General features: G+C 44.6%; 3 protein-coding genes across 4 annotated transcripts; all 3 read right to left on the bottom strand.

The window, feature by feature from the left end:
* Positions 1–9,789: 9,789 nt before the first annotated feature.
* Positions 9,790–19,026, bottom strand: LOC137345310 (probable G-protein coupled receptor 139). Of its 2 annotated transcripts, none has more exons than XM_068008808.1 (2): positions 11,211–11,288; positions 9,790–10,802 (listed from the first exon to the last, which is right to left on the bottom strand). In XM_068008808.1, the coding sequence occupies exons 1-2, from the start codon at positions 11,278–11,280 to the stop codon at positions 9,892–9,894; spliced, it is 981 nt and encodes a 326-aa protein (XP_067864909.1). In that variant the 5' UTR covers positions 11,281–11,288; the 3' UTR covers positions 9,790–9,891. The 2 variants fall into 2 exon arrangements, 1 of the variants encoding a protein (XP_067864909.1); XR_010968564.1 differs by lacking the exon at positions 11,211–11,288 and adding an exon at positions 18,926–19,026 and having other exon boundaries at positions 10,717–10,802.
* A 10,463-nt stretch (positions 19,027–29,489) lies between these two features.
* On the bottom strand, positions 29,490–31,988 carry LOC137345178 (probable G-protein coupled receptor 139). The gene is made up of 2 exons (XM_068008644.1): positions 31,937–31,988; positions 29,490–30,376 (listed from the first exon to the last, which is right to left on the bottom strand). The coding sequence occupies exons 1-2, from the start codon at positions 31,986–31,988 to the stop codon at positions 29,490–29,492; spliced, it is 939 nt and encodes a 312-aa protein (XP_067864745.1).
* A 26,241-nt stretch (positions 31,989–58,229) lies between these two features.
* Positions 58,230–128,746, bottom strand: LOC137345309 (NACHT, LRR and PYD domains-containing protein 3-like). The gene is made up of 13 exons (XM_068008807.1): positions 128,629–128,746; positions 121,425–121,520; positions 101,947–102,113; positions 94,647–94,818; positions 94,476–94,541; positions 85,447–87,184; positions 71,641–71,727; positions 69,575–69,745; positions 69,153–69,314; positions 68,720–68,890; positions 68,289–68,459; positions 58,486–58,653; positions 58,230–58,317 (listed from the first exon to the last, which is right to left on the bottom strand). Exons 1-13 carry the CDS (start codon positions 128,690–128,692, stop codon positions 58,230–58,232), a joined length of 3,321 nt encoding a protein of 1,106 aa, XP_067864908.1. The 5' UTR covers positions 128,693–128,746.
* Positions 128,747–144,179: the final 15,433 nt, after the last annotated feature.

The following is a 144,179-nucleotide window of genomic DNA, read 5'->3' as shown; positions in this document are numbered from 1 at the left end:
TGATAGATGCAGAATGAATCCCACACACACACTGCACCAAAGATGACAGACACAGTATATGGATGACACTAACGTACTATACCAGAGGTTTGAGAGAAACAAAATCATCATACACACGGTGTGATCTCACTGGGTCCACCCTCCCCGGATTACACACTGTCCGATCTCACTGGGTCCATCCTCCCCGGGTTACACACTGTCTGATCACACTGGGTCCATCCTCCCCAGATTACACACTGTCCAATCTCACTGGGTCCATCCTCTCCTGGTTACACACTGTCTAACATCAGTGGTTGGGAAATCTAACATCAGTGGTTGGGAAACTATCGGAAAAATTTCTGAGGGACAAGGTTAATCTCCACTTGGAGAGGTAGGGATTAATCAGGGATAGTGAGCATGGCTTTGTCAGGGGCAGATCCTGTCTAACTAACTTGACTGAATTTTTCAAGGCAGTGACTCGATGTAGAAATGAGGGTAAAGCAGTTGATGTAGTCTACATGGACTTCAGTAAGGCTTTTGATAAAGTCCCGCATGGGAGATTGGTTAAGAAGGTAAGAGCTCATGGGATCCAGGCAAAGTAGGCAAATTGGATCCAAAATTAGCTTAGTGGCAGGAGGCAGAGGGTAATGGTCGAGGGTTGTTTTTGCGAGTGGAAGCCTGTGACCAGTGGTGTACCGCAGGGATTGGTGCTGGGACCCTTGCTGTTTGTAATGCATTTTAATGATTTAGATCTGAATATAGGAGGTAAGATTAGTAAGTTCGCAGATGACAAGAAAATTGGAGGTGTTGTAAATAGTGAGGAGGAAAGCCTTAGATACAGGACGACATTGATGGGCTGGTAAGATGGGCGGAGCAGTGGCAAATGGAATTTAATCCCGAGAAGTGTGAGGTGATGCATTTTGGGAAGACTAACAAGGCAAGGGAATATACGATGGAAGGTAGGACCCTAGGAAGTACAGAGTGTCAGAGGATCTTGGTGTACTTGTCCATAGATCACTGAAGTCAGCAGCACTGGTAGATAAGGTGGTTAGGAAGGCATATGGTATCCTTGCCTTTATTAGCTGAGGCATAGAACATAAGATTATGAGGTTACCATGAAGCTATATAAAATTCTAGTTAGGCCACAGCTGAAATACTGTGTACAGTTCTGGGCATCACGTGATAGGAAGGATGTGATTGAACTGGAGAGGATGCAGAGGAGATTCACCAGGATGTTGCCTGGGCTGGAATATTTCAGCTATGAAGAGAGACTGAAAAGGCTAGGGTTGTTTTCCCTAGAGCAGAGAAGGCGGAGGGGGGACCTGATTGAGGTGTAGAACATTATGAGGGGCATTGATAGGTTAGATAGGACGAAACGTTTTCGCTTAGCGGAGGGGCCACTAACCAGGGGGCACAGATTTAAGGTAAAGGGCAGGAGGTTTGGGGAGATTTGAGGAAAAAAAATTTCACCCAGAGGGTGGTTGGAATCTGGACCGCACTGCCTGAAGTGGTGGTTGAGGCAGGAACCCTCACAACATTTAAGAAGTATTTAGATGAGCACTTGAAACGCCATAGCAGACAAGACTACGGGCCATGTGCTGGAAAATGGGATTAGAATAGATTGGTGCTTGATGGCCAGCATGGACATGATGGGCCGAAGGACCTGTTTCTGTGTTGTATAACTCGATGACTCTATCAATGTTGAACTACTTAGAGATAAAAGGCAGATAATTATCTGAAGAGAATAACAATTTCGGCCCACAGGGAAAAGGCCGGATGGTGGGACGAGGTGAGTTGCTCTTGCAGAGAACAAGCACGATCAGGACGGGCCGAATGGCCTCTGCTGTAACCATTCTATGATTCAGATGAAAGGTCACAGACCTGAAAGGTGAACTCTGTTTCCCTCTCCACAGATGCTGACAGACCTGTTGTGTATTTCCAGCACTTCCTGTTTTTATTTCAGATTTCAAGTATTTTCCTTTTTATTTTTATGATTTCATTTTCCCAAAACAGAAATTTAACGGAAACTGCGCGCGATCCGGGCTGTGGGGAAGGGGCGGGGCGCTGGAGCGGAGCATGCGCAATGCCACCACCAAGTCCTGCATAAATTAATGCAAAGTGATTCCTGACAACGCTGGTTAGCGTTGACGTCATCAGGCTGCGCCGCGGTGCACACATGCGCAGACGGGCTCCTGCTCAGGTGCATGTGCCACAGCAGTGCCAACTAGCGGTAGTGTTGTCAGCAAGTGCAGCCCAATGGATTATGGTCAGTGTAGATCAATGTTTTTTGTAATCATGGTGGACATATAGTTTAACAAGTTTAACAGCTAGCCATAAGCCTTACATTCTTTTTCCTCAGTGGAATACTTTTTGGTGGTGCTTCAATTCTTTTGAAAAATTACCCTGCTGGCTGTTCTATGCCTGATTCATCATCTTGTAATAGGACTGCACCGACCCACAGGTCATTAGCATCAATCACTACCTTGAAGGGCTTTGTAAAATTTGAAGCAGCCAACACTGGTTCAGTTTTCAAAACTGCCTTTAGCTTTTCAAAAGATGCCTGGCATTCCCCTGATCTCGCTACCTTGGTTTTCTTTTTCTGTAGCAAATCAGTTGGTGGAGCAGCTACGTCACAGTCTGCGACTTTAGGCAGCTTCCAGGACTAAAGATGGCACTGCTCAAATAATCACATGGAGGCAACCGAAAAAACACATGTCAGCACACAATGGCGGAGTGAGAGAGTGAGCGAGCGGGCCGGAGCACGGGCTGGGGCCAGAGAGCGGGCCGGGGCCGGGGAGCGGGGGGGCACGGAGCGGGCCTGGGTAGGAGTGGAGCGGCTGGCGAGTGGGCGAGTGAATGGCGTGGTGACAGAGGGGAGCAGAGCGGGCCTGTGTGGAGCGGATGGGCCAGTGACAGAGGGGAGTGGAGCGGCCAGAGTCAGCAGCGTGAGGTGAGGTGGGGGGGGGGGGGGGGCGGGGGAGTGCGTTTTTCTGCGCATGCACCATAAATTTGCAATGGCAAAAGACTTACTTACCCGCACCAGGCGACACCAAGGTCTTCAGCCGCTCGCTCCCCGTGGCTCTCTACGGCCTCTCGCTTCCTGCCCTCTCCATACAGCTATTCCCTCCAGCTGCAGATCCCCCATCCAGCCGCTTTCTCCCTTACTTCTCAACTGTACTTCAGGCATTGCAGCTGTTTGGTCCCTGCCTTTTGCATCCCCCTCTTCAGGAACTTCTGAATTTAACTCCCTCCCACTACAGCCCCACACCCGCTCTCCTCCCCACCCCCCTCTCTACCTCTCCCACCTCCCCCTCTTCTCCCCTCTTCCCCCACCACCCCCTCTCTACCTCTCCCACCTCCCCCTCTGCTCCTCACTTCCCCCACCACCCCCTCTCCTCCTCTCAAAACCCCACCTCCCCCAAGGACCACAACACAGTTGGATATCTGAAGTGCAGTTGCAAAGTCGGGAAAATAACATCAAAAACCTCAACAATTCCAGGTTTAATTATTGAGAAATGTTATTCAGTTCATTAAACATTCGAGGCACTGCTGTGCATGGATACATGAGTGTTGTGTCGCCAGCATTCCCATAAGACAGACAGGCCGAGTCTCTGCTATGCAGAACTAAAGAGATTGTTCCTGCAGAGTCTTGTGGTGAATGAACGCTTGGCTCTCTATTCCACTACTGCAAGGTCCTTGTGAAGAAGGCAAAGTCAGAAGAGTCTAAGCTCAGTCTATTCTTGGTGAATGTTCCCCAAACGCATCCCAATGTGCATTCCCAATTCATCCATAAATGCAAGGTTCCTTTCCACATCGTGACAATTTCCACAGCATGATCCAGTTGCCTTCGTTGCTCGAATGCATGTTTTACATGAAAAAAATAAGCAATGAACATCAGTGTCAGAGCTTCCCTCCCTCCAATGAAATTATCGTTCAGCATGCTTTATGTCCTGCAGTAAAGGCATGTACTGATAACACCACCAATGATTCACTTTGTGCCCACCTCAGCTGTAGGAGTCAGGATGATGTTACTGCCCCTATCTAGTGATGGTTCAATGCTGCTCTCAGGGAAAACATGAATGATGTGAGGGTGCTGGAAAAAGAAGCACATTTCTTTTGGTCTATGAACATAAAGCAGGCCATTTAGCCCACCTGTTCCCTGCTAGTGGTTATGCTACTCCTGCACATTCCCATCCACTTCCATTTAATCCTGCCTACTACTATCAGCATCACTTTCCATTTCTTTCGTACTTATCTACCTTTGCCATAAAGCAACATTGAGGATGGAGAACGGTGTGGCTGCCCTCCCACTTCGCCAGTTGTTTACACCGCAAGAGCATTCACATTTGTGCTACCACTGGACATGGCATGCTTGTTTCTTTTAGTGCTCAGACTCTTCTTACTGACTGTTCCCCAAGTGCTTGACCGCTTTGGATGCCCTCTCTGCTTGACAGGCAGCAGCTGGCAATTGCGAAGTCTCACAAGGCTCTGCATGGTTGTTTCACGGGCGGATGGGGAAACATGTGGCTGTGTGTCCATGTGCACATCTCTGATGGGTGCAGGAACAGAGCAACTTACAACAGGGACTGGAGCACATGTACTGCCTGCACAAAGCCCCAGACAATGGAAAGGATTTTAGTGCAGTGCAGTGGACTGGAGCAGATGCAGTGCCCCAGACAATGGAAATGTTTTCAGAGCAACTTACAACAGGGACTGGAGCACATGCAGTGGCCCAGACAATGGAAATGTTTTCAGAACAAGTTACCTTGGAGCAATCTCCTCTTTCTGATAAAAATGAAGCAGACTGAAATCTTTAAAATGACTAAATAATTGCGAGAAAATGCCCGACGAAACCTCTCCACCTTCCACTTTCAGAAACTCGCGCCGAAGCTTGACGCATGCGTGAATATCTGAAGGTTGACGCATGCATGAGTTCCAGTTGGCGTTGCACAAAGCGCATGCGCAGAGGCCGACCAGGCGCATTGTCTGAAGATGAACACGTCACGTGGTGACGTAATCGGCGCATGCGGTAACCATTCCTGGCAAGCCGGAACGCAGCGCATGCGCAGAGAGCGGGAGACCGTCTGCGCATGTGCGCACCTCGGCGCAGCCTGATGACGTCAGTGGCGGGACCAGCGTTGTCAGGAATCACTTTGCTCAATCAAAGCATTGATATCATTCTGGAGTCTACAGCTATCAACTTCACTATCGACTACATGACCAATTTGTGTGACATGTGCAAATTTTCCAATAATGCCTCCGACATTTAAGTCCAAATCATTAATATATACCACAGACAGCAAGGGAGTCAACAGAGTCCCGTTGAACGCTACTGGAAACCGCTTTCCATTCGCAAACATATCCAACGGCCACTACATTTTGTTTCCTGTCCCTGAGCCAATTCTGGATCCAGCTTGCCACATTCCACTGTATCCCATGGGCATTCATTTCTCTGACCAGTCTGCCATGTGGGAGCTTGTCAAATGCCTGATTAAAATCCATGTAGACCACATCCACTGCACTACCCTCATCAATCTTTCCTGTTACTTCCTCAAAAAATTAAATCGAGTTAGTAAGACATGATGTTCCCTTAACAAATTCATGCTGACTATCCCTGATTAATCTGTGCCTTTCTCACTGGCAGTTTATCCTATGTCTCAAAATTGATTCTAATAATTTATCCACCACCGAGGTCAAGCTCACAGGCCTATAATTATTTGGCCTATCCCTCACACCCTTTTTTAACCAATGGTAAACTCTTGCAGACCTCCAATCCTCTAGTATCTCACCTGTTTCCAGTGAGGATTTGAAGATGATCCTCAGAGCATCCATTATTTCCTCGCTGGCTTTCTTTGACAACCTTGGATACAAACCATTCGGCCCTGGTGGTTTATCCACTTTCAAGGATGTTAGACACTCTCGTACTTCCTCCCTCATTATGCTTATCATATCTAATATTTCACACTCCTCCTGGTTTATTACAATGTTTGTGTCATCCAACTCCTTTGCGAAGACAAAGACAAAATAACTCATTAAGAACACTGCCCACATCATCTGTGTCCACGCATAAGTTCCCTTGTACATCTCTGATAGGCCCTATCCTTTCCTGAGTTATCCTCTTGCACTTAATGCACTGACAAAACATGTTAGGTTTTCCTTGCTTTTACCTGCCAATAATTATTCATGTCCTTCCTTTGCTTTCCTAATTTCTTCTTTTACTTCACTCCTGCACTTTCTACACTCCTGTAGCCTTTCTACAATATTAAGTTTTTAGTGACCTCCATAAGCTTTCTTTTTCTGCTTAATCGTATCCTATATGCTTCTAGATACCCAGAGGGCAAGAGTTGGCCGTACCACCCTTTATCTTGTTTGGGACATGCCTATAGAATCTCGCTTTTGAATGCCTCCCACTGATTTGCCACTGATTTTCCTTCAAGTAGCTGTATCCAGTCCACTTTCGCCAGATGACCTCTCAGTTTTGTAAAAGGTCACCAGCTCCAAATGATAACCCATTCCTATTCCATCCATTTTTCCAGCTTCATTATTGAAGATTACATCTAGAATTGTGCCCCCTTTCGTTGGGCTTGTTACGTGCCAGTTAAAAGATTTCTCTTGAATGCAGTTCAAGAATTTTGTGCCCTCTGTGCCCTTCACACTGTTTATATTCCAGTCGACATTAGGGTAGTTGAAATCCTCAACTATTATTGCCCTCCTGTTTTTGCACTCAAACATGTGCCTACATATTTGTTCTTCTATCTCCCTGTCTCTATTTGGGGGTCGATAGTACACTCCTAATAGTGTGGCTGCCACTTCGGTACTTCTCAGCTCAACCCATATGGCCTCATTGGACGTTCCATTTAGCATATCATCCCTCCTCACAGCTGTTATTGATTCCTTTAACCATTAATGCTACAACATTTCCAAGTTTCCTTCCAAACCACACACCTTTCATTCACTGCTGCTGGGATAAAATACAAGAGCTCCCTTCCTAACAGCACTGTGAACAGACCTTCGCAAATGGTCAGCAGCTGTTCAAAACGGGGCTCACTACCTGCTCCTCACCGAAAATTAAAATGGACAACAAAAGCTGGGGTTTCCAGCCACGCCCATGTCTCATGAATGAATAAATAACGTCTCACCAATTTATAACAGTAGGGTCTGGTTACTGTTGTGCTGAGAGCTCAACATCCTTTGATGCTGACTTATAATGATAAGCTAATCGTCTGGACAACCTTTGCTACTGAAATTTGTGAAGGAACTCTACCCATTAGTGTTTTCACACTCCATTGTTTGAAAAATCTTTTTATATGTGTTAATGCTTATTAATCTCCTGTGTGCTAAACTTTAACTTGCAGCTCTAATTTGTGACCGCTTAATTTGTTTAGTGCATGAAGTTGGGTTTGGATTCTTCCTTCTCATTTGTGAGAAATTTTCTCACTCAGGAGCTTGGGGATAACTTAATCGATGGTTAATAAATTCTTTTTGATCCGAACTGGGTAAAATGCAACAGAGTTCGTGAACTTAGTCAAACATTATTCATCCCTCCACCTACACTGGAACGTAACCACCTAACCCAACCGCCTCCCACCAATCCCAGACAATTCCTTACTCAGGAGTTAAAAGAGGGAATGTAGGATGTGTCTGATGTTTCAGCTGTTATCTTTCAGGATAGCAAAACTCAGCTTTCTTACGAAAGGATCTCCACAACTTAGGATAATACTTGGATTCACAGCACAGGATATACAGGATATTCCATGCACCTGTTGCAGTGTATGAGCACAGTAAAAATGCACGATGAGAATTACGCTATTTGAACTTCATTGAAGTGCAACTAATTGTCAGGGTTTTTTTTTTGATTTATTAAAGTAGGGACAGGTGCCAAAGACTATCGCATTCCAAACTGTCAGGATAAATTTGCGAATTTCTATAATAACGTTCAGTATTAGAATTCTCATTCTCTTCCACACTGAAGTATATGACGTGTCAGGAGTATTCCATTTCTAATTTCACATTTTGTAGATCATTATGATTGAACTCCGTGTCGCAGTGATGAATTTGTAAAAAAAACTTTGGCCATCCCCTCATCATCATAAAACCGACATTTTATCCGAAGGAATCCTATGTTCTCAAGATATAAAGCATAATTTCGTATAATTTATTCAAAACTGGAATTGTGAAGTCCTGGAATCTTTGCCAACTGTGGAGTGGGAAATCTGGCACTGCACAGAGAGGTAATTATATATTGAAAACAGGTTATGGACAAATGGCAACCTGTGAGGCTATTGGAGCTCTGGCATATTCTTGTTAACAAATTATTAAATATGTTTTGTTTAATAGAGGGTATCTTACAATGAATGAAAATCATGCAACATAAGTAACACTGGAAAAGCATTGATATCGTTTCTGTGGGATTTGATCATTTAAAGCAGTCTAACTGTGCTGGGTTATTGGATTACAGCTCTGTCCCCCTCTTTCCACAAACACTTAAATTCTTTTCTTCAAGTGCACATCTGTTTTCCCCTGAACCTTTCCTCTAAAGCAAAGAATTCCATGCTCCAACAACCTTTGCATAAAGAAGTTTCTGCTAATCTCTCTGCTCATTCCCATTGTGAACATGTTAAGCTTTATCACCTTTATCACTGACTAACCAACTAGGCAGGATAATCTCCCTCACTTCATTTCACCAAAACTGTGCATAATATTTAAATCCAATATCAAGTTTTCTCTTAGCTTTCTCTTCTCCAGTGCATTTCGATGCAATGTCCTGTTTTTCATCATCGATACGGTTCTGATCCCTGGCACCATACAGGTGTGTCGACGTTATCTGCTCTCTGCTCGAAAAGCCTTTCCAAAAGACGGAAGATATATCTAGTAGCCTAACGGCGGCCTTAGAAGCTTTTTACTTGTTTACTCTTGTGGTTTTACCAAATTTTTGTTGTTTTATTTTTGTGTACTTTGCACATCTGTGTCCCTTGAGGGTGTTGTTCATCCATACCCTGCAGCTCCTTTTCATTGAGAAGCTGCTCCTATTCTTTGGAGTTCCTGGCAGATTGAAGAGAGATGGCAGATGAACAACTTGTAATTGATTCAAACTCCTGGGTATTTATTCTATTATTTTGTGGAATAATGTGCCAACGCATAATAAGCTGATTATTACCAAAACTCCTTTCTGACTGTCTGCAGACATTCAGTTAAAGACCAAATGTTCAATGTCAGTTTGACATTTTTTTGAATTTGACAGTTTTTTTGCATGTAACTTTATTCGAATATAATAGTTAATAACTTTATGATAAAGTATTTATTACTGCATTTCTTTAACATTTAGTTTCGGAAACTGGTACAGGATAGCAATACTAGTACTCATGATACTGTTATCAACTGTACAAGATGAAAACAGCAAGCTCTATCTATGATGAGTGACAGACACCAGTCAGTGGACAATCAACATTTCAATTCAGTATCTGGGGCAAAAGAGTTGAAACGTCACATTGATCAGTGTCGAGTTCTGACAGTCTCCTCCATTCAAAAACTTCCCTGAATGATCGCAGGACCTTTGTTTCTGCACTAAGTGAAGCCTTACTGATTAATTTATCTTGTGTACCCAATACCAGTATTTCGAAACTAAGGTGGTTCCCTCTGTTACCCACATGCATGACGCCACTGCTGAAATCCATCATTGTTATCTTTGAAACGTGAACTTGAAATGTGCTGAATTTACAGGAATAAGTGATGTTTACTCAATGAATGATGGGTGAAGAAAGAATGTAATGAAAGAATAAAACGTATGCTACAAAATGGAAGAACAGTGCGCAAAAGAGCTCATCTAATTTTCAAATTTCCGAAAAGAAGGATCTTGTACGGTAGGAAATGTGTTGAAATTGAGCTTCAGATGTGAACAGGCTTTCTGTAATTTTATCTGCATTTTCTAACTAATTTCAAAAGTACTGCCTGGGGAGATTTCAACACATTCTTCAGCTCTTCTCTGAATTTTCTCTGGGTCACTACATAAATACATGGGTTTTGAATACAACTCAAATTTTTAAGGCAAGTTCCGGTTTCATAGGCGATATATTCGGGAGCCCTGCGGTCACCACTGTAATTATTAGTGTCGGTTAGTCTGGTCAACACAAAACTCACGGCAGCTGTCAACCACAACAGTATAAAACTGCCCGATACAGTGAACAATAAAATAATGGATTTCCTGCGGTTCTCCATTTCTGAATCACTGAGATTCTCACTCCTGTTACCTCGGAGTTTCCTGTGGATTCTATTGGCCACTAAAATACGTCCAATGGTTGAACAATTAAATGAGACAATTAAAGTAAAAGGAAGCCAAACGAGCCAGGCGCTGTGAAACCAGACACACGCTGTACCAAGTGGTGAAGAAAAAAATTCCACACTTGCCCGACAGCCCAACTGCACCTTGTTAATTATTTGCTGAGGTTCGTATGCAAATAAAAAGAGAATGTTCTTGACAAAACACAAGAAACAGAACACTGTTATAACCACGCCTGCACTTCTTGCTGTGCAATATCTTGCTTTAAACTTCTGGAAGCAGACAGCTACAAAACGGTCAAATGTGAAGGAGACTGTGAACCAAACAGACAAATCAAAGGTGATAGTTGTCATGTATATAATAATCCTACACACTGGAGTGTAAGACAGGAATGAAAGTGGAAAGTGATAACTAAAAATACGATACACCATGACATTGATGATCAGAACCAGGAGATCTGCTGTTGCCATGGACACCATATAAACAGAAATACATTTGGAAAGGCCGCAGTTTCTTCGGGAGAGAATCACAATCGCCACCAAGTTCACTGTAAAAAAGAGAGACGAGATAAATAACATTTTAGTGGCTGTTTGAAATATATATGGTGATATCTCTTAAAAGCATTTTACTCCATTCAGTATGATTATATCAGATTAGTTGTGAAGTAATTTCCTGGGAAACCTGACCATATATTTTAATGAGCTGCTGTAGCGCTCGCTCTGCGCGAGTAACACTTGATTCTTTCTATAGGACCTTGAAAGAACATTATAACATCAGTAAGGCTATCAGATTAATGGAAACAGAGAAAGTGTGGATACCCAGTTCACGAGTTTGCTCCAGTAACCACCGATTGTGCAATGCTGACATCGGAGAAACATGTTATCTTATTCAACATACAGTATAAACAAAGTGATAGTTTATACAGATTATGAACAAATAGTTTATGATGGCTCACCAAGGACACCCAGGGATGCGAGAAGCGGGTAGTAAATGTCCTTCATCAGCAGAATAGCTGGTTTCCCCATTTTATGTGAGAATGGATGGAATCTGTAGGAGCTGAAAGACTGGTACACTTCTGAACTTGTGCAAGGGAACCTATATTTATAAAATAAATATTCAAATTCCGATGAAGGGTCACAGACCCGAAACGTTAACTCTGCTTCTCTTTCCACAGATGCTGCGAGACATGCTGAGTGATTCCAGCATTTCCTGTTTTTATAACCTATATTTATACTCGCTTTAATCCTCCAAGGAGTCAATCTGCTTTAATTATAATTAACATTGTTGGCAGTCATTTCATAAATAAACTCGGTAAATTGATTTCTGACATTTCAGAATTAGGGAAAAGATTAACACTAAGGCAATTTAAAAAACACAGCATTAAAACATTATTTACAAATTGAATGACTGTGGATCCTATTCCCACAGGACCAGCCAATGTCGCTCGCTTTGCACGAATTGTCCTGACGCTGACCTTCACTCTAACCTATTGATTCAACACCTGTAGATCAGGCAGCAGAAGAACTACTGCAATATTTGTGATAAAAATGGTCCTGCAGCAATACAGGGGAGTATAGTTTTCTGAGACTAGTAGGACCACTACATGTAAACAGAGGTCTTCAGGCTTATCCTTGTTAGAGTGACACCACATTCACACTAGAGGTGGCCATATGCCTCCAGAACTGGTGGTACCCTTCGATTATGCCGGAGGATACAGGATGTCCCTGTAATAGTGGTGTGACATCACTTACTCTAGAGGTGACCATGTTCCTTTCATACTAATGGCACCTATGATTACAGTAAACGTGTCCATCTTCCTCTGAACTAGTAGTACCTACACTGACAGGCAATGTGAACATCCTGCTCCAATACTAGTGGTTCCCTACACTTGCAATGGAGATAAAAACCATTGTCTGATACACGTAATTCCCTTTATTTACTGTCGAGGTAGTCAATGGTGGTAACCCTACACTAATATAAGGTACATAATTACCTATAATTGCAATGGAGGTAACAGTGCTCCTCCGTTACAAATGGTTCCCTGCACTTACATAAGAACTAAAGAGCATAAGAGATATGATCAGGAGTAGGCCATATGTCTCTCAAATCTGCTCTGATACTCAATGCGATCACTGTTGATCTTTTTTCTCAACTCCACTTTTATGTCCACTCTCTATAGTTCTATTCCATGAAAGGCTATGAATGTGTCTATCTCAGCATTCAGCATATTTTTCAAGGATGGCGCATCCACTCGTCTCTGGGGTACACAATTCCAACGATTCACAACCATTTGAGTGAAGAAATGTCCCTTCAACACAGTCCGAATCTTAACCCTAACCCTTATCCTGAGACTGTGGCCCCACATGTTCTGGATGCCGCAGGATTGCAATTCAAACCGTTTAGTCTAACAAACCCCTTCAGATTCTTATTTGTTTCAATGAGACCGCCTGTCATTCTTCTAAACTCCAGAGAGTATAGGCCCAATTTACTCAGTCTCTCATCATAGGACAACTCATTCATCCCAGAAACCAATCTGGTGAACTGCTTCCAAAGCAATTATAATTTGCCTTTGATATGGAGACTGAAACTGCGCAAAGTACGCAAGGAGTGGTCTCACCAGAGCCCTGTACAATTGTAGCTAGACATCCTTATTACAGTATCCTGATCTCCTTGCAGTAAAGGCCAACATCCCATTTGTCTTCCTAATTGCTTGCTCTTCCTGCATGCTATTTTGTCAGCGTTCCTTGTACGAGCATACCCAACCCCCTCTGAACATCAGCATTTCGAAGTTTCTCAACTTTTTAAAAAATCAGCCTTTTTTCCTTACTACCAAAGTGAATAACCTTACACTGCCCTACATTATACACCATCTACCACCCCTTTGCCCACTCACTTAACCTGTCTATATCTCTTGCAGTCTTTTTGTGTCCTCCTCACAAACGAAAGGTGTATGTCCTACTCCAGCACAAGTGCAGCAACTACAATTGCACTGGAGGTGATCGTGCATCTCTGGTCCTAGCAACACTCTACACTTACACTAAAAGGTTTTCCTCCAGTATGAGTGGTAGACCTGCACATGAATTAGAGGAGACCATGCTCCTCCAGTACAAGTAGTGACCTGAACTCACACTGGAGATGGACTGCCAACCCCGATGTGAGTGCAAACCTAAACTTACTTTCGAGATACCATTCTTCTTCCAGTGCCAGTGATAACCCAACATTTACACTAGAGGTAAAAATGTTCCTCTGGTACTGGTGGTGCTCAATCCTTGGGCGAGATAATACAGTGTTCCTCTGGAATATAGTGGAGACATATATGCTGCTTCAGTACCAGTGGTACCCTGCAATTGCACTAACGATGACAATTGTCCTTTGGTGCGAGTGGTAAACTGCACTTATACAAGAAAGGAAAGTGTCCAACCGGTACCACCAGTAACACACAGTTACACCAGAAATGTTCATGCTCTTCTGTTACTCGTGCTGCAACATCAACTACGCTTGATCTGACCGTGCTGTTCTGGTCCTAGCAATGCCCATACACATACACCAGGTGTGATCGTGCTCTTCTGGCACGAGTGCTGTTCCTGCACATGTACTGGTTGTGAGTAAGCTCCTAAGTAACTAATGGTTCCCTACACACGTATTATAAGTGACTGTGCTCCTCCGTTAATAGTGTGCTTGACAAACACATCTGCAGGAAGTGTAACCAGCTGCAGAAGCTTGAACTCTAACTGTGGCTGGAGTCACTGTGGTGCATCCGCGAGGTAGAGAACGACGTTGAAAGTGTATTTCAGGAAGTATTCACCCCAGAGCATAGGAAATCACATGGAGAGAGTGACTGGGTGCTGCCAGACAGACAGGAAGGTCAAGGCAGGAGACCCCAGGGAACATCACACTTTGTAACCAGCATTCAGTACTGAGTATCGATTGGAGAGAGACTTGCTCTGGAGAGTGCAGTGAAAGTCATGACCAGAGAACCATGGATGGAACCAGGGAGCAAGAATAACAGACAAGAGAGCAATAGTGGTAGAGGATTCCATAGTTAGTGGAACAGATAGGCGTTTCTGTGGTCGCAGACATGATTCCAGGATGGTATGTTACCTCCCTGGTGCAAGGGTCATGGATATCACTGAGTGGCAACAGGGCATTCTGGAGGGCGAGGGTGCACAGACAGAGGTCGTGGTCCACATTGATACCAACACTAGAGGGAGAAAGAGAGATGAGGTCCTGCAGGCTGAGTACAGGGAGTTAGGAAAGAGATTACCAAGCAGGACCTCAAGGGTCATCATCTCTCGATTACTCACAAGGCCACTTGCGAGTGAGTATAGAAATAGGAGAGTACACCAGATGAATGTGTGGCTGGAGAGATGGGGCAGGAGAGAGGGCTTCAAATTTCTGAGACATTGGGACCGGTTCTGGGGAAAGTGGAACCTGTGCAAGCAAGATGGTCTACACCTGAATAGGACTGGGACAAATATCCTTGCAAGAAGGTTTGCTCGTGCTGTTGGGGATGGTTTAAACTAGTTTGGCAGGGGGATGGGAACCTGAGAGCAGTTTCAGATAGGATAATTTCAGGCCAGGGAACGGAAGGCAGAAAATTAGCGGGTGACTCAGCAAAACAGAAGAAGCAATGGTGAAAAAGTGTGAAGAACAGGAATTTGGCAGTGTTAAAAGGTATTTATTTAAATGCGTGGAGGATAGTAAATAAAGTCGATGAGTTGACGGCACAGATAGACAAGGCAACACAATATCGTTGCTATAACGGAAATTTGGCTTAAAGTGGGGCAGGAATGGCAGCTCAGCTTCCCTGGATATAGAGTTTTTAGGTGGGAAAGAGAGGAGAATAATGAAAGGAGAGGGTATAACATTATTGGTTAAGGAATCAAATACAGCTGTGAGGAGGAATGATCTGCCAAATGATTCATCAAATGAGGCCAAATGTGTGGAAATCAGAAATAAAAGGACCAGCCACAGTACTGTGAGTGTACTGTAGACCCCCAAATAGTGAGAGTAAGATGGAGTAACAAATATGTAGGCAAATGTTTGAGTGTAAAACTCTACAGTGATAATAATTGGGAATTTCAGTTATCCTAATATCAACTGGAATACAAACAGTGTGAATGGCACAGAGGGCACAGAATTCTTGAACTGCATTCAAGGGAACTTTTTCAGCCAGCACATAACAAGCCCAATGGAAGGGGGTGCAATTCTAGATTTAGTCTTCGGTAATGAAGCTGGGCAAGTCGATGAAGTGGCAGTGAGTGATCATTTTGGAGTTAGCGATCATAACAGTTAGTTTTAGCATAATCATGGAAAAGTACAAAGATAAGACAGGAGTGAAAAGTTCTAAATTTGGGGAAGACAAATGTTATGAAACTGAGAGGCGATCTGGAAAAAGTGGACTGGATACAGCTACATGAGGGAAAATCAATGGCAAACCAGTGGGAGGCATTCAAAAGTGAGATTCTACAGGCACAGTGCAAGCATGTCCCCACAAAGGTAAAGGGTGGTACGGCCAAACCTCGAGCCCCTGGTTATTAGATTAGATTAGATTAGAGATACAGCACTGAAACAGGCCCTTCGGCCCACCGAGTCTGTGCCGAACATCAACCACCCATTTTTTATACTAATCCTACACTAATCCCATATTCCCAACAAACATCCCCACCTGTCTCTATATTTCCCTACCACCTACCTATACTAGTGACAATTTATAATGGCCAATTTACCTATCAACCTGCAAGTCTTTTTGGCTTGTGGGAGGAAACCGGAGCACCCGGAGAAAACCCACGCAGACACAGGGAGAACTTGCAAACTCCACACAGGCAGTACCCGGAATCAAACCCGGGTCCCTGGAGCTGTGTGGCTGCGGTGCTAACCACTGCGCCACTGTGCCGCCCTTAAGAGGCTTATATGGTAAGATGAAGCACAGAAAGACTTCACATGACGATCGCAAGAAAACGTAATACCTTAGAAAGTGTAGAGGAGTATAGAAAGTGCAGGGGTGAAGTAAAAAAGGAAATTAGAAAAGCAAAGCGAGGGCATGAAAAAGTATTGGCGGGTAAAAGCAAGGAAAACCTAAAGATGTATTATCATATTCAGAGCAAGAGGATAACAAAGGAAACAGTCGGGCCTATCAGAGATGTATAAGGGAAGTTACATGTGGATGCAAATGATGTGGGCAGGGTTTGTAATGAGTTTTTTGCCTCTGTCTTCACAAAGGAGAGGGATGATGCAGACATTGTAGTAAAAGAGGAGGAGTGTGAAATATTAGATACAATTAGCATAATGAGAGAAGAAGTACAAGAGGGACTGGCATCCGTGAAAGTGGATAAATCACCAGGGCCAGACGGATTGCATCCCTGGTTGTTAATGGAAGCCAGGGAGGAAATAACAGATGCACTGAGGATCATCTTCAAATCCTCACTGGATACGGGTGAGCTGCCACAGGATTGGAGGTCTGTGAACGTTATACCATTATTTAAAAAAGGAGCAAGTGATCGGCCAAATAATTATAGGCCGGTCATTCTAACCTCAGTGGTGGGTAAATTATTGGAATCAATTCTGAGGGACAGGATAAATTGCCACTTAGAAAGGCACGGACTGATCAGGGACAGTCGGCATGGATTTGTTGGGTGAAGTTCATATCTTACTTCCTTAATTGAATTCTTTGAGGAAGTAACAAGGAGGATTGATGAGGGTACTGCAGTGGATTTTAGTAAGGCATTTGATAAGGTGCCACATGGCAGACTGGTCAGTAAAATGAAAGCCCATGTGATACAGGGGGAATGTGGCCTGTTGGATCCAAAATTGACTCAGTGACAAAAAAAAACAAAGGGTAGTAGTTGACGGATGCTTTTATGAATGGAATGTAGTTTGCAGCAGCGTTCCACAGGACTCAGTGTTGGGCCCCTTGTTGTTTGTGGTCGATATTAATGATTTGGACTTAAATATGGGAGGCATAAATGGGAAATCTGCAGATGAGACAAAAATTGGTCGTGTAGTTGATAGTGAAGAGGATGGCTGTAGACTCCAGAATGATATCAATGGTTTAGTTGAGTGGGCAGAAACGTGGCAACTGGAATTCAATCCAGAGAAGCTCAGGTCTAATTAGATAGACATACACAAGAATACAATCAGACACTTAAGATATAAGGTAAAAAGGACAGAGATAGAGAGATTCATACACAGAGATAAAGATTCATCTGCAGGGTTACAGGAGTCAGGCACAAAGCAATGCAGAGTTAGTCAAACTTGACAGCAGAGTTGGACACGCAGGCATAAAGCGTCAGACAGACTGTAACAGAGAGACAGATGCACCAGTACACTTAATTCATACAGGGAAACAATGTCAGACATACTGAGATATACACCCAGACTCATAGCACTAAATACGTCAGACACACCGAGATACAGTTTCATTGACTCCGGGACACATAATCAGACACATGACGGTTCATAGTCAACTACAGCGTGATTCCGAATCACGTGAAAAGGTATGAAGCGTCAGACACACAAACATAAAAAGTCAGACATGAAGGGGCAGAGACAGACACACTCGGACACAGAATCAGACATGCAGGTACTGAACACAACACATAGAGAACCAAAGTCAGACTCACACAAGGGTACAGAGAGAGAGAAAAAAATACGACACAGGCTCAGATGCACAAGAATATATAAAGAGGTGCACGGGGATATGGAGTCATAAATACAGTGTCTCAGAGTCAGAGACACAGGGATACAGAGCCAGTCAAAATATAGTCAGACACACAGGAATATAGAGCGGAACACGCAGAGATAGATATTCAGAAAGGTGGGGTACAGAGTCAGAGACACTTGGATACAGAATCAGGCACACTGGAATACAGAGTCACAGACACGGAGATTAAAGGATCACAGAGACTCAGAGCCATACAAACAGAAATGCAGAGTCACAGAGATAGAGGGTCAGACAGAGGTACAGGGTCATACGCAGAGTGATACAGGGTAATACACGCAGAGCTAAAGAGCCACAGAGATACAGAATCAGATACACAGTAATACAGAGTCAGATATGAGAGATTCAGAGTCAGACACATAGAGATACAGAATTATAAACAGAGAGATACAGTCATATGCATAGCATTACAGGGTGAGGCACAGAGACACAGAGTCAGATGCACAGAGATACAGTCCCAGAAATACAGAGTCATAGAGATACAGGATCGAATACACACAGAGGTACAGAGTTACAGAGATGCCGGCAGAGATGCAGAGTCACAGAGATACAGGGTCAAACGCACACAGAGGTACAGAGTCACAGAGATGCCGGCTGAGATGCACAGAGATACAGGGTCACAGAGATAGAGGGTCAAACGCACAGAGGTACAGAGTCATAGAGATACAGGTTGAGATGCATAGAGATACAGAGCCAGAGAGATACAGGATCTAATACACAGCAACATAGAGTCGAGGGAGACGGTGGTGTATCGGTAATGACACTCAGCCTGTGCTTTAGTGGCCCAGGCTAGTGCTGTGGGGAGATGGGTTCAACTTCAACTATGGCAGCTGGTGGAACCAAAATTGAATTAATTAATAAAAGCTTCAATGATGAAATTGTCATCAGTTGTTGTAAAACCCCATCTGGGTCACTGATTCCCCTTAGGGAAGGAAATCTGCTTTCCTTACCTGGTGTGTGCTACATGTGACTCCAGGCCGACAGCAATGTGGCTGACTCTTAACTCCCGTCTGATATGGCCAAACAAACCACTCCCTTGTTAAAAGCAAAATACTGCGGATGCTGGAAATCTGAAATAAAAACAAGAAATGCTGGAATCACTCAGCAGGTCTGGCAGCATCTGTGGAAGGAGTTCCAAAGAAGGGTCACTGACCCGAAACGTTAACTCTGCTTCTCTTTCCACAGATGCTGCCAGACCTGCTGAGTGATTCCAGCATTTCTTTTTTTTACTCCCTTGTTAAGGATGGGAAGAAAATGCTGGCCTTGCTAGTGATGTCCACATCCCATGAAAGATTAAAAAACAAAGCAGAGATACAGAGTTGTATTGATACAGAGTCAAGCAAACAGGAATACACAGTCTGAGATACTCGAATAGAGAGTCAAACTCACTTAAATACAGAGGCAAATGCACTGATAGATTGGGTCAGGCTCATGAGTATACAGAAACAGGTGTAGGGAGCACATTTTAATGATAAATGCATTAAAAACGTATCTTGCTAATAGAAACAAAAACAGATATGTATGTTTGTGAAGAAGCTTTAAATGAGAAGACCAATTTGTTGACTTAACTCTTTCGTCACAATATTGAAAACTGATTTACTGATACATCTGGCATTATTTTTGCTTACATAAGTAGTTAATCTCTGTCCATGCACCGAACGAAACAATGCAGAGTATTCTGGATAGAGGTCCATCTTTCAGGAGAAACCTTGATTTCACTCCCCCCACCACCCCTCTCACTGCACTGTGTGTGTATGTAGCTCGTTCTCTCTCCTCTCCCGCACCCTCCCCACTCCCATCTCCTCGAGCTCTAAGGGACACAGATTGAAAGCTTTGTGAAAAAGATGCAGGGGGAATATGAGGAATCACTTTTTTACACAGCGGGTGGTAATGACCTGGAACCTGCTGCCCACAAGGGTGGTGGAAGTGGAGACAATCATTGATATCAAGAGTAGGTTGGATGGCTACCTGAATCAGATAGACTTGCAGTGCGACGGAGATCGAGCCAGGGAGTGGGACTGACAGCAGAGCTCTGTGGAGTGCTGGCATGGACTCTTTGGACAGAAGGAGGCCTCCTTCTGTGCCGATGTAAATGACTTTTTGACTCTCTCTCCCCTCCTCCTCTCTCTCTCCCGCTCCCCCTTCCTCTGTCTCCTTCTCCCTATCTCTTTGGCCCTCTCCACCCTCCCTCTTTCTGTATCTTTGCCAACTCTCTCTCTCTCTTCATCCCCGTGTCTCCATTGCTCCCTGCTGCCCGGTCAGTGTTCCCCACTCCGCATTTCTGACTCTCCACTTCATGTTACTTGCTCAGTGTTCCCTGCTCGCCACTCAGTGTTCCCCACTCCCTCTGCCCGTCGGTTCCCCTGTATCGCTGTTCCCCCTTTCACTCTCTCCCTCACCCTTCTCTCCCCTTTATGCTGTCTCTCCCTGTCCCCCTTTTTTCTCACTCTCGCTCTGTCCCCTCTCTGTCTCTCCGCCCTCTCTCTGTCCCTCATCTTTCTCTCTCTGCCCTCCTCTCTCTCTCTCTGTCCCTCCTATTTATCTCTCTGCCCCTCCTCTTTCCCTCTCTGACCCTCCTATTTCTCTCTCTGCCCCTCCTCTTTCTCTCTCTGCCCCTCCTCTTTCTCTCTCTGACCCATCTATTTCTCTCTCTGCCCCTCTTCTTTCTCTCTCTACCCCTCCTAACTGCTCTCTGCCCATTCCTCTTCCTCTCTCTGACCCTCCTATTTCTCTTTCTGTCCCTCCTCTCTCTCTCTCTGCCCCTCCTCTTTCTCTCTCTGCCGCTCCTCTTTCTCTCTCTGCCCCTCCTCTTTCTCTCTCTGACCCTCCTATTTCTCTCTCTGCCCCTCCTCTCTCTCTCTGCCCCTCCTCTTTCCCTCTCTGCGCCTCCTCTTTCTCTCTCTGCTGCTCCTCTTTCTCTCTCTGCCACTCCTATTTCTCTCTCTGCCCCCCTATCTTTCTCTCTCTGACCCTCCTATTTCTCTGTCTGCCCCTCTGCTTTTTCTCTTTGACCTTCCCCTTTCTCTCTCTGACCCCCTCTTTCTTCTGATCTCTCTCTCTCTGCCCTCCTCTCTCTCTTCCTCTCTTTCTCTCTGTCCTCCCTTTTCCCCTATCTCTGTTCCCTCGCTCTTCTTCTCTCTGTTCACCCTCTCTGTCTCTCTCCTCCCTCTCACTTGCAGAGAGTGGAATGCTGAGTGGGTGGCTTTAAAAACATCGCGCTGTCAGTTTCACAGTTGTCAGCTGCTGATATTAGGAACAGTCGTTTCCCAACAGACTCGGGGATTTTCCAGCAGTTTCTCACTTCGGAAAACCCGAAGCTATTGGGAAACGGCTGTTCCCAATATCAGCAGATGACACCTGTGAAACTGATAGCTCTGTAAGAAGAAGACAACGGGAAATGTTTCATCTCCAGTCATAGTGAGGACGAGGACCAGGCCGAGGAACAGTTTACAGCCGTGGGCTGTATGGAAACCTTCGCCAGGTCAAATTCTAGCCCGCGGGTCATATGTGGATAACCGTGGAACAGAGGGTCAGATATTCAGGAATGTAGAATCCAAGCCAGAGGGATAAAGAGTCAGACATACTGAGATACTGTGCGATTGACACATGAATGCAGTTAGACACACCACTTTACAGAGTCAGATAGAGTGGGATGCCGAGTCACATAGACACTGATACAGTGTCAAACATACGAATATAAAGAGTCAGATATGAAGGGGATAGAGTCAGCCACACTGGAATGCAGAATCAATCATAGATTCAGTCAGAGGTGCAGAGTCAGAAACACCAGTCCACAGAGTCAGAAATTCAGAGAAATAGAGACAGACAAACAAGAATACAATTGGACTCACAGTGTATAAAATCATACACAGAGTTACAGAGTCATAACTACAGAGATACAGAGTCATACACACAGGGATGCAGTGTCAGAGGCACTCAGATACAGAATGAGGCACACTGGAACATAGAGGCAGATCCACCTGTACATGTATTCAGCCACAAAGGGATACAGTGTCAGACAGACTGGGCAGCAGACTCAGATAAACGCAGGTCTAGTGTCAGATATACTGAGATACCGTGTTATTGACACGTGGATGCACATTCAGATATACCACGATGCAGAGTCAGATAAACTAGAATAGCAAGTCACGTGGACTGGTATGCAGTGTCAGAATCACAAACATAAGGACCGAGACACCAAGAGATAGTGTCAGATGCACTAAGACAGAGTCAGACACATAGAGGTACAGTCAGATGCACAGCATACAGAGTCAAAAACTCATCAATATGGAGTCTGGAATCTAGAGGCAGACAAATAGAGGTGTGGAGGCAGACACACCGTGAATTGAAGGCGTGGATGGGCACTTGGGACTACGATGTTGTGGCCATCACTGAAACGTGGATAGGTGAGGGGGAGGAATGGTTTTTGGAGGTACCTGGTTATAGATGTTTTCATAAGATTAGGAATGGTGGTAAAAGAGGTGGGGGGGTGGCATTGTTAGTTAGAAATAGTGTAACAACTGCTGAAAGAATTTTCGAGGAGGATCTGCCGACTGAGGCACTGTGGGTTGAGGTCAGGAACAGGAAAGGAGCAGTCACCTTGATGGGAGTTTTCTATAGGCCCCCCAATAGCAGCAGGGAGGTGGAAGAGCAGATTGGGAAACAGATTTTGGAAAGGAGCAGAAGTCACAGGGTAGTAATTATGGGGGATTTCAACTTCCCAAATATTGATTGGCAACTCTTTAGATCGAATAGTTTGGATGGGGTAGTGTTTGTGCAGTATGTCCAGGAAGCTTTTCTGACTCAGTATGTAGACTGCCCGACCAGAGGGGAGGCAATATTGGATTTGGTACTAGGTAATGAACCAGGGCAAGTGATAGAGCTGTTGGTGGGCGAGCACTTTGGAGATAGTGATCACAATTCTGTAGCATTCACTGTGGTAATGGAGAGGGATAGGTATGTGCAACAGGGCAAGGTTTACAATTGGGGGAAGGGTAGATATGATGCTGTCAGGCAGGAACTGAGGAGCATAAGTTGGGAGCATATGCTGGCAGGGAAGGGCACGGTCGAAATGTGGAACTTTTTCAAGGAGCAGATAGTAGGGGCCATTGATAAGCATGTCCCTGTCAGACAGGGAAGGGATGGTCATGTGAGGGAACCGTGGTTGACAAGAGAGGTTGAGAGTCTTGTTAGGAAGAAGAAGGATGCGTATATAAAGTTGAGGAAAAAGGGCACAGGCATAGCTCTGGAGGGATACAAGATGGCCAGGAAGGATCTGAAGAAAGGGATTAGGAGAGCTAAGAGAGGGCATGAAAAATGCTTGGCGGGTAGGATAAAAGAAAACCCCAAGGCCTTTTACGCGTATGTCAGAAATATGAGGATGACTAGGGGGACCGTAGGTCCGGTCAAGGACAATAGCGGGAGACTGTGTGTTGAGCCGGAAGAGATAAGTGAGGTTTTGAATGAGTACTTCTCTTCGGTATTTACGAATGAGAAGGGGTGTATTACTGAAGAGGACGGTGGGAAGCAGACTGGTAAGCTCGAGGAAGTGCTCGTTAGGAGGGAAGATGTGTTGGGGTTTTTGAATAACTTGAAGATAGACAAGTCTCCCGGGCCTGACGGGGTATATCCAAGGATGTTATGGGAAGCAAGGGATGACATAGCAGAGCCGCTGGCAATGATCTTTTCATCTTCTCTGCTGACGGGGGTGGTACCAGGTGATTGGAGGGTGGCAAATGTTGTGCCCCTGTTCAAGAAAGGGAATAGGAACAACCCTGGGAATTACAGGCCAGTTAGTCTTACTTCGGTGGTAGGCAAGTTGATGGAAAAGGTGCTGAGGGATAGGATTTCTGAGCATCTGGAAAGACACTGCTTGATTCGGGACAGTCAGCACGGTTTTGTGAGGGGTAGGTCTTGCCTCACAAGCCTGATTGAATTCTTTGAGCAGGTGACCAAGCAAGTGGATGAGGGTAAACCAGTGGATGTGGTGTACATGGATTTTAGTAAGGCATTTGATAAGGTCCCCCATGGTAGACTTATGGAGAAAGTCAGGAGGCATGGGATAGTGGGGAATGTGGCCAGTTGGATTAAGAATTGGCTAACTGATAGAAGGCAGAGAGTGGTCTTAGATGGTAAATACTCAGCCTGGAGCCCAGTTACCAGTGGCGTGCCGCAGGGATCAGTTCTGGGTCCTCTCCTGTTTGTGATTTTTATTAACGACTTGGATGAGGAAGTCGAAGGGTGGGTCAGTAAATTTGCAGATGATACAAAGGTTGGTGGAGTTGTGGATACCGAGGAGGGCTATTGTCGTCTGCAAAGGGACTTGGATAGGTTGCAGTGCTGGGCTGAAAAGTGGCAGATGGAGTTTAACCCTGAAAAGTGTGAGGTCGTCCATTTTGGAAGGACAAACATGAATGCAAAATACTGGGTTAACGGTAGGGTTCTTGGGCATGTGGAGGAGCAGAGAGACCTTGGGGTCTATGTGCATAGATCATTGAAAGTTGCAACTCAAGTGGATAGGGCTGTGAAGAAGGCATATGGGGTGTTAGCGTTCATTAGCAGAGGGATTGAATTTAAGAGCCGTGAGGTGATGATGCAGCTGTACAGGACCTTGGTAAGGCCTCATTTGGAGTACTGTGTGCAGTTCTGGTCGCCTCATTTTAGGAAGGATGTGGAAGCCTTGGAGAGGGTGCAGAGGAGATTTACCAGGATGTTGCCTGGAATGGAGAATAAGTCTTACGAGGAAAGGCTGAACATTCTAGGCCTCTTCTCATTAGAACGGAGAAGGATGAGGGGTGACATGATAGAGGTTTATAAGATGATCAGGGGAATAGATAGGGTAGACAGTCAGAAACTTTTTCCCCGGGTGGAGCAAAGCGTTACAAGGGGTCATAAATTTAAGGTGAAGGGTGGGAGATATAAGGGGGATGTCAGGGGAAGGTTCTTTACCCAGAGAGTGGTCGAGGCATGGAATGCCTTGCCCGGGGAAGTTGTTGAGTCAGAAACTTTAGGGACTTTTAAAAGGCTTTTGGATAGGTATATGGATAAAGGAGAATGATGGGGTATAGATTAAATTGTCCTTGACAGAGGACAAAGGATCGGCACAACATTGTGGGCCGAAGGGCCTGTTCTGTGCTGTATGTTCTATGTTCTATGTTCTATGTTCTATGATACATAGTCAAATACAGAGATTTTCAGAGTCAGTCACACAAAGATACAGAAACTGGCAAAAGTTTGGAAGAGACAAACAGAGATACAGAGTCATATACACGTGTACATAGTTATACACGTGGGTATATAGTCGGACATACAGGGTTAGAAACGTACGTAAAGGGTCAGAAAAATGGGACACAGGGTCAGACACAGGGATACAGATTCAGGCACACACGGTACATAGTCAGATGCACTGGGATACAGAGTCAGAGGACTTGGATACAGAGTCAGGAATACAGAAGGTAATATATTGGTACACTTAGTCAGACGTACAGTTACACAGAGTCAGACACACGGGTATGCAGAAATAGATTCACACACAGACAGAGTCAGACAGTCAGGCACATAGAGAGACCCACAAGAACACAATCAGATACATGGGGTTTGGAGTTGAACACACAAGATGCCAGGTCATACACAGAGGGGTCCAGAGTCATACATACAGATACCGTCTCACACATAGAGACACAGGCTCAGACACATAATACCTGAATGGTCAAGGGCATATTGGATGACATCCTCAGCGGTCACCCCTTCATCCCAAATTTCCGTATCAAAATTAGCTTTGATATTGTTTGACAATTCACTAAAGAGCATTTTCTTAAGGTCTCCCTCTTCTAATTCGGGGTGAATTCTTTGAAATGTTGTTCACAGCTGTTTCACAGCGATTGGGCTGTCTCCGTTCTAAATGGACACCAATTCTCGAGCCAAGCACTCTGCATCGGAATGAGTCAGAGGTCCTGACTCCGTTCTGGTGTTTCCTCCCAGTGAGCCCGGGCCTTGCCTTTTCACAACCATTGTCAATGCAACAGCCTGTGATGCCTGAAAGTTAGTTGTTCCTCTTTCCTCAATCTGATACCACTCCCTTCCCCAGTCTTCCCTGAAGTTCCAAATCTTATTTTTTAAGCATTCATTCTCCTCCTCCTGTTGTTTCAATTGACTTTTATTTTACTGAGGTCAATCACGGCAGTGTCAGCGTTCAGGTTGCGTTCAGATTTGCCGCTGCTGTAACAGAGCAATCGTACACTTGTAACACAGTGGAACATCTCAAACCCGCTGGTTCAGTCGCTCAACCTCTTTATCTTTCTGAGTAGCGGTCTCCTGCATCCACTGAGTGCTGTAAGCCAGAAGGTTTGTTGCCTTCTTTATCTTTAACTTCTTCTGGCCTATCTTATCTTGAATGAACTCGATAACTTCCTTGCATTTATGCTCGAAGATCCGTTGAATATCTTTAGATAGCAGGGCTTTATTTATATAAAAACGAAATACTGCAGATGCTGGAAATCTGAAATAAAAACAGAAAGTGCTAGAAATACACAGCAGTTATGTATTTTAGCATCTGTGGAGAGAGAAGCAGAGTTAACGTTTCTGGTCTGTGACCTTTCATCAGAACTGGCAAAGGTTAGAAAAGAATTAGGTTTTAAGCAAGTGAGGTAGGGGGCGGGAGCTGGTGGGAAAGAGAGCAATGGGGACGATGTGTGATAAGGCAGAGGGGAGGAGAGATTAAATAAGAAAGCTGTCATGGAACAAAGGCAAAGAGCGAGTTAATGATTGTGTTGAAATCCAAAGCTTTAGTCCAGTGACAGTGTTAACAACAGAATAATGAACAACTCTGTCCACGTGAAATACAGGCACATGGTTAAAAAATAAAATGAAATATATACAAAAAAGGCCTGCCGTACTCTGAAATTATTGAACACAATGCTCAGTCCACAAGGCTGTAGAGTGCCTAATCGAAAGATCAGGTGCTGCTCTTCGAGTTTGTGCTGATGTTCACTGGAACACTGGAGCAGTCCAAGGACAGAAATGTTGGCATGAGAGCAGGGTGTGTATGTTGAAATGACAAACAACCGGAAGCTTGGGCTCATGCTTGGCATTTCAACATCTTTGTTCGCAACATACGTGGAAAGTGTTAGAAATCAACAGTTCAGAGAAGGGTAGATTTAGGGATGAGTTGATCACCTCTTACAAGATGATGAAGGAAATATATTGTGTTCCAGTTGAGTTTGTCCCAAATAAATAGGTTCAAGCGGACGCTGGGTCAGAATTTGAAATTGTACAAGGCAAGGTCTAGGTTTGATGTCAGGAGATGGTTCATCTCACAGAGAATATTGGACCTTTGCACCAGGCTGCTTTCTCATGCGGTGGATAGCGATTCACTGAATTCTCTCAAGTGAGAGTTGGACCTGCTTTTGGTTGAGGCAGGTATCACCTCTTACAAAAGGATAGGGAGCCACATGTGAATAGGGGATAACATGTGGAAGGTGGGGGTCTGCAAGTAATATTTTAATCCTGTCCCATTTCAAAGTTTATTTGTTGAAATCATTTTTTGTCTTTGCCCTTCACAAAGATGGCGGTCTCTGAGGGATGACGATGCCTGCCATGGCCGCCATTGTTGACGAGGAGGATTTGGGAGGGCACAGGAGTGAACCAAATGTATCCATCTATTCAATAGCACCATCGGGAGCTTGTGGCCATCAAGCAACAGCCATCAGATTGCTTTGTTTGATTAAAATAGATATTAAACAAAATGCTACCTTTCCTACAGGCAATTTCTTCCTTAGCTTCCCTCATTCAAGTGCCCAATCATACTCTGTGAAAGCAGACAGGGAGTTTTGACAGACTGTGCGGCCAAGGAAGGCTGCAGAACTAGGCCAGGTCCTGGAACTCCCTCAATAACCAACAACTGTGGGGGCTCCTTCGCCAGAAGGAACAGCAGCTGGTTTAAGAGAGAACACCATCTCCTCAAGGAGCAAGTAATGATGGTCAATTATTGCCGGCATTGCAAGGAATGCCCACATCCCGCGAATCAAACAATACAGTGAAAGAAATGCTTCTACAGACGAATATTATTTATTTAATGTTTTTCACAGACCCTGATGAGTGGAGAATTATTCTGCAGTATGTAATCAAGGTCTGTGAGTCTGTACATATGATTATTTAATGGGTTCATGTGCAGTCTAAATCTCACAGTGCCACTCAGTGTTTGCTGGTGGGTGAATATTGCCCGTCACCTCCTTTGCCTCAGCTCATCTGCTGCTGAAATCCTCATCTCTGCCTTTGTTATCTCCAAACTTGCCAAATCCAACGTTCTCCTGATTGCCACCCCTCATTTTCCACCTTTCTACTTCCCCCATGTCCTACCTCACAGCAGGTCATGTTCACCCATCTCCCCGCCTTCACGAACCGACATTCCCTCCTGGTCCAACAACATCTCAATTTTAAAATATTCATCCTTGTTTTCAAATCCCTCTGAGGCCTCGCCCACCTTACCCCCACCCCCATGTTTTTAACCTCGTCAAGCCCGACAACATCCTCCAGTCGATACATTAGTCCCTATTTGTGTGACCTCCCCCAGACCCTGCATTTCGCCCTATCTCTGAAACCTCCTCCAACCCAGCCACCAACGAGCACTTTTTCTGTAACTTCCTCCAGCCCCTACCACCTTGCCTATCTTTTTAACCTTCCCCATTCATATCTCTGTAACCTTCTCCAGCCCATACAATCCTCCATATCTCAGTAACCTCTTCCAGCCTCACAATCCTCCCTATCTCTGACCACTTCCAGCCCCTTCAACCCTCCTAGATCTCTGCACTCCTCTATTTCTTGCACCTTGTGAATCCCCCAAGCACCCCCACACACACCACTGTTTGACTTGAGGAAAGAGATAGACTGTGATGGCATTGTCTAGCTTGGAGGAATGGAAGGGAGTCAATAAAGAGTCCCCTAAATTAAAGCCATTAATAATAATCAACTGACACGAGAGCATTTCCAGCAGCTGCAGCATTTTACTTTTGTCAGAAAAGATTTTGTTTCCTAAGCAGATGTGAGGAACTGAGAATGGAATCATGCAGGTGAAGGAGAGTCTGTGTCTATTGTTGGCCCTGCTGCACTGTAGAGGGCGCGCTGACTCACTTCGTACCCCTTTCTGCCCGCTCCTCAAATGGACACCTCTTGCCGACTGCCCCACTGCTCTTTGGCATGTGTGACCTCCCTGCCCATTCTGCACCCACCCGCAAGTGTATTCCATCCTGTTGTCAGTCACGTGTTGTCTGCAGCCCTGCTCCCCTTTGCCCTTTCTGAGGTCCTCCCACCCCCACCCCCGCCAGTATATTTTGAGCTGGGGGTCACCTCTTTCCCTCTTCACTGCTGCTCTTTTCCGTGTGTGACGCACCCGGACAATGTATTTAGGATCATCCAGCTGTCAGTCACCACTTGCCCATTGAGGATAAATGTTATATTCATGGACTGGAAACACTGGGATCTGTTTCTGGGTTGCTCTCAGTTATATTGTTTATTCATTCATTGAATAATTGATGTCAGTGGATATTTCACCGCGCTCTTGACCTGCTCCCTAAACTTGGACTGAGTCGTCCCATAAATGAATGTGTTTGTGCAGATACTTAAATTCATCAGCATCCAGCCGACTTGTTGAAATATATATTCAGAATCCTTGTAACTTCCGGGAGCTGGTCCGATTATGGTATAATAGAAGAAATCTATAACATACACCAACCACAGAAGTATAAAGCTGCTGGATATGGTGAAGAGTAAAATCACAGACTTCCTTCTGCTCTCCATCTCTGGGTCACTGTGTTTCTCTCCCTTGCTCTGAACCCTCAGCCCCTTACGGATACGACTGACTAAAATGTGTCTGACTGTCAGAGCGTTCAGCAACAGAATTAAAGCGAATGGTAGCAAAGGGGTTAAAACTGTAGTAAACCAGTCAAATCCCACCCATCCGGGCTCAGTAAAAAGGCTAGACTTTGCAGTACAGCCCCATGGTACACTGTCAATTATGTCTCCAGGTTCATATATGAAGTAGAATGGGACATTTTTTAAACAGAACAGAATGCAGTATGTTGATAGAATCACTGCCGCAGTTTTCTTGGTGCAATATTTTGTTTTCAGCTTCTGGCAACAAATGGCCACATGTCGATCAAAGGTGAAAGTAACAGTGAACCAGACAGAACAGTCAATGGCTGCACGGAGCAGGACAATGATAACAGTACACACAGGGGTGATGCCCAGGAAAGATCCCGGGAAATAATAAAAACTGATCCTGTACAATATGACCTGAGTGATAATGATCAGTAGATCCGCCGTTGCCATGGCCACCAGGTAGAGAGTGGGACAGGTGGAGAGTCCACACTTTCCCCGGGACAGGATCACAATCGCCAGTAGATTCACTGTCAGAGAGAGAAGGGAGAAAAGACTGGAAATTACTGATCAAATATTCTCCGTGTCAGACCCAAAGCAGGACTTTAGCACCAAAAACAGGTGGGTTGGAGGCGGTTCAGAGGTTGAAATTTAAAAATCTCAAGCTCAACTCCAATCCACTTCCCACCTGCCCACAACTGGGATTAACGGAGTTGGGAGAGGGCATGGGCAGACAACCACTACCAGAATGCTTATTGGCAGTTTCACCACTTCAATGAGGCTGGAGGTATCTGATTTTAACTGTTTTCCAGGTTTTACTATGACTGGCCATGTTTCCCTGTTATACCCCATTCCACACAAAGGTAATGGCATTCGGAACCATTCCGCACCCGGGTCTGACACTCCTCCGGGAACAACACATCAGATCCCACTACCCACTACCAGGATTGGACCACCCCAGGATTGGACCCTCCTACATCAGATGCCCCCAAAGGATTGGATCACCTTATGGCATTTAAACACCCCCGGGATCAGATCACCACCCCCCCAAAATCGGTCACCCAAAGGATCAAGACTACACATCGAGTCTTGGATCAGACAGTCCCACCACCCCCTCCACCTCCCCGGACTCAGACCACACTCCAGGATTGGAGAACCCTCCCCAAGGTTGCGGATCAGACACTCGCTCTACCTCTTCCCATTTCCCTTCACCATGTCAGACTCAGGTCACACTCCAGGATATGAGACCCACTCCCCGTGGTTGAGAATCAAACACTCCCCATTACCCTTCCTGTCTCCAGGCTCAGATCACTCTCCAGGATAGGCTAACCCTCCCGACCTTGACAGCTCAACCATTAGAGATGTCTCCACTCTCTTCCCATTGCACTTAGTGATTGGACACCACCCACACCCTCCCCAATATTAGGCAGATTCCCCCATACCCCGGGGTGAGTATTTGGACGGCCCTGGTCCTGGGGCCTGTTCCACTGTCCTCCCTACCCGGCTGGAAGCCAAGCCTGTCACTCAGGCTCACTTCAGGTGGGGAACTGTCAAGGGTAAAAGAGGCAGTCTGTGGAGTTCAAACTCTGTTCCCCAACGATGTCACTCACCCCTGTTAATATCTAGGCCTAAGCATTGGAGAAAAAAATATATAAATACTGAAAATCTGATAAAATAGGAGAATGTTGGAAACACTCAGCATGTCAGGCAGATTCTGTGGAGAGAGAGAAACAGAGTCAACGTTTCAGGCAGATGGTCTTTTATCAGCATTGAAAGATGTAAGAGATTAACAGTTTTAAAGTTATCACAGAGCCAGGGAAAAGTGAGATAAAGGGGGAGCGAAAAAAGGGACAGGTCTGTGATTGGGTGGAGGGCAGGAGTGATTTAATGACAAAAGGGATGATGGTGCAAAGCATATGGGAAATTTAAAAACAGGATGGATCCAGAGGAGGTGTAAATGGTTCCATCAGAAAAACAGGGCGGGAGGGGAGCGGAAAATCTGGCAAAGTGGAGAAGGCTCCAGTGTTTCTGAAAAGTGACAATGTTGCATAGACCAGCCTGGCAGATGTGTACCAACAGGGGATCCTCACCCCAAGCACCAGCCCACAATCCTTCCACTCCCAGTGGCTCTGGTTCAGGCATCTTCCATGATCAGCACCAGCCGTCCAAGAAGGTGAGAGCAATAGTTATAATATGAAGCTTTTAATCTCAGTATTGTGTTCGACAGGCTATAAAATGTGTAATCGAAAGATCCACTGCTGTTCCACATTGTGTTTCAGTGGAAGAGTGTACGAGGTCGAGGGTAGAGCGGGAGATAGAATTAAAGTGAAAAGTCAACGGAACCTCAGGGTTATGCTTGCAGACTGAACAGAAGAGTCAAGCAAAGCAATCACTAATTCTATGTTTCCTCCTCTCCGAATGCCCAGGAGATACCATCGTGACCAGTGAATGCTGCTGCTAAATTGTAAGAAGTAGAAGCAAGTCCCTTTATCACTTAGAAGAATTGTTTGGGGCTTTGGTCAGTGGGAATGGAGGAGGTGAAAGGTCAGGTGTTACATCTCCTGCGCTTGAATGGGAAGCTGCTCTACAAAAGGGAGCGGATGTTCTGGATGATTGAGGGGTAGGCCAGCGTTTCACAAAGAGCTTGGGGACCGGAGGGAAGCAGTATATATGTTTGGTGATTAACTTAGCTGGTCGTGGCATAAATGTTGTAGGACATTGCGTAGCATATGAAAGCTAGAAATCATAGAAAGTTTAAGGCACAGAAAGAGGCCACTTGGTCCATCGTGTCTGTGCCGGCCGAAAAACAATCCACCTATTCTAATCTCACCTTCCAGCATTTGATCCATAGCCCTGCAAATTACAGTATTTGAGGTGCGTATCCTGACTCCTTCTAAATGAATTAAGGGTCGCTGCCTCAACTACCCTTTCAGGCAGTGAGTTCCAGACCCCTCTGGGTGAAAATGTTTTTCCTCATGTCCCCTCTAATTTGTCTACCAATCACTTTAAATGTACCCCGCCGCTGCACCACTGATGTTAGACTTACCGGACTGTAATTACCTGGTCTGTCCCTGCTACACTTCTTGAATAATGGTACCATATTCACTGTTCTCCAATCCTCTGGCACCTCTCCAATGGCCAGAGAGGATTTGGAAATTCGTGTTAGAGCCACTGTGGTTGACAGAGCCCTCAAGCGTGTCCGGCCCATTTCCCACACCTCCACCCTCACCCCTTCCCCTCCCTCCCAGAACCATGACAGGGTTCCCCTTGTCCTCACTTTCAACCCCATCAGCCTCCATATCGAAAGGATAATCCTTCACCATTTCCGCCACCTCCAGCGTGATGCCACTACCAATCACATCTTCCCCTCCCTTCCCCTGTCGGCATTATGAAGGGATCATTCCCTCCGCGACACCCTGGTCCACTCCTCCATTACCCCCACCACCTCGTCCCCGTCCCAGGGCACCTTCCCCTGCAATCGCAGGAGGTGTAATACCTGCCCATTTACCTCCTCTGTCCTCATTATCCCAGGCCCCAAACACTCCTTTCAGGTGAAGCAACGATTTACTTGTACTTCTTTCAATGCAGTATACTGTATTCGCTGCTCACAATGTGGACTCCTCTACATTGGGGAGACCAAGCGCAGACTGGGTGACTGCTTTGCGGAACACCTCCGCTCAGTCCACAAGCAGGACCCCTGAGCTTCCAGTTGCTTGCCATTTCAACACTCCCCCCTGCTCTCATGCTCAATACTCTGTCCTGGGATTACTGCAGTGTTCCAGTGAACATCAACGCAAGCTCGAGGAACAGCATCTCATTTACCGATTCGTCACACTACAGCCTGCCGGACTGAACATTAAGTTCAATAATTTCAGCCCCCCATTTTACTTTCATTTTTATTTACTTTTTCTTTTGTTACATTTTTTACAATCTTTTTTTTGCATTTATTTCATTTCATCTTAGTTTGTTCAGTTTGCTTACCCAGTGTTTTTTTTCAGGTTTGCACTTGCTGTTGCTCAATATTCAGTCCGTTAACACCTAATCTGTACTAATGCTTTGTCTTTCAATATACCATTAACATATTGTTTGCTCCATGACCTTCTGGTCAGCTATTCTGTGGCCTTGTCCAATCTACACCTTCTCCTTTGTTATCTCTTGTCCCACGCCCACCTCACTTGCTTATAACCTGTGACATTTTTAATATTTGTCATTTTCTAATAAGGGTCACTGACCCGAAACGTTAACTCTGCTTCTTTTTTCACAGATGCTGCCAGACCTGCTGAGTGGTTCCAGCATTTCTTGTTTTTATTTCAGATTTCCAGCATCCGCAATATTTTGCTTTTATATTGCATTCTTCCTTGCCGGTTTGCAAGAAATTGTTAATTCACTCACTCAGCAGCTTGAGGATAACCAAATCGATGGTTGATGAATGAAATTGATTTTGATCCGAACTGGGTTAAATGCAAACCAAGTCAGACATCAAACATCCTTATACCTACACTGGGATGTAAACACCACGCCTCCCTCACCCCACCCCAGGTAATTGCTTAGTCAGGAGATAAAGGAGGGAATGAAAGATTTGTCCGATTTCACAGCCTTTATCTTTCAGGACAACAAAAAACACCTTTCTTCCAACAGAATCTCCATGTTTTAGGAGAATACTTGGATTTAGTGCACAGGAAATGCCATGTGCCTGATACTATGTTTGGGTTCTATGCAACAACAAAAACTAATTTTTCTGCTTGTACTTCAATAAAGTGCAAATATCTGGGTTGACAGGTTTTGATTGGTTAAAGTAGGAACAGGCGCTGCAAACTATCCCACTCACAACTGTCAAGATAAATGTGTAACTTTCTACAACAATGTTAAATACTGGCTTTTCCTTGTTAAATAGCATCAGAATCTGGGAATGTCTGTTCCTGCCATGGCTGAAGGTTCAAGCAGAGGGGAAGATTCAAAGTGAACAGGATAGAGGATGAGTAGAAAGAAGGACTTAGTGACCGCCTATTGGGGTATCGCAGTCACAGGTGGAGGGAGTCCTTGAGTACTGGAACTGTCCGATAGATACCTGGCATTTGGGACTGAAAGCTGGATAGAGACGGATCTTCCTGAGTGACAGCGTAGCACCATGGGTCAGGGGACCATTTCGAGTGGCGTGGGGTGAGAAGCGAAGCAAAAGGGACACAAGAATAGCAGAGCAATAGAGCTGGTAAATTCTCTCCCGGGGGGATAGAGAAACAGATTTGCAGACAGCAGCAGGACCTGAATGGAAAACGGTCTCACTGGTGCCAGAGGAAAGAATATCCTGGAACGGGTGGCATCATCTGTTTGATGAAAATGAGAGCAGACACTTGTTATGGTCAGAACCAATAATACAGATAGAAATACATTTATAAGGGGAATATTAGGGCCTGAGCTGTAAACTAAAACAAGACATCATGGTGGTGATTTCGAGATTTTTTCCCACTGCGCTGTCTATGGTTGGAAATATAAGGCAGGTGTGGTAGCAGTGCTGGTGCAGGAGGAAAGGCACGTTGTTCAGGCACGAAAGTGAGTTGAGGGGGAAGGGAAGGGAAGGAATGGCTGCGATCTGAACTGATCACCAAAAATGGATTTACAGGAAAAGTACATGAAGCCATTGAAGGACCATTAGCCTTTATGACTGGATGAGTGAGCGGGAATATCCGGATCCGAGACTAGAGAGCGGAATTAATAGTATTGTTGGAACAGAAACATAAAAAAATATAAAATGGTGAAAATGTATTAGCAGGAGTAAGGAATGTGGCTTTGAAATTGTGAGAGGGAAATGCTGGGTACTTTTAAAATTAAAAAGTCAAAATTACTGAAAATTGGAGTGATTGTTGAATGTTTTGTCTGTGAATGTCCAAATCATTCAAACATATTTGGAAAGCCAGAAGTATGAGAGATGTTATCGACTATCTATTCGATAGAGCCTGGGTTTTTTCAGGATTCAGAGAGAAATGTTTCTGTTTTCCAGCACATTTTGAGGGGATAGGAAAAAAATGTGACCCTTTCAGAACTTTCCATTGCTCCTTCTTTGGCCTCTACAGCATCTCCCACTTCTTCCAGCCGCTATTGGCAGCTATTCCTTCAGTGTTTTAGGCCCAAACCTCGCTGCCGCTTTCTCATACTTTAAGACGCTCCTGAAAGCCTATCTCATTGACCAAGCTGTTGGTCATCTGTCCTCATATCTCCATAAGTGGAACGAAGGCAGTTTCCTCTGAACAATGTTTTCAAGAAGTTCTGCACTAAACTCTCAACATCAAGATTGGCTGGATGGAAGCTCTCAATTTCTTCAAAGAGGCCCACTTTCTCCGGATCAAACCGCTCTCCCTGAAAATTGTGGTGAATTCAGGAGAAATCTCCCAGCTAATCCCATATCTCCATCAGTCTGAGAGATCAACCTCTACACTGAATATCACTTTGATGTCACTATCAGCAAAAGAAAAGTCGTTATCTCAAATATTTTGTCTGAAAAATCTGGTCACAGCTGATTCAGTCGGAACTTTCAAAAGGGAACAGGATATATACTTCTAGCGGAAAACATTGCAGCAATGTCGGGGAAGAGCAGGAGAGTGGGACTCATTGGCAGTGAGTCAAAACCTCCTTAAAAAGTGTTCAAAGCCACAGGTTGCCAGAAAGGGAGTCAACGTTTTAAGAAGTATATAACAACAAATTAACTTATAGAAATAAGACCTCCATGAATCTGTAGCCCAGTCTGCGGTGCACAAAGGAGAGAAATAGAGAAAACAAATTGTGTGCAAGTTACATGACCAGATGCCATGCACGGACCACAAAGTTTGCTCTACATCACAGATCATTCTTTGAAAGAGTCAGCACAGACAGTGATGGGTGGAATGCTGTTCTGATTGATTCTCTGGCCCCTATTTTGCAGTCAGCAGTGAAGTGACTGTGCTTGCCGCTGACCTCGACCAAAAATGTCAACTTCCCGAACTTTATGATCCAGGTGAAAATTGTAATGGGATTCCCAGATGATTTCCTCAGGATGTGGTTCCCACCAGATCTCTCCGGCACAGTTCAATGTAATTGTAAACGTTAGAGCATGTACAGGAGTGAAGAGGAGACAGGCTCACGGAATCAGCCAAAACTAACAGCAGCATAAGGCATGTCCCAAAAGTTACCTGGAGCTTACAGGAAGGTGAGTAGTGTTTACCTAACCTATTAAGTCCTTTTTCCCCTAAAACTGGTGAGTAAAACTTTTATAAACGTTGATTTTTTTAAATTTTCCAAAACATTTTGAAAACGTTTAAATAAATGGCAAAGTGTATTGGACTGTTTGTAAAAAAAACATTGAGCTGACATAAATAACAGTTTTTAGAGGTGTGCGAAATAATTAACAGTCATTAAAAGACATGGACGGAAACAAGAAATAGAGGGAACCAGAAAAAGTAATATGTTGGCTTGGAAGGAGGTGGCATGGAGAGTCGACGAATGGCAGAGGAGTTTGATTCATGAAACATGATCTATTAGAGCCGAGGAGCGCCAGGAGACAGAGAGCAGCAATGGCCGAGGAGTGGCGGAGCCAGGAAACATCGAGGGCTGAGGAGTAGCTGGAGCCAGCAAGCAGCGATACCCGAGGAGCAGTGGAAGCAAGGGTGTGGCGATGACAGAGGAGTGGAAAGGACTGGTGAGTGGCAGGAGCTGGGACAGGGCCCAGGACTGGAGTTGAATGTTGAGGCGGGCATTACTGGGAGGGTCCGATGTTAAGGCGGGGTTTCACTGAGGGAATTTGATGTTGAGGTGACTTTTTATTTCTCAGCGGGTTGAATGTTGAGGTGGGCAGTACTGGAGGTGTTAATGTTGAGGTACTCTCAAACCCAGACAAGAAGTTTTTAACAGCGGAAAATGGAATGTGAGGACACCCGACCAGAGTGGGAAAATAGACATCTGCATGAAAGAGTTGTTTAGACTCAACATCAATAATTTAGAAGAAGGGTCACTGACCCGAAACGTTAACTCTGCTTCTCTTTCCACAGATGCTGCCAGACCTGCTGAGTGGTTCCAGCATTTCTTGTTTTTATTTCAGATTTCCAGCATCCGCAGTATTTTGCTTTTAGATTTTCTGATGATCAGTGGAAGAAACAAGAACAACATCAAGAAAGCCTTCACTTGCCCAAGTACAGCCATTAATTCAGATCATTGCCTGCTTGTAATGACGATGAAGAGGGGCAGTAACTGCAGTGAGACAAGGACACCAGGAGATGGAGATGGTGAGAGGGGGCAGTAACTGCAGTGAGAGAGGGACACCAGCAGATGGACATGGTGAGAGGGGGCAGTAACTGCAGTGAGACAAGGACACCAGGAGATGGAGATGGTGAGAGGGGGCAGTAACTGCAGTGAGAGAGGGACACCAGCAGATGGAGATGGTGAGAGGAGGCAGTAACTGCAGTGAGACAAGGACACCGGGAGATGGAGATGGTGAGAGGGGGCAGTAACTGCAGTGAGAGAGGGACACCAGCAGATGGAGATGGTAACGGGGGCAGTAACTGCAGTGAGACAAGGACACCAGCAGATGGAGATGGTGAGAGGGGGCAGTAACTGCAGTCAGCCAAGGACACCGGGAGATGGAGATGGTGAGAGGGGGCAGTAACTGCAGTGAGACAAGGACACCAGCAGATGGAGATGGTGAGAGGGGGCAGTAACTGCAGTGAGACAAGGACACCAGGAGATGGAGATGGTGAGAGGGGGAAGTAACTGCTGTGAGAGAGGGACACCAGCAGATGGAGATGGTGAGAGGGGGCAGTAACTGCAGTGAGACAAGGACACCGGGAGATGGAGATGGTGAGAGGGGGCAGTAACTGCAGTGAGACAAGGACACCAGCAGATGGAGATGGTGAGAGGGGGCAGTAACTGCAGTGAGACAAGGACACTGGGAGATGGAGATGGTGAGAGGGGGCAGTAACTGCAGTGAGGCAAGGACACCAGGAGATGGAGATGGTGAGAGGGGGCAGTAACTGCAGTGAGACAAGGACACCAGCAGATGGAGATGGTGAGAGGGGGCAGTAACTGCAGTGAGAGAGGGACACCGGGAGATGGAGATGGTGAGAGGGGGCAGTAACTGCAGTGAGACGGGGACACCGGGAGATGGAGATGGTGAGAGGGGGCAGTAACTGCAGTGAGACGGGGACACCAGCAGATGGAGATGGTGAGAGGGAGCAGTAACTGCAGTGAGAGGGGGAGACCAGCAGATGGAGATGGTGAGAGGGGGCAGTAACTGCAGTGAGACGGGGACACCAGCAGATGGAGATGGTGAGAGGGGGCAGTAAGTGCAGTGAGACGGGGACACCAGCAGATGGAGATGGTGAGAGGGGGCAGTAACTGCAGTGAGATGGGGACACCAGCAGATGGAGATGGTGAGAGGGGGCAGTAACTGCAGTGAGACAAGGACACCAGCAGATGGAGATGGTGAGAGGGGGCAGTAACTGCAGTGAGATGGGGACACCAGCAGATGGAGATGGTGAGAGGGGGCAGTAACTGCAGTGAGACGGGGACACCAGCAGATGGAGATGGTGAGAGGGGGCAGTAACTGCAGTGAGAAGGGGACACCAGCAGATGGAGATGGTGAGCGGGGGCAGTAACTGCAGTGAGACAAGGACACCAGGAGATGGAGATGGTGAGAGGGGGCAGTAACTGCAGTGAGAGAGGGACACCAGCAGATGGAGATGGTGAGAGGAGGCAGTAACTGCAGTGAGACAAGGACACCGGGAGATGGAGATGGTGAGAGGGGGCAGTAACTGCAGTGAGAGAGGGACACCAGCAGATGGAGATGGTAAGGGGGGCAGTAACTGCAGTGAGACAAGGACACCAGCAGATGGAGATGGTGAGAGGGGGCAGTAACTGCAGTCAGCCAAGGACACCGGGAGATGGAGATGGTGAGAGGGGGCAGTAACTGCAGTGAGACAAGGACACCAGCAGATGGAGATGGTGAGAGGGGGCAGTAACTGCAGTGAGACAAGGACACCAGGAGATGGAGATGGTGAGAGGAGGAAGTAACTGCTGTGAGAGAGGGACACCAGCAGATGGAGATGGTGAGAGGGGGCAGTAACTGCAGTGAGACAAGGACACCGGGAGATGGAGATGGTGAGAGGGGGCAGTAACTGCAGTGAGACAAGGACACCAGCAGATGGAGATGGTGAGAGGGGGCAGTAACTGCAGTGAGACAAGGACACTGGGAGATGGAGATGGTGAGAGGGGGCAGTAACTGCAGTGAGGCAAGGACACCAGGAGATGGAGATGGTGAGAGGGGGCAGTAACTGCAGTGAGACAAGGACACCAGCAGATGGAGATGGTGAGAGGGGGCAGTAACTGCAGTGAGAGAGGGACACCGGGAGATGGAGATGGTGAGAGGGGGCAGTAACTGCAGTGAGACGGGGACACCGGGAGATGGAGATGGTGAGAGGGGGCAGTAACTGCAGTGAGACGGGGACACCAGCAGATGTAGATGGTGAGAGGGAGCAGTAACTGCAGTGAGAGGGGGAGACCAGCAGATGGAGATGGTGAGAGGGGGCAGTAAGTGCAGTGAGACGGGGACACCAGCAGATGGAGATGGTGAGAGGGGGCAGTAACTGCAGTGAGATGGGGACACCAGCAGATGGAGATGGTGAGAGGGGGCAGTAACTGCAGTGAGACAAGGACACCAGCAGATGGAGATGGTGAGAGGGGGCAGTAACTGCAGTGAGATGGGGACACCAGCAGATGTAGATGGTGAGAGGGGGCAGTAACTGCAGTGAGACGGGGACACCAGCAGATGGAGATGGTGAGAGGGGGCAGTAACTGCAGTGAGACGGGGACACCAGCAGATGGAGATGGTGAGCGGGGGCAGTAACTGCAGTGAGACAAGGACACCAGCAGATGGAGATGGTGAGAGGGGGCAGTAACTGCAGTGAGATGGGGACACCAGCAGATGGAGATGGTGAGAGGGGGCAGTAACTGCAGTGAGATGGGGACACCAGCAGATGGAGATTGTGAGAGGGGGCAGTAACTGCAGTGAGATGGGGACACCAGCAGATGGAGATGGTGAGAGGGGGCAGTAACTGCAGTGAGACGGGGACACCAGCAGATGGAGATGGTGAGAGGGGGCAGTAACTGCAGTGAGATGGGGACACCAGCAGATGGAGATGGTGAGAGGGGGCAGTAACTGCAGTGAGATGGGGACACCAGCAGATGGAGATGGTGAGAGGGGGCAGTAACTGCAGTGAGATGGGGACACCAGCAGATGGAGATGGTGAGAGGGGGCAGTAACTGCAGTGAGACAAGGACACCAGCAGATGGAGATGGTGAGAGGGGGCAGTAACTGCAGTGTTTGGGGACACCACAAGATGGAGATGGTGAGAGGGGGCAGTAACTGCAGTGAGATGGGGACACCAGCAGATGGAGATGGTGAGAGGGGGCAGTAACTGCAGTGAGATGGGGACACCAGCAGATGGAGATGGTGAGAGGGGGCAGTAACTGCAGTGAGATGGGGACACCAGCAGATGGAGATGGTGAGAGGGGGCAGTAACTGCAGTGAGATGGGGACACCAGCAGATGGAGATGGTGAGAGGGGGCAGTCACTGCAGTGAGATGGGGACACCAGCAGATGGAGATGGTGAGAGGGGGCAGTAACTGCAGTGAGATGGGGACACCAGCAGATGGAGATGGTGAGAGGGGGCAGTAACTGCAGTGAGATGGGGACACCAGCAGATGGAGATGGTGAGAGGGGGCAGTAACTGCAGTGAGACGGGGACACCAGCAGATGGAGATGGTGAGAGGGGGCAGTAACTGCAGTGAGATGGGGACACCAGCAGATGGAGATGGTGAGAGGGGGCAGTAACTGCAGTGAGATGGGGACACCAGCAGATGGAGATGGTGAGAGGGGGCAGTAACTGCAGTGAGATGGGGACACCTGCAGATGGAGATGGTGAGAGGGGGCAGTAACTGCAGTGAGATGGGGACACCAGCAGATGGAGATGGTGAGAGGGGGCAGTAACTGCAGTGAGATGGGGACACCAGCAGATGGAGATGGTGAGAGGGGGCAGTAACTGCAGTGAGATGGGGACACCAGCAGATGGAGATGGTGAGAGGGGGCAGTAACTGCTGTGAGATGGGGACACCAGCAGATGGAGATGGTGAGAGGGGGCAGTAACTGCAGTGAGATGGGGACACCAGCAGATGGAGATGGTGAGAGGGGGCAGTAACTGCAGTGAGATGGGGACACCAGCAGATGGAGATGGTGAGAGGGGGCAGTAACTGCAGTGAGATGGGGACACCAGCAGATGGAGATGGTGAGAGGGGGCAGTAACTGCAGTGAGATGGGGACACCAGCAGATGGACATGGTGAGAGGGGGCAGTAACTGCAGTGAGATGGAGACACCAGCAGATGGAGATGGTGAGAGGGGGCAGTAACTGCAGTGAGATGGGGACACCAGTAGATGGAGATGGTGAGAGGGGGCAGTAACTGCAGTGAGATGGGGACACCAGCAGATGGAGATGGTGAGAGGGGGCAGTAACTGCAGTGAGATGGGGACACCAGCAGATGGAGATGGTGAGAGGGGGCAGTAACTGCAGTGAGATGGGGACACCAGCAGATGGAGATGGTGAGAGGGGGCAGTAACTGCAGTGAGACGGGGACACCAGCAGATGGAGATGGTGAGAGGGGGCAGTAACTGCAGTGAGATGGGGACACCAGCAGATGGAGATGGTGAGAGGGGGCAGTAACTGCAGTGAGATGGGGACACCAGCAGATGGAGATGGTGAGAGGGGGCAGTAACTGCAGTGAGATGGGGACACCAGCAGATGGAGATGGTGAGAGGGGGCAGTAACTGCAGTGAGATGGGGACACCAGCAGATGGAGATGGTGAGAGGGGGCAGTAACTGCAGTGAGACAAGGACACCAGCAGATGGAGATGGTGAGAGGGGGCAGTAACTGCAGTGAGATGGGGACACCAGCAGATGGAGATGGTGAGAGGGGGCAGTAACTGCAGTGAGATGGGGACACCAGCAGATGGAGATGGTGAGAGGGGGCAGTAACTGCAGTGAGATGGGGACACCAGCAGATGGAGATGGTGAGAGGGGGCAGTAACTGCAGTGAGATGGGGACACCAGCAGATGGAGATGGTGAGAGGGGGCAGTAACTGCAGTGAGATGGGGACACCAGCAGATGGAGATGGTGAGAGGGGGCAGTAACTGCATTGAGATGGGGACACCAGCAGATGGAGATGGTGAGAGGGGGCAGTAACTGCAGTGAGATGGGGACACCAGCAGATGGACATGGTGAGAGGGGGCAGTAACTGCAGTGAGATGGAGACACCAGCAGATGGAGATGGTGAGAGGGGGCAGTAACTGCAGTGAGATGGGGACACCAGTAGATGGAGATGGTGAGAGGGGGCAGTAACTGCAGTGAGATGGGGACACCAGCAGATGGAGATGGTGAGAGGGGGCAGTAACTGCAGTGAGATGGGGACACCAGCAGATGGAGATGGTGAGAGGGGGCAGTAACTGCAGTGAGATGGGGACACCAGCAGATGGAGATGGTGAGAGGGGGCAGTAACTGCAGTGAGACGGGGACACCAGCAGATGGAGATGGTGAGAGGGGGCAGTAACTGCAGTGAGATGGGGACACCAGCAGATGGAGATGGTGAGAGGGGGCAGTAACTGCAGTGAGATGGGGACACCATTCCCACTGACCGAGAGAGAGAGAGAGAAACCCACACCGAGACACATATATTCACATTGACCAACTTAGACAGGTAAACAGAAACACTTCCCTCTGTGTAAATAATGTTTTTACAAACATCAAAATCTCTCTTTTTATCCTTTCATATTTCACTCTTGGGGTTTAAATTTATTGTCAATCTGATTTCACAGGGACCAGAAGTTTTGCTTTCCTTTTCCTGGGGTCAGGGGGTTATGGGTCAATGCCTGTGTCTGTGCAGTCTGTGACCCCTGACCGAGTGTCGTGACCCCGAGGTGGAACAGGGAGGGGGTTAGTCCCAACCTCTTAAAGGGACCCCGCACCGCCAGAACTGCTCCTCAGATTTAAACCTTCGAGTGAGTCAGTAGGAATTTGAACAAGGATGGGAACAAAGTGACATTGAATCTTCAAATATTTATTTATTCAGTGATGTTAATAAACAGCAAATTATCTGTCAACCCAAATTCACACAAGTAAAATTGTGAATTCAGATTAATAATTTTAAAGGAGAAATTATTGTTAGTTAATTCCATTTAATTGGCTAAAAATGATCATCACTACCTTGTTTAGTTCAGTATTTAATATTAATAAAGCCCTTAGGAAGAGAGGAGTAGGCCGTTCGGCCCTTCGAGCCCGTCCTATCACTTTGAGATATTTTATTCCTCACCCTCTCCCTTACTGTGTGTGTCTCTCTCTGTCCCTCAGCCAGTCTCTCTCTCTCCTCCTTACCTGTCTCTCTCCCTCCCTCACCCTGTCTCTGTCTATCTCTCTCTCACCCCGTCTCTCTCTCTATCACCCCATCTCTGTATCTTTCTTTCTCTCTCTCTCCCAAACCCATCTCTCTCTCTGTCTCTCCCTCACCCCATCTCTCTCTCTCTCTCTTACCCCATCTCATTCTCTCTCTCTCTCAGAACAGGACCATCGAATCATAGAGTACTATAACACATTAGGAGGTGATAGGATCCGTAATCTTAAAGGGGAAACTATTGTCAATTAATTCCATTTTATTTATTCAAAATTATCATCACGACCTTGTAATATTAGTAAAGCCCTTAGGAAGATAGGAGGAGGCCCTTCGGCCCCTCAAACTTGTTCCATCCCTTTGGGATATTTTATTCTTCACCCTCTCCTTCACCCGGTCTCTCTCTCTCTGTCCCTCAGCCAGTCTCTCTCTCTCTCTCTCTCCCCCCCCACACCCCCCGCCTCAGTCCGTCTCTCTCTCTCTCTCTCTCCACCAGTCTCTCTCTCCCCGTTTCTCTCTCCCTCCCTCCCACTCTCTCACTTGCCCTCCCTCTCCACCTCCCACTCGCTCTCTCTTTCTCCCCCTCCCGCCCCCTCTCTAACTCTCTCGCTCTCTCTCTGTCCCTCTTTCTCTCTCTCTCTGTCTTTATTTCAGTTCTTTCAGATATATGGATAGATTGGAGAGCTTGGGTTGTTCTTCATAGGCTCTTCCTATCCACTGTATCCAGGCTCTTCACAATTTTATACACCTCCATTAAATCTCCCCTCAGCCTCCTCTGTTCCAAAAAAAATAACTCCAGCCTGTCCAATCTTTCCTCACAGCTAAAATTCTTCATTCCTGACAACATCCTCTATAAATCTCCTCTGTATCCTCTCTCCTACAATCACATCCTTCCTGTAATGTGCTGACCAGAACTGTATGCAGTACTCTAGCTGTGGTCTAACTAGTGTTTTATGCAGTTCCAGCACAACCTCCCTGCTCTTATATTCTATACATCGGCCAATAAAGGAAAATACAATCGAAAATCCTGTGAGTAAAACAATCCCTATTGTTAAAAAAACTGCTAACAATTGTCACAGTGCAACACAAGTGTGATTTATTAAACTTTAACACAACAGAGTTTGTTACTCAGCCGTGTAAAATGCATTGCACTGTTACTGACCTTTACTCCAGTCCCTCAATCCCACTTCATCTCTGGGAGATTGTTATAAGATTCACCCCATCCTTTCAAACATAAATATTACCCACATCAAACCAGAGCAATTAGAAATTGTATACAGCGGCTGATAGCTAGTAACAAGACTGAAGATATTCTAACAACTAAAAATGATTCCATCTCCAACCGAGACAAATATATATCTTTATTTATATTAATATCCATCCATCCATCTGAATGGAGTCAAATGGAGGTCAGGCCTCTCCCATAACAACATTGTTTAACCATTTCACTTTTTATGACAGACTGAAAGCTTTCACCGATCTGGTCTCTATTTTACTCCAATTCTCTGTCTGATATTAATGAGTTGTTTATTTCTGTAGGATCTGCGATGACCTCTCCCATGACAGAGAATCCTGTGACAAGAACATCAGGTGAAACCTTTCTCTCCTGAAATCCCTGTTTCCTGTTTGTTTCTTGCTGTCTTGTTGCCAATTCCGTCTGGAGGGAGCTGAGTGAAAATGCTGAGGGGATTTACGGGGAAGGAGGTTTTTTTAAATCTCAAACTGTACCAGAGTGGAACTCTCTTCCACAAACAGCAATTGATGCTGAGCCACTTGTTAATGTTTAAATCTGAGTTTGATAGATTATTGTTAACCAAAAGTATTAAGTGATAAGGGGCCAAGACGGGTATATGGTCTTAGATCACAGATCAGCCATGAGCTTGTTTAATGACAGAACAGGGTTGAAGGGCTAAATGGCCTCCTTCTCTTCCTATATTCTGTGACAAAATTACTGCTATCACTCTCTGTGTCTCACTCACCCTCTCGGTCTGTGTTTTCTCTCTATCTGCCTGTCTGACTCTCTCTCCTCTCTCAGAACGTAAAGACCAGACATCAGTCAGACATTTTAGGTTTGTTCTGTGTTCTCTGTTCAAAGTCATGAGGGGTCCAGACAGGTTAAAAGGTTGGGACAGTTCTGGCAGTGCAGGGTCCCTTAATCTGAGGCAAAATTTTGTGGATGCTGGAAATCTGGAAACCATCTCTCTGTCTCTCTCCCTCCCTTTCGCTTTCTCTCTCTCTCCCTCCCTCTCTCTGTTTCTGTCACTCTCTCACTCCATGCCTCTGTCTGCCCTCTCTTACTCTCTCTGTCTCCCTTGCTCTGTCTCTGCCTCTCTCTCTGTCTCGCTCTCTTCTCCCTCTCTGCCTTTCTTTCACTCCCCTCCATCTATTTCTCTCTCTCTCTCTCCCTACATGTCTCTCCCTCCCTCTCTTTCTTGCTCCCTCTCTCTGTATGTCTGTCTCTTTACCCCTCCCTCACTTCGTCTCCCATTCCCTCCCTCTCTGTCTCTCTCTCTCTCCCTCCCTCCCACTCTATGTCTCTCTCTCACCCTCCCTCTCTCTGTCTCTCTATGTCCCCCTCTCTCTCTCTCTCTCCCTCCCTCACTCTCTACATCTCTCTTTCTCTCTTTCCCCCTTTGTCTCTCTCTGCCTCCCTCTCTGTCTCTCTATGCCTCCCTCACTTCGTCTCCCTCTCTCTGTCTCTCTGTTTATCTCTCCCTCCCTCTCACTGTCTCGATGTCTCCTTCTCTTTGTCTCTCCCTCCATCCCTCCCTCTTTCTCTCTCTCCCTCCCTCTCTGTCTCTCTCTCCATCTCACTCTGTCTCCTTCTCTCCATCTCTCTCTCTCTCTTTCCCTCCCTCTCTCTGTTTCTGTCACTCTCTCACTCCATGCCTGCCTGTCTCCCTGCTCTGTCTCTCTCTCTCCCTGTTCTGTCTCTCTCTCCCTCTCTTTTCCCTCTCGCTCGCCCTCTATCTCGCTCTCCCTCTCTCTGTTTCTGTCACTCTCTCACTCCATGCCTGTCTGTCCCTCTTGCTCTGTCTCTCTCTCCCTCTCTTCCTCTCTCGCATCCTCTTTCTGTCTCTCTGTCTCTCTCTCCCTCTCCCTCTGTCTCTCTCTCTCCCTGTTCTGTCTCTCTCTCCCTCTCTTTTCCCTCTCGCTCGCCCTCTATCTCGCTCTCCCTATCTCTGTTTCTGTCACTCTATCACTCCATGCTTCTGTCTCGCTCCCTCTCTACCTCTCTCTGTCTCCCTTGCTGTGTCTCTCTCTCACTCTGTCTCACTCTCTTTGATGTGTCACCTCTCTCTCTATCCCACCCTCTCTCTGTCTCTCTATGCCTCCCTCTCTCTCTATCTCTCCCTCCCTCGCTCTCTCTAGCTCTCCCTCCCTCGCTCTCTCTAGCTCTCCCTCCCTTGCTCTCTCTTTCTCTCCCTCCCTCTCTCTGTCTCTCTCCCATCCTCTCTCTCACTCTCTCTGCCTCCCTCTCTGTTTCTCTCCCTCCTTCTCTCTGTCTCTTTGTCTCTCTCCCACCCTCTCTCTGTCTCTCTCTATGCCTCCCTCACTTCTGTATCTAACATTGACCAAGAGACAGAACACAGAGAGTAGTGGTGAACGGTTGTTTCAGACTGGAGGGAGGTATAGAGTGATGTCCCCCAGAGGTTCGTATGGGACCACTGCTCTTGTTGATGTATATTAATGACCTGACTTGGGTTTCCAGGGCAGAACATCAAAGGAGTGTGAGCTGTGAGGAGGATGCAGAGAAACTCCAGTGTGATTTGGACAGGTTGAGTGAGTGGGCAAATACATGGCAGATGTGGATAAATGTGAGGTTATCCACTTTGGTGGCAAAAAACAGAAAGGCAGATTATTATCTGAACAGCGATAAATTGGGAAAGGGGGAGGTGCAGCGAGACCTGGGCGTCCTTGTGCACCATCGCTGAAAGTAAGCATGCAGGTGCAGCAGGCAGTTAAGAAGGCAAATGGTATGTTGGCCTTCATAGTGAGAGGATTCGAGTACAGGAGCGAGGATGTCTTGCTGCAATGATACAAGGCCTTGGTGAGACCACATCTGGAGGATTGTGTGCAGTTTTGGTCTCCTTATCTGAGGAAGGATGTTCTTGCTCTGGAGGGAGTGTAAAGAAGGTTTACTGGACTGATTCCTGGGACTGACGTATGAAGAGAGATTGGGTTGATTAGGCTTGTATTCGTTAAAGTTTAGAAGAATGAGAGGGGATCTCATAGAAACCTGCAAAATTCTAACAGGACTGGACAGACTAGATACAGGAAGGATGTTCCCGATGGGGGGGGGGGGAGTCCACGACCAGGGGTTACAGTCTAAGGATAAGGTGTAAGCCATTTAGGACTGAGATACGGAGAGATTTCTTCACCCAGAGAGTGGTGAACCTGTAGAATTCTCTACCACGGAAAGCAGTTGAGGCCAAATCACTAAATATATTCAAGAAAGAGTTAGATATAGATCTTAGGGCTAATGAGATCAAGGGATACAGGGAGAAAGTGGGAAGAGGTTACTGAGTTTGGATGATAAGCCGTGATGATATTGAATGGCGGAGCAGGCTCGAAGGGCCGAATGGCCTACTCCTGCTCCTATTTTTCTCTGTTTCGATAACACAAAACTTTGGAAATGTCGTAAAGAGAGAAGAGAATAGTAGCAGACTTCAGGAAACTATTGGCAGTCTGGTGAATTGGACAGACACACGGCTGGTTAACTTCAATGCTGAGAAATTTGAAGTGATGGATTTTAGAAGGAAGACTGTGGGACAGGCAATATAAACTAAATGGTACAATGTTAAAACGGGTACAGGAACAGAGAGACTTGACGTTCTACCCACAGTACGTTACACATACTGGAGCAGGCAGTCTCTCTGTCTCTCTCTGTCTTTCCATTTCGCTCACTCTCTTTCTCTTTCAATACCTATCCTGACTTTTCTCTGAATACTTCTTGGTTGAGTAGGCTCCTGAAATATTTCAGTCTCAATGTTTAAAATACAGCTGACGTTTCTTTCTTTCAATTCAGACATTCCTGCATTGTGGAACTGTCAGTTATCTGTGCAGAGACAGGATATCAGGGTGTTTGAATGAAGTTGAAGATTTTGTTTGATTGAATATGCTGTGAATTCGATTGTGGATTGCGTCCCTTGCAGATACACACAACTGAAGGTCTTTACAGTAGATGTCCTGAGAGATTGAAGTGGTTCACAATGTCTGACTAACATTAGACACATGAAAGAAAAAGATTGGGGACAATATACGATAGCGACGTTTAAGAGGCATCTTGACAAACACATGAATAGGATGGGAATAGAGGGATATGGTCCCCGGAAGTGCAGAAGGTTTTAGTTTAGACAGGCATCAAGATCAGCGCAGGCTTGGAGGGCCGAATGGCCTGTTCCTGTGCTGCACTGTTCTTTGTTCTTTGTTCTAATATGCAAAAGCTGAGACAGTCAGTCAACAGTAGGAAGGTGAATGTCTTTTGTGAACTTGAATTTCTCTGAAAATAAAAAATAAATCTGGAATAATAAATCCTCCAAGATGAAATGATTCCCTCTCACTGCTCTGACACTGATTTACCTTCAAGTAGGTTTTCCCAGTCCACTTTTTCTAACTCGCCTTCCAGCGGCCCAGCTTCATTCCTGAAAACTAAGTGTAGAACTGACCCATCTCTTGTTGGCCTTGCTACGTACTGGCCTAAAATAGTTTCCCTGAATGCATTTGAAGAATTCTGCATCCTCGCTACCTTTTACACTAGCCTCAGTTATCAATGCACGAGTTAGGATTGCACTAGACCCCATCTTACACATGGCCTTGTCTCTGTTATAAAAATTGGGTTAAAATGTGAGAGGTGTATGTGGCCCCGCCCTCCATTTTACACATCTGGTGAGAACACCCTCCATTTTATACACAAGATCATAAGAAATAGGATTAGGACTAGGCCATTCAGCCCCTCGGGCCTGCTCTGCCATTCAATAAGATCATGACTGATCTGATAGTGGCCTTAACTCCATTTCCCTGCCTATCCCCTGCCCCCATAACCTTTGACTCCCTTGTTGCTCATAAATCTGTCTAACTGAGCCTTGAATATATTCAATGACACAACCTCCACTGCTCTCTGGGGAAGAGAATTCCAGAGTCTAAACAACTGCTGAGAGAGAAAAATTCCTCCTCATCTTTGTCATAAATGAGAGACTCCTTATTTTTAAACTGTGCCCCCTAGTTCCAGACTCCCCCACAAGGGGAACATCCTCCCAGCATCCGCCCTGTAAAGTCCCCTCAGAATCTTGTATGTTTCAATAAGATCACCTCTCATTCTTCTAAACTCCAATGTGTACAGGCCCAACCTGGTCAATCATTCCTTATAGGACAACCCCTTCATCCCAGGAATCAGCGTAGTGAACCTTCTCTGAACTGATTCCAATGCATCCAGGCCTGACCATTTATTCACTTTCAAAACTGCCAAAAACCTTAATATTTCCCTCTCACTCTGTTTATCCCATCCAATATTTCACACCCTCCTCTTTAACTGCACTGTCCGCATCATTCCCCATCTTTTATGAAGCCAGACATAATGTATTCATTAAGAACCATGCCCACATCATCCACCTCCACAGGTAGGAAGAAGGAGGAGAGGCAATCTAAACTAAAGGATACAGTTATAAAGGGGCTAACGTTATATGCCTCTTCCTTTGCTCTGATATAATACTGGAACAATTTACTGAGGTTCTGTCAAGGTCCATTCACATTCTTTATCTTTGTCTGTGTCTCAGAGAGATGGTGAAAAAACTATTGATGTGTTTCATTCAGTTAAGTTTGATGTCAATGTTTCCCCAGGATGTTGATGCTGGTGGATTCAGCAATGGGATAATGCTTTGAATGCCATGGGGAGGTGGTTGGATTCTCTCGTATTGCAGATGGTCATTGCCTGGCACTTGGGTAACGTGAATGTTAATTGCCACTGGTCGGCCCAAGCCTGAATGTTGTCCGGGTCTTGGTGCATGTGTCTCTGGATTGCTACATTATCTGAGGCAAAATACTGTGGATGCTGGAAATCTGGAAACCATTGAGCTGAATCACTAACTCTGTTTCTCTCTCCACAGATGCTACTTGCCCTGCTCAGTATATCAAGCATTTTCTGCTGGGATCTCAGTTGAAGATGGTTGGGCTGAGGACATTACCCTGAGGAACTCCTGCAGTGATGGCCTAGGACTGAGATGATTGACTTCCAACAACCACAACCATCTTCCTTAGTGCACGGTATGATACCAACCAGCAAAGCGTTTTCCCCCTGATTCCCACTGACTTCAATTTTACTCAGGCTCCTCGATGCCACACTCAGTAAAATGCTGCCTTGATGTCAAGGTCAGTCTTTCTTCCCAGTAGCAGACAGGTGTGAATCATTTCCTTTGACCCGTTGTGTACTGAACATGCTCTGCTTCCTCACAGCCTGATACAGGACTGTACACGTCCAATTAATGTAGCCCATCAAACACTCCATTGAATGCCGGAACAGGGTTGTGGGGTTAAATTGCATCCTCCTCTTCCAATATCCGATGTTAAATATCATTCTTTCACTCTCAGTCACCCTGTCGGTCTGTGTCTCTCTGTTTCTGTCTCTCTCTGTCTCTGTTTCGGACAGTGTAGAGTGAGATTCACTCTGTATCGACCCCATGATGTCCCTGACCTGGGAGTGTTGGATGGGACAGTGTAGAAGGAGCATTACTCTGCATCTAATCCATGCTGTACCTGTCAGGGGAATGTTGATGGGAAAGTAGAAACAGAGAGGTCTGGGACCAGGGTCCTCATGGGGAGGACTTAATGGTGCCTCATAATAAACCAGTGAGCAATACTAGTGCTCCATGGATGAAAGGGGCTGTGGCTGAGTGGATATGACATTGGCTGAGAGAGTGGACAATGGTTGTTTCAGACAGAAGGGAGGTATACAGTGGAGGTTTATATGAGGACCACTGTTCTTTTTGATATATACAAATGACTTGGACTTGGGTTTACAGGGCATAACTTCAATGTTTGCCAACATTTGTGTCATCTGCAATGTAATAAACAGGGAAGGGAGTAGTAGCAGACTTCAGGAGGATAGAGGCAGTCTGGTGAAATGGAACACACAAGAACAAAATAAATCGGAGCAGGAGAAGGCCATTCGGCCCCTCGAGCCTGCTCTGCCATTCAATGGCTGATCTGATTGTGACCTCAACTCCACTTTCCTGTCTGCCCCCATAACCCTTGACTCCATAATTGATCAAAAATCTATCTAACTCAGCCTTGAATATATTCAATGATCCAGCCTCCACTGCTCTCTGGGGAAGAGAATTCCACAGACTAACCACCCTCTGAGAGAAAAACATTTCTCCTCATCTCAGTTTTAAATGGGATGCCCCTAATTTTTAAACTGTGTTCCCTAGTTCCAGACTCCCCAACAAGTGGAAACATCCTCTCAGAATCCTCCCTGTCCAGTTCCCTCAGGACCTGAGATGTTTCAATAAGATCACCTCTCATTCTTCTAAACTCCAGTGAGTATTGGCCCTACCTGTTCAACCTTTCCTCATAAGATAACCCCTTCATCCAGGAATCAGCCGAGTGAACCTTCTCTGAACTACTTCTAATGCAATTATATAATTTCTTAAGTAAGGAGACCAAGACAGTCCACAGTACTCCAGATGTGCTCTAACTTATGTCCTGTACAGCTATCGCAACACTTCCCTACTTTTATATTCTATTCACCTTGCAATAAACAACAACATTCAATTTGCCTTCCGAATCACTCGCTGTACCTGCATAGTAACATTTTGTGATTCATGTCCCAGGACACCCAGATCCCTCTGTACTGTACAGATCTGCAGTCTCTCTCCATTTAAATAATATACTGCTTTTTATTCTTCCTGCTAAAGTGGACAAGCTCACATTTTCCCACATTATACTCCATCTGCCAATGTTTTGCTCACTCACTTAACCGATCGACATCTCTTTGTAGACTCTTTGTGTCCTCTTGACAGCTTACTATCCAACCTATCATTGGACAGACACATGGCAGGTTAACTTCAATGCTGAGAAATGTGAAATGATGCATTTTGGAAGGAAGACTGAGTGATATAAACTAAATGGTACAATGTTAGATTGGGTGCCAGGACAGAGAGACCTGGGATTTCATCTATGTTACCTTTTCTACCGTAAAGCACAATTTGGGGCTTGGAATCTGTGAGTTGTAACTAGCTTCTCATCCTGAAACGTGTTGGGAAATGTGTCAAAAGCTGTTTCCATTCAGACATTCCTGCATTGTGGAAGAGTGAGCTATCTTTACAGAGACAGGAAATAGGGGTGTTTGAATGGACTTGCAGGTTCTGGTTGATGAGATAAGGTGAGAATTTGATTTGTGTCCCTTGCAAATACACAGAATTGAAGGTATTTACAATTCAATACATGAAGGGAACAATATACAAAACCTGAGACAGTCAGACAATAGCAGTAGGAAAGTGAATCTCTTTTTAATGGTTTTAATTTGAAGGCCTGAGCTGATGATTGAAAAAAGCCAGGGTTCAAATCCCACTGTTGGCAATTTGAATTGTTTTTTCTTTCAAAAAAACATAAATCTGGAATTAAAAACCTCTTGGATGGAATGATTCACTCCTGTCTGCTGGTACAAAGCCCGTGTGTGTCTCAGTTTTTCTGTATTTATGAATGATTGAAGATGATGGGGGAGAATGCCACATACCCAGGTTTGCCATTGACACAGAAATAGGCAGCATTGTCAGCAGTGTAGCTGGAAGCATAAATTTACTAAGAGATATTAATGTCTTAAGTGAATGAGCAAAACTGTGGTGGATGGATTTCAATGTCAGCAAAAAAGAACAGAACAGAATACTTTATAAATGGTGAAAAACTAGAAACACTGGAGGTGCAAAGAAACTTGGGGGGTTCCATGTCCATTTGAGTGCAGTGTAGATTTACCAGAATGATAACTGGACTCCAAGGGTTAAATTACGAGGTGATATTACACAAGCTAGGGATGTGTTCTCTAGAATTTAGGTGGATCAGGGCTGATTTGATCAAAGTTGTTGTGATATTGAAGGGAATTGATGGGGCAGTTTGGGTAAAACTATTTCGGTAGGTTGGGGAGTCTGGGACGAGTGAGCATAGTCTAAAAATGAGAGGCAGACATTTCAGGAGTGAAGTTAGGAAACACTTCTCCACACAAAAGGTGGTATTAGTTTGGAAATGTCTTCTTCAAATACTCATTTATGCAAAATCAATTGTTTATTTTTAAATCAAAGATTGACCTCATCGAATTCTTTTTGGAAATTTAAAAATACTTCTGTCGCTCTCTGTCCCTCAGTCACTCAGTCTGTGTGTGTGTTTCTCTGTCTGTGTGTGTTGCTGTGTCTGTATTTGTGTGTGTGTCTTCACCAGTTGCTCTCTGCTCTCTCAGAACCTCAGTAAAACTGCACATACATCTGTTTACCATTTTAAGTTATAGATTGTGCATAGATCTTTGAATGTGGCAGGGCATATTGAGAGAGTGGTTAGTAAAGTATGTGGGATCTTGGGATACAAAAGCAGGGAAGTTATGATGAAACTTTATAAAGCTCTGTTTAGGCCCCAACTGGGGAAAACTGTGTCCAGTTCTGGTCACCACACTTCAGGAAGGATGTGAGGGTCCTTGAGAGGGTGCAGAGGAGATTTACAAGAATGGTTCCAGGGATGGAGAATTTAGTTACAAGGTTAAGTTGAAAAGCTGGGTTAGTTTTCCTTAGAACAAAGGAGATAGAGGGGAGATTTAATGGATGTGTATAAGATTATGACAGGCTTAGATAAGTTAAACAAGGAAAAGCTGTTCCCATTAATAAATGTTACAGGGCTTGGGGACACAGATTGAAAGTTTTGTGCAAAAGATGCCGGGGGAATATGAGGAAACACTTATTTACACAGCGGGTGGTAATGACCTGGAACTCACTGTCCACAAGGGTAGTGGAAGTGGAGACGATCAATGACTTCAAGAGGAAGTTGGATGGTCATCTGAGAGAATTAGACTTGCAGGGCTACGTGGATCGAGCCAGGGAGTGGGACTGACAGCACAGCTCTGTGGAGAGCTGGCATGGACTTGATGGGATGAACGTCCTCATTCTGTGCCGTAAATGAGTCGATGACTGTCTGACTCTGTGGTAACGAACGGAGTGGACGGAGAACCACAGTCTGATATTTTAAGCAGCGACTTACGGACACAAGGTGTATTGTATTTACTTACAGTGCTTACTGTTAAAACCTTGTAATGTATCACCATAACTGCTAGACTAACCTTTTTACATGTGTTAAATTCAACGGTTCAATCCATATCATATTTTAGTTGAATTATTTGAAGTAACACAAAACCCTGAAATGTAAATACTGAACTCAATAAGTGTAAGGTGCGGTGCCCAAGAGATCAGAAAGATTACTCGCCCCTTTGCTGAATGTTTTCAGAGTAATTTAAATAAAGCAGCCAGTTTAACAAGTAATAAAAACAGGAAATACAGGTAACATTCCCCGGCTGAGGCAATACCTGGGATTTCACACTTTGCCTTAGTTTGTCTAGTAAACCGTTTTCAGGGCTGACTAATGGACTGCGTACGAATAGACCAGCTTTAACAATAATAAGAGGCCAATCAACCTGCCGTCTCTTAATTCAATTTACTCACATTTGTTTCTTAACTCTTTCTGCCTTTTTGCTCTCACATATTCTCCCTCTAGCTAATAGTGAACAAATGTGTCTGAAATCAACAATTCGAACAGGTCCGAGACCTTCCGTTGTATAAATCCTCCTGTGGCATAAATGAACAGTATATTAATCTCATCTCTGTGATTATAACAACTCAAACATGACGACTAGGAGTTCATTCAATCCCTCTGTGTCTTAAACCCATTGACCAGCCTTTACACATTGTCTAACTCATCAGTCAGGTCCATCAATATGTTTTCACTTTTCAAATACACCCTCAGCATCCACAGTCGTTTCGGTGAGGATCCAGATTCCCACTTTTCTTATTGGGAGAAGTGCTTCCTGACATCACCCTGATCAGCCTAGATCTGATTGTAACTTTATAACCCTGGTCAATAGTAAACTTCAACAGAGATGCAGTAGAGTGTGAAAACAGGTGACCTGCTGTGTGAGAAGTAAAATATAAACACCTTAGCAGAATCTCAGAGGCTCAGATATAGGTAGTGCCGAGGCAAATTAGCTGGATGTTAAGGCCACATCATTTCTACTTGCTTTTACCAGGCGTTCACATTCGAGCTGATAGGAGTCCGAGTGTGGGAAGTCAGAGATTTTGAGATTCTGACCTGGTTCGGGTGGACAGATCGTTTCCTAATTGGACAATTCAAACAATAGTGAGGTCACGATTGAATGAACTCAGTCTCCAGAGGCTTTTCTATGACCAGAAAATATAAGAAGGGATTCCATGGTCAAAACTCTCTGAAACTATTCTCAAATTTGAAGTTGGTAAGAAGTCCTGAGATGTACTTGTTAAGATAATGCATCATTTAATTCAACATCACACAATAACAATTCTCATCAGTACTGTTACATCATCCAGGAGGCAGTGATACAGAGGTGAAGTTTAATAAAACATTTCCAAGTGGAAGTCATTATACAAATCCAGGTGAGTACAGGTAACAAGTCCGTTCATCGACCCCTCAGTTTCCTCAGGATATTTCACAGGGTCATTGCACCTTTTCACAATCTCATGGTTTGCAGTCTCAGGTGATTCCGTTTGAAAATTCAGTCCTCAGTAAGTTTAGTTTAGAGATACAGCACTGAAACAGGCCCTTTGGCCCACCGAGTTTGTGCTGACCATCAACCACCCATTTATATTAATTCTATACTAAACGCATATTCCTACCACATCCCCACCTGTCCCTATATTTCCCTACCACCTACCTATATTAGGGACAATTTATAATGGCAAATTTACCTACCAACCTGCAAGTCCTTTGGCTGTGGGAGGAAACCGGAGCACCCGGAGAAAACCCATGCAGACACAGGGAGAACTTGCAAACTCCACACAGGCAGTACCCAGAATTGAACCCGGGTCGCTGGAGCTGTGAGGCTGCGGTGCTAATCATTGCGCCACTGTGCCGCCCTCTTAGATCGTTTCCTACTTGGACAATACCGTCTCAGGTGATTCCGTTTGAAAATTCAGTCCACAGTAATTACACAATGTTTAATTTCCATGGTAACACCAGTATCTGCTCCCATGTTGGTGTCACAAACACGTTAAGTTCAGGATCCTTAAACACTACAAATGCTCACCATCACCCAGACAGAACAGTGGGATTCCCGACTGGCACTTTCCCTATTTCTCCTCTCGCAGTGCTGACCCATCCTGGGTGCACCAGTTTCAGGAACCTCCCCAATAGGATACTCCCTCTGGGTGACCCCATACACTGGGTATTGGTATCTATTGGACGGTGGGATCTATCCAAGCTGAACAGAGCCTGTCTCCATCCTGAACACACACAGGTTCACTTCCCAGCAGGGTCACTGGGTACTGATACTGAATGTGAACCCTGGATAATGTAATTCCCAAACCCTGGGATATTGAGTGTAATTACCAGTGTCCCACTGCAGCCCAGACTGAGCCCCACCCTGGACCCTTCCTGTCTGTACATTTCCCCAGTTCCCCATTGCAGAACATTCAGTCCCGGATATCCTGCAGAAGCAGCGCTGTGGGGCCGGGCGGCTGAGTCACGTGACCCTGTTGCTGGGCCTCTGATGTCACAATGGGAGATGACACTCGCTCAGCTCGAACTGGAAACAATGAAACAGCCAATAGGATTTAAACCTGGAGCGCGGCCAATTAAAGGGGAAGGACAGAAAATTGGTGAAAAATGTTCATTTTGAGAGACCAGTGATGTTTACAAACTGAAATATTCACACAAACACATTTAGTCCAGGTCTTCTGCCCTGCAGTGACTTCAGCTGATTCACTCCACTTGAACTGAACTGGTTCCACCTCAACCTGAAACAGATTAAAGATTAAACAGGAAATAAACAGATTTAACAATAGTGTAAATAACAGGGAGACTGGGATTAATATTTTAATAATAATTTGAGATATTACTGATAAGAGTGACTGAATCACATTTATATTTTATTTATTACATTAAACATTAACACAAACACTCACTCGATATGTTTCAGACTCCTGCAGTTCAGTATGAGGCGGCTCAGAGCGGGGACAGATTGGTCTGTGAAGGAGTTTTCTCCCAGGTTCAGAAACGTCAGTGACTGGTTTGTATTGCGAGCAGAAGCGAGATCCTCGGCACAAGAATCTGTGAGTCTGACCCGCTGTACCCTGGGCATCAGGGAGAGAAATAACAGGAATCAGTGTAAATCTCCAGGGTTCATTGATAACACAATTACTAATACGAATAATAATTTACAGCGTTCATTCCGAACACTATTACTAATGCTAAGAATAATTTATACTGTCCTTTTATTATAAACATAATGTCACACAGTCTGGTACTTACTGTTCTACTCTGTAAAGCAGCTGGTGAAGTATAATACTGGAGTTAATCTTTACTCAGTCCTACATATATTTAGAGTTAAACATTACAAGCACACACCTCCTCACTCAACCACACACAGTTTCAATAAGTGTCTCAATGTATCTGCTCAATTGAAACCCCTGTTAATGACGACCGCCCACATATTAAACACCATTAATAGACAATTAACAAATTCCCTTCTTTCTCTTTAAATAAAATTAATTGATATGCACAAAGAAAATGTCAGCAAAAAATCAAATCAAAAACCTCCATATTCTGTACAAAACATTACATTTTTATATTTATATTTAGAGATACAGCACTGAAACAGGCCCTTCGGCCCACCGAGTCTGTGCCGACCATCAACCAACCATTTATACTAATCCTACACTAACCCTATATTCCTACCACATCCCCACATGTCCTTATTTTCCCCGACCACCTACCTATGCTAGGAGCAATTTATAATGGCCAATTTACCTATCAACCTACAAGTCTTTGGTGGTGGGAGGAAACCGGAGTGCCCGGCGAAAACCCACGCAAACACAGGGAGAACTTGCAAACTAAACACAGACAGTACCCTGGTCGCTGGAGCTGTGAGGCTGTGGTGCTAACCACTGCGCCACTGTGCCGCTCATTGCGAGACCCCTCCTCAAGGACCACTAACAATTTCTTCACACAAGAATTTCCTTTTGTAAAACAATCAGACAGTTGATGACTTGTATCTACCCATTTAATTTTAGAGATTTTCTTTCTCTCTGGCATTTCTCTCAAGCCAGCAAGGTCGACTCTGTAACCTTTTCTGACACTTTTAGTAGAATGTGCATCAGCCAACAATGAACAATTATCTACTTAACATTCAATGAGTATGTGATCTTCAGTAAACCCCTTGTATAGAATCTCACTTACAATATTTGACATACAATCCCATATCCACTGTTTCCACAAGGGCTGGTGTGTCAATCAGCGGAAGTACTTTTAATAATCCTTTTTATTTTCTGAGCTTCCCAAGCTGAAGGACAGTATCTCCCATTTTCACCCATCAGTAATATTATGAAACTAGCTGCACTAGAATACCCATCAGGAAGATTAGCATGTGAACCATCGCTAAAAATGACTAGTTTCATGTTCTTTGGGTCACCTCGGGATGGGAACTTAAACACACATTTCTCCAGATTTAATCAATTTAATTATAGAGTGTTTTAAGGGTAAATAAAACATTCTCGACTTTAGGATGTTTCATTGTAGCACTTCACTCCAACACATAAAAACTAGTCTCTGGTCTCATCTGAGTGTCTAAACAGTTCAACTGACCAATCAAGCTTCACAATTGTTCTGTCTCTTCTTCAGATATAACATCATCTTTCTGTGATGTCCGAGTACGATTAACTGGGAGGGGAGTAACACCCACTAAATAGGATTGTTGATTCAAAATTATTTCAGAGCTACTCTGCTTAACAACTAAACCAATATATTTAAAAGTTCCACAAGCCTGACTCTCGATTTTAAATTCTAATCTAATCTTTTTAATAATACCTTTCTCAAATTCAGCAGTATCACCACATCAGAAATCAACATGTATCATAAAGATGTCTGAAAGTTTCCCTTTATGATACCAATAAAACATTGTGGGATCTGTTTTTAGTTGAACACAATGTATTTCAGCAAAACAGATCTCACTGTAAAATACCACACACTGGAAGTATCATCCAGGCCACACGTGCCTTTGTTTAGTTTTCATAGTTTCCCTTCTGCATCCACTGTCTCTTTGGGAAGTTTCAGAAACTCAGCTCTCTGAAAGGTATCGCCCTGCAGAAATGCAGCTTTCAGGTCAATTGATCTACACTCCCATGAATATGTGACCAAAAGAGCTAAAAGGATTTTCAACATTACTTTTCCAGCTGTAGGAGAGCCCATTCCAACATCTGTATCACCCAGTCATTCTTCAAAACCCCGAGCAACCAGCCTGGCTTTAGCCTAATAAGACCCATCTACAAGGATCTTTTCAGTACAAATCCACCTATGTGACAAGGCAGCTTGTCCTTGATCTGGTATCACAGAGTCAACTCCAACTATCTAATTTCCTTTGTTTTGCTTCTCTTAATAGTTTGTCCTCATGTTTATTGGCAGTCACTAAAATTTCACAATCATGAGGACTTCTGCTTCTAGTTCTGTTCAGAGACTGTTCTGTGACTTGAATTTCATTGTGTAATCTATTTAAGTTACAGCCTCTACCTGCACTTTTATGTCTGTCGGGATGATTACTGTGAGATCTCCCTCTTACACTATCGAGGCTCATTCTCCGGTATCTGACTTTTTTCTGATACAAGAGTCACCTCCAGATCCACTATCAGAACGTGCACTGTGCTTTCATACCCTCCACTCTTTCATCCCATTCTACCAGTTCACAGACCTCACTTCTTGACCATCATCCTGTACATTAAACAATATTTAAATTTACCAGTAGCTTTTCCTGCACGTCCCACAATTGTCATATTCCTGCATTAACTTGACCCCTCTGGAATATGTGTCACCCAAGTTTCTGAGCAATTGGTCTTTGGATGTGATAGCTCTGTTCTGTGTGTCATGATCACTCACAGTACCACTAACCAGCCCTTGATCTACTGTTTTACTGGTCCTCAGGACTCTCATTACAAAACACACGAACATTTGAGGTACAAGGTGCCTCGTTTACTTCTATCGGCTGCTCAGAATCCAAGATATAATTAATCCTGATTAATCGTGAGGAATGAACCTGAACAGTTTGATATGTTTGATCAGGACTGTTTTACCATCATGGCCTATTACTTTACCCAGGCCTTTCCGTTCCCTATGACCCTCTCTTTTATAATAGAGCAAATCTGCTGAATTAAATTCTATCTCAGATGGTCTTATATGATGCCTCAGAGCTCTCTGAATGTTCCACAAGACCTCAGAATTGATGAAAGCCCATTGTCACACATGTAAAATATTCAAATGTGTTGTAAAAATTGAACTAATTGTAGTGCCTTCTGGAGCAGGAGGACTATCACACAGTTCAGGAAGTAATTGTGAATATTCCCTATCGGCCAATTGACAGGGACTAAACCCTCCAACCATCTGGAGTGAATTCTTTATATGAACCTTCAATGCTCGGCCGATTGTCAACTTGCAGTCTGGTTGATCAGCTAAGATTTTATGCAGCATTTCATCAATCACCACATCATTCCTGTCACAGAGTCCATTACTGAAAAGACTTTCAGCTGCTGTATTCATGACCAGAATGTTCATGTTTTCAAACATGTCATTGAACTCATCATTGGCAAATTCCCTCCACGATCAATTAGAAACTTTGCTCGTGCCCCAAGTCTGATCCCTATCCATTTCTCCATGATTTTATCTATAATCACCCTTTTGTCCTTACTCAATTTTATTGCAGAAACACTAAGTCTGGTGGCCAGGTCTATAAAATGTAGGATGAAAATATTTCTTTCTTTGATCCACGCAATGACCTTGTTATAGCCGCGTGCCAATGGAAGGTTTACAATAGGACGTGGCAGCATCCTCCAATACTTTTTACATATTTCACACTTGACTAATCTCTTCTATTAGCCTTATACACTCTTCAACTGTACCTGTATCTTTTAGCAGGGTTTTAAACCTCTGACAAGCAGGGTTAGCAAATTGTCTATATTACTTCAAGCCAACTTGCCTTTCTACTCTCTGATTCTTCTCAACTGATGTCATTAATATTTGTCTAATACTCTGATAAGAAACAACAGGTTTTGTTAAGGGGACACAATAATGTCCTGATTGGGAAAACTGCAAATCCACTGACTTTCCAAAAGTAACTGCCTTATCACACTCCATGTCAAGTTTCATTTGTGCCTCTTTGATAGAAGGTTTACTCAACCACATAGATATCTCACTGGAGACATCAGTACTGATAACATGGCTTACTCCAGCTATTTTGTATGGAATTATGACTCTCCTTAGTGACCTTAATGCTCATCATCACGAAACTGAAACAAGTAGTACTTTTATACTTTTTAACGGTGCATCAATCCTCATTACTTAGTGAATCTAAATGACATTTTAACCAATCTGTTCAGCAAACTGTTGAAGTGCAAGCACTACTAGCACAACACAGTTAAACAAGTCTGTGAATGACATATTCAATATTGGACTAAAACTCCTTGTGACTTGTACAATTTGTTTGGACTCATCCACGTCTTCATCTTCTGCCTCAGAATCTTCATTCCCGTGAGTCATTTCGAGGACTCTGCCGCTATGCTTTGTGCAGTTCATGGCATAATGGGATTTGCAGCCACACCTGATGCACCTATTAACTGCTCCTTGGCCTTTGCTGGGTTTCAGTCGCCTATTATTGCGGTTCTAATTTTGTATTCGCAATAATAGCCAGATCTACTAAAGGTGCTTTCATCCTCATTCTGACTGTCCATAACCATTCCATTGTACTTACACCTGCTTCCAGGATCTGGTCCATTTCTAAATCTGGCAATTATTGTGTCTTTTATTCTTTGTGTTACTGCGGAATGTCCCGTTTGCTCCACCAAGGCCCCAGGAATCTTTTCAAGAGAGCAGACATCTGATCCAACAGGGAGTCTCTCTCTCTGAGAACTGAAAACCAGTTAGAACCTGGAGCATGTCCCTTTGCTACACTTTGGCACAATCCAGCAATTTAAGTGCTAGCATTGAACCAGGGATCTCTAAAGTGAATTTTGTCAATCTTTATACAGTCTGTTAAAGTACATGATATATTCTTCCTTTGACTAAACATCTGTCTTCCAAAACGTATCAAACTCTGACCATGCCTCAAAGGTATTTAATAGATCACGTTACTTGTTTATTTCATCCAAGAACTCTAAAAGAAGATCCAAACCAAATCAGTTTTTCACTGATGGGGAGGCAGCTCACAAAGCATTTTACTTCTGGTCCGAAGCAATGCCAAGGCCATACCTTGTTTCCTTTCTCATCGGGACACAACCCATGTCCACATATCCACTTCATTCTTTATACTTATTTGTGCCATGAGATGTGGGCGTCGCTGGAAAGACCAGCATTTGTTGCCCATCCCTAATTGCCCTTGGGAAGGTGGTGGTGATCTGCCTTCTTGAACCTCTGCAGTCTATCTGGTGCAGGTACATCCACAGTGCTGTTAGAGAGGGAATTCCAGGATCTCGATCTAGTTGTCAGTGAAGGAACGGCGATATATTCCCAAGTCAGGATGGTGTGTTACTTGGAGGAAAACTTGCAGATGGTGGTGTTCCCACACGTCTGCAGCCCTTTTCCTTCTAGGTGGAAGAGTTTACAGGTTTGGAAGGTGTTGTTAAAGGAGACAAGGTGAGTTGTTGCAGTGTATCTTGCATCTGGTACATTCTGCTGCCTCTGTCCGTCCCTGGTGGAGGTAGTGAATGTTTAAGGTAGTGCATGGGTGTTATCAAGTGGGCTGCTTTATCCTGGATGATGTTGAGCTTTCTGAGTGTTGTTGGAGCTGCACTGATCCAGGCAAGTAGTGTGTATTCAATCACACTCTTGACTTGTGCCTTGTCGATAGTGGGCAGGCTTTGTGGAGTCGGGAGGTGGACTACTCGCTGCAGAATTTCCAGCCACTGACCTGCTCTTGTAGACACAGTATTTATACGTCTGCTCCAGTTCAGTTTCTGGTCAAAGGTAACCCCCAGGATGTTGATAGTGGGGGATCCATTGATCTATATGCTGTTGAATGTCAAGGGCAAATGGTTAGATTCTTTTTTGTTGGTGATGGGCATTGTCTGGCACACTTGTTTGGCATGAATGCTACTTAGCACTTACCAGCCCAAGCCTGGATGTTGTCCAGGTCTTGACTCTTTGGGAAGTAGACTGCTTCAATATCTGAGGAGTTGAGAATGGTAGATGGAGTACAATGTCAGGAAGTGCAAAGTTATTCACTTTGGTAGTAAGAATAGAAAAACAGAGTGCTTTTTAAAAGGTCTACATCTTGTAAGTGTTGGTGTTCAAAGAGACTTGGGTGTGCTTCAATGCAGGAAGTTAGCACGCAGGTACAGCAAGCAATTCGGAAAGCAAATGACATGTTGGCCTTTATTGCAAGGGGATTGGAGGACAGGAATAAAGAAGTCTTGCTACAATTGTACAGGGTTTTGGTGAGACCACATCTGGAGTGCTGTGTACAGTTTTAGTCTCCACATTTAAGAAAGGATATACTTGCATTGGAGGCGATACAGCAAAGGTTTACCAGATTGGACCCTGGGATGAGGGGGTTGTCCTATGATGGGAAGCTAAGTAAATTGGGCCCATACTCTCTGTAGTTTAGAAGAATGAGAGGTGATGTCATAGAAACATACAAAATTCTGAAGGGACTTAGTAGACACAGATATTGTTTCCCCTGTTTGGGGAATCGAAAACACTGGGCACAGTCTCAGGATTAGCTGCCAAACATTTAGGACTGAGATGAGGAAAAATTACTTCACTCAAAGGGTTAAGAATCTTTGGAATTCTCTATTCCAGAGTGTTTTGGATGCTCTATTGTTGAATACATTTAAGGCTGGGATAGACAGATTTTTGGACTCTCAGGGTATCAAGGGATATAGCGAGCGGGTGGGAAAGTGAAGTCGAAGCCTAAGATTAGCCATAATCGTACTGAATGGTGCAGCAGGCTCGATGGTCCATATGGTCTACTCCTGCTCCAATTTCTTGTGTTTTTGTGGCACTGTACACTGTACAATCATTACTAAACATCCTCACTTCTGACTTTATGATGGAAGGAAGATCACTAATGAAGCAGCTCAAGATGTTTGAGCCGAGGACACTACTCTGAGGAACTCCTGCAGTGATGTCCTGGAACTGAGATTAATGACGTCCAACAACTGCAACTAAAGCCTGGCGCGGGTATAAAATTAAAACCCGATCTGGGCCCAACCTGACCACAGCCAACCCGTATCTGACTCGAGCTCAAACCCTTTAATTTTTTTCGCGCCCAACCTGACCCTACATGCATCGCCTTTATCTATTTCAGCAGCAGGCTGTCCCTGCAGCTGGAGTTATGGAGAATCATTGGTAAACTTGGCCCCATGACTTCCCGGAAGCAATGTCCAGCTCAATCCAACTGAGCCCGAATGCTGGACTCGGAATTTCCACCATACCTGACCGGAACCCAACACATGTAGTCGGATCAAGTCGGGTTTGGGTCGGGTAGCCAGGCTTTAACCACAACCATCTTCCGTACGAGGTGTGGCTCCAATGTTCTGAAGGTGCTTCCATTGTTAAAATATTTTTTGAGGACTCATATTCAAAAGTCTATGGAAATATCTGAGGAAATGCTTGACTTGCTTTTTAAAAAAGGGTCATTGGAAAGACACTTGAGACCTTGTTTAAAAAAAAACACTTACTGGAAGTCACATGTCTTAAGCTAGGTAAACAGCAAAGGCCTCACTGACTATTGGAGTTGATTACAGAGAAGTCACATGTTTTCGCGATGTCAGTCTCAACAGGGTTTGCTGAATGCTAGGGCTCAGCGGTGATATTCACTTCTTTAATATTTTACTTGCAAACTTGGTAGTTTTCACAGAAGATTCCATGATTTATGGTAGTCAGGAGTTGGTTTTGTTTAGAACTGTTTGAATGGACAGTTGGGGTGTCAGCCTGCTAAGTGAGAGAGGTCACCAGTTCATCCTATTCCACCTCTTTGAGAACTCTGAGAATCCAGTGTGAGAACTGGAGAAACTGATGCAGCATTTCTCCTGAGAAGTTTCTGCAAGACTTTCTCTTCACATCTCCTGAATGAACTGCTTCTGAAAAGATCCTAGTGACAACTGCATGTGACCAGTGACACCCGTCTCCATGGATCCAGACCAACTAGAATGCTCCATATCTTATCCTTTTTCTCCAAGAAGTAACAGGTACTTGGCCAAAGTTTTTTTTTTGTTTTTTTTGTAAAGTTGATCTCGCAGAGAAAGCATCTTTGTTTTTCCTTTAACTGGTGCGTTTGTGTAGGTGTGTTGGGTTATCTCGAAGGGAATATATTTATACTTCAATATTACAACCTGTGCATTAATAAGTGTTGCATATTTATGAAATGAGTCTTGTTTTATAATAAATTAATAATTTTGTTGATTATTAAAGAAACTTTGTTGGCAAATTTTTATTTAGAAACGAAAATAGATGAAGTATATAATTGGCTGTATCGGTAACTGGGTAAAACATTTACCCAGTAAATGTGCAGAAGTGGAACTAGAGAAAGACAGTGCACTCCTCCATCCCCGGTCATAACACCAACCAATGAAGCGTTTTCCCCCTGATTCCCACTAACTTCAATTTGCCTCGGGCTCCTTGATTTCCCACTCAGTCAAATGCTGCCTCGATATCAAGAGCAATCACTTTCACCACACCTGGTCATATGGTTCAGATTCCGAGAACATCAGAGGGTAATCAAAGCCCAACAATTTACACTTGCTTTCGGCCATTTCTGATCATTGCTGATAGGATTGTAGTTTTTTGTCCGGTTTTTTTTCAGAATCTCTCCTGACAGTGCAGAGCATGTGCAAAGCGATCGCCGACGTTATCATGTGTCTGAACATTTGTCAGCTTACCAGTATGGGTCCATGCACGCGCATTAACGTCACCACGTAATGACGTCAGACGTAATAATGTCCGAGTGTTGCTTCACCCATCAATGGCCATGATCACAATCTCTATGCCTCCAACAGTACCCTGCTCCCTCCCACGATTGGCGCCTCAGTCACCAGTTTTCTTCCCCGCTCTCATCCGCTGTTCTCTCCTGTGCTCGCCTGCTTGTCGCTCTCGATTCTTTGCTGCTCCATCCCACCCCTGCTGCTTCTCTAGGTGATGAGATGGGGAGCGAGCAGCAGGAGGGGACAGCGGGCAGACGGGTGCGGGAGAGAACGGTGAAATGGAGTGGCGAGCATTCGGCAGCAGTGGGTAAGTGGATGTGGGAGGGAGTGGGTAAGAGAAGCGGCCATTGTGGGAGGGAGTGCTGTATTGTTGCGGAACGGGTGGAGGCGGTGATTGCGGCCTTTGAAGGGTGAGGGGGTTTGGGTTCAACTGATTTTTTTACAGGCAGCTGCCTGAGACGTCGCAGACAGTGACGTTTCAGTCCGTGAGGCTGCATTTGCATGTGGCCATACTGCGACACCTAGTGGTTGCGTTGTCAGCAATCGCAGCCTTTTTTCATCGCCTTGGACCTTCATCTTGAGGCGACCATTCTCTGTTACCATATTCTACTCTGGAAAGCCAGTTGGTGAAGAAGATTACTGGAGTTAATCTTTACTCAGTCTTACATTAATTTACAGAGTTAAGCATTACACACATACACCTCCTCACTCAACCACACCACAGTATTTATAAGTTTCCAAGTGAAACCCCAGTTAATGCCCACTACCTTCACACAAGTAAACACAATTGATATACAATTAGCACTTACTCCAGTCTCTGTATTTTACAGTCTGGGTTCCTCAGAGCCTCAGACAGTAGTTTCACTCCTGAATCTCCCAGTTTATTATAACTCAGGTTCAGAAACGTCAGTGACCGGTTTGTACTGAGAGTGGAAGCGAGATCCTCGATGCAAGAAGCTGTGAGTGCGTTACTGGAAAGCCTGGATCAGAGAGAGAGAAATACCAGGAATCACAGAAAATTCCATGGCTTATTAAGAACACCATTGCTGATACTAATAACAACGTTTATTGATGACACAATTATTGATACTAATAATAATGTGCAGTGTTAGACATCCAGTTATTATAGACACAATCTCTCACAGTCTGGTACTTACTCCAGTGTCTGTATTTTACAGTCTGGGTTAATGCTCACCATCTGAATACAATTAAACATAATTAATATATAATTAGCACTCACTGCAGTTCCTGTATTTTACAGTCCGGGTTCCTCAGAGCTGCAGACAGTAGTTTCACTCCTGAATCTCCCAGTTTATTACAACTCAGGTTCAGATCCATCAGTGACCAGTTTTTATTCACAGCGAAGGCGAGATCTTCGATACAAGACGCTGTGAGTTCGTTATTGGAAAGCCTGGATCAGAGAAAGAGAGAAATACCAGGAATCACAGCAAATTCTATGGTTTATTAAGAACACCATTACTGATACTAGTAATAATGTTTATTGATAACACTATTATTGATACGATTAATAATGTGCAGTGTTAGACATCCAGTTACTTTGGAAACAATCTCACAGAGTCTGGTGCTTACTCCAGTGTCTGTATTTCACAGTCTGGGTTAATGCCCACCAACTGCAAACGTTTGAACATAACTAATATATAATTAGCACTCACTGCAGCTTCTGTATTTTACAGTTCGGGTTCCTCAGAGCTGCAGACAGTAGTTTCACTCCTGAATCTCCCAGTTTATTATAACTCAGATCCAGAACCTTCAGAGTACTGAGAGCAGAGGCGAGATCCCCGACACAAGAAGCTGTGAGTGCGTTACTGGAAAGCCTGGGATCAGAGAGAGAAATACCAGGAATCATAGTAAATTCACAGTGTTTATTAAGAACACTATTACTGATACTAATAATAATGTTTATTGATAACACTATTATTGATATTAACAATAATGTGCAGTGTTAGACATCCAGTTATTATAGACACAATCTCTCACAGTCTGGTACTTACTCCAGTGTCTGTATTTTACAGTCTGGGTTAATGCCCACCATCTGGATTCAATTAAACATAATTAATATACAATTAGCACTTACCACAGTTTCTGTATTTTACATTCTGGGTTCCTCAAACCTGCAGACAGTAGTTTCACTCCTGAATCTCCCAGTTTATTATAACTCAGGTTCAGATCCGTCAGTGACCGGTTTGCACTGAGAGCAGAGGCGAGATCCTTGACACGAGAATCTGAGTGATTGTTTTTTTCCAGCCTGGAATCAAAGATGGAAAAGTAACAGGAATCAGAGTAAATCCGCATTGTGTATTTATAACACCAATTACTGACACTAGTAATAGCAGTGCTTAGCAATAACACAATTGCTGAAACTGATAATGTACAGTGTTTATTAATAATGCGATTACTGATATTAATTGCCTGTACTGGGACGAGGGAGCAGTACCACAGGACATGCGCGAAGCCAATATCATCACTCTCTATAAAAACAAAGGTGACCGCGGTGGCTGCAACAACTACCGTGGAATCTCCCTGCTCAGCAGAGTGGGGAAAGTCTTCGCTCGAGTCGCTTTAGACAGGCTCCAGAAGCTGGCTGAGCGCATCGACCGTGAGGCACAGTGCAGCTTTTGAGCAGGGATATCAACCATTGACCTGCTGTTCTCCCTTCGTCAGCTACAGGAGAAATGCCGTGAACAACAGATGCCCCTCTACGTTGCGTTCATTGATCTCACCAAAGCCTTTGACCTCGTCAGCAGACGTGATCTCTTTAGACTACTAGAAAAGATCGGATGTCCACCGAAGCCACGAAATATCATCACCTCATTCCATGACAATGTGAAAGGCACAATTCAGCATAGCGGCGCCTCATCAGACCGCTTTCCTATCCTGAGTGGCGTGAAAGAGGGCTGCGTTCTCGCACTTACACTGTTTGGGATTTTCTTCTCCCTGCTGCTCTCACACGCGTTCAAGTCTTCAGAAGACGAAATTTTCCTCCACACAAGATCAGGGAGCAGGTTGTTCAACCTTGCCCGTCTAAGAGCGAAGACCAAAGTAAGGAAAGTCCTCATCAGGGAACTCCTCTTTGCTGACGATGCTGCATTAACATCTCACACTGAAGAGTGTCTGCAGAGTCTCATCAATAGGTTTGCAGCTGCCTGCAACGAATTTGGCTTAACCATCAGTTTCAAGAAAACGAACATCATGGGACAGGACGTCAGAAATGCTCCATCCATCAATATCGGCAACCACCCTCTGGAAGTGGTTCAAGAGTTCACCTACCTCGGCTCAACTATCACCAGTAACCTGTCTCTCGATGCAGAAGTCAACAAGCGCATGGGAAAGGCTTCCTCTGCTATGTCCAGACTGGCCAAGAGAGTGTGGGAAAATGGCGCACTGACACGGAATACAAAAGTCCGAGTGTATCAAGGCTGTGTCCTCAGTACCTTGCTCTATGGCAGCGAGGCCTGGACAACGTATGTCAGCCAAGAGCGACGTCTCAATTCATTCTATCTTCACTGCCTCCGGAGAATACTTGGTATCAGGTAGCAGGACCGTATCTCCAACACAGAAGTCCTCGAGGCGGCCAACATCCCCAGCTTATGCACCCGACTGAGTCAGCGGCGCTTGAGATGGCTTGGCCATGTGAGCCGCATGGAAGATGGCAGAATCCCCAAGGACACATTGTACAGCGAGCTCGCCACAGGTATCAGACGCACCGGCCGTCCATGTCTCCACTTTAAAGACGTCTGCAAACGCGACTTGAAGTCCTGTGACATCGATCACAAGTCGTGGGAGTCAGTTGCCAGTGATCGCCAGAGCTGGCGAGCAGCCATAAAGGTGGGGCTAAATTGTGGCGAGTCGAACAGACTTAGCAGTTGGCAGGAAAAAAGTCAGAAGCGCAAGGGGAGAGCCAACTGCGTAACAGCCCTGTCAACCAATTTTATCTGCAGCACCTGTGGAAGAGTCTGCCACTCTAGAATTGGCCTTTCTAGCCACTCCAGGCTCTGCTCCACAAACCACTGATCACCTCCAGGTGCTTATCCATTGTCTCTCAAGACAAGGAGGCCAAAGACAGATGAAGAAGATATTAATAATATACAGTGTCAGCTGCCCAGTTATTATCAATGCAATCTCACACAGTCTGGTACTTACCCCAGTTTCTGTATTTTACAGGCCGGGTTCCTCAGAGCCTCAGACAGTAGTTTCACTCCTGAATCTCCCAGATTATTGCGACCCAGTCTAAACACAAACAGACAGAGAGTGAGAAACAAACTGAATCAAACCCTGGACCTGATACAATTCACTTTCTGTTGAATGTTACAGGAAACACTGAAAAAGACTTGAGGAAATTAACAACCAGATTTTCCCATCACTGACAATGAATCTCACACTGTAGATTGCAAGTTCTCCCTGTGCCTGCGTGGGTTTCCTCCGGGTGCTCCGGTTTCCTCCCACAAGCCAAAAGACTTGCAGGTTGATAGGTAAATTGGCCATTATAAATTGTCACTAGTATAGGTAGGTGGTAGGGAAATATAGGGACAGGTGGGGATGTGGTAGGAATATGGGATTAGTGTAGGATTAGTATAAATGGGTGGTTGATGGTCGGCACAGACTCGGTGGGCCGAAGGGCCTGTTTCAGTGCTGTATCTCTAATCTAATCTAAAACTCCTCATATATTCAGGAGCTGTCAATAAACATCAAAGAGGGAAGTAACAGGACAGAAGGTAGATGATTGGTTGGTGAGTATTACAGTGTGTTTTTGTCTCTCTGAGTGACAGCGTTTGGATAGAGTATTACTTGGGGAAATAAATCTATTACTTTGTTAATTAATTGATGTATCTAATTAATTTAATACATTTATTAATTGTTTTAAAAGACCTAATTACATTTATTCAGGTTATCAATAAGCAAATTAATGATAAAAGACTAGAGATGACAGGGCAGGCTACGTGTTGGGACTGTCGGATGTGGGAGTTTGTGGATAGTGAGACTGTCCCACATTCCCACACCAGCAGGAAATGTCTCCGTCTTCAGTCATTCCAGCTCAGATTCAATGGGCTGGCATGTGAGTTAGAGACATTCCCAAACATAAGGGAGGGGGAGGAATGTCTTCAAGTTTTATCCAGAACACAGTCACAGCTCAGAGAAAATCACAGGTTCAAGAAGAGGGTGTAACCATTAGGGAGCAGCATGGTGAGGACTGAGGAGAGATTGAGAAGGAGGTCCCTCAAACACAGGTCTTGTCCAAAAGGTACCATGTACTTGTTACCTGTGAGGACAAGGAGAAAGACTGTGGGGAGGACAGTCACAATGTAGACCAAGGTACTGTGGCTCAGAAGACTGTCCAAGAGGGAAAGAGCAGAATAGAATGTGGTAGTGATAAGGGTTTCTATAATTAGAGGGATGGATAGTGTCCTCTGCAGCCATGAATGAGAATCCTGTCGGGTGCGTTGTCTACAAGGTGCCAGGGTAAGGGATATCTTATGGTGGCAGGAGAGCAATTTGGAAGAGGAGGCAATAATCCAGTTGTCGTTGTCGGTGTCAGAACAAACAACATATGTGGGAACCGGGAGGAGATCCTGCTGAGGGAATATCAGGTGTTCAGAGCTAAATTAAAAAGCAGGACCTCAAGGGACAAACTGGCTGGCTGCAACGAATTTGGCCTGACCATCAGTCTCAAGAAAACGAACATCATGGGGCAGGACATCAGAAATGCCCCATCCATAAATATTGGCGACCATGCTCTGGAAGTGGTTCAAGAGTTTGCCTACTGAGGCTCAACTATCACCAGCAACCTGTCTCTCGATGCAGAAATCAACAAGCGCATGGGAAAGGCTTCCACTGCTACGTCCAGACTGGCCAAGAGAGTGTGGGAAAATGGCGCACTGACATGGAACACAAAAGTCCGAGTGTATCAAGCCTGTGTCCTCAGTACCTTTCTCGACGTTAGCGAGGCCTGGACAACGTATGTCAGCCAAGAGTGATGTTTCATTTCATTCTATCTTCGCTGCCTCCGGAATATCCTTGACATCAGGTGGCAGGGCCGTATCTCCAACACAGAAATCCTCGAGGTGGCCAACATCCCCAGCTTAGACACCCTACTGAGCCAGCGGCGCTTGAGATGGCTTGGCCATGTGAGCTGCATGGAAGATGGCAGGATCCCCAAGAACACACTGTAAAGCGAGCTCGCCACTGGTATCAGATCCACCGGCCGTCCATGTCTCCTCTTTAAAGGCATCTGCAAACGCGACATGAAGTCCTGTGACATTGATCACAAGTTGTGGGAGTCAGTTGCCAGTGATCACCAGAGCTGGCGGGCAGCCATAAAGGCGGGGCTAAAGTGTGGCGAGTCGAAGAGACTTAGCAGTTGGCAGGAACAAAGACAGAAGCGCAAGGGGAGAGCCAACTGTGTAACAGCCTCGACAACCGATTTTATTTGCAGCACCTGTGGAAGAGTCTGTCACTCTAGAATTGGCCTTTGTAGCCACTCCAGGCGCTGCTTCACAAACCACTGACCACCTCCAGGCGCTTACCCATTGTCTCTCAAGACAAGAAGGCCAAAGAAGAAGAAGTAGAGTGCCAGAAGACTGGCTGATAGCTAACATTATACCTATATTTAAGAAAGGAGATAGAACATGTACAGGGAACTATAGACCAGTTGGCTTAACATCAGTGGTAAGAAAAATAATGGAATCCCGATTAAAGGTGGGAATAGAAGAATATCGAGAAACCAAAGATATAATAATGAATAGTCAGCATTGATTTGAAGTGAAAGTCTTGCTTAAGCAACCTTGTTGAATTTTTTGAAGAGGTGACAGAGAAAGTAGACAATGCTAATGCAGTAGATGCAATTTATCCCGATTTTCAAAAAGTCTTCGATAAAGTACCACAGAACAGACTAATGAATAAGGTCAGAGATTGCAGGATCAGGGAACAAGCAGAATGGACAGCCAGCTGGCTTCAAAACAGAAAGCAGGTTGTGGGATAAAGAGTAGTTACTCAGAATGGCAGAAGGTGGAAAGTGGTGTTCCACAAGGATCAGTGCTGGGATCACTGTTTTACAATTTATATTAATGATTTAGACTTTGGAATCAAAAACACAATTTCTAAATCTTCAGATGGCACCAAACTTGGGGTTGGGGGGATAGTTAATCTGAGGAGGATAGCAACAAATTACATGAAGATGTTCACAAACTTGCAGAATGGACATGTAATTGACAAATTAATATCAACATAGATAAATGTGAGGTATTACATCTTGGAAAGAAAAGTAAAGAGGTTACATATTACTTACAAAATAAGAATCTAAATGGGACAGATGAGGTAAGGGATCTGGGAGTACAAATACACAAATCACTAAAAGTAGTTACACAGGTTAACAGTCAACCAAGCACTAAGGTTTATTCCTAGGGGGTAGAATTGAAAAGTATAGAAGTTATGCTAAACTTGTGTCAAACCCTGGTTGGACCACACCTGGAATACTGCATACAATTCTGTTCATCATATCATAAAAAAGATATGGAGGCACTGGAGAGGGTGAAAAATATTTACAAGGATGATACCAGAAATGTAGGGAATACCGATCCGGAGGGAATGAACAGGCTGGTCTCTATTTTCTAAATCAAGAGCAGGCTGAGGGGTGACCTAATAGAGGTGTTTAGAAGTATGAAAGGTTTTGATAGAGGAGACACAGAGAGAATGGTTCCACTTGTGGGGAAAAGCAAAACTAGAGGCCATCAATATAAGATAGTCACCCACAAATCAAACAGTGAATTCAGATTGGTCAGTCCTGCATGATGTGTTACCTCCCTGGTGCTAGGGTAAAGGACATCATGGAGAACATTCTGCTGTGCGAACGGGGTATACATCGGTACCAATGACATAGAGAGGGCAGGTATTGAGGTCCTACAGTCTGATTTTCAGGAGCTAGGGAGGGAGTTAAAAAGTAGAACATCAAAGGTAGGAATCTCTGGATTACTCCCAGTGCCACACACCAGTGAGAGTAGAAACAGGAAGATAGGGAGGATCAATGTGTGGCTTGAGACATGATGCAAGAGGGCTTCAGATTATTGGGATATTGGGATCTGGGGCAGGAGACATCTATTAAAAAGTAAAAGCAAGATACTGCGGATGCTAGAAATCTGAAACAAAAACAAGAAATGCTGGAATCACTCAGCAGGTCTGGCAGCATCTGTGGAAAGAGAAGCAGAGTTAACGTTTCGGGTCAGTGACCCTTCTTCGGAACTGACAAATATTAGAAAAGTCACTGATTATAAGCAAGTGAGGTGGGGGTGGGGAAAGAGATAACAAAGGAGAAGGTGCAGATTGGACCAGGCCACATAGCTGACCAAAAGGTCACGGAGCAAAGGCAAACAATATGTTAATGGTGTATTGAAAGACAAAGCATTAGTACAGATTAGGTGTGAATACACTGAATATTGAACAGCAGCAAGTGCAAACCTGAAAAAAAACCTGAAAAAAGCAGTGGGTAAGCAAACTGAACAAACTAAGATGAAATGAAATAAATGCAAAAAAAGATAGTAAAAAATGTAAAAAAGAATGTAAAAAAAAGGAAGAAAAAATAACTGAAAATGAAAGTAAAATGGGGGGCTGTCATGCTCGGAAATTATTGAACTCAATGTTCAGTCCGGCAGGCTGTAGTGTGCCTAATCAGTAGATGAGAAGCTGTTCCTCGAGCTTGCGTTGATGTTCACTGGAACACTGCAGCAATCCCAGGACAGAGATGTGAGCATGAGAGCAGGGGGGAGTGTTGAAATGGCAAGCAACCGGAAGCTCAGGGTCCTGCTTGCGGACTGAGCGGAGATGTTCCGCAAAGTGGTCACCCAGTCTGCGCTTGGTCTCCCCAATGTAGAGGAGACCACACTGTGAGCAGCGAATACAGTATACTACATTGAAAGAAGTACAAGTAAATCACTGCTTCACCTGAAAGGAATGTTTGGGGCCTGGGATAGTGAGGAGAGGGGAGGTAAATGGGCAGGTATTACACCTCCTGCGATTGCAGGGGAAGGTGCCCTGGGACGGGGATGAGGTGGTGGGGGTAATGGAGGAGTGGACCAGGGTGTCGCGGAGGGACACTATTAAAAAGTGACGGGTTGCACCTCAGCAGGACTGGGACCAATGTCCTTGTGGGGACGTTCACTAGTGCAGTTGGAGAGGCTTTAAACTAAATTGGTAGGGGCACAGGCAACGCCACATAGAAGTACAAAAGAGTAGAATCAGGTGATTAAAGTAGCGAGAGTGTTAGACAGTATTAGAGAAGGAAGTCGTACCATATTAAATAGGAGCTGACGAAGGACTACAGGGAATACAGGTTCAGAATGCATGTTTAGAAATGTAAAGTGTGGTGAATGAAGTTGATGAGCTACAAGCACTAACACCTGTGTGGGAATATAATGTCGTGGAAATATGAGAAACGTGGCTTAAAATGGTGAGGACAGGGCACTTAATATTCACGGATCCAAAGTGTTCAGAAAAGATAGTGAAGGAGAAAAGGGAGATGTGTGGCAGTACTGATTAGGGAAGACATTGTAGTGTTGGAAAGAGAGAATGATCTTCAGGGAGCAAGAATATAATACATTTGGCTACTGTGGCCAAAAGAAAGGATGTGATCACATGACTGGGGGTAATCTACAGGCTTTGGAATAGTGAAAGAGAGAAATAAAGGAGCAAATCTGCAGGGAAATCACAGAAATGTGTAAGAACTTTAATTACCCAAATATCGATTGGGATAATGTTAGAGTAAAGGGAAAGGAGTGGTTAGGAATTTCTGAAATGTTTTCAGGTGAACTTCCTTGACCAGTATGTTCTCAGTCCAACTAGGAAGGAGGCATTGGTGGATCTGGTGCTGAGGAATGAAGTGGACCAAGTATCTGTGGGGCAATACTTGGGGAAGAGTGATCATTGTTTCATAGGTTTTAGATTAGTCATGGAGAAGAACAAGGAACAATCTAAAGTAGTGAAAGATGGACAAGTTCAATGTGATGAGAGAGGATCTAGCCAGGGCAAAATGGAACCAAAGACTCAGAGGAAAAACGGTAATGGAACAATGGGTGATCTTTAAGGAGGAGATATTTCAGGTGTGGGCTAAGTACATTCCAACAAGCTGGAAAGGTAGGGGAACCAAAGCCAGGGCTCCTTGGATAATAAGCGAGCTAGAGAATTTGACGGAATAAAAACAAGGGTGTATGATGCATGTCAGGTGTGTTCTTCAAGAGCAAACCAGGCCAAACACAATGGGCTGGATTTTACCGAGCGCCTGATGTCAGGGTCCATGACGCAGGGCCCAGAAGATGCTTCTGGCAGAGGCTCATCACGGAGCCCGACGCCAGGAGGGCCCGGCCTGATCCTCCTGAATCTTCCAGGTCCGCCACAATCTTCAGTGTGGTGGCCAGCACTCCTGCACCTTCACTTCCCCGCCTGGGAAAAGCAGGCATGACACTGGTGCGGGGTGGCAGGGAATTAAGAATTTTAGTGTGGGGGGTCGGTGATGGGGGGATGGGGTCAAATGATCATCATCAGTATAGGGTATTGTTGGAAGGGGAACTTTACACTTTGTACAGTCTGGGCGGGTGCAAAGGTCACAGTTCAAAGGTAAGTGTTTTGTGGGGGGAAAGGGCAAATATTTAATGTAATTTTTATTGGGAGTGGGAAAGGGGCGTTACAATTTTACTTGGTTAATTTAAGGGCGGGGATACTTCGTTAAATATTCAAATTGGCGGCAGAACTGGCTTCCCTGTAAAAATGGCACCAGCGCCTGCGCACAGGCATCTGTCACCATTGCTGGCGTCGGACAGCCCGCCCACTCCACATTGTGCGGGGGGAAGAGGGCCATGCTGTCTATTTAACTGAGCTGTCATGCAAGTTTGCGGCAGCTCTGATGTACCTGGCCCGCATTTTCCACCGGCTGCCAGGAGCAGTGGCAAGTCTTAAAATTCAGCTCAATAAGTTGAGGGGGGAAGTGAAGAGCAAAGAGCATCAGACTGGCAAAGAGAGAATCTGAGAAAGGAATGGCAGTTAACGTGAAAGGGAACCCAAAAATCTTCTAACGGCATGTAAATGGTAAGAAACATAGAAAAAAGTACTGCTCAGAAGGAGGCCATTCAGCCCATCGTGTCCGTGCTTGCCAAACAAGCTATCCACCCAAACTAATCCCACCTTCCAGCACCTGGTCCACAGCCACGCAGGTTACAGCACACTCGGTACATGTCCTTTTCAAAGCATTGAGAGTTTCTGCCTCCACCACCATTCCTGGCAGTGAATTCCAGACACCACCACCCTCTGGGTGAAAAAGTTTCCCCTCATGTGCCCTCTAATCCTTCTACCAATCACCTTAAGGGCTTAAGGGGGTAGTAAGATGTCGGGTGGGGCATATTAGGGTCAAAGAGGGTGGTATAAAAACCTTACCTCGGGGATTCGCGGCATACATCCAGGGAGAAGACTCGGAGGGCAGAGTTCCGGACCGGTAAGTATAGAAAAAACTTACCTCGGGTGAAAAAAAACCTGGAAAAAACTAAAAATAAACTGGAAAAAGTGACGTCACAGGAAAGCTGTGACCTGATTGGCTGGTAGGGAATCTGTACTGAATTTGAAAATAAAACATTGATTAAAATTGATTAAACCCCTAATTAAATAATTAATTAATAAGTAGAGGAGTTACTAAACCGGAGGGAGGAGATTACTGTATTTAGCATTTCATATTTATAGCAGAAATCTAGCGCAAAGGACCATATAGTTAATTGTAACTTAATTTAGTAAGGATTTAATAAGTATTTATTTTAAATTAATTTATTAATTAGTGCTAGAAATGTCAGTTAGAGGGGTAAAGTACTTCACCTGTGAGATGTGGGAGGCCCATGACGCTTCCAGCGTTCCGGACGACTACATCTGCAGGAAGTGTACCCAGTTGCAGCTCCTCACAGACTGCATGGATCGGTTGGAGGAGCAATTGGATGCACTTAGGAGCATGCAGGTAGCGGAAAGCATCATAGACAGGAGTTTTAGAGATGTGGTTACACCCAAGGTGCAGGCAGATAGATCGGTGACCGCTAGAAGGGGCAGGCAGTCAGCGCAGGAATCCCCTGCGGCTGTACCCTTCTCTAACAAGTATACCGTTTTGGATACTGTTGGGGTGGATGGCCTATCAGGGGAAAACAGCAGCAGCGGCCACAGCAGTGGCACCACGGCTGGCACTGTTGTTCAGCAGGGAGGGGCAAAGCACAGAAGAGCAATAGTTATAGGGGACTCTATAGTCAGGGGCACATATAGGCGCTTCTGTGGATGTGAAAGAGACTCCAGGAAGGTATGCTACCTCCCTGGTGCCAGGGTCGAGGATGTCTCTGAATGGACAGGGAACATTCTGAAGGAGGAGGGTGAACAACCAGAGGTTGTGGTACACATCAGTACTAACAAAGAGTGATGAGGTCCTGCAGGGGGAGTTCAGGGAGTTAGGTAGAAAGTTAAAAAACAGGACCTCGAGAGTGGTAATCTCGGGATCACTCCCTGTGCCACGTGCCAGTGAGGCTAGAAATAGGAAGATAGTGCAGCTAAACACGTGGCTGAACAGCTGGTGTAGGAGGGAGGGTTTCAGATATCTGGATCATTGGGATCTCTTCCGGGACAGGTGGGACCTGTACAAGAAGGACGGGTTGCATCTAAACTGGAGGGGCACACATATCCTGGCTGTGAGGTTTGCTAGTGTCACTCAGGAGGGTTTAAACTAGTGTGGCAGGGGAGTGGGAACCAGAGCAGTAGGTCAGCAGGTGAAATAACTGAGGGGGAACTAGTAAATAAGGCTAGTAAGACTAAGAGGAAGAGCAGGCAGGGAGATGTAGCTGAGCACAGCGGGACTGGTGGTCTGAAGTGCATTTGTTTCAATGCGAGAAGTATAACAGGTAGGCAGATGAATTTAGAGCTTGGATTAGTACTTGGAACTATAATGTTGTTGCTATTACAGAGACTTGGTTGAGGGAAGGACAGGACTGGCAGCTAAATGTTCCGGGATTCAGAGCTTCAGGCGGGATAGAGGGGGATGTAAAAGGGGTGGGGGAGTTGCATTACTTGTTAAGGAGAATATCACAGCTGTACTGCGGGAGGACACCTCGGAAGGGTCATGCAGCGAGGCAATTTGGGTAGAGCTCAGGATTAGGAAGGGTGCAGTCACGATGTTGGGGGTTTACAACACGCCTTCCAACAGCCAGCGGGAGATAGAGGAGCAGATATGTGGATAGATTTTGGAAAGATGTAAAGGTAACAGGGTTGTAGTGGTGGGTGATTTTAACTTCCCCTATATTGATTGGGACTCACTTTGTGCTAGAGCTTGGATGGGGCAGAATTTGTAAGGAGCATCCAGGAGGGCTTCTTGAAACAATATGTAGATAGTCCAACTAGGGATGGGGCCGTACTGGACCTGGTATTGGGAAATGAGCCCGGCCAGGTGGTCAAGGTTTCAGTGGGGGAGCATTTCGGGAACAGTGACCATAATTCTGTAAGTTTTAAGGTACTTGTGGATAAGGATAAGAGTAGTCCTCGGGTAAAGGTGCTAAATTGGGGGAAGGCTAATTAAAACAATATTAGGCAGGAACTGAAGAATTTAGATTGGGGGCGGCTGTTTGAGGGTTCATCAACATCTGACATATGGAAGTCCTTTAAATGTCAGTTGATTAGAATCCAGGACCGGCATGTTGCTGTGAGGAAGAAGGATAAGTTTGGCAAGTTTCGGGAACCTTGGATAACAAGGGATATTGTGAGACTAGTCGAAAAGAAAAAGAAAGCATTCATAAGGGCTAGAAGGCTGGGAACAGACAAAGCCCTTGAGGAAGACAAAGAAAGTAGGAAGGAACTTAAGCAAGGAGTCAGGAGGGCTAAAAGTGGTCATGAAAAGTCATTGGCAAACAGGATTGAGGAGAATCCCAAGGCTTTTTATACGTATATAAAGAGCAAGAGGGCAGCCAGGGGAAGAGTTGGCCCACTCAAGGACAGCGGAGGGAATATATGCGTGGAGCCAGAGGAAATGGGCGAGGTACTAAATGAGTACTTTGCATCAGTATTCACCATAGAGAAGGACTTGGTGGATGGTGAGTCTAGGGAAGGGAGTGTAGATAGTCTGACTCATGTCGTTATCAAAGAGGAGGAGGCGTTGGGAGCCTTGAAAAACATTAAGGTAGATAAGCCCCAGGGCCTGATGGGATCTACCCCAGAATAGTGCGGGAGGCAAGGGAAGAAATTGCTGGGGCCTTGACAGAAATCTTTGTATCCTCATTGGCTACACGGAATGTCCCAGAGGATTGGAGAATAGCCAACGTTGTTCCTTTGTTTAAGAAGGGGAGCAAGGATAATCCAGGAAATTACAGGCCGGTGAGCCTTACGTCAGTGGTGGGGAAATTATTGGAGAGGATTCTTCGGGACAGGATTTACTCCCATTTGAAACCAATGAACTTATTACCGAGAGACAGCATGGTATTGTGAAGTGGAGGTCGTGTCTCACTAATTTGATCGAGTTTTTTGAGGAAGTGACAAAGATGATTGATGAAGGAAAGGCAGTGGATGTTATCTATATGGACTTCAGTAAAGCCTTTGACAAGACCCCTCATGGCAGACTGGTACAAAAGGTGAAGTCACACGGGATCAGAGGTGAGCTGGCAAGATGGATACAGAACTGGCTTGGTCATAGAAGACAGAGGGTAGCAATGGAAGCGTGCTTTTCTGAATGGAGTGCTGTGACTAGTGGTGTTCTGCAGGGCTCAGTGCTGGGACCTTTGCTGTTTGTAATATATATAAATGATTTGGAGGAAAATGTAGCTGGTCTGATTAGTAAGTTTGCGGACGACACAAAGGTTGGTCCAGTTGCGGATAGTGATGAGGATTGTCAGAGGATGCAGCAGGATATAGATCGGTTGGAGATTTGGGTGGAGAAATGGCAGATGGAGTTTAATCTGGACAAATGTGAGGTAATGCAATTTGGAAGATCTGATACAGGGGGAAGTATACAGTAAATGGCAGAACCATTAGGAGTATTGACAGGCCGAGAGATCTGGGCGTGCAGGTCCACAGGTCACTGAAAGTGGCAATGCAGGTGGATAAGGTAGCCAAGAAGGCACACGGCATGCTTGCCTTCATCGGTCGGGGCATAGAGTATAAAAATTGGCAAGTCATGCTGCAGCTGTACAGAGCCTTCGTTAGGCCGCACTTGGAATATTGCGTGCAATTCTGGTCGCCACACTACCAGAAGGATGAGGACACTTTGGAGAGGGTACAGAAGAGGTTTACCAGGATGTTGCCTGGTCTGAAGGGTATTAGCTATGAGGAGAGGTTGGATTAACTCAGATTGTTTTCACTGGAACGACGGAGGTGGAGGGGCGACATGATAGAGGTTTACAAAGTTATGAGTGGCATGGACAGAGTGGAAAGTCAGAAGATTTCTCCCAGGGTGGAAGAGTCAGTTACTAGGAGACATAGGTTTAAGGTGCGAGGGGCAAAGTTTAGAGGTCATGTGCGAGGCATGTTTTTACACAGAGGGTGATGATTGCCTGGAACTTGCTGCAAGGGGATGTGGTGGAAGCAGATACGATAGCGACGTTTAAGAGGCATCTTGACAAATACATGAATTGGATGGGAATAGAGGGATACAGACCCCGGAAGTGCAGAAGGTTTTAGTTTAGGCTGGCATTAAGATCGGTGCAGGCTTGGAGGGCCGAATGGCCTGTTCCTGTACTGTACTGTTCTTTGGAACACAAAATGAGTACTTTGTATCAGTGTTTACTAAGGAAGTGGAATCTGACAAAATACCAGTTCAGGCGGAGATGGTAGTGGCAATGGATGGGGTGAAAATTGATAGACAGGATGTACTGGAAAGGCTGGTTCTGATCTTTGCCCACTCACGTAACCTATCTATATCCCTTTGTAGCCTCCTTATGTACACTTCACAACTGACTTTCTTATCTATTTTTGTGTCATCAGCAAATTTGATAACCATACCTTTGGTCTCTTCATCTAAGTCATTTATATAAATTGAAAAATGTAGAGGCCCCAGGACTGATCCCTGTGACAAACCAGTCATTACATTTTGCCGACCAGAAAATGACCTATTTATGCCTACTCTCTGTTTCCTGTTAGTTAGCCAATCTTCGACCCATGCCAATATGTTACCCTCTACACCGTGAGCTTTTAATTTCTGCAATAACCTTTGATTTGGCAACTTATTGTTATTATCTCCTCGGAGCAAAAAAGGTTGAGAGGAGTTCTGACAGAGGTGTATAAGATTATAACAGGTATTGATAAGATAGACAAAGAAAATCTGTTCACATTAGCTGAAGGTACAAATTTCAGATTTTGATCAAGAGATACAGGGGGTTTGTGAGGAAGAACTTTACTTTCCACAGTGAGTAGTAATGACTTGGAACTCGTTGATTATGACGGTTGAGGAAGTGAAAAGGGAAATCAAAACATACTTGAGGGAAATAAACTAGCAGGAGGAATAGGCCTGACTGAATTGCTATACAGAGAGCTGGCATGGACTCAATGGGTCGAATGGCTTCCTTCTGTGGCATAATGAGTCTCTAATGAGAATGTGGAACCCGCTACCACAGTAGGTGTTTGAGGTGAATAGTTTATGTACATTGAAGGGGAGGCTAGATAATCATGAGAGAGAAGACAATAGCGAGTTATGCTGATACAATTAGATGAGGAAAGACGGGAGGAGGCTCGAGTGCAGCATAAATGCCTGTATCGACAGGTTGGACACAATGGCCTGTTTCTGTGCTGTATATCCTATGTAACACTGTACTGTCTGTGTGAAGTCTTTAACTGTCCCTCAGTCTGGTCTCATTACCTGATGATCAGAATTACCCTCCTGGAGATTAGTGACCAGCCTCGTCAAAATGGTCTCATTTCTGTCACTTCTTAAATCCTGGATTTTATGGGAATGGGGTGATTTCCCATGAATTAAATGATAAAATGGTGATTTCCTGTACTTTTTACTCTGTACAGTATATCAATCTGTATAATACCTGGGGTGAGTTATATTGTGAAATGGTGCTAACTGCTGCTGTAAAATCCATTCTCCCAGGATTTTATATAACAAGGAGAATTGATTCTGTCCCATTGTAAGTTTTAAATGTGTCTGTGCTCCTATTTTACAGGGAAGGGGAGTCTCTCACGTTATTCCCCATAAAACTGGCGCTAAATTTATTTCAAGTGTAACTGATCTGACAATTTCTGGGGAATGTTTGGAAGTTCATCCCGGATTGAGGCTTCACACAAGGGGATGGATTATGGGAAATTCCCGGTTTCAGGCCCCAGGTTTTTCCCAGGAGCTGCTGCTGTGAGGCTCCACCACTGACCGGTGTGTGTCTGTACTCCGGGGTTCATACCCCACAACATGTTAGATTGGAGCCTTTTTATCAGCAATGTTCAGGACTGTGAATTATTCTAAACATTTACAGCTACAATAATTCCTATTTCCCCAATACTCCCAATCCAGGAAACGTCTCCTTCGACATACACATCCTGCATGGGATTGGATTAAATATCTAATGTTAATTATTTAAACTCAGTTTTCTGTCCTGTTTCTAGTTAAAATGGTGGATGTGGAAAATATTTGACATTAATTTTCTGTTCTGCTGGTTTATATTTTATATTTACATTCTGCTGTCCAGCCTTATTAATGATGATTTATTGTAATTAAATTATCAGACCCTTTCAGTGACCTGTATTTACTGATTCCATACAGATTGTAAAATCCCTAATGGTTCACAAGGATCCATTTTAGATTTTCCAGTCCTGATGGTAAAACTAAACAATCCTCTTATTATTTGTCATCGTTATGTTGAATTTGTTTCTCTCTGGTTTAACAACTGTTTCTTTCCCTTCATTACGGAGCAACAACACAATCTGTGACTGTTCTCCAATTCACCCAACAGTTCGAGACAAATAAACAGTTACCTCAACTCCTGGCATTTGTGCAGTACGGGTCCCAGCCGCTGGAGTCCTTCAAACTGAATGTTGCAGCAATACAGATCAAGGTTTTTTATGGTATCACAGAGACCACTAACGTGAGACAAGACGGCACAGTCAATTGGGGTCAGTCGCAATTCCCTCAATGTAAGTATTTCCACAGATCCCACTGTGTCCTGAACCAGTGCTTTATTCTGACACTCAAACAGGTAGTGCAATGTGTTCAGGAGGTTCCTTTTACCAGTTTCACTCCTTGTGTTTCTAATCTCTCCTTTAACCTTCTCCTTCACCCAGTCAATCACTCGGCAGGTTGTTTGATGAGGAAATCGACCCAGAAACTCTTCCAGGGGTCGAGCTGCCTGTGGGGAGGAGAGACCAGCAACAAAACGCAGAAATATCTCAAATCTCCCATCTTCCTTGCTGTGAGCGCTGCTGAGGAGATTCCGGATGTTCCCGGGATCTGCAGTCAGGAATTGTGCGAGTGCAGCTACAAACTCTTGGATGGTGAGGTGCGGGAATGTGTAAACCACACTCTGGACAGAATCATCTCTCTCCAAAAGTTCCATCAGGAATCCAGCCAGGAACTGGGAAGGTTGCAGATTGTACTCGGTCAAATCTCCATTTCCAAACACAATCTTCTTCCTGGAGACTCCTGTGAAGGCCATCTCACCGATCTTCAGTAACACATCACGGGGGTTTTCAAACTCTTGGCTATGGTTTTTCAGAATGTTGTAAATATAGTAGGAATATAGCTGGGTGATGGTCTTGGGAACTTGCTGCTGTTTCCTGTCTCTTTGTGCAAAGAAGGAACCCAGTGACAGACAGAGGATCCAGCAGTAGGAAGGGTTGTAGCACATGGTGTACAGGATCACGTTCTCCTCCACGTGTTTGAAAACAGCTGCTGCCACCGTCTGATCTTCAAAAAACTTGTTGAAATATTCTTTCCGTTCATCACCAACAAATCCCAGGATTTCAGCCCAGACACTGATCTCAGCCTTTTCCAATAAATGTAATGCAGTGGGACGACTGGTCACTAACACAGAACATCCTGGGAGCAGCTTGTGTTGTATTAAACTGTACACAATGTCAGACTCTTCACACCAGCATTCGGGATCTGTGCATATGTACTGAGGTTCTGTATTTCTCCGATTGTCAGTAAAATCAATCGTGTCCTTGAATTCATCCAAACCATCAAATATAAACAGCAATCCCTCTGGATTCTTCCAGAGCTCTCCCAGGGCATTCCCAAAGTAAGGATACTGCTTCAGTACCAGATTCCTCAGGTTTATTCTGCAGTTAATCGTGTTCAAATCCCGGAATTTAAAACTGAAAACAAATTGAAAGTTTGGGTATATTTTCCCAGTGGCCCAGTCATAAACAATCTTTTGTACCATTGTTGTTTTTCCCATCCCCGGAACTCCACTCACTGCTGCTGAACTCCCAGATTTGGATTTTCTGTGGGAAAAACTGCTCTGGAATAATTGATCAGTTCGGATTTTTTCCAGTTCTTTCCGGAGATGTTTCTCTCTCCACTCTTCATGGTCTCGGCCTCTTGCCAGCAGTTCATGTTCTACAAGTGTCCGATCTCGAACAGTAGAAATGACCGTTAGCTCAGCGTATCGATCAACCAGCTGGAAAATCTTAACCTTCTCCTTTATTAGGATAGTGTTCACTCTCAGTGTTTCAGTTTGTACCCGGAGTGTTTCCTTGTGTTTCTGTTGAACATCTTCAATTAGAACAGTCAGAAAGTGGTTTTCAATGTTAGTTGTGTTTACATAAATAATTTCTCATTATATTTCAATGAATAGACATATTTAATTCACAGTTTCAATAGAGATGCATATTGGATTTAAAACTCAGTTATTGGAAGTTGCTTGAGAGTGAATAATCCTGAGAAAAGTTTCAAACTCTCCCTTGATTCTAATATTTACTGAATCTAGAAATTCCTATGAAGGTGATATTTTCCCTCTGATGATTAATACTATCCAGCCTGCCCTGTACTATAAACATCTCATTACAAATCCACACATGATCCTAGTGTGCAACAGTAGATGTTCTCGTGGATCAATCTTCACAATGGTCAGTGGTGCTGATCTTCTGCAGCAATGGGAAACAGGACATTGGATATCAGTGGGAGAGGAACAGACTGTGACTGTTCCTGAGCTCCACTCATGAGGCCTTAGAATCGAATTTAATGATACAAAGCTTACGGCACAGAAAGAAGCCGCTTGGCCTATCATGCTGAAATAAAACAGTCTATTTCACTTTCCAGAATTTGGTCCATTTGGTTCTGCAGGTTATGGCACTTCAGGTGAATATCCAGGCACCTTTTGAATGAGATGAGATTTTCTGCCTCTACCACCATTTCAGGCAGTGAGTTCCAGACCCCCACCACCCTCTGGGTGAAAAAATTACCCTCATCTTCACTGAGCCCTCTGCCAAGCTAAATCGGCCCTTCCCATCTGCTCTTTCCAGGCCCCTGTCAAATTTGCACATCTCAATCAGATCTCCCCCTCAGCCTCCTCTGTTTGAAGGAGAACAACCCCAGCCTACCCAATCTTTCCTCATAGCTTCATTTTCCTATTCCTGGCAACACACTCATAAATCTCCTTTGTACCCTCCCCAATGCAATTACATCCTTTCTTCAATGAGGTGTCCAGAACTGCACACAGTACTCAAGTTGTGGCCTAAAATATGAGTTATTCAGTTCCAGCATAACCTCCCTGCTCTCAAATTGTATACCTCAACTGAAAAAGGAAAGGATTCCATATTCCTTCATAACCTGTCGTGATACCTTCAGGGATCTGTGCACATTCACTCCAAGATCCCTCACTTCTCAGTGTCCTCCCACTTATAACCTGCCTTGGGCTGGTTACTTGAATTATCAGCACTGGGTGATGAACAGACAGTGAATGGAGATAAGTTCCACATGACATCCTATCTGAACTCTGAGCTTCTAACTCCATATCCTCACCATCACAATGACCGCCTGTCTCCACTTCACCTCATTTGCTGCTGAAACCTTCATCAATGGTTTTGTTAACTCCAGACCCAACTATTCCAATGATCTCCTGGTCGGCCTCCCACCTTGCATCATCTGTACCTCAGCACCCAGAAATGGATTTTCACTGGGAAAAACTGCTTTGGAGCAATTGATCAGTTCGGATCTTTACAGTTCTCTCTGGAGAAGTTTCTCACTCCACTCTTCATGGTCTCGGCCTCTTGCCCCCAGTTCATGTTCAAAACTGAGTTCATCCAAAACTCTGGTATCTATATCCTAACTCTCGCCAAGTCCCATTCACCTATCAACCCTGTGCTTGCTGACCTACATTGGCTCCCGGTCCAGCAACGTATCGACTTAAACATTATAATTCTTGTTTAAAAATCCCTCCACGGCCACACCACTCCCTTCCTTTAACCTCCTCCAGCCCTAGAACCCTCCTAGATCTCTGCGATTCTCCAACTCTGGACTCTTGCGCATCCTCAGTTTTCAATGTTCCACCACTGGCGACCATGCCTTCAGCTTCCTTGTACTCAGCTTAGGCAGCATGTGTGGAGAGAGAAACAGAGTTAATGTTTAACGTCTTTTGTCAACTGGAAGATGTTAGAGGTGTAAAAGATATTAAACAAGTACAGAGGCAGGAAAAGGTGGGGGGCAGGGATAACAACAAAAGTGAAGATCTGTGATAGGTTGGGAGGTAAGGGAGATTAAATGACAAAAGTAATGATGGCAAAATGAGATGACAATAGGGCAAGTAAAGCAATAAAAGATGAGTCCAGAAGAGAGAAAATGCTGGAAATACTCAGCAGGTTGGGCAGCGTCTGTGGTGACAGAAACAGTTAGTGTTTCAGGTTTGTGACCTTTCATCAGAACAGTTCGGTTTCTCTTTCCACAGATGCTGCCAGATCTGCTGAGCATTTCCAGCAATTTCTGTTTTTATTTTGGATTTCCAGTAACTGCAGTGTTTTGTTTTTGTTTGGAACGAGAGGATGTGTGAATTCAAATAGCAGCATCATGACCAATAGCTGCTGTCCAGAAAAATGGGGGCAGAGATTATGAGCTGTAATTATTAAACTGAAGGTTGAGACTGGAAGGCTGTAATGTGCCTAATGGAAAGCTGAGGTGCTTTCCCTCAAGCTTAAATTGACCTTCACTGGAATAGTGTAGGACAAGAACAGAAAGTTAAGAGTTGGAGTGAGGCAGAGAATTAAAATAATAGGCAGCAGAGAACTGACTATGGCACCGTGGTACAGGAAGCCATTCAAGTGAGAGGAGTAAATAGGAATGTAGTGGTAGTCGGAGACAGTATAGCCAGGGGATAGACATTGTTCTCTGTGGCCAAGAGTGAGAGTCCACAAGTCTGTATTGCTTGCCCTGTGCCAGGGCAGGATGGAGAGGAACTTGCAGTGGGAGGGGGAGGAACCAGTTGTTGTGGTTCATGTGGGTACCAACAAACACAGACAGGACGAGGAAAGAGGTTCTGCACAGAGCGTATGAGTATTTAACTAGGGGTTAAATTAAAAAGCAGAACTTCTAGGTATTGTTCTTCTTCTTTGGCCTTCTTGTCTCAAGAGACAATGGGTAAGCGCCTGGAGGTGATCAGTGGTTTGTGAAGCAATGCCTGGAGTGGCTATAAAGGCCAATTCTAGAGTGACAGAATCTTCCACAGGTAAGAAATGGGGGCAGATAAAATTGGTTGTCGGGGCTGTTACACAGTTGGCTCTCCCCTTGCACTTCTGTCTTTTTTCCTGCCAACTGCTAAGTCTCTTCGACTCGCCACACTTCAGCCCCACCTTTACGGCTGTCCGCAAGCTCTGGCGATCACTGGCAACTGACTCCCCGACTTGTGATCAATGTCACAGGACTTCATGTTACGTTTGCAGACGTCTTTAAAGTGGAGACATGGACGGCTGATGGGTCTGATACCAGTGGCGAGCTCGCTGTACAATGTGCCTTTGGGGATCCTGCCATCTTCCATGCGGCTCACATGGCCAAACCATCTCAAGCGCCGCTGGCTCAGTAGGGTGTATATGTTGGGGACGTTGGCCACCTCGAGGACTTCTGTGTTGGAGATACGGTCCTGCCACCTAATGCCAAGGATTCTCCAGAGGCAGCGAAGATGGAATGAATTGAGACATCGTTCTTGGCTGACATACGTTGTCCAGGCTTCGCTGCCGTAGAGCAAGGTGCTGAGGACACAGGCTTGATACACTCGGACTTTTGTGTTCCATGTCAGTGCGCCATTTTCCCACACTCTCTTGGCCAGTCTGGAGATAGCAGTGGAAGCATTTCCCATGTGCTTGTTGATTTCTGCATCGAGAGACAGTTAACTGGTGACAGTTGAGCTTAGGTAGGTGAACTCTTGAACCACTTCCAGAGCGTGGTCGCCAATATTGATAGATGGAGAATTTCTGGCGCCCTGTCCCATGATGTTCCTTTTCTTCAGGCTGATGGTTAGGCCAAATTCGTTGCAGGCAGCCGCAAACCAGTCGATGAGACTCTGCAGGCACTCTTCAGTGTGAGATGTTAATGCAGCATCGTCAGCAAAGCGGAGTTCCCTGATGAGGACTTTCCGTACTTTGGTCTTCACTCTCAGACGGGCAAGGTTGAACAAACTGCCACCTGATCTTGTGTGGAGGAAAATTCCTTCTTCTGAAGACTTGAACGCATGTGAGAGCAGCAGGGAGAAGAAAATCCCAAACAGTGCAGGTGCCAAAAAATCAGCCCCGTTTCACACCACTCAGGATAATCTTTGCATTATTACCTGAGCCATGAGCAAATTGGAGTCGGGTAAATAACATTAGAGCATCAAAGTCGTGGCTGAAAGATTGATGTGAGAGAAATGGGTTTTGATTGATGGGGCACTGGCACCAGAACTGGGGATAGTATGGCAAAGCCTGCCCTGTCGACCCTGCAAAGTCCTCCTTACTAACATCTGGGGGCTTGTGCCAAAGTTGGGAGAGCTGTCCCACAGACTAATCAAGCAACAGCCGGACATAATCATACTCACGGAATCATACCTTACAGACAATGTCCCAGACACTGCAATCACCATCCCCGAGTATGTCCTGTCCCACCCACAGGACAGACCCAGCAGAGGTGGTGGCACACTGGTATACAGTAGGGAGGGAGTTGCCCTGGGAGTCCTCAACATCGACTCCGGACCCCATGAGGTCTCATGGCATCAGATCAAACATGGGCAAGATAACCTCCTACTGATTACCACCTACCGTCCTCCTTCAGCTGATGAGTCAGTACTCCTCCATGTTGAACACCACTTGGAGGAAGCACTGGGGGTGGCAAGGGCACAAAATGTACTCTGGGTGGGAGACTTCAATGTCCATCACCAAGAATGGCTCGGTAGCACCACTACTGACCGAGTTGGTAGAGTCCTAAAGGACATAGCTGCTAGACTGGGTATATGGCAGTTGGTGAGGGAACCAACAAGAGGGGAAAACGTACTTGACCTCGTCCTCACCAATCTGCCTGCCGCAGATGCTTCTGTCCATGACAGTATTGGTAGGAGTGACCACCACACAGTCCTTGTGGAGATGAAGTTCCGCCTTCACATTGTGTGGCACTACCACCGTGCTAAATGGGATAGATTTCGAACAGATCTAGCAATGCAAAACTGGGCATCCATGAGGCACTGTGGGCCATCAGCAGCAGCAGAATTGTACTTAACCACAATCAGTAACCTCATGCCCCGGCATATCCCCCACTCTACCATTACCATCAAGCCAGGAGACCAAACCTGGTTCAATGAAGAGTGCAGGAGGACATGCCAGGAACAGCACCAGGCATACCTCAAAATGAGGTGTCAACCTGGTGAAGTTACAACACAGGACTATCTGCATGCCACACTGGGTAAGCAGCATGCGATAGACAGAGCTAAGCGATCCCATAACCAACGCATCAGATCTAAGCTCTGCAGTCCTGCCACATCCAGCCATGAATGGTGATGGACAATTAAACAACTAAGTGGAGGTGGTGGCTCCGTAAATGTCCCCATCCTCAATGATGGGGGAGCCCAGCACATCAGTGCAAAAGGTAAGGCTGAAGTATTTGCAAAAATCTTCAGCCAGAAGTGCCGAGTTGATGATCCATCTCGGCCTCCTCATGAAGTCCCCAGCATCACAGATGCCAGACTTCAGTCAATTCGATTCACTCTGCTTGATATCAAGAAACGACTGAAGGCACTGGATACTGCAAAAACTATGGGCCCTGACAATATTCCGGCAACAGTACTGAAGACCTGTGCTCCAGAACTTGCCACACCCCTAGCCAAACTGTTCCAGTACAGCTACAACACTGGCATCTACCCTGCAATGTTGAAAATTGACCAGGTATTTCCTGTACACAAAAAGCAGGACAAGTCCAACCCGGCCAATTACCGCCCCATCAGCCTACTTTCAATCATCAGTAAAGTGCTGGAAGGTGTCATCAGCAGTGCCATCAAGCGGCACTTGCTTAGCAATAACCTGCTTAGTGACGCTCAGTTTGGGTTCCGTAAGGGCCACTCAGCTCCTGACCTCATTACAGCCTTGGTTCAAACATGGACAAAAGAGCTGAACTCAAGAGGTGATGTGAGAGTGACTGCTCTTGACATCAAGGCAGCATTTGACCGAGTATGGCATCAAGGAGCCCTAGCAAATCTGAGGTCAATGGGAATCGGGGTAAAACTCTCCTCTGACTGGAGTCATACCTAGCGCAAAGGAAGATGTTTGTGGTTGTTGGAGGTCAATCATCTGAGCTCCAGGACATCACTGCAGTAGTTCCTCAGGGTAGTGTCCCAGTCCCAACCATCTTCAGCTGCTTCATCAATGACCTTCCTTCAATCATAAGGTCAGAAGTGGGGATGTTTGCTGATGATTGCACAATGTTCAGCACCATTCGTGTCTCCTCAGATACTGAAGCAGTCCATGTAGAAATGCAGCAAGACCAGGACAATATCCAGGCTTGGGCTGATAAGTGGCAAATAACATTCGCGCCACACAAGTGCCAGGCAATGACCATCTCCAACAAGAGAGAATCTAACCATCTCCCCTTGACATTCAATGGCATTACCATCGCTGAATCCGCCACTATCAACATCCTAGGGGTTACCATTGACCAGAAACTGAACTGGAGTAGCCATATAAATACCGTGGCTACAAGAGCAGGTCAGAGGCTCGGAATCCTGAGGCGGGTAACTCACCTCCTGACTCCCCAAAGCCTGTCCACCATCTGCAAAGCACAAGTCAGGAGTGTGACGGAATACTCTCCACTTGCCTGGATGGGTGCAGCTCCAACAACACTAAAGAAGCTCTACACCATCCAGGACAAAGCAGCCCGCTTGATTGGCACCCCATCTACTCTCTCCACCTCTGACGCACAGTGGCAGCAGTGTTTACCATCTACAAGATTCACTGCAGCAATGCACCAAGGCTTCTTAGACAGCACCTTCTAAACCCGTGACCTCTACCAACCAGGAGGACAAGGGCAGCAAATGCATGGGAACATCACCACCTGCAAGTTCCCCTCCAAGTCACACACCATCCTGACTTGGAACTATATCGCCGTTCCTTCACTGTTGCTGGGTCAAAATCCTGGAATTCCCTTCCTAACAGCACTGTGGATGTAGCTACCTCAGATGGACTGCAGTGGTTCAAGAAGGCCGCTCACCACCATCTTCTCAAGGGCAATTAGGGATGGGCAATAAATGCTGGCCTGGCCAGTGACGCCCACATCCCATGAATGAATAAAAAAACAAAAAGTGGGAGCTGTCCCATTAGGACAGTCTTCATCTGAACCGTGCTGGGTCCAGTGTTTTGGCAAATCGTATAACTAGGGCAGTAGAGTGGGCTTTAAACTAAATAGTGGGGGCAAGGGATCAAGTGATGTTCAATCTTGTTTCTCCAGCCTTTGATTTTCTGATTCCCAGATTCTGTCAATCTCTGAAACAAACGGCTACAGTCAATCATTCTGATTCTGGGAAGTGAAATAAACAGTTTGAAATCTCCATGTCATCACTTACCTTTCAGGTCACTGGGTATTTCAGATAAACCTCCTGCGATGTCCATATAATCAAATGAATCACAACCTGTTTAAATCAATCAATTTTCATGAAATCAGATTTGTGTAATATTATAGTAAATTCTGCAATGTTTGAATCTGAAGTTGAATTCAGTGTGTGATTTTACCGTACCGAGTTCCTGTATTTCTTTCAGTATTTTCTCCAACTTTGGTAATCTGTCGCACATTTTCACAAAGGATTCCCACATCAGCCTTTGGGCCCAAGAGTCTTTCTCCATCACCAGATTTAGGAGAAGTTTGGAACTGTCCGCCCGGTTTCCCTTCTCCACGAGCTCAGTGACTTTCTGTAAAGAATAATAATGAATATCTGAATTCTCAGTTTTAAGCACAGAAAGCAGTCACTGGGCCGAGTACTGATCCATTCTGAACATGGGCTGAATATTCTGTAAACATCTTGATTCAGACATTAATGGCAAATAAATGTGATAAAACTAAATTCAAAATCAGATGTATTGTTCTAGGAGAGTGAGGAATCACTAAGAATCTGCAGTATTTTAATGGGATTAGTTTTCTCTGTCGTTCAGTATCCAACATGACATCAGATACTGATTGACAATATGATCCACTTGTTTCTCACACTTATTTCCTGCTGTCACACTTTGTGATTTACTCAGAAATAAAACAGCAGTGAATCAGAACTCAAGTGACAGGGAAGGATGATTCTGAACTGAGGGAAACAGCGAGAAAACTGTCTGAGAAATTATCACTAACCAATCGAAACAACCCCTGTTGATTTATCAGTCAGGAGAATTGACCAATAATAATAATACTGAAAATCCAATCACTCCATACATATTCCCCTCAGTAATTGAAATGTCAGATACTCAATGTTTTGTACACCCACTGCCAGTATGAAACCTCAGTAACCGAGAGAACATATCCAGCAATGGATAGTCAGGACTTCCATCAACAGATTACATTTAATATAGGATTTTTAACATCGAGAAACAACCCAAGATGCGTCACAGAGACGGAATCAGACAACAGGCCCAAGCCAAAGTAGGATAAATTGGCACAGGTGACCAAAACATAACAAAAGATAAGTTTTAAGAAGGAGGGGACGGGGATCGGTTTCAGGAGTGAATTTCAGAGCGTGGGGCCCAAGGTAACTGAAAGATTGGCCACCAGTGGTGATGTGAAGGAAGGGCTTCACAAGAGGACAGGGTCAGAGCAATGACAAATTCCAGTGGTACGAGAATTGAAGGAGGTTACAGTGATCGGAAGCATCAGGACCATCGAGTTATTTAAACAAAAGGATAGGAATTTTAAACTGAAGGCCTGAGGGTTAGAAGCCATTCTCGATGTGTGAGCACACATGTGACATCAGAAATGGGACCTGGAGGGGACAGGGTACAGGCAGCAGACTCTGAGTAGCTGAAGATTACAGAGTGTGTAAGGTGGGAGGCTGGGCAGGATACCATTGGAATAGTCGTGTCTGGAGGCATGGACGAGGGCTCAGCAGGAGATGGGCTGAAGTAAGGATACAGACTGGCAATGTTAAATAGATAGAGTAGGGGATCATCGTGATCGACAGCATATCGGTGGGTGGAGGTCGGGGAGGGACGGAGCCAGAGGGTGGGGATTGGGAGGGACAGAGCCAAAGGGTGGGGATTGGGGGTGACAGAGCTGGCGGGTGGGGATTGGGAGGGATGGAGCCGGAGGGTGGGGATTGGGAGGGACTGAGCTGGCAGGTGGGCGCAACTGCTTTTGAAACACCCTCCTATAAGAAGCTACCGGTCCCACGGGACGGCAAGTGTGGAGCTTCTCCCGGTGACAGGCCCGGGTTAATGGCCGCCAGCTTTCTAGCTCTTTTGGAGGAAGTAAAGATTAATAAACTGTAATGTCAAACCCCAAAACGTTAAAGAAACTTAGTTCAGTTATGAAGAGGATGGGGGAGGGAGGGAAGAACAATTTGAGACACAGCACAGGTGGGGTGTGTGTGTTAGAGAAAACCTGCTGGGAAGAGTGATCCAGAACGACAACAATTCCTTTCATTAAAAAAAACACCTCTGACCGAAACAGACGAGAAACTCCCCCCAGAATACTGGTTTAACATTCGAGAAAGGAGGATGATGGGAAGTTGAGTAAATGAACCGTTTCACAAAGACCGCAGCGATATTGCGCTGCTTCTGGTGATAACTTTGTGAAGGACATCAATCTACACAGTCACATCTCATTCAAGTTTTGGACTGGAACACATTTTGTAAAGTCTAATGTGCATTAAGTGTCCTCAATGACTTGGGAAGTAGCTGTGAATTCTAATTCCACGTTCATGTTTTTTCCTGTTTTTGTTCTTACCCATTAAACAAGAACATGCTCAATGGGGAAAGACCACAGTGTAAGGTTCCCCCACCAAGCTGGACTGAGGGGCTGGATCCATGGGAAACTCCTCGAACTGTATCGTTAATATTCTCAATTGCTGTAAATGTAAAACTGTAATTGACATGACAATTGTGAAACGGAAGGGTTGGGAAGAAACTCATGACAGTATTGAAGGAAACTGATCTCCCTTGCAATGTTTGTATTTTTTGGTGCTGTTTGGAAACTGTTTGGCAATGTAATTTTTACAGATTTTTATGAATAAAGTATATTTTGGAAATAAAAAAAAACAAGAACATGGTGTTGAATTTGAAAAAAAGATTGTTCCATTCAGCTTGGGAAAGAGACTGTTGCTTCTCACAGTCTGGTTTTTATCACAAAATAGTTTAGCTCGCTGCCTATATGCTAATGTAATGTTATCACATGGTGTAGCTAGCTCTATTCTGTCAACAAAAGTAATTCACATTGGCATTGTGCACTGTTTTACTTGTTTGTTAGCTAATACAACTGTGCTCTTTTCCAATGATGTTTGGATGTTTAGCTTCCTTATTTATGGGGAGAAATGTGTTTTAAATTGACTCTGATTTGATGACATTAGGTTAGCTATATACTTTATATGCAGATTAATCCAAGAGCACATGGGCAGAAAATTACACAGAGAATGAGCTCAATTTACTGATATTCCACCTGCGAAGTGAAGTTCCACACCAATGGCACAGGGGAAAGTAACTGATCAGGTTGTGAACAGTTTTTGACACGTCATTATCAGAATTAAATAAAACAATCGAGACACTGTCCTGCAGATTCATCAGGATGTTGCCAGGGACTAAGGAGTTAATGTAGGGATTTGAGAATTTAGGAATCATTCCTGCAAAGTGAGAAAATTAAGGGATGAGTTGATGGAAGTCTTCAAGACTGTCAGTATGTGATGAATTAAATGCACAGCATTAATGTGAAACCAGGTTATTCTGTCCCTTCAGTTATTTTTTGGGTTGTTTTCCCGTTTTGTGTTTCTCACATTTTCATCATTTCAGCTCTTTGTGTTTAAATGGCTTTTGTTTAACCCACAGACTATTTTTGTCATCTAAAGTTCCCCAATTTACTATGAAGTCGTTTCCTGGATAATTCACTGCCTTCCCTCTGAATCCTGTCTGTTGCCTCTGTTCACTCCTTGTTCCCAGTCCTACTAAAACTCTTCCCTTTGTTTTCATCCAGAATCCAGTTATACTTGAACCTCTACCCTGTACTTTGTACAGATACTGACGGATCCACTGATATTTTCACCTCTTCAGAACATTGTTTCAAATTCATGGTATTTGCCATTTTATCCATTCTTTCCTATTTTCCGGTTTCTTTTCCTTTAACAATCTGCAATTCGAAGATCTAACATTTCAACAATTCTCAGTGGCTGCGTGGAAGCAAATTACATGTTGGGGTGTAGTAACAGCACAATACTGAGCTGAAAGAATGAGATAATCCTGTCAGTTCATAAAATCATTCATGTGACTGCACTTAGATGACTGTGTACAATTCCGGTTGCCTCAGTACACAAAGATTATTGTTGCTACTGAAAAGAGGAAGTAGAATAACTGAGAGAAGGGAGTGGGTTGGAATTGAGGAACTATTGTGTAATCTGGGAATGTCCTCACTGGAAAAGAGAATGTTGAGAGGTGATATGATTGCTGTTTCACTTTGTCCAGTCCAGTAGAAACAGAGGACACAGCCTGAGCTTCAAGGAGGGTCAATTCACAACTAATCTCTCGTAATAATATTACAGAGTGAACAGTCAGTCTGTGGGACATACTTCCTAGGGAAGTTGTAGTTAGTATTGAGTCATTCAAATGTGAATTAGACAGATATATTTCAGAAAATAACATTTTGAGATGCACTATTAGTGTAATTTAAGATATGACAGTTTTTATTTATTCATTCATGGGATGTGGATGCCTCTGACCTGGCCAGCATTTATTGCCCATGAGAAGGTGGCAGTGAGCTGCCTTCCTGAACCGCTGCAGTCCATGTGGTGATGGTACACCCACACTGCTGTTAGAGTTCCAGGATTCTGACCCAGTGACGATGAAGGAATGACAATATATTTCCAAGTCAGGATGGTGTGTGACTTGGAGGGGAATTTGGAGGTGGTGATGTTCCCATGCACCTCCTTCCCTTATACTTCTAGGTGGTAGAGGTCATGGGTTTGAAAGGTGCTGTCGAAGGAGCCTTGATGAATTACTGCAGTGCATCTTGTAGATGGTGCACACTGCTGTCACTGTACGTCGATGGTGGAGACAGCGAATGTTTAAGGTGGTGGATGGGGTGCCAATCAAGCAGGCTGTTTTGTTCTGGATGGTGCCAAGTTTCTTGAGTGTTGCTGGAGATGCACTCATCCACGCAAATGGAGAATATTCCATCACACTCCTGATCTGTGCCTTGGTACTTGTATGGCACGAATGTTACTTGCCATTTATGAGACCAAGCCTAAATGTTGTCCAGGTCTTTCTCTATGTGGGCACAGACTGCTTCATTATCTGAGGAGTTGCAAATGGAACTGAACATGGTGCAATCTTCATCCCCACTTCTGACCAGATGATGGAGGAAAGGTCATCGCTGAAACAGCTGAAGATGTCTGGGCCGAGGACACTGCCCTGAGGAATTACTGTAGTGATGTCCTGTAGCTGAGATGATTGGCCTCCAACAACCACAAACATCTTCCTTTGTGCTAGATGTGACTCCAGTCAGTGGACAGTTTTCCCCCGGATTACCATTGACTTCAGTTTTACGAGGGCTCCTTGATGCCACACTCGGTCAAATGTTGTCTTGATGTCAAGGGCCAACACTCTCGCCTTTCTTCTGGAATTTGGTTCTTTTATCCAGGGTTAGACCAAGGCCGTAATGAGGTCTGGAGCCGGATGTCTGTGGTGGAACCCAAACTGAGCATCGATGAGCAGATTATTGGTAAGTGCCGCTTGAGAGCATTGTTGACGACAACTTCTATCACTTTGCTGATGATTGTGAGTAGCCTATGGGATGGTAATTGACTGGATTGAATTTGTCCTGCTTTTTGTGGAGCAGGACTGACCTGGGCAATTCTTCCAATTTGTCAGGCAGCTGCAAGCATTGGAACAGCTTCTTAGAGATCTGGTTTACTTCTTCAGCACTGCAGATGTGATATCGCTGGGGCTCATAGAAGTTGCTGTGTCCAGTGCGCTCAGCCATTCCTTTTATCATGTAGGGTAAATCAAACGGGCTGAAGACTGGCATCTGTGAAGGTGTGGACCTCAGGAGGAGGCAGAGGTGGATCATCTACTTGAAACTTCTGGCTGAAGATGGCTGCGAATGCTTCAGCTTTGTTTTCTGCACTCTGGGCTCCGCCATTATGGACGATGCAGATGTCTGTGGAACGTCCTCTTCAGTTAGTTGTTTAATTGTCCAGCACTATATGACTGGGTGTGGCAGGACTGTAAAGTTTTATGATTTGTTGGTTGTGGGATCGCTTGTCTGTTTACAGCATGCCACTTCTGCTGTTCAGCATGTTGTCCTGTGATGTAGCTTCACTATGTTGGCACCTCAATTTCAGTTCACCTTGTGCTGCTCCTGACATGCTCTCCTACTCTCCTCATTGAACCAGAGTTGGTCCCCTGGCTTGATGATAATGGCAGAGTGAGGGATACGACAGGCCATGAGGTCACAGAATGTAGTAAAATATCATTCTGCTGCTGCTCGTGGCTCCCAGCACCTCATGGATGCACAGTTTTGGATGATAGATCTATTCTGTATCATCACATTTAGAACAGTGGCAGTGCACACAACATGATGGAGGAGTCTTCAGTTCCCAAACGTAACTTAGTCTCCACAGGGACTGTGTGGTGATCACTCCTACCAATACGGTCATGGACAGATACATCTGCAACAGGTAGATGGGTGAGAACAGGTAGATGTTTTCCCTTCTGTTGGTTCTCTTGCCACCCTCTGCATGCCCTGTCTGCCAGATACGTCCTTCAGGATCGGCCAGCTCGGTCAGGAGTGGTTCTACCGAGCCACTCTTGATGGACATTGAAGATTCCCCACCCTCACCCCCTCCAGAGTAAATTCTGGGCCCTTGCTTCTTCCACGTGACATGAAGGAATACAGATTCATCAACTGAGGGAGGACAATCATGAGAAAGTGGTTTCCTCGTCCATGTCTGACCTCAGGTCATGAGATTTCATGGGATCCAGACCCTCATGACCAACTCTGTGTTTACTGTAAATCACTGGGCCAACATCTCCCATTGCTCTGTCTGGTTGGAAAGGATATACCTAGGAATAGTGATGGAGGAGTCTGGGATGTTGATTGATGTTTATACTCTAAGAATCATACCGAGATCAGGCTGTTGCATGACTAAACTGTGGGATAAGTTCTTTCAATTTTTTTCCAAGTCTCCAGATGTTACTGAGGGTCAACTTTGGAGGGTCAACTGGCTGTGTGACAGAATATGATTCTGGTCGGTCCACCTGGTTTTACTATTATACTTTTTGTAGCAGTTTGAGTGACTTCCCAGACCATTTCAGAGGGCAGTTAAGAGTCAACCACACCCCTGTGTCTGGAGTCACAGATAGGTCAGGCTGGATAAAGACGGCAGGTTTCCTTCCCTAAAGGATGTTACTGAACCAGATGGGTTTTGACTAATATCCAATATTATTTAATGAATTCAAACTCACAAACTGCCACAGTGAGATTTGATCTCAGGTGTCTGGATTATTGGTCCAGATCTCTGGTATAACAATCCAGTAACATGATCACTATGTCACTGTACCCAAACGTGGTGAGTGTAACACGCTTGGAAGGAACAGGTGACTTTAGACCTCTGGTTCCCAAAGCTCTCCACCTCTGGGCTTTTCCACATACCTGGGTCTGTTGTAGACTAGCTGATAGAGATCAGTTAACAATTAACAACTCCATTATCAGTGCAGTATGTGACTCCCGGATGTTAGAAGGTGAGTCAGACATTGGTCATTTGTCAACCAGCATTTTCTTTGCTCCCATGTTATTATATTCTATCAGTTCTGTGACGTTAGAATAAATTAACTTCATTTTGTATCCCTCCCACTTACTTGATACTCTTGTCCAGTGAAATGGTCCTCGCCTGTTAATATGAGACTGAGTCCCTCCACTCCTTCTTCAATCGCCTGTTCTAGTCTGTCCCGGTAGAATTTCATCAACTTGAACAGCTGGTAATCGTCGCACTTTATCAGGAAATCAGTGATTGTGGAGTTCGGATCTGTGAACACAAATGGAGAAAACTAAACACATTGTCGGTATTCTATCCAGACTGTTACATTTCCTCTGATACCAAACAGCTGAAACCTCCTGTGAGTCACATTACCAAACAACTTCTGAAAACAGAGAAACACGTGTATCACATTCCAACAACCTGTATAGTCACTTCTTAAAAACAGGGGACAAGTTTGCTAAACATGACTGACCTTCAATTTATCAGCTCCAGCTCCCGAGATCCGCACCCGAACCCCACTCCCCAAACAATCCCCTGTATCTCTAAATGGTCACTAGTTCAAAACTGAAACACAGACTCCAGGAGCTTTCCCACAACTCCGGCCTCCCCCGCATCTTATCTTCATTCTCAATAGTCTGCAAAACCTATGAAGAAATGCGCTGTTTTCCTTTCTATTCTTTAAATGTTTTCCTATTGATTCCTTTGAGGGAACAGGAGAAGGTCATTTAGCCCCTGGTGCCTGTTCTATCATCCAGTGATATCCTGGCTGATTTGTGATCTAATTCTATATACCCCTCTTTGCCTCGTATCCTTTAATGCCCCTGGTTAACAGGAAGTTATCAATATCAGATTTAAAATCAACAATTGATATGGCATCACTTGCTGTTTGTGGAAGAGAGTTTCTTTGTGTGTAGAAGTGTTGTGTAATTTCACTCCTGATAGGACTGGTTCTAATTTTTTGACTACGTCTCCTAGTCCTAGACTCCATGTTTCATTGAAATAGTTTCTCTCTATTGACCCCATCTCTTCCCCTTAATATCTTGAAAACTTTGATCAAATCACCCCTTAACTTTGCAAAAAGCAGGGATTACAAGCCTAGTTTGTGTAACCTCTCCTTGTAATTTAACCCTTGGAATCCAGATATCATTCTGATAAATCTACGCTATACTCCTTACAACGCTAATAGATTCTTCCTTAGGAAGACAGTTCTCCAGGTGTGGTCTAACCAGGGCTCTGTATATCTGTAGTGTAACTTCTACCCCCTTGTTTTCTTGTCCTCTAGATATAAAGACCAGTATTCCATTCTCCTTTTTGATTATTGTTAGTACCTGTTCATTATATTTTAATAGTCAAGTCCATGGATTTCCAAGTTTCTTTGGACCTTCACTGTTTCTAGCTTTTTGCCATTTGGAAAGTACCGCTCTATCCATTTTAGAAAGTCGATGACCTCGCACTTGCCTATACTGAAATACATTTGCGACAGTTTTGTCTATTCACGTAGCCTATTGATATATCATTGTAATTTTCGGTTTCCATCTACACAGCTTATAATGCCACCAATGTTTGTGTCATCAGTAAATCTGGATATGTGGCTTTCTAATCTGTTATCTAAGTTGTTAATAAATACAGTGAATAGTTGAGGTCCCAATACAAACCTTGCAGGACACCACTAGTCACATCCTATCAATCAGATTACCTGCCCATTATCCCTACTCTCTGTCTCCTGTCACTCAGCCAATTTCCTAAATTGGTCAATAATCTATCTTCAATTCTATGAGTTTCAACAGTCTCTTCTGAGAGACTGATCACATGCCTTCTGGAAGTCCATATAAATAATATCCATAGACATTCCCCCGTTGAATACTTTCAGCACTTCTCCAAATACAAAATCAGGTTCTTCTGCCACGATCTCCTGTTGCAGCCACACAGTGAAGGGTTTGGGTGGTTCCCACTGTTCATCTCCCACCTGACCGCTGCAAGTGTTTTTGTAATTCAGGTATAACCCCTTAGTGTTTTATTGGTAAAATAAACAGTCAGTGATAGATTTTCTTCCAGGTTTAAAGCAGAAGATTAATTATTTATTGAACAATACACCTTATTCTGAAATTGTCAGAACCGCATCCACTCACGCATTCACTCGCACACGAACACAAGAAGATACAGAAAGATAGGAAAGGGGGCAAGTAGTTTTCAGGTGAGATAGGGTTCCAGGGTTCATGGTAAACCTGTTGAATTATCTCAGAAGTCAAGCTCTCGTTAGATGCAGGCCTGTGGTATTTGTAGATTTCTTTCTGGGTTGAAAGTTTAGTTTGAAGACAAAAGATCATTTCCAATTTCACTGCTGCAGAAGTTAAAAATGTAGAATTTTACAGCAGGGTGCCTCCCTTATGGTTTGCTGGATTTTCTCAGCCCTTACCTGGACAAGTTGTTTGGTGATGCTTCTTTCTAGGTCTCTCTCTCTCTCTATCTGCCTTCAGGGAGTTATTTTTAAGGTCAAAATAGTCTTATGTCTTGCCTCTGTTGGGAGACACAGCTCTCCCTCCCTATGGTGACCCACAGTGGCCCAAGATGTGGCTTCTTCACACCTTCTTTGTTTCAGGAGAACCCTTTCAATTCAAGATAATAATAAAATCAAAATACTGCAGATGCTGGAAACCTGAAATAAAAACAAGAAATGCTGGAAATACTCAGCAGGTCTGGCAGTATCTATGGAGAAAGAAGCAGAGTTAATGTTTCAGGTCAGTGACCCTTCATCAGAACTGGCAAAGGCTAGAAATGTAATAGGTTTTAAACAAATAAAGTGGGGGTGGGACAAGAGATAACCAAAGAGAAGGTGTTGATAGGACAAGGTCACAGAGAATAACTGATCAGAAGATCATGGGGCAAAAACAAACGGTATGTTAATGGTGTGGTAAAAGAAAAAGCATTAGTGCAGAGAGGGTGTCAATTGACAGAAGAATAGAACAGCCTGGCCCAAAGCACAAACATTAAAAAAGCAGTGGCTAGGCACATGGTAAAAGAATGAACGATGAAACAAAATAAAATAAAATAAACAAATAAAGAAAAAAATAAAATAAGAAAATAACTAAAAATAAGACACAGCATGCTCTGAAATGATTGAACTCAATGTTCAGTCTGGCAGGCTATAGCATTCCTAATCAGTAACTAAGATGCTGTTCCTCGAGCTTGCATTGATGTTCACTGGAACACTGCAGCAATCCCAGGACAGAGATGTAGGCATGAGAGCAGGGGAATGTGCTGAAATGGTAAGCAACTGGAAGCTCAGGGCCATGCTTTTGGACTGAGTGGAAGTGCTTTGCAAAGCAGTGACCCAATTTGTGTTTGGTCTCCCCAGTGTATTTGGAGACCACAATGTGAGCAGCGAATACAGTATACTACATTGAAAGAATTCCAAGTAAATCGCTGCTTCACCTGAAAGAAGTGTTTGTGGCCTTGGATAGTGAAGAGAGAGGAGGTAAATGAGCAGGTATTACACCTCCTGTGATTGCAGGGGAAAGTGCTGTGGGAAGGGGACAAGGTGTTGGGGGTAATGGAGGAGTGGACCACAGTTTTGCAGAGGGAACGATCCCTTCAGAATGCTGACAGGGAAGGGAGGGGAAGATGTGTTTGGTAGTGGCATCACGCTGGACGTGGCAGAAATGGCAGAGGATGATCCTTTGGATGTGGAGGCTGGTGGGGTGAATAGTGAGGACAAGGGGAACCCTGTCGCACTTCCGGGAGGGAGGGGAAGAGGTGAGGGTAGAGGTGCGGGAACTGGGCCTCACATGGTTGAGGGCCCTGTCAACCACAGTGGAGGGGGGTTTGGGTGGGTGGAGTCCTGTCTTGAGGAAAAAGGAAGACATAGCAGAAGCGCAGTCGTGGATCATCAGAGCAGATGCGTTGGAGACGGAGAAACTGAGAGAATGGAATTTTTACAGGTGGCAGTGTGTGAAGAAGTGTAGTCGAGGTAGTTGTGGGAGTCAGTGGGCTTATAATGGATATTGGTAGACAGCCTATCCCCAGAGATGGAGACAGTGAAGTCGAAGAAGGGAAGGGAAGTGTCAGAGATGGACTATGTAAAGGTAAGAGAAGGGTAGAAATTAGAAGCAAAGTTGAGAAAGTTTTCCAAATGATGTAGGGCATCAGAAGAGTCACAGATTTTTTTTTTGTTTGTATGTGGGCGTCGCTGGCCCAGCCAGCATTTGTTGCCCTCCCTAATTTCCCTTGGACTGGTTGTCTCTTGCCCCACCCCCACTTTATTTGCTTAAAACCTATTACATTTCTAGCTGCTGCCAGTTCTGATGAAGGGTCACTGACCTGAAACATTAACTCTGCTTCTCTCCACAGATGCTGCCAGACCTGCTGACTATTTCCAGCATTTCTTGTTTTTATTCAACTCGATTCAAGAATGTTTCAGGATGGGTGTAGGATGGGTGCAATGGACAGCTCTTAGCTTTGAAGGTATTCTTTGTTCTAAATAGACAATGTGCCAATATCCGAATGCATGTGCATTCCATTTTCTTGAAAGGCAAAGTCAATTTTTATAACTCTTCTGCTGCAGTCTGTAATTTTTCATTGTCACAATTCTCGAAAGCATGACACCTTACCCTTTACAGATCTCTGAAGGCTATATCTGATCAGCTGAAAATTTTCCAAGGTGTTCAGTCACTCTATATTTAATTACAGACTTTAGTAATTTCCTGATAACAGATGTTAGGCTAACTGGTCTCTAATTCCCTGGTTTCTCTCTCTCACCTTTCTTAAATAGTAGAGTGACAAGCACAATATTCAAATGTAAAGGAATGGTTCCCGACTCAAGAGAACTTTGGAAGATTTTTGTTAGGATATCTGCAATTCGAGTCACTCCAAATGACATTAAGAAATGTCTGAAGGCACTGGATAAGAACACAAGAAATAGGAGCAGGAGTAGGCCCTTCAGGCACTCAAGACTGCCCCCCACCCCCCCCCCCCCCCCCCGCATTCAATATGATCATGGTTGATCTGTCCCAGGCTTCAACTCCTCCTTTGGGCCCGCTCCGCATAACTCTCAACACCCTGAGAATTCAAAAATCTATATACCTCCTCCTTAAATACATTTAGTGACCTAGCCTCCACAACTCTCTGAGGTAGAGAATTCCAGAGATTCACCTCCCTTTGAGAGAAGAAATTCCTTCGCATCTCAGTTTGAAATGTGTGCCCCCTTATTCTGTAACTATGTCCCCTAGATTGAGATTTCCCCACCAATGGAAACATATTCTCAACATCTACCCTGACAAGCCCCCTTAGAATCTTATATGTTTCAATAAGATCACCTCTCATTCTTCTAAACTCCAATAAATAAAGACCTAATCTGTTTAGCCGTTCTTGATAAGATAACCCCTTCATCCCAGGAATCAGCCTTGTGAACCTTTTCTGAACTGCCTCCAATGCTAGTATATCCTTCCTTAAATAAATAAATAGCAAAGGTTATGGGCCCTGACAACACCTGACAGTAGTACTCCAGGACTATTCGCGCACTTAGACAAACTGTTCCAATGCAGCTACAACATGGGCACCTAACTGACAATGTGGAAAATTGCCCAGGTATGCCCTGCAACTTCGGGTGGTACAGTGGTGCAGTGGTTAGCATCGCAGCCTCACAGCTCCAGTAACCCAGGTTCAGTTCTGGGTACAGCCTGTGCAGAGTTTGCAAGTTTTCCCTGTGACCGTGCGGGTTTCTGTGGGGTCCTCCAGTTTCCTCCCACAGCCAAAGGCTCGCAGGTTTATTGGCAAATAGGCCATTGTAAATTGCCCCGAGTGTAAGTATGTGATAGGAGAAGTGAGGGAAGGTGGGGATGTGGTAGGGAGTACAGGATTGATGTAAGATTAGTATAAATGGGTGGTTGATGGTCAGCACAGACTTGGAGGGCCGAAGTGCCTGTTTCATTGCTTTTTTTCCTCTCTCTCTCTGTGACAAAAGGACAAATACAATCCAGTTAATTACTGCCCCATCAGTCTTCTCTCAATCATCAGCAAAGTTATGGAAGGTATCATTGACAGTTCTGACACTCAGTTTGGGTTCCACCAGAGCCATTTGGCTCCTGACCTCACTACAGCCATGAGACAAACATGGGCAAAAGAGCTGTACTCCAGAGGTGAGATGACAGTGACTAGCCTTGACATTAAGGCAGCATTTGATCAAGTGTGGCCTTAGGGGTATGAACTACTTCTGCATCACAAATTCATTTTTTAACACCTCCCACTGATTTGCTATAATTTTCCCTATTAACAGAGTTGCCATTTTACTGTTGACAGTCTCTGTCTCATCATAGTGAAGTCAGCCTTATCTAAATCTGGAATCTTAGTAGCTGCTTTGCATTTCTCCCTTTTTAAAACACTAATTAAACTCAATCATATTATCACTATTACATAAATGTTCACGCACTGTTAGGTTGCACGATAGGCTGCAGGAGTTCCTCAGGGAAGTGTCCCAGGCCCAACCATCTTCGACTCCTGATCAATGACCCTTCCTCCATTATAAGGTCAGGAGTGGGGATGTTCGCTGATGATTGCACTGTTTTCAGTACCATTCACAACTCCTAAGATACTGAAGCAGTCAATGACGGCAGGCGGGACCTGGACAACATTCAGGCTTAGGCAGTAAATGGCAAGTAACATTCACACCAGGCAAGCACCAGGTAATGGCCATCTCCAACAAGAGAGAATCTAACCACCACCCATTGATGTTCAACGGTATCACCATCACTGAACACCCCACCCCACCACCATCAACATCCTGGGAGTTACAATTGACCAGAAACTGAACTGGAGCAGCTCTATAACTACTGTAGCTACAAGAGCAGGTCGGAGGCTGGGAATTCTGCAGCGAGTAACTCACCTCCTGACACCCCAAAGCCTGTTCACTGTCTGCAATCAGGAATCTGATGGAATACTCTCCACTTGTCAGGATGAGTGCAGCTCCAACAACACTCAAGAAGCTCGATATCATCGAAGACAAAACAGTCAGCTTGATCAATACTTCATCCACCACCCTCCACCACAGTGGCAGCAGTGTGTACCATCTAAAAGATGCACTACAGTAACTCACCAAGCCTTCCTCAACAGCAACTTCCAAAACCACAACCTCTACCATCAAGTTGAACAAGGGCATGGGACACATGGGAATGCCATGGGCGCAGTGGCACAGTGGTTAGCACCGCAGTCTCACAGCTCCAGCAACCTGGTTTCAGTTCTGGGTACTGCCTGTGCTGAGTTTGCAAGTGCTCCCTGTAACCGTGTGGCTTTCTGCTTGGTGCTTCGATTTTCTCCCACAGCCAAAGCCTTGCAGGTTGATAGGCAAATTGGACATTGTAAATTGCCCCTAGTGTAGGTAGGTGGTAGGAGAATTGAGAGAAGGTGGGGATGTGGTAGGGGACATGGGATTAATGTAGGATTATTATAAATGGGTGGATGATGGTCGGCACAGACTCGGTGGGCCAAAGGGCCTGTTTCAGTGCTGTATCTCTCTATGACCACCACCTGCAAGTTCCCCTCTAAATCACACATCATCCTGACTTGGAACTAGATCACCTTTCCTTCACTGTCACTGCATCAAAATCCTGGAACTCCCCTCTTGACAGCACTGTGGGTTAACCTGCCCCACATGGACTGTAGCAGTCAAAAAGGCAGCTCACCACCACCTGCTCAAGGTTAATTAGAGATGGGCAATAAAATCTGGCCTAGTGAGCGATGCTCACATCCCATAAACATTTTTTTTTAAAAAGGACAGTGAGGAACTTGCAATGAGAAATATTTAAAGTGAGGTGTTGCACAGTGATTTTTTTTTAGGAATATCTTGAGGAATTTACAAACTCACGAAATGTCATGAAGATATAAGTGGCAGATATGATCGATGTTTCATAATGTATCTGCCATTACCACCAACCACTCCACTCACCCCCCCCCCCCCTCAAAAAATCCGTCTCCAGCCTCCCTTTGCTCTCCAAAATCCTTGGACATGTTGTCGTGCCCACCTTTCCTGGCACTCCATGTCTGAATCCCTCCGATCAAATTTCCACCAGTGACACATAACTGAAAGAGCTTTTATCACAGTCACAAATAACATGCTCTGTGACTCTGACAGTGGTAAATGATTTACTGTAATCCTTCTCAACCTATCTGCAGCCTTTGACACAGTTGGCCACACCATCATCCTCCATTGGCCAGCTGGGTGGAACTGTCTGAGTGGTTCCTGGTTTAATTCTTATCTATCAAATCATAGTCAGAGAATCCCTGGCATTGGCTTCTCTTCCTGCTCCCACACCATTACCTCTGGAGTCACCCAATGATCTATCATTGGTCTCCTTCTATTTCTCATCAACTTGCTGCCTCTCAGTGACATCATCCGAAAACATAGGATTAGGCTTCACAGAGACATTGAAAAGTAAATGTTTGGCTAAGACAAATGTGGGTCCATTACAGGCAGAGTCATGAGAATTTATCATGGGGAACAGAGAAATGGCAGAGAAGATAAATGATTACTTTGTGTCTGTCTTCATTAAGGAAGATACAAGAAATCTCCCAGAATTAGAGATCCAAGGGATTAGGGGGAATGAGGAATCAAAGGAAATTAGTATTAGTATTAATAAGAAGGTTGTATTGGAGAACTTAATGGGGCTGAAGGTTGATAAGTCCCCAGGACCTAATTTTCTACATCTAAGAGTGTTGAAAGAGGTAGCTATGGAGATAGTGGATGCATTGGTGATCATCTTCCAAAATTCTATAGTTTATGGAGCGGTTCCTGCAGACTGGAAGGCTGCAAATGCCAACCCACTATTTAACTAGGGAGGGAGAGAGAAAACAGGGAATTACAGACCTATTAGCCTTACAGTCATTCGGAAAATGCTTATATCTATTCTAAAGGATGTGATCAATGGACACGTATAATAATGATCTGATTGGACATAGTGAACATGGATTTATGAATGGGAATTCATGTTTGATGAATCTGTTGAAGTTTTTTGAGGATGTTACTGACAGAATTGATAAAGGGAGTCGGTGGATGTGGTATACGTGGAGTTCAGAAGGCATTTGATAAACTTCTCCACAAGAGATTTGTTAGCAAAATTAAAGCACATGGAATAAGAGGTAATAGACTGGCATGGATTAAGGATTGGTTAACAGGCAGAAAGCAGAGAGTAGGAATAAACGGGTCATTCTCGCATTGGCAGGCCGTGACTAGTGGGGTACTGCAGGGATTGGTGCTTGGACCCCAGCTGTTCACAAGATATATCAATGATCTGGATGTGGGGACCAAATGTAATATTTCCAAGTCCACGGATGACACAAAACTAGGTGGGAATGTGTGTTGAGGAAGGTACAAAGCGGCTGCAAGGGGATTTGGACAGACTTAGTGAGTGGGTAAGAACGTGGCAGATGAAATATAATGTGGAAACATGTGAGGTTACCTTCTTTGGTAGAAGGAACCAATGTACAGAGTATTTCTTAAATGGTGAGAGATTAGAAAGTGTAGATGTACAAAGGGACCTGGGTGTCCTTGTCAATAGGTCATTGAAAGCTAACATGCAGATTCAGCAAGCAAATTGGAAGACTAATAGTATGTTATCCTTTATCACAAGAGGATTTGCGTACAATAGTAGTGAAGTCTTGCTTCCAATATATAGAACCTTGGTTAGACCGCACTTGGTCCCCTTACCTTCGGAAGGATTTATTGCCACAAAGGCAGTGAAACGAGGATTCACCAGACTTGTTCCCGGTATGGCGAGGCTGTGCTATGAAGAGAGATTGGGGAAACTGGGCCTGTATTCTCTAGAGTTTCGAAGAATGAGAGGTGATCTCATTGAAACCAAAAAATACTTAAATGGATAGACAGGGTAGATGCAGCTAAGATGTTTCCCCTGGTTGGGGAGTCTAGAACCAGGGGACACAATTTCAAAATAAGGGGAAGCCACTTCGGACAGAGATGAGGAGCAATTTATTTACTCAGAGGGTTGTGAATCTTTGGAATTCTCTGCCCCAGACGGCTGTGGAAGCTCAGTTATTGAGTATGTTTAAAGCAGAGATTGACTGATTTCTTGATATAAATGACATAAGGGGATATGAGGATAATGTGGGAAAAGGGCATTGATGTGGATGAGCAGCCATGATCATATTGAATGGTGGGGCAGGCTCGATGGGCTGAATAGCCGACACCTGGTCCTATGTTGCTATGTTCTTGTCGATGACACCCAGCTTTACCTTACTCATGTCCCTAAACTCTGTTGCTCCGATCCTAACCCACACCAAGTCTCATTTCCCCATCACCTGTGGTCGCTGATGTATATTGCCTCCCAGTCTGACAACACCTCAATTTTAAAATCCTCATCCTTGCTTTTCAAATCCCTCCACAACCTCCCCCTTCCTATCTCTGTAACCTCCTCTAGTTTACAAGCCTTCGATACCTCTGCACTCCTCCAAATCTGACACATTGTGCAGCCTGATTTTAAATGTTCCACCATTGGCAGCATTGCCTTCAGCTACCAAGGCCCTAAACTCTGGAATTCTCTTCCTAATCCTCTCCATCTCGCTAACACACACTCCTCCTTTTAGTTTCTCCTTGAAACCAACCTCTTTGACCAAGCTTTGGTTCTGTGCTGTGATATCTCATTCTGTATCACAGTTACAGTCTTTATTATTGATAATGCTCTTGTTAAGCTGCATTTGCTCAGTGATTCAGTCTCAGATCAGTAATTTCCCAAACTACATAAGAGTCATAATGCACAGAAACAGGCCCTTCGACCCATTGTGTCTGTGCCGGCCATCAAGCACCTAACCATTCTAATCCCATTTTCCAGCACTTCACCCATAGCCTTGTGCTATGGCGTTTCAAGTGCTCATCTAAATACTTCTTAAATGTTGCAATGGTTCCTGCCTCCATCACCGCTTCAGGCAGTGCGTTCCAGATTCCAACCACCCGCTGGGTGAAAACATTTGACTCAAATCCCCTCTAAACCTCCTGCCCCTTACCTTAAATCTATGTCCCCTGGTTATTGATCCCTCCACTAAGGGAAGAAGTCTCTTCCTATCTAACCTATCAATGCCCCTCATAATTTTGTATACCTCAATCAGGTCCCCCCTCAGACTTCTCTGCTCTAAGGAAAACAAGCCTGCCCTTTTCAGTCTCTCTTCATAGCTGAAATGCTCCATCCCAGGCAATATCCTGGTGAATCTCCTCTGCACCCTCTCCAGTGCAATCGCATCCCTCCTATAATGTGGTGACCAGAACTATGCACAGTATTCCAGCTTACCTAGTGATTTATACAGCTCCATCATAACCTCCCTGCTCTTATATTCTATGCCTCGGCTGATAAAGACAAGTATCCCACATGCGTTCCTAACCACCTTATCTACTGGTGCTGTTGCTTTCAGTGATCTATGAACAAGTACATCAAGATCCCTCTGACCTCCTGGACTTCCTAGGGTCCTACCATCCATTGTATATTCCTTTGCCTTGTTTGTCCTTCCAAAATGCATCATCTCACACTTCTCAGGATTAAATTCCATTTGCCACAGCTCCAACCATCTTACCAGCCCATCGATATCGTCCTGTAATCTAAGACTTTCCTGCTCGCTATTTACAACACCACCAATTTTCATGTCATCTGCAAACATATCTATCATACCTCCTATATTCACGTCTAAATCATTAATGTGCAGTTCAAGTTATTTATTTACTGAAACAGGCCCTTCAGTGCACCGAGACTGTGCCGACCAACAACCACCCATTTTATACTAACTCTGCAGTAATCCCATATTCCCTACCACCTACCTACACGAGGGGCAATTTACAATGCCCAATTTACCTATCAACCTGCAAGTCTTTGACTGTGGGAGGAAACCAGAGCACCCAGCGAAAACCCACACGGTCACAGGGAGAACTTGCAAACTCCGCACAGACGGTACCCAGAATCAAACCCAGGTCCTTGGAGCTGTGAGGCTGAAGTGCTAACCACTGTGCCACCACCAAGTTTGAGACAAAGTAAAATTCATTTCTCAGCTGTTTCACTCGTACTGACACTGGTATAATAAAAACACAACAAGAACTGACATTTCCATAGCATTTTAAACATCGAAAAATATCCCAAGGCACCAGACAAAAGATAGACGCTGAATAAAGGAGGAAGAACCAACAGTGGACAAAATATTGGTCAAAGATCTGAATTATAGGAGGGTCCAAATTGAGAAGAAGGAGGTCGAGAGGTTTAAGGACGGCAATGCAGAGCAGAGAGCTCGGACAGCTCAAAGTACGGCCGACACAGATGAGGTGAGGAGAGGGCAAAATGCACAAGTGGTCAGATTTGGAGGAAGAGCGAGAATTTGGTGATTGGGGGGCACTGCAGGGATAGAGGAGGTTACAGATGGTGGAGGGATTGCAGGGCTGCAGGAGGTTACAGATGGTGGAGGGATTTCAGGGCTGCAGGAGGTTACAGATGGTGGAGGGATTTTAGGGCTGGAGGAGGTTACATATGGTGGAGGGATTGTAGGGCTGGAGGAGGTTACAGATGGTGGAGAGATTTCAGGGCTGGAGGAGGTTACAGATGGTGGAGGGATTGTAGGCTGGAGGAGGTTACAGATGGTGGGGGGATTTCAGGGCTGGAGGAGGTTACAGATGGTGGGGGGATTTCAGGGCTGGAGGAGGTTACGGAGACAAGGAGAGATGAGACCATAAAGATGATTAAATAAGGTTGAGAGGTTTAATTTGCAGGTGCTAGTGGACCAGCATCCAATGCAGGTTCAGAATGACAGGGTGATCAGTGAGCAGGGATTTTGATTCACTTACGTTTACGAAAGGTGAAAGGAGCAAAGGTGCTCCAGAGAACCTCGGGAAATCGAGTGTACAGGTGATAAAAGTATGGGTTAGGGGATCAGCCACAGATGGGCTGAAGCAGGGTGAAGATGGGCGATGTTACAGAGGTGGAAGAAAGCGGTCATTATAATGTAGAGAGTATCGTCTCGGAAGCTCAGCCCGGACTCAAACAGAACACTGAGGTTGTGAACAATTTGGTTCAATCTGAGACATTGTCTGAGACGGGGACGGAATCACTGGCGAGGGAACAGAATTCATAGCGGTGGGGAAAGAACATGTCCTCAGTCTTCACAATCTTTAATGTGGGCTGCAGAATTAGAATAAATCTTCTGATATCAACAGAAACATTTCCACCCCGATCAGTCTTCAACATCTCTTTGCTTCTCCAAATCTGACACCGCGCCTGCACCCCACTCACCCTGCCCCGCGCCCGCACCCCACTCACCCTGCCCCGCGTCTGCACCCCACTCACCCAGTCCCGCCTCCGCACCCCACTCACCCAGCCCCGCGCCCGCACCCCACTCACCCAGCCCCGCGCCCGCACCCCACTCACCCAGCCCCACATCTGCACCCCACCCACCCAGCTACGCGTCTGCACCCCACTCACCCAGCCCCATGTCCGCACCCCACTCACCCAACCCCGCGCCTGCACTCCACTCATCCGCACCCCACTCACCCAGCCCCGCGCCCGCACGCCACTTACTCAGTCCTGCCTTCCACTGACCAAGCAAAAAAATGGCAATATACTGCATCCCCCACATCTAGGGTACTGTCTACAGTTTTGGGCTCCTTACTTATAGGGAATATACTTGCATTGAAGGTAATTCAGAGAAAGTTCACTTGTTTGGATTCTGTAATGAAGGAGGGCTTTGTCTTATGAAGAAAGGTTGGGCACTTTGGACCAATACACATTGGAGTTTGGAAGAATGAGAGGTGATCTTATTGAAACATACAAGATTATGAGAGGGTTGACAGTATAGAAGCTGAGAGGATGTTTCCCCTGGTGGGAGAAATTTAGCTCGATGTAAGTAAGCAGTATTTGTATGACAGTGAGTGTGGAGTGAAGAATGCTGGTGAAAGAGTGTTTTGTCAACAGAAAAGTCAGGAATTTGGTGCATGAGGAAATTCTCTGTTAAGTATTTCTCAAGCTGAAATTTAGTTTTACATTTAGAAATTGACTTTGACTTTTACAAATTGTAAAAGAGCCTGCAAGTTAATGAAGATACCGAGTTGACAGAAACTGCCTGTTAGTGAGAGTTAACTGTCAATCAGCTGAAAGTGATTATCTGAATAGATGTTAATAACTGGAACAGGAAGCTGAGTTAACAGTTGAAACTTGGGTATGAGTTATAAACTCTATCTAAGTGAACAGTATTTACTGCCACACACACTGGTCAGGAAAGAGTGATTTGTTAACAGAGAGCTAAAGTCAAGAATTTGGTGCAAGTTGTAATTCAGTGCAGAGAGGAAAGGAGATGCTGCTTTTTATTTTTTATATACCTCCAGTAGCTGGTGAGGGTTGTTCATTTGTCTCTGATGCGAGGAAACTTTTTTGTGTTACTAAATTAGTAACTTTAACTGGAAAATCAATTAATGAATTAGTCTAAGATAATCAATTAAAATTAATCAAATAAATAAAGATTAAACAGCCATGGCAGGGCTTTAACTACAGCATGTGGGAATTTGTGGCGAACACTGTGATCGAGACAACCATATCTAACATTGTACCATTGTTAAAAAAGGCTGAAGGGGATAGACCAAGGAATTACAGACCAGTCAGTCTAACCTCAGTGGTGGGGAAATTATTGGAAGAAATTCCGAGAGAACAGGATAAGTCTTCACTTGGGAAGACACAGATTAATCAAAGGTCAGCACGGATTTGTGAAGGGAAGGTTGTGTCTGACAAACAGACATTTAAGGTACAGAAGGAGGCCATTCAGCCCATCAAGTCCATGCCAGCTCTCCATGGAAGTATCCAGTCAGTCCCACTCCCCCTGTTCGATCTCCGTAGCTCTGCAAGTTCATTTCCATCAACTGGCCATCCAATTTCCTTTAGAGATCATTGATTGTCTCTGCTTCCACCACCCTCGTGGGCAGTGAGTTCCAGGTCATCATCACCCAATGTGTACTAAAGGATCTTCCTCATCTTCCCCCTGCATCTCTTGCCCAAAACCTTCAATCTGTGTCCCCTAGTCTAATTACCATCTGTTAATGGAACACCTTTTCCTGGTCTAACTTATCCAAGCCAGTCATAATCTTATACACTTTTATCAAATTTCCCCTCAATCTCCTTTGCTGCAGGAAAAACAAGCCCAGAGCTTCCAACTTAACCTTGTAACTACAATCCCCCATCGCTGGAACCATTCTGGTAAATCTCCTCTGCATCCTCACAAAGACCCTCACATCCTTCCTAAAGTGTGGTGACCAGAACGGGACGCAATACTTTAATTGAGGTCCAACCAGAGCTTTATATAGATGTGGCATGTCTTCCCTGCTTTTGTACTCAATGCCTCTATTTATGAAGCCTGAAATCCCATAAGCTTTGCTAACCACTCTCTCAATATGCTGTGCCACCTTTAAAGATCGATGCACATGCACCCCCAGGTGCCTCTACTGCAGCACACTCTTTAGAACTGCACCATTAAGTCTATATTGCCTCACCCTATCCCTTCTGCCAAAATACATCACCTCACATTTGTCAGTATTCAATTCCATCAGCCACTTGTCTGCCCGTTCTGCTAGCCTGTGTTCTGTTGCAGGCAGTTCGTATCATCCTCACTGTCACTCCTCCAAGTGTGGTATTGTTAGCAAATTTTGAAATTCAACTCTATTCTAAGATCCAAGTTACTTATTTATAGAAATAAAATGCAGTGGTCCTAGCACTGACCCTTGGGGAATACCGCTGTCTACCATCCTCCAGTCCAAAAAACAACCATTTACTGCGACTTTACTGTTTTTGACTCTGTTTCAAATTATGTTGTAGAGTTATAAGCAGATATTCCTTTAAGGCACGAAACCCCACAAAAAGTGATCCAACCGTGGCTAACAAGAGGAGTTAAGTTATTATTAAACCAAATTAATTGCCTAAAAGAGCAATAAACCAGAGGAGTGCAGAATTAAGCAAAGGAAGACTAAGATATTGACAATGAAAGAGAATATAAGTGTAGATTAGCAACAGACATAAAACAGATTGTAATAGTGTCTATCGGTATGTTATAGAGTCATACAGCACAGAAACAGGCCCTTTGGCCCATTGTGTCTGTGCCGGCCATTCAATGGGATCATTCTAATCCCATTTTCCAGCATTTGGCCCATAGCCTTGTATGCTATGGCGTTTCACGTGCTCATCTAAATACTTCTTAAATGTTGTGAGGGTTCCTGCCTCCGCCACCTCTTCAGGCAGTGCGTTCCAGATTCCAACCACCCTCTGGGTGAATTTTCTTTTCCTCAAATCACCTCTAAACCTCCTGCCCCTTACCTTAAATCTATTACCCCTGGTTCTTGACCACCAACACCCCCACCGCTAAGGGAAAAAGTATCTACCTATCTAAACTATCAATGCCCCTCATAATCTTGTACAACTCAATCAGGTCCCCCCTCAGTCGTCTCTGCTCCAAGGAAAGCAACCCCATCCTTTTAAGTCTCTTTTCATAGCTGAAATGCTCCAGCCCAGGCAACATCCTGGTGAATCTCCTCTGCACCCTCTCCAGTGCAATAACATCCTTCCTATAGTGTGGTGACCAGAACTGTACACAGTACTCCACCTGTGGCCTAACTAGCATTTTATTCAACTGCAACATAACCTCCCTGCTCTTATATTCTATGCCTTGGCTAATAAAGGCAAGTATCCCATATACCTTCCTAACCACCTTATCTACCTGTGCTGCTGTCTTCAGTGATCTATGGACAAGTACACCAAGATCCCTCTGACCTTCTGTACTTCCAAGGCTCCTACCATCCATTGTATATTCCCTTTCCTTGTTAGTCCTCCCAAAATGCATTACCTCACACTTCTCAGGATTAAATTTCATTTGTCACTGCTCCGCCCATCTTACCAACCCATCTGTATCTCCCTGTAATTTAAGGATTTCCTCTGCACCAATGACAACATCACCAATTTTCGTGTCATCTGCGAACTTACTGATCATACCTCCTCTGTTCACGTCTAAATCATTAATGTGCACGACAAACAGAAAGGGTCCCAGCACCAATCTTTGTGGTGCACGACTGGTCACAGGCTTCCAATCGCAAAACAGCCCTCGACTATTACCCTCTGCCTCCTGCCGCTAAGATATTTTTGGATACAATTTGCCAAATTGCCCTGGATCTCATGGGCTCTTACCTTCTTAACCAATCTCCCATGCGGGACCTGATAAAAGCCTAACTGAAGTCCAAGTATACCGCATCAACTGCTTTACCCTCATCTACACATCTAGTCACTGACTCGAAAGATTCAGTCAAGTTAGTTAGACACGATCTCCCCCTGACAAAGCCATGCTGACTATCCCTGATTAATCCCTGGCTCTCCAAGTGGAGATTAATCCTGTCCCTCAGAATTTGTTCCAATATTTTTCCAACCACTGAACTACTGTGGGCAATTTTGGTCTCTTTATCTAAGGAAGAACATAGTTGCCCTGGAGAGAGTGCAACACAGAGTCATTAGACTTGTTCCTGGGATGAAGGGATTGTCCTATGAGGAGAGATTGAGTAGGCCTATATTCCCTGGAGTTTAGAAGAATGAGAGGTGATCACATTGAAACATATAAAATTCATAACAGGTTTGACAGGTTAGAAGCTGAGAACATGTTTCCCCTGAGTGGGAAATCGAGAACATGGGGTCAGTCTCAGAATAATAGGTCAGCCATTTAGGACTGAGATGACACATTTATTCATTCAAAGGGTTGTGAATCTTTGAAATTCTCTGCCTCGGAGAGCTATAGACACTTTGTTACTGAGAATATTCAAGACAGAAATTGATACATTTTGGGTACCATGGGAATTAAGGAATATGGGTTAGTGTGGGAAGATGGAGTTGAGGTCGAAGATCAGCCATGATGTTATTGAATGGTGGAGCAGGCTTAAAGGACCAAATTTCCTATTCCACCTCCTGTTTCTTCTGTTCTTGATATTGGTTCCAACCATGACCATTATCTGCTTTCCCTGGCTTCCCAGAGAAGGTCCCACCCGTCACAGGATGTTCTTCCCTCTGACACCAGGGAGGTAACTGACCATTCTGGACCTGCTCAGGGCTGTAGAAGAGTCTGTCTATTGCCCTGACTGTAAAATCTCCCATCACAATCACTCCCCTATCCCTGTGCCCCAACTACCTCTCACACGGCCCCACTCGGGGTGGCCTCCTGATCACACACTGTTGCTCAGGAAGACCCTTCTCTGAGTTACTGGGCTTGATTTAAGTCCCTTTCGGGGCTGGGATTGGAGGTGGATGGGTGGGTGCTAAAATACCTCCTCCGTCTGGCACACTGGTTCCTCAGCTCCATCCTGGCTTCAGGTCATTTTCGTGGAGACGGGATGGGCGGAGGGAGGGGGCAGCAGGGCTACCCCAACACATGTAACAGTTAACCAACAAGTTCACGAAGAGCCTATTGCAGCGAAAACACATGTAACAGTTAACCGACAAGTAGAGCCTATTGCAGTGAATTAAAGGAGGTCAATTGGGATTTTCCATTTGGCCTTCAGATCATTGCAGGCAGTGGGAGCCAGTTTAACTGCCTGGAGGCAGCTTCCCAGCGGCAGACCAGGAGGGCCAGTGCTCCAGGAAAGTCTAGAGGCCCACCCTGCCTGCTTGGGTGAAGGAGCACAGTGGCGCAGTGGTTAGCACCGCAGCCTCACAGCTCCAGCGACCCGGGTTCAATTCTGGGTACTGCCTGTGTGGAGTTTGCAAGTTCTCCCTGTGTCTGCATGGGTTTTCTCTGGGTGCTCCGGTTTCCTCTCACAAGCCAAAAGACTTGCAGGTTGGTGGGTAAATTGGCCATTATAAATTGCTCCTAGTATAGGTCGGTGGTAGGGAAATATAGGGACAGGTGGGGATGTGGTAGGAATATGGGATTTGTGTAGGATTAGTATAAATGGGTGGTTGATGGTCGGCACAGACTCGGTGGGCCAAAGGGCCTGTTTCAGTGCTGTATCACTAAACTAAAGTAGAGGGGTTCCCCCACTAACAATGGTGGTTTGGCTGCAAGATCCATTTGTATTTTCATTTCAGTTTTAAAAACTTGAGGATACAGAGGGTTCCTCCAATTTGAAGCATCATCACCCTCTATTGCAGCCTGCTACTCCTTTCAAGCTGGACGGCCTCTGACAGACCCTCCAGCTTCGACAGTCTGTCTGCTGTCATTAATTGGACTGTGAGCCTGCCTTCTCTTGCCATTAACTGTCTGGCATAAACTAGGGCTTGTGACTCCTTCCCCTGTGGGCAGGTTCGGGACCCAGAAACAATCCCAACCACTGTTTCCTTTGTTCCCCAGATGGAAAATCCTGCCTATTTCTCTCTCTCCCTTACAGTCCCAATAGCAGGTATCTTCATATGTTTGTATCTACTGGACAGTTCCAGTGCTCAGGGGCTCTGTCCACCTGTCAATATGATGCCCCTCTAGATGATCACTCACTCAGTCCCTGTCCTGTTCTTTCTTCCTGTGTGAGCTGCAGCTTCCTGCCCAGGACCTGGACACCTTTATCAGGACAGAAATTATATTTGAAGTATTTTGTGAACCTACCTGTGTCCATTCTCATTCTTTTTGAAGATGTTGGATCTTCTCCCCTATTTGAACCTTCAGCCATGGTGGTGACAGGCGTTCCCAGATTCTGATATTCTGTAATAGGAAGGTTGCACAGAAATATGAAAATGAGAGGTGGAACATTGCCTTGTTAAACATGATATCAGTCCCTCCTCCCCCATTAGTACAATAGCTGTTAGCTCCGGGATCGAGCATTTCACAAGCGTTATGATCCACCCACCACATCAGGTATGACACAGACAGCTGCCCAGTGAATCAGAGAATTATTTATGGCACAGAAGGAGGTCATTCAGCCCATCGAATTCATGCCAGTTCTCCATGGAACGATCCAGTCACTCCCCCACTCCATCCCGATAGCCCTCAAAGTCTATTTACCACAAGTGGCCATTCAATTTCCTCTTGAAATCATTGATTATCTCTGCTTCCACCTCCCTCGTGAGTAGCGAGTTCCAGTCATTACCACCCACTGTGTAAAAACATTCTTCTTCATATTCCCCCACTTCTCTTGCCCAAAACATTCAATCTGCGTCCGCCAGTCCTTGTACCATCAGTTAATGGGAACAAATGTTCCTTGTCTAACTTATCTAAGCCTATCATAACCTTGGACACTTCTACTAAATCTCCCATCAATCTCCATTGTTCTAACAAGAACAAACCCAGCCCCTCCAACACAACCTAGTAACTAAAATCCCTCATCCCTGGAACCATTCTGGTAAATCTCCTCTGCACCCACACAAGAACCCTCACCTCAGCTAACTCAGCCCACATCCCATGAAAGAAGAAAAAATGGTAACACAAGGTATAAGTGAGTTTGTATCCTTATTTAGGTATCCATGTGAGGGCACTGAATTTCTTCCTACACTGCAGTAGTGGGCTGTATTTCTGTTTGTGCCAGCCATCAAGCACCTATCTACTCTAATCCCATTTTCCAGCACTTGACCCGTAGCATTGTAGGCGGTGGCATTTCAAGTGCTCGTCGAAATACTTCTTAAATGTTCTGAGGGTTCCTGCCTCTAACACCCCTGCAGGCAGTGCGTTCCAGAGTTAAATCACCCTTTGGATGAAAAATGTTTTCCTCAAATACCCTCTAAACCTCCTGTCCCTTACCTTAAATCTATGCCCCCTGGTTATTGACCCCTCTGCTAAGGGAAAATGTTTCTTCCTATCTAACCTATCAATGCCCCTCATAATCTTGTACACCTCAATCACGTCCCCCCTCAGCCTTCTATGCTCTAAGGAAAACAACCCAAGCCTTTTCAGCCTCTCTTCATAGCTGAAATGCTCCAGCCCAGGCAACATCCTGCTGAATCTCCTCTGTACCCTCTCCAGTGCAATCACATCCTTAATATAGTGTGGTGCCCAGAACTGTACACAGTATTCCAGCTGTGGCCTAACTAGCGTTTTATACAGCTCCATCATAACCTCCCTGCTCTTATATTCTATGCCTCAGCTAATAAAGGCAAGTATCCCAGATGCCTTCATAACCACCTTATCTACCTGTGCTGCTGCCTTCAGTGATCTATGTACAAGTACACCAAGGTCCCTCTGACACTCTCTACTCCCTAGCGTCCTACCATCCATTGTATATTCCCTTGCCTTGTTAGTCCTCCCAAAATTCATCACCACACACATCTCAGGATTAAATTCCATTTGCCACTGCTCTGCCCATTTTACCAGCCCATCTATATCATCCTGTAATCTAAGGCTTTCCTCCTCACTATTTACGACACCACCAATTTTCATGTTATCTGTGAACTTACTGATCATACCTCCTATATTCATGTCTAAATCATCAATGTAGACTACTACAGGAAGGGTCCCAGCACCAATCCCCGGGGTACACCACTGGTCACAGGCTTCCAATCGCAAAAACAACCCTCGAACATCACCCTCTGCCTCCTGCCACGAAGCCAATTTTGGATCTAATTTGCCAAATTGCCCTGGATCCCATGGGCTCTTACCTTCTTAACCACTCTCCCATGCAGGACCTTATCAAAAGCCTTACCGAAGTCCACATAGACTACATCAACCGCTTTACCCTCATCGATACACCTAGTCACCTCCGGCCTGTAATTACCTGGTTTATCCTTGCTACCCTTCCTAATAATGGTACCACATTTGCTGTCCCCCAGTCCTCTGGCACCTCTCCTGTGGCCAGAGAGGATTTGAAAATTTATGTCAGAGCCCCTGCAATCTCCCCCCTTGCCTCACATAATAGACTGGGATACATCTCATCTGGGCCTGAGGATTTATCCACTTTTCAGCCCGCTAAAACTGCTAATACCTCCTCCCTTTCAATGCTAATTTGTTCAAGTATATCACAATCCCCCTCCCTGATCTCAACACCTAAATTCTCCTTCTCCATGGTGAACACAGCTGAAAAGTAATCATGTAAAACCTCACCTACGTCCTCCGGCTCCACACACTCATTGCCACTTTGGTCCCTAGTAGGCCCTACTCTTTCCCTAGTTATCCTCTTGCCCTTAAAATCCCTTGGTAGTTTCCTTTATCTTGCCTGCCATCATTTTTTCATGCTCCCTCTTCGCTCTCCAAATTCCTTTCTTAAGTACCCGCCCACCCCCCCAACCTTACACTTTCTATACTCCTCTCGGGCCTCCGCTGTTTTCAGCACTCTGAATCTGCCATTAGTCTCCTATTTTGTCTTTAGCCATTCCTCTATATCCCTTGACATCCAAGGTTCCCTGGACTTGTTGGTCCTACACTTCACCTTTACTGGAACATGTTGGCCCTGAACTCTCATTATTTCCTTTTTGAATGACTCTCATTGGTCTGATGTAGACTTTCCTACACGTACTGAAATGGGGGAAGACCGATTTCAATCTCATTTCAGTACCTTTATTTCTGGTCCATCTTTGTCCTTTTCCATAACTACCTTAAATCTTACCGTCACTATCCCAGAAATATTCCCCCACTGACACTTCTACCACTTGTTCGACTTCATTCCCTAAGATTAGATCCAGTTCCGCCCCTTCTCTTGCAGGACTTTCTATGTCTTTCTTACTTTTTTGTCTTTCTCAACTCAACAACATCAACCCTCTCCAGAGCTACAATAGATTTTTTTTGATTAATACTGCAAGCACCTCCCTGCTTCTTAATGTTCCCGAATACCTTGTAGTCATGAATATGAAGTTCCCAATTGGCTCCTTCTTGGAATATCTCTGCAACTGCCATTGTATTATTCTCCCATGTGGCGACGTGCACCTACAGCTCACTGACCTTATTTACCATGACACATGAATTTAGGTATTTGAACTCCAAACACATCTTAGACTGCTTCACATTCGGCTGCTGGCCAAACCCTCGTATTATTGCACTATTATTTAATCTGATGCTATTTGCCTCTCCAGTCCTCTGTGCATCTAGTTTCCCCTCACAACACTTCATTCTGGTGTACACCCCACTGCCTAATTAACTTAAACCCTCCCCCAAAGTACCAGTGAACTATCGAGTGAGGACACTGATCCCAGCTCTGTTCAGGTGTAACCTCTCCATTTTCTACAGGTCTATCCTGCCCCAGACCTTATCCTGCAATGTTCCTCCAGACACACATTAATCTGCAGTACTGTGGTCAGTTCTGGGCACCACATCTTATGAAGGATACATTGGCTTTGGAGGGAGTGCAGCACATATTTAATACAGCGATACCTGAACTTCAAGGGTTACATTTCAAGGAGAGATTCCAGAGGTTCGGATTGCATTTACTGGTATTCATTGGTGATGTGAGTGAAGTTTCCAACATATTATGGGAACAGTTAGGGTAAATAGAAAGAAGCCATTTCTGTTGGTTGGAGAATTTAGGATTAGGGGATAGAGTCTACAAATTAGAGAATGAGGTGTGTAGTAACACTTCCACATCTGAAGGGTGGTAGAAACTTCGAACTCTCTGCTGCTAAAACCAATTGATGCTGGGCCAAATGCTAAATTCACACCTCAAATTAATACATTTTTGTTCTCTAATCTCATTTAAAGGGATATCGGACAAAGGCAGCTCTATGGAGTGAGGTGAACGATCAGCTGAAACCCACATCCCAAGAAAGATTTTTTTAAAATATCCGGGTTACACTGATCACACCGGGTCCATCCTCCTCAGGTTACACACTGTCTGATCACACTGGGTCCATCCTCCCTGGGTTACACACTGTCTCATCTCACTGGGTCCATCCTCCCTGGGTTACACACTGTCTCATCTCACTGGGTCCATCCTCCCCGGGTTACACACTTTCTGATCACACTGGGTCCATCCTTCCCAGGTTATACACTGTCTGATCACACTGGGTCCATCCTCCCCGGGTTACACACTGTCTGATCTCACTGGGTCCATCCTCCCTGGGATACACACTGTCTGATCTCACTGGGTCCATCCTCCCCGGGTTATTCACTCTCTGATCCGACTGGGTCCATCCTCCCCGGGTTATACACTGTCTGATCACACTGGGTCCATCCTACCCAGGTAACACACTGTCTGATCTCACTGGGTCCATCCTACCCGGGTTACTCACTGTCTGATCTCACTGGGTCCATCCTACCCGGGTTACTCACTGTCTGATCCGACTGGGTCCATCCTCCCCGGGTTACACACTGTCTGATCTCACTGGGTCCACCCTACCCAGGTTACACACTGTCTGATCTCATTGGGTCGATCCTCCCTGGGTTACACACTGTCTGATCTCACTGGGTCCATCCTACCCGGGTTACTCACTGTCTGATCTCACTGGGTCCATCCTCCCCAGGTTGCACACTGTCTGATCTCACTGGTTCCATCCTCCCCGGGTTACTCACTGTCTGATCTCACTGGTTCCATCCTCCCAGGGTTACTCACTGTCTGATCTCATTGGGTCCATCCTCCCTGGGTTACACACTGTCTGATCTCACTGGGTCCATCCTCCCTGGGTTACACACTGTCTTATCTCACTGGGTCCATCTTCCCCGCTTTACACACTGTCTGTTATCACTGGGTCCATCCCCCCCGGGTTACACACGGTCTCATCACACTGGGTCCATCCTCCCCGGGTTATTCACTGTCTGATCTCACTGGGTCCATCCTACCCAGATTACACATTGTCTGATCTCACTGGGTCCATCCTCCCCGGGTTCCACCCTGTCTGATTTCACTGGGTCCATCCTCCCCGGGTTACTCACTGTCTGATCTCACTGGGTCCATCAACCACTTTACACAGTTGGCTCTACTGAAAACCAGACATCTGTAATCTCCGTACTTGAAAAGGAGAATTTACTGTTCATATTCAGTTTCCATTAAATTTTCCTGATTTTCTGAAGATCTCAAGCTTGCAGAAGTAATGAAAGAGGAAACTGATATTGAAGAGGTCTGGGAGATCCAACCGTTTGCAGCTGGGAGGAGTTTGAGACTTTTAATAACAAAGATTTTGCCATCATAGAGGAATGCGTTATGTCTAAGTGTGGTGTGAGGTTTTCAATATTTTAATAAGCAAATAAAATACCATGCTTTGTAATCTCGGGTATCAGCTATGTACACAGTGCTAGTTAGTTAATGGGAATTTCTTTTAGTTTAGTTGTTATACTAAAAGTCTTAGAACGTGAAATTCCATTGTGTAATTCTTTAAATTGGTCTGGGTGCTTAAATGTCATATTTTTAATGTCAATGGTCTTACTGAGGTCGTAACAGTAACTTTTTAAACACTGAGATGATGAGAGTGTTGATATGTGGAATATCGTAACGGGTTTTGCAATCTCAGGAAACACCAATAATATATAAGTACACATTGACAATTGTATACAATCATATTACCCCAACTACATGTGTGTCACACTGTGTATCTCCCCTCACCCGTGTGTTCAATTAAAACTATCAGTCAGCGTGTTTTTCTTTACCCACTGTGGAAAGGTAAAAGTGACTCAGTCAGATCAGTAATTTCTTCAAACTATAGCTGAAGTTATCTGCCGGCAACAATTTAGAATCATATCTGAGACCTTGTAAAATTCAGTTACCTACTGTTTCATTCACTAACACTGGGATAATAAATACACAACAACAAATTACATTTTCACAGCACTTTAAACATCGGAAACCATCCCAAAGCACTTCACAGAATCCAGATCAGACAAAAGATGGGCGCTGAATAAAGGGTGTCGAACGAGGGGTGGACAAAAGATTGGTGAATTCACTCATTTTTAAGGAGTGTCCAAATCGAGGAGAGGGAGGTGTAGAGGTTTAGGTGGGAATTGCAGAGCAGAGATCCGGGTCAGCAGAAGGTGTGACCACCATAGTTGGGGAGAAGAGAGGGTGAAATATACAAGACACCAGACTAAGAGGAATCGAGCGTTCTCAGAGGGTGTCTTGTTGGGCTGGAGGAGGAAGGAGATCATGAATGGAGTTAACCAGAAAGATGAAAATCTATTCTGTAATGATCAGTACAAAAGCAAAATAGTGCAGATGCTGGAAATCTGAAATAAAAACAGAAAATGCTGGAAATGCTCAGCAGGTCAGGGAGCATTTCTGAAGAGAAAATCAGAGTTAACTTTTCAGCTCTGTGACCCCTTTGTTTTTGTCTCCACAGATGCTGCCTGACCTGCTGAGTATTCCCAGCAGTTTCTGTTTTTGTATATAAAGATTATTGATGGGACCTCCTACCTGTTAGTAATTCAGGCAGTTAATTATTTTAAGCTTAATCATCAGGATCCTCCTATCTGTGTGAAAGACGGTTTTCAGCCCTGAACCACTTGGCATCTAAAACATTCCTGAAGTTTGTTTCTCTCTGGAGTCTGTTTCTATTCAGTCAGTTTGACAAATGATCTCATTAACATGAACTTATTTCAGTAAAAACACAAGTCCCTGCTCCATTCTCAGCTCATTCACATCCATTCCTAACTGTCTGAAACTGACAAACTGACATTGCTGTGTTAAACAATGATTCATTGTAATAATGAATCAGGAACAAGTTCTCTCTCGGAAGTTACTCCTATTCTGTGACTGGATTGCGTTCATTCCAGCCTCAAGTAACTATAGGCTGATTTTCCAGGTGGTTGGCAGAGAGGGATAATTTGCCAGTGCAAATGTGTTAATAGTTTACTGAGCTGAACTTTGTGTCTGGTCTGAACTTCTGATCCCGCCTTTGATCAGTTAAATTAAAATGTACCGGCAAATGAACAGTTCAGTGAGTCAAAAAGATAAAAGAAAATGTACCAGGTTTAACACAGCAAGGAAGGACAAGGTTCCCAACGCTGTCTGTCTGAACTGTGAATGCCATCAGTCGGAAGGAGGCGCCTCTGGACCAGAATGTGTTGAATCCCCAGAGTTCTTTTTTTTCCTGCCTTCTGATTCACAATCACTCTTCAAATGTACCTGTGGGTAGACTACTGGAGCCCAGTAGGGTTTAACCCTGATATCCCTGGTTTAAAATGTACTACTTCAGTCACTGTGTGAGCCCACAGCTGCAGAAAAGCTGCATCCCTGGCAGCCAGGCAATGCAACAGGCTTTAGAGAGGAAGAAACAAGAGAGAAATGAAAGAGTAAATACACAAATGAGACTTTGCTGCTACATGAACCTCACCTTGATGAAGCAGGAAGTTTTTATCTCTTTATTTACATGTGGATGTTGAAAGCTCCATCCTAGTTATACTGAAATAACCAATCAGGCAGAAGTTCCTTGTTTGATTTTAACAAATTACAAACTGTGAATTTGATCTGATCCTTATTCTGTGAGATTCCGAGCTCCGGCCTCTGTGTGAAAATGCTTCCTGCCCTCAGGATGGATTTCAACTCAACTATTCCTCATTTGCTTCAGAACAGGGAAAGGCCTTTCTAGTGAAACTGAATCCAACCAGTTTGACAACTTGTGGCTAATTCAGCTGTGAACAACCTCAGTTATAATTTATTTTATCTCTTCTTCTTCCAGGGAAATGCAATGAAACAGACAAATGGTGAGAAATAAATTGTTACATTTCCATCTGGAAGATTGTTTGCTAAAATTCCTATTGAATTCCTGAGGTTTGCAGTTTGAGCCAGGGACTAGTGTCTTGTCTGTGAGCCAGTCCTCCATAACTTGTCGATCAAGAATCAGTCCAACTCGGCCATGAATATATTCAATGACCCAGCCTCCATTGCTCTCTGGGGTCGTGAATTCTAAAGATGAACAACCCTCTGAGAGAAGAAATTGCTTCTCATCTCCGTCTTCAATGGGAAACCCCTTATTTTTAAACTGTGCCACCTAGTTCTAGATACCACAAGACGGGAAACATCTGAAATCTAAAATACACACAAGATTCACTCAATCCTGTGTGTTTTGAGACAGAAACTGATCTCACTTCATAATTGATTGCTCGGCCTCATGCTGGATAATTGTATCGGTGGTCAGGCTCTGCCAGTCTCATTCTCACCATTTCCTGCCTTACTTGTAACCTTTGTGTACTGCCTACAGGACCAGTGTTTCTCAGAGTAAATTGGACTTTCTCTTACCTTTCTCTCCAGTTGATCTAGGACAGCTCTTTGAATGGGAAGGGTTCTCTCTGGTTGGTGCTCTCACAATCCTGTGCTGGTTCACCTGCTGTTGTTCCTCAGTCTAAAATCCCTGTTTACCTCCAGCTGTGCACCTTTCTCATCACTCCGTCATTCACCAGGAGATCTAATTATGGCAGGGCTGAAAATTAGAATAACATTGTTTCCTTCAAGATAAATGCAATATTCATTTGTTCTCTAATGTTTAGTAATAAAGGTAACAAACTTAAATACAATAAATATTTCATTGAATAAACAACCTCAAGTAGCTGTGCTCCAACAATCCAGGTCTCAACAAAGCCGCAGCCACAAGATGTGAGAAATTAATTCTTCAGTCCCTGGTTCGATGGATCGTGCATTCCACGTGTTTCAATAGTCACTCCCTGGGTAGAGGCAGCTCATTCTCCATGTCTCGATTTTCAGTCCCCAGTTACTAACAGTTCAGCCCCCATGTCTCAAGGTTCAGTCCCCAGTTAGTAACAGTTCATTCCCCATGTCTCAAGGTTCAGTCCCCAGTTAGTAACAGTTCATTCTCCATGTGTCAAGGTTCAGTCCCCAGTTATAGACAATGCTTGCAGTGAAGAAGTAAAATTGGAAGCCATCAGTAATGAACTTGCTTTTCTTTTACGATGAATGGTAATTTACATGCACAACTGGACAATATACGTATACATGTCTGGAATAAAATATCTATGAGTGAAAATTAGAATCAGTAACTGAATGATTTAAAGTAGATTGTGTAATTAAATACAGCCTACTCTTAGTCTGAAGAGAAATCAAATCACTACCTTTAGAAATATGAACAGTCCTTGGGGAATTGGAGTTTGTGGATTTATCGGGATCACTCTTGAGATACAATAGATATGATTGGGGAATTGGAGTTTGAGGATTTATCGGAATCACTCTCGAGATAAAATAGATGTGATTGGGGAATTGGAGTTTGAGGATTTATCAGGATCACTCTCGAGATACAATAGATGTGATTGGGGAATTGGAGTTTGAGGATTTATCGGAATCACTCTCGAGATAAAATAGATGTGATTGGGGAATTGGAGTTTGAGGATTTATCGGAATCACTCTCGAGATAAAATAGATGTGATTGAGGAATTGGAGTTTGAGGATTTATCGGGATCATTCTCGAGATACAATAGATGTGATTGGGGAATTGGAGTTTGAGGATTTATCGGGATCACTCTCGAGATACAATAGATGTGATTGGGGAATTGGAGTTTGAGGATTTATCGGAATCACTCTCGGGATACAATAGATGTGATTGGGGAATTGGAGCTTGAGGATTTATCGGGATCACTCTCGGGATACAATAGATGTGATTGGGGAATTGGAGCTTGAGGATTTATCAGGATCACTCTCGGGATACAATAGATGTGATTGGGCAATTGGAGTTTGAGGATTTATCGGGATCACTCTCGGGATACAATAGTTGTGATTGGGGAATTGGAGTTTGAGGATTTATCGGGATCACTGTCGAGATACAATAGATGTGATTGGGGAATTGGAGTTTGAGGATTTATCGGGATCACTCTCGAGATACAATAGATGTGATTGGGGAATTGGAGTTTGAGGATTTATTGGGATCACTCTCGGGATACAATAGTTATGATTAAGGAATTGGAGTTTGAGGATTTATCGGGATCACTGTCGAGATACAATAGATGTGATTGAGGAATTGGAGTTTGAAGATTAAATGGAGTAATAAATTCTTTATGAAGGATAGAATCCCTTCAATCTTTGGGTGCTTGTATAAATGGGTCAGTATAGATCAATAGGTTACTGACCGACTTCATCTACAGAAACCTTCTTTACTGATCCATGATGAATTATTTGGAGATAAATTCCGGGACATTTAATTTACCTAAACAGATATTTAACTGAAGCTGTATACAATTGGTGACTGAGGTGGAGCACGCTCACTGCCAATACTGAGCCAGAACTCTGCATCAATTAATGATCCTCAGTTAGTCCGCTCCTCCTATTGCCTACAGATTGACAGCTCCTCCCATCAATCCGCAATCCGCGGAGCCCAAAGCCCCGCTCACACCTTTGATCAGCACTGTGTTACGTAGCTCTTATTTTATCCTTTCTTGGGATGTGGTCATTGTGGTCATGGCCAGCATTTATTTCACATCCCTAATTGCCCTTGCGAATGTGGTGGTGAGCCGTCTTCATAAACTGCTGCAGTCCATGTGGTGTAGGTACATCCACAGTGCTGTGAGGCAGGGAGTTCCAGGATGTTGACCCAGTGACAGTGAAGGAATGGCGATAGAATTCCAAGTCATAATGATGTGTGACACTTGCAGATGGCAGTGTTCTCATGCATCTGCAGCCCTAGTCCTTGTAGGTGGTAGAAGTAATGGGTCTGGAAGGTACTGTCAAAGGAGCCTTGGCAAGTTGCTGTACTGCATCTTGCAGATGGTACACACTGCTACTATTGTGTGCTGGTGGTGGAGGGAGTGAATGCTTAAGGTTGTGGATGGGGTGCTGATGATTCAGGCTGCTTTATCCTGTATAGCGTTGAGTTTCTTGGGTGTTGTTGGGAGCTTCACTCAGCTGAGAATAACATCTGTCATAGGGCAAATGTTTGAAGCTATTATTAAAAATGTTATAGCAGGTCATTTCGAAAAATTCAACGTAATCAGGCAGAGTCAACATGGTTTTGTGAAAGGGAAATCATGTTTAACCAATTTACTGGAGTTCTTTGAAGAAGTAACATGTGTTGTGGATAAAGGGGAACCGGTGGATATACTGTACTTAGATTTCCAGAAGGCATTTAATAAGGTGCTACATCAAAGGTTATTGTGGAAAATAAAAGCTCACTGTGTGGAGGAGTGGGGTGGGGGTGGCGGTGGGTAACATATTGGCATGGATAGAAGATTGGCTTGCTAACAGGAAACAGAGAGTAGGCAGAAATTGGTCATTTTCTGGTTGGCAAGATGTAATGAGCATGTGCCACAGGGATCAGTGCTGGGGCCTCAACTTTTTGCAATTTGTATAATTGACTTGGCTGAATGGACCGAAGGTGTGGTTATCAAATTTGCTGTTGACATAAAGAAAGGTAGGAAAATAAGTTGTGAAGAGAACATAAGGAGGCTACAAAGGGATATCGATAAGTTACGTGAGTGGCTAAAGATCTGACAAATGGAGTATAATGTGGAAAAATGTGAAATTGCCATTTTGACAGGAAGAATAAAAAAGAAGCATATTATCTAGATGGTGAGAGATTGCAGAGCTCTGAGGTGCAGTGGGATCTGGGTGTCCTAGTGCATGAATCACTAAAGGTTAGTATGAGGGAAAACACGTAATTAGGAAAGCTAATAGAACGTTATCATTTATTGTGAGGGGAATTGAATACATAAGTAGGGAGGTTATGCTTCAGTTATACAGGGCATTGTTGAGACCACATCTGGAGTAATGTGTACAGTATTGGTCTCCTTATTTAAGTAAGGATGGAAATGCATTGGAAGCAGTTCAGAGAAGGTTTACTAGACTAATACCTGGAATGAGCGGGTTGTCTTATGAGAAAAGGGTGAACAGGCCAGGCTGGAGTTTAGAAGAATAAAGGGCGACTTGATTGAAACATATAAGATTCTGAGGGGTCTTGACAGCGTGGATGTAGGAAGGATGTTTCCTCTTGTGGAAGAATCTAGAACTAAGGGTCACTGTTTAGAAATAAGAGGTCACCCATTTAAGACAGAGATGAGGAGAGGGTTGTGGAATTTTGGAACTCTCTTCCTCAAAAGGCAGTGGAAGGAATGTCTTTGAATATTTTTAAGACAGAGGTAGATAGATTCTTGATAAGCAAAGGAGTGAAATGTTATCGGGGGTAGACGGGAATGTGGAGTTGAGGTTACAATCAGATCAGCCATGATCTTGTTGAATGACAGAGCAGGTTCGAGGGGCCGAGTGACCTACTCCTGCTCTTATTTCATATGTTTGTACGTTTATCCCCGTGGGGGATGCAGCAATGGTAATGTCAGTAAATGCCAAGGGGAGATGGTTAGTTTCTCCCTTCCTGGAGATGCTCTTTGCCCAGCACTTGTGTGGCATGAATGTTACTTGCCACTAGAGCATGGCTTCCCGACCCAAAACAGACAGGACCCGATGACGTGTCGGGGTCGGGTCGGGTCGGGTTGCTCTTCCGGGTCTGACATTCGGGCTCGGGTCGGTTCGCACCAGGTCGGACACACACTAACACTGTCACAGCCTTGTGTTACAATTGTGAGTGAAACATTGGAAACCGCAGATCTTTTGAAGTGTGCTTCCTACTCTGCTTGGTATTTCAATTTACTGTGTACTAATCAATAAACGGTTCTTGCGTACATTGTAGCAGAACTCAGCCCAGGCTCATAATTATCCGGTTAGCCCTTTCTTGCCCTTTCCTGATTTTAGGGGTGTTGAAAGTCCTGGCCGTTTTAATCTTAATGAAATATTTACAATGTAATCAGTTGCTGCAGTGTTATGTAATAAGATGTTTTTAATGAGTTCTATTTTTCATTGGCACAAATTTAACCTTTTTGTGTTTTGGTTTATCTCTTGGTTTTCCTTCGCGCTTTGAATACTTGGTGACAAAAGCAGTTTAACAGCTTCAATCTGCATTAATAGGAACTTGGCCCTTTTCTTTAATTGCACAGTTTGCAAATGAATTGACTGCGTCCCGTTAGGGGTTGGTAAGACTTCTCGTGCCTGCCTCAAAACATATTGTACTGAATAAAGAAAGTAAAGGAGGCTTGTGAGGTAAATTAAGAGATTTAAAGCGGAAAGACAACAAATTAGGCTTTGAATTTGGAATATATTTAATTAATTGTCAGACCTGATAAATCGCTGTTTTTAGTTTAATGTGGCCTCAGTGTTTATGAAATTAAGAGGCATTTTTCATATAAAAATCTGGGCATTGGTGCTTAACAGTTGATATAATTCTGAACATATTTTAATTTCTTAATTCATTAGATGCCGCTAAATAAGAAGCAGTCGTAAATCAGTTAATTTTTTTTTTGCAAAATCTGACCTACTGGATTAAAATATTAAATCAAGAAGAGTCATTTCAAAGATTACTAGACTAGTAATCCAGAGGCCTGGACTCGATCCAGTGACAGCCAGAACGTCAAGGCAGGAAACACTCTGCACTAGTCTGCAGTGAGTGATTCTATCGAAGGTATAATATAGGAATGTATATTTTATAATAATTAATCTCTCAGTACCTTCCTGGTCTCTGCATCTCAGCTGCTCACTGGATAAACTTACAGCAACTATTTCAACCTGTAAAGCAGGAGTCTAGGTAATGTATAATGATATTTTCTGAGCCTTCGGGCAATGCTGTGTTTATTTTAAGCAATACAGATACTGGTACAGTGTGGGACAACCTGTCTGGACACAACTCCATGGGTTTCTGTTTAACTATTGACCAAACAATCACTAACTTCTATGGTAACAATCTTCGGCTCACCTCCTCCAGCACGTGGCTCCAATCTTAATGTACTTTTTAAACAACCTTTCATGTCCAGTTACGGTTTTTGTTGCTTATCTGCAAAAGTTTTTTGGAGCAATATGTTGTGGAACCAACCAGAGAGCAAGCTATTCTAGATTTGGTGTTGTGTAATGAGGTGGGATTAATAAATGATCTCATTGTTATGGATCCTCCACGGAAAAGTGATCATAGAATGCTAGAATTTCAAATTCAGTTTGAGGGCGAGAAGCTGGAGTCCCACACGCGCATTCTGGAGTTAAACAAAGGTAATTATAAAGGTATGACGACAGATTTGGCCCTAGTGGACTGGACAGGAAGACTACAAGGTAGGACAGTTGGCGAGCAGCGGCAGATGTTTAAGGAGATATTCAATTTATCCCAAGTAAAATATATTCCAGGGAGGAAGTAAGATTCGAAGAGGGGGAAAAACATCCATGGCTAAGCAAGGAAGTTAAGGATAACATAAAGACAAAAACTGAGGCATACCATATTGCAAAGGCCAGTGGCAGGCTGGGAGATTGGGAAATTTTTAAAGATCAACAAAGGGTTCCCAAAAATGTAATAAAAAGAGCAAAGGTAAATTATGAAAGAAAACTGGCGCAAAATATAAAAACGGATAACAAAAGCTTCTATAAGCATATAAAAGGGAAGAGAGTAGCTAAAGTGAATGTTGGTCCTTTGGAGGATGAGACTGGGGAGTTAATAGAAGGGAACACAGAAATGGCAGAGACACTAAATCAATATTTTGCTTCTGTTTTCACGGTGGAGGACACTAGTACCATCCCAATGGTACAGGTAATGTAGAGGTTTTAGAAAAGGAGGAACTTAGAACAATCATCATCACTAGAGAAAAAGTAATGAGCAAACTATTGGGGTTGAAGGCAGACAAGTCCCCAGGGCCTGATAGCCTACATCCTAGGGCCTTAAAGGAAGTGGCAATGGAGATAGTGGATCCATTGGTTATAATATTCCGAAATTCTTTGGATACGGGAAAGATTCCAGTGGATTGGAAAAAATCTAATGTAACTCCTTTATTCAAAAAGGGAGGGAGGCAGAAAGTAGGAAACTATAGACCAGTTAGTGTAACATCTTTCGTTGGGAAATTGTTAGAATCCATTATGAAGGAAGTAATGACAGGATATTTAGAAAGTCAAAACGCAATCCATCAGAGTCAGCATGAAAGACCTGGACATCATTCAGGCTTGGTCTTTATGAAGGGTATATCGCGTTTGACCAATTTGCTAGAGTTCTTCAAAGCTGTAACAAGCAAAGTTGATAATGGGGATCCTGTAGATGTAGTTTATCTGGACTTCCAGAAGGCATTTGATAAGGTGCTGCACAAAAGGTTAATACACAAGGTAAGATCAGATGGGGTTGGGGCAATTTATTAGCTTGGATAAAGGATTAGCTAACCAACAGAAAACAGAAGTCAGGATAAATGGGTCTTTTTCTGGTTGGCAAGATGTAACTAGTGGGGTGCACAAGGTTCGGTCCTCGGGCCCCAAATATTCACGGTCTATATAAATGACTTGGATGAGAGAAGGTACTATAGCCAAATTTGCAGATGACACTAAAATAGGTGGGTCAGTAAGTTGCAATAAAGAAATAAGAAATCTACAAATGGATATGGATAGATTAGATAAATGGGCCAAAATTTGGCAGATGGATTTTAACGTGGATAAGTGTGATGCTATCCATTTTGGTCGGAAGAATAGAAAGGCAAATTATTATCTAAATGGAGAGAAACTTCAGAGTACTTCAGTGCAGAGGGATCTGGTGCCCTCATGCATGAATCGCAGAAAACTAGTTTGCAGGTACAGCAGGTGATAAGGAAAGCAAATGGAATTTTGGCATTTATTGCTTAAGGAATAGAGTATAAAAGTAGGGAAGTGTTACTACAATGGTACAAGGCATTAGTGAGATCGCACCTGGAGTATTGCATACAGTTTTGGTCCCCTTACTTGAGAAAGGATGCAGTTGCATTGGAGGCAGTTCAGAGGAGGTTCACTAGATTGATTCCAGAGATGGGGGGTTTGTCGTATGAAAAGAGATTGAGCAGTTTAGGCCTTTACTCTCTGGAGTTTAGAAGAATGAGAGGAGATCTAATTGAGGTATATAGGATGATTAAGGGGATTGACAAAGTATACGTAGAGAGGATGTTTCCTCTGGTGGGGCAATCTAGAACGAGAGGTCATAGTTTTAGGATAAGGGGTAGCAGATTTAGAACAGAGATGAGAAATTACTTCTCTCAATGGGCTGTGAGTCTGTGGGATTCACGACCCCAGAGTGCGGTGGATGCCAGGACATTGAGTAAATTTAAGGAGGAGATGGACAGATTTTTAATTAGTAAAGGGTTGAAGGGTTACGGAGAACGGGCAGGAAAGTGGAGTTGAGGCCGAGATCAGATCAGCCATGATCGTATTGGATGGCCGAGCAGGCTCGAGGAGCTGAATTGCCAACTCCTGCTCCGAGTTCTTATGTTCTTAAAAAGTGAAAAACGGAAGCTAGGTTAACTGAACATTCCGGTGATCGGTTCGGGTCCAACGCGGGAAAGAATGAAAGGACTCAGGCCCGGTCGGGCTCAGGTCGGATGTGGTTCTGTCGGGCTCGGATTGGGTTTCATTTGCAGACCCGAGCAGGCCTTTACTTTCCACTTACCAGCCCAAGCCTGAATGATGTCCAGGTCTTTCTGTCGTGGAGAGAGATGCAGCTGCTGACAGAACACCTGCGCAGGTTCAACCATTATGGCCCACAGTGCAACTCGAGGGTCACAATACTGAGCTGTTAACTCTGTTTCACTCTGCATAGATGCTGCAGGACCTGCTGAGTCTTTCCAACATTTTCTGGTTATTATTTTGTTTACAATCACTAGCAGAGCGGCCAGGCTCAAACACAGTCTGGCTTCCTCGAACACTCTGGACTTCCTGCACACGCACACTATTCCTCCCTGCTGGTAATCCAAGCATTTCCAGTGACATAACCAAAAACAGAAAATGTTGGAAATTCTCAGCAGGTCAGACAGCATCTGTGGAGAGAACAGCAGAGTTAACGTTTCAGGTCAATGATCTTTCATCAGAATCCAATTCACAGGAAGTATTAATAAACAAAATCTCACTAAGTCTTGATAAAAGATGTAGGTGTTAAGGAGCGTCTACAGGGAGGAGAGAGGTAGAGAGGAGGAAAGGTTTTGGGAGGGAATTCCAGAGTTTAGGACCTAGGCATCTGAAGACACTGCCCCAATGGTGAAAATCTGGTATGCAACATAATTTGAGGAGTGCAGGCATCTCAGAGGATTGTAGGGCTGGAGGAGATTACAGAGATAGAGAGGAGTGAGACCAGGGAGGGATATGAATGAAAAAGACAATTTTTAAATCGCAGCTTTGCTGGACAGGGAGCCAATGTCGGTCAGTGAGCACAGGGCTGATTGGTGAAGGGGACAAGCTGTGTATTAAAATACAGGCAGCAGAGTTTTGGATAAGCTGAAGATTATGGAGGACCAAGCTGGTATTCTGACCAGGAGACCACTGAAATACTTGAGTCGAGAAGTAACAACGATAAGGATGAATGTTTCAGCAGCAGATGAGCTAAAGCAGTAGCAGAGGTCGCCGATGTTAAGAAGATGAAAATAAGCTGTCATGGTGATGCAGAGTATGTGTGGTCAGAAACTCAATTCAGGGTCAAAATGGAAACCGAGGTTGGAAACAGTTCGACTCGGCCTCAGACAGTTGTTGGGGAGCGGGTTGGTGCCAGTGACCAGAGAACAGAATTTACATCATGGCCGAAGACAATGGTTTAGGTCTCCCCAATATTTATTTAATTCAAGTAAACTTATGCTCATCAAATACTGCTTGTCAGACAAGCCATGTGAAAAATCTATGGCCAGAGTGAGAAGAGAAACCTTTGACAGTGAGTGAAGATGATTCTCTGGTTACTATTGTTTCAAGAGCATTGGAACCAGGAGAGGATCATCCCACCCAGTTAGACAACAGAGGAGAGGCGTTGTAGGAGGATGGTGTAGTCAACCATGTCAAAATCTGCAGACTGGTCATAGAGGAACTTTGAACAAACAAACACAGTCACAGAGGATATCATTTGTAACTTTGATAAGGGCCTGCATCTGTGCTGTGGTTTGGGCAGAAACCTGATTGGCGGTCGCTCAAACATGGTGTTCCTGGAAAGATGGCCATGCATTGTAGATGTGACAACACATTCATGAGCTTGACAGGAAAGAGAGTTTGGAGATAGGATGGTAGTTTGCAACGACAGAGGGATCATGGGTGTTTTTGTTGATGAGAGGGTAATGACAACAGAAGCAGAGGAGGACAGTTCCTGAAGAGAGGAAGCCATTAACAATATCAACTCACATGGGGACTAGGAAGGGAAGGGGGTGGTTATTTAAATATATTGGGAGAATTATTTAAATAATTACAGAAGTAGCTGCAGGCACGTAGACTCATCTGAATCCCAGATGGAAAATATGAGGGGAAAACTGTATAAAAATTGATGTATCCATTTCTCTACAGTAAAGCACAATGATTGTTCTCATATAATTGCTGGTCTGGTCACTATCCTGATTCCAGCCCCAGAATCGACGGATAAGTCAGTGTTGTGGGTTCTGCAGGTAATGAACATACAATGGGTAAAGATCAGTTGCACAATGCAGTCTTCATCCTGATAAGCTTCGTCCTCCCCACCCTATTCTCTGGCACAGGGCTGAATCTGAATCGCACACTGTCCCATTCAGATTGGATTGTCCTGATCCTTTAACTAAAGTCATTAAAATTAATTGCATATACAATGACTAAACTGCCCCCAAACTGTTCAGAAGACCCCACACTGAAACCATGTTCTGTAGCTGGAATCAAATCTTTATCCTGAATTCGGTATAAACGGGCAGAGATAGCTATAATGGACAAAGATTGTGGTTAGTTTATTGGGATCACACTTCATAGAGAAGGGTAAAGTGAACCATCTGATTTAACACAGTATTTATTTGGAATTATCTTCCCTTTAGATCATGAGCTGCTTTTTGGAGCCGTTTCCAATTTACCAATAATGCAATATAGAATCCCAGCTGTATTAATCTCAGTATCAGGCTTTTTACAATGTTCCCCTGATCTGGATTGCCATGGAGTACTTCAATCCCCTTCTCCATCATTACAGTTAGTTTAAAAAGCTGGTCAGTTATTAGCAAGAGAACAATGATCATAAAATCGAAGAGACAATCTCCAGTTAATAAATAATAGTGTCGGCCCTGATCAGGATGTTCACACCCATGATTATCAGGTTCCAGGTTTCACTTACTGGAAATTAATCTGCAAATGCGTGTGGTAAACAAGCAAAACCTTTGGATGGTTAACTTTTATTGGTGGTATTGCAAATTTACCTTTTCATTTCATTTAAATAAAGATCTGACAGCAGATTCAATTAATTGTGAGACTGAAAAACTGAAATGTTAATGAATTTCAGAATTATAATTTACATTTAGCATTGCTGAAAATAGAGACATGTTGTCGAAGCTTTTCATCTTGTACTCATCAGGACAACAGGGTCAAAATCCTGGAACTCTCTTCCTAACAGCACTGTGGGTGGACCGACCCCACAGGGACTGCAGTGGTTCAAGAAGACAGCTCACCACCACCTTCTCAAGGACAATTAGGGATGTGCAATAAATGACGGCCTGGCCAGTGATGCCCACATCCCATAAACGAATCAAAAAAAATTCGAAAGAATACCAATGCAAGGGAAAGAAGCAACTTTACACTGTATGGCAAGACAATGCTGATTGATTGGTCGAGGCGTTGCCGAGGAGAATGCAGCAGTTTCTGGTGACTGACAGTTAACTGATAAGCTTTGATTGAAATTTAAACCAGGCAGCTTGACTCTGATTGGTCAATGCGTTGCCCTGATGGATGAACCAGCGAATGGCTGTCGCTTATTTTGTTTAGCTGAAACAGGATCAATGTGTGTATGTGTTCTTTCTGTCTGCAAAGAATAGGCCCCTGTGCATTGATATGCGCTTTTATCCAGTGCATGCAAATGTCCCACACTGCAAGCACGACTTACAATCTAAAGTTCGTTGTCAGCATAATTCTTAGCACACTGAGCATTATTTAGCAAATGGTGTCTAATCACGGAATCACATCTAATGTTAGACACTTTGTTTTGAGTTTTGAATGCACGGGCTGGTTGGGTACTGCCTGTACCTTGCCCTTTGTGAACAGTGGAAGGGACATGTTGTTTGATAAGATCCACCAGTCTTTGCAACGTAAGACCGATATACCTAGCATCACACTGGCATTGAATTTCACATATCACATTACTCATTTGTGTGATAAGCAGGTGAAGATAGATGTTTCATATTGCTACTCTGCAGTAGCAACACGTGTGGTGTTCACCACTAACAGGATGCTGCCATCAAGCCGAAAAGACATCCTGTTTCTCCTGATTTTACCTTCCCGCCTCACCTACAATAATCTTAATTCCCTTCATTTCGTCTTGCATGGTTGCTGATTCTGCCCCTGTATCCGTTTGCTCTCCAGCTCTTTATTTGATTCCCTCTCCACCTTTTCCAAGTCGGATCACTATCCCTGCTCCCCTCTCCATCCTGCTGAATGTTGGATTTCCCATCCATTGCAAAGATTTTCATCAAAGCTATTCAAAGTCTCCGCCAAATGTAGTTACTGGTTGGGAAAATGATACCTACAAAACTGGGCGAGCAATTGGCTAATGTTCCTCTTCAATATTACTTTATTTTTTGCTTACACATCTTTTTTTACTTATCGCTCGACTCCTCCATTTCGATCTATCTTCTCTGTCCTCCCCGCCCTGTACAACATGGTCCTAATAATATTAAATGGCATTGAAATTACTAATCTTTTAACCATTGTAACAGTGACTGCAAGTCTCCCAGTTCTTTCTGTTTGTTTGTTCCGAAGGGAAATCGGGTTCCCTTGCCTGAATAATTTCTGTATCATCAATGCAATTTTAATGTTCACCATGAAACCTGCTGCTGTTTATAAGCTTTCCCACATAAACTGTCGTCTTACAGCCCAGTTCTTCAATTCCTTCAAGACAAGGAACTAACCCTGATTCTGTGGATCCATGAACATGCTTATCCTGAAATAAAGGGGCAACTACATGTGAGTTTAAAAGAAGTGTAAACTGCCAAGTGAGTAATCCTCTTTTAACTAGTTGAGAGATTGCCAGCCTCACAGAGTCACTGTCCCGCCAATTCAGTTCACTGTACTTGGTATTAACATGACGCTGAAATGGTGGAACACAGTGAATACTCTAGGTTGTGACTACATTCCGCCAGTAGCAGCTGAAGAGCTGAGCACCATCACAAGCTGTCTGAGCAAAGCAATTCCAAAGCAACTGACACTGACATATTGGACAATATAAAACATTGACCGGCTCTATCTTATCCACAAAGTCAAAACTTATCACCCTATCAGCCATCTCACAATGATCAGCGAAGTGATAGATGAACTCATCAATAGTGCCATCAAATATCAGCATTGACCCAACAATAACCTGTTTATGGGTGCTCAGTTCATATTGTACCTGAAATCCTCAGACTTATTCGCAAATGCAAGAGTTAAATTCTGGAGAAGTGCTGATCGCAACTCCCCCTTAACAAGGCAGCATTTGACTCACTTTGGTACCGAAGAACCCGAGCATCCTGAACTGAATACAGATTAAAGAGTGCCCCTACCCACAACCCCATAACCACCCACCTCTCCCCACCCGCACTACACCATACCCCCTCCCCCAAACTCAGGGCTGGAAACTTTGGATTTCGGTGATAGTTAGGGGTTTTTGAAGAGTTCCCGACTCTAACTTTGTCGTCATTACCATTTCATACACTAGAAATACATTTAAACATTATTTACAACAGTACAATGTTAGCTGGCGAGATTATATTTGGAAGTTTTTTATTGAACGGTGCTGCTTGCAGTAAGTTAATTTCTGAATAAAACAATTCTTTCTAACTCGATCCGTTATGAATATTACAACTAATCAATAACATTGAACAACTATGCAGAGAAAAGGCGACGAGTCCATTCGAGTACATAAAAACACTGTTATTTTGCTCAGTAAATTCAGGGTCCTTACCTTGTGTTGTGTCTCCTGATTCTGGTTTCAGAGTGTCTGGTGGGTTAGAGTTGTGTGTTCAACACACACCCGAGTTAAATATTAATTCCACATTCCAGTCATAAAGACTTTTCATTACAACACAACACGCCCTGTTCTTTGGAGCAAGGAGAATCTGAATCCCACATGGTCTCAGTCAAATTCGAACTGAATTACTGATATTTTATCTGATGTCATGGATTCTGTGTATGGTAACAATGTCTAAATTCCACTGCATCTGTGAGTGTGGTGGGAGAAGATTCGATCAAGGTATTCACAAGGGAATTAGACTGTTACCTGAACAGGAAGAATGTGCAGGGTTACAGGGAGAAGACACGGGGGCAGTATTCGGTGAATTGTTCATTCAGAGAGCTGGTGGAGACATGATGGGCCGAATGGCCTCCTTCAGCGCTGTAATGATTCTGTGGTTCAGAAGACCCCACAGAAAAAGGGTGTTTCCGATTTCATTGTTCACCACAAAGACTGCTTATTATTGGACTATAAAAAGCAACAGATAGCAAGGGACAAAGATCACGATTCTTGGAATCAAACACCAGAAAAAAATGCACAGCCAACCAAACATTGTAATTTATTAACTATAGAGCAATGATTATAAAATTCA

This window comes from Heterodontus francisci, chromosome 28 (assembly GCF_036365525.1).
Source record: "Heterodontus francisci isolate sHetFra1 chromosome 28, sHetFra1.hap1, whole genome shotgun sequence".
Taxonomy (NCBI): Eukaryota; Metazoa; Chordata; class Chondrichthyes; order Heterodontiformes; family Heterodontidae; genus Heterodontus; species Heterodontus francisci.
Note: the sequence above shows the minus strand (reverse complement) of the source record. Positions and strands in the feature narration are given on the sequence as shown.

What these genes read in the sequence shown, in the direction of transcription:
- LOC137345310 (XM_068008808.1), bottom strand. Translation starts at nt 11,280, where the DNA reads ATGGGGAAACCAGCTATTCTGCTGATGAAGGACATTTACTACCCGCTT. An exon ending in CGCATCCCTGGGTGTCCTTG is followed by an intron (nt 10,803 to 11,210) that starts GTGAGCCATCAT and finishes TCTTTTTTACAG; the next exon opens with TGAACTTGGTGGCGATTGTG.
- LOC137345178 (XM_068008644.1), bottom strand. Translation starts at nt 31,988, where the DNA reads ATGCCTGAACCAGAGCCACTGGGAGTGGAAGGATTGTGGGCTGGTGCT. An exon ending in ATTGTGGGCTGGTGCTTGGG is followed by an intron (nt 30,377 to 31,936) that starts GTGAGGATCCCC and finishes TCTCTCTGACAG; the next exon opens with TGAATCTACTGGCGATTGTG.
- LOC137345309 (XM_068008807.1), bottom strand. Translation starts at nt 128,692, where the DNA reads ATGGCATTCACAGTTCAGACAGACAGCGTTGGGAACCTTGTCCTTCCT. An exon ending in AAGAATGAGAATGGACACAG is followed by an intron (nt 102,114 to 121,424) that starts GTAGGTTCACAA and finishes TTGTGTTCACAG; the next exon opens with ATCCGAACTCCACAATCACT. An exon ending in GAAAGAAATACAGGAACTCG is followed by an intron (nt 94,542 to 94,646) that starts GTACGGTAAAAT and finishes TGATTTAAACAG; the next exon opens with GTTGTGATTCATTTGATTAT.